A 143,881-nucleotide genomic window follows, 5' to 3' on the forward strand; every position below is an offset into this window, starting at 1 on the left:
TTTTATCATTCTGGAGGTTAGAAGTCTAAAACTGATCTATAAGGCTGTGTTTCTCTGGGAGAACATTCTAGGGGCAGTTTGTTTCCTTTTCTTTTCCAGTTTCAAGAAGCTACGTACATTCCTTAGCTCATAGTCCCTTTCCTTCATCTTCAAGTCCAGCAGTTTAGCATCCTTTCTCCTGTCTGATCTCCTACTTCCCTACTATAAGGACGCTTGTGATTATACTGGGCCACCCAGATAATCCAGGATAATCTCCCCATTTCAAGAACCTTAACTTAATCCATTTGCAAAATTCCTTTTGCCAAGGAAAGTAACACACTTATAGGTGCCAGGGATTAGGACATCTTTGGGGGCCATTATTCAGCCTACCACAGTTAGCTACATGTAAATAAACGTGAAAGGTAATTAACATAAAAACTGAGAAGCATAACCTAGCTATGTAAAGAGAAGGTATCTTAGTCCATTTGGGCTGCTATAACAGAAATACCATAGACTGTGTGGATTAAACAACAAACATTGATTTCTCACAGTTCTGAAGGCAGGAAAGCCAAGATTAAGGTATTAGCAGATTTGGTGTCTTGTGACAGCCTACTTCCCGGTTCATAGACAGCAATCTTCTCAATGTGTTCTCATATTGCAGAAGGAGGGAGGGAGCTCTTTGGGGTCACTTTTATAAGGTTACTAATATCATTCCTGAGGGCTCCATCCTCATGACCTAATCACACCTCAAAGGCCCCATCCTCAAATACCACCACACTGGAGATTAGGTTTCAACATATGAATTTGGCAGAAGGCACAAATATTCGGTCTAGAGCAGAAGGCAATATTTCAGTGGGTTGGATGAAGACCCCTGGGAGAAAATAAGCTGAACAATCTCTGGGTCATGGCCTGGCTTTAGCTTCCCTAACAGCTACAAGAGCCTCTTCTGGGGAAGTTAGGCAACAAGGCTATAAGTGAATTCTGGGAGACGAAAGACTCATCAGCATTGTTGGGCTTTCTGGCAAAGCTGGAATACAGGCTAGGGGCTGCACCTTTGGCAGGAATATGTTCAGGAGATGAACTCCTATGAATTTTCTACTTCTAAGCTCTCCAGAAGTAGGATATAGCAGAACACTTCCAGTAGGTCAAGGAGGGGAGAACAGGAACTTCAACAGGACAGAGAGCAAGCCAAGTGTAGGTCAGAAATGTGGGCCAGCTCACCTGGGCATCCTGCTCCTCAGGGTATAAGGATGGCGCCATTGTAGTGGGCACCCTTCTGATGAGAGCTCTCAAAATGTTAGTCTCCTGAGTCATACTATTCCAACCTGAAATGGCTGCCCTCTATTGAGTGTACAGATATAATCCTGGGATCCTCTTTCACCAACCTCTTTGGAAGAGTCCCTTTACCTTTTCCCTGTATTGGGTCAGAAGAGCACATCCTCCAGTAGCTCCTTAAGATGCTCAGGAAGTAAATGTTTTCAAGATCTCACTTGACTAAAAATGTCTTTATTGTATCCCCACACTTAGCTGTTAACTTGACTATACACAGTGTCCGAGGTTGGAAATTTTTCGTAATTCTGAAGGCACTGCTCCATCGGCTTTTTTTTTTTTTTAATTTATTTTGGGCTGTGTTGGGTCTTCATTGCTGCATGCGGGCTTTCTCTAGTTGCAGTGAGCAGGGGCTACTCTTTGTTGCTGTGCACGGGCTTCTCATTGCGGTGGCTTCTCTTGTTGTGGAGCATGGGCTCTAGGGTGTGTGGGCTCAGTAGTTGTGGCTTGTGGGCTCCAGAGCGCAGGCTCAGTAGTTGTGGTGCACGGGCTTAGTTGCTCCGCGGCATGTGGGATCTTCTCAGACCAGGGCTCGAACCTGTGTCCCCTGCATTGACAGGCTGATTCTTAACCACTGCGCCACCAGGAAGTCCCTCCATTGTCTTATTTCTAGCTTCCAGAGTTGATGTTGAGAAGCCTGAAGATATTTTGATTGGTTTTTTCTATGTAGCAGGTCTCCCTTTCCCCAGATCTTGCAGAATGGGCTTTGTTGTTATATCATTAATCATAAACTTAACTCCGCAATCCAGCTAGACTTGTGATAAGGAAAACATGGAACCCAAAGAATTGCACTAAGAGCACAAAGGTTATAGGAGGTTGTGAGTAGACAGGGGTTGGAAGGATGCTCTCCTGAGCTACGAAGAAATCGGCTGGTAGTTAAGATCAAACACGAGTCAAAAATTTTGCAGGATCTTAGTTCCCCGACCAGGGACTGAACCTGTGCCCTTGTAGTGAAAGCATGGAGTCCTAACCATTGGACTACCAGGAATTCCCTCAAACTTTTTAGTTGTCCACAGGCAGCAACAGTGATCTTCCTGCCGGTATTGCTATTATTCATGGACCCAAAACACTCCATGGCTTCCACAACATTCATATCCTCTTTTCACCTCGCCAAAGACCACATGTTTTCCATCCAACCATTCAGTCTTGGCAGTGCAGATGAAAACTGGAAACGATGGGCTTCTTATTCAAAAAGGATGCAGTTCAGCTGAAAACTGGAAACGATGGGCTTCTTATTCAAAAAGGATGCAGTTCAGCTGAGGTTGAATCTGGGGAGGAGGGAGAGAAGGAACAGAGGAGGATTGGAACTTGATTTGACAGAACAGTCATGTCTACCCGGGGAGGGATCTTTCTTGCATACATCAAGTTCAACCTGATGTAAATTACACTCTATTAAAATTGCATACACACATATAAAGCGTTACACAGGATGTGAAGCAGTTCACAGAACCCTTGAAGCCATTCATAGATCTTTAGCTACTTAAAAATACTTAGTATATAACCTTTCAGGTATTTGCCCATATGAGAGAAAGTCACTTTTGTATATAAATTCCTAAATAAATTTAGAAAAGTTAGAAAAATGGGGAGGGTAGGAGAAGGATGTTGTTTACAGAAAGCTAGAACATAGAAAAATCCTGAATCACACTAGTGTTTTTCCCCTTGAGTGTGGCTAACTTTGCAAAGTGTTATCACCTCATCTTAAAATTCAAAAAAATCTGTTAAGAGGAAATTAAAATGTAATTCCTTTTCCCCCCAACGCGTCATAAAGAAATATGTAGCAAGCATTATCCTCAACAGTTTTAACACGCTACTTTCCCCAGGGTTTCGGTTTAGACCATTGTGATGCACTTTGTTTGGCCGCGCTGTACAACTTACGGGGATCTTAGTTGCCCGACCAGGGGTCGAACCTGGGCCCCCTGCAGTGGAAGTGTGGAGCCCCTCGCTGTCATGTGTTTTGGATACCGATTCTAAATCTTTAAAGATTTTTAAACTTCATCACTATACCTTTTTTGACGTTTCATAAGTACTTCATACGTTTCTCTAATTTATTGTCCTCCGTAATTAAGCAGTCAACAGCTCAAGACCAATGAGCTTCCGACTGAGGCTAAAGATTTGCCAGTTCCAGCATATCTCATACATCCATTTCCCAGTCATTTTTATTTTAAAAGGAGCAACATATGAAAATATTCAATAAATTATATAAATACTGCTATTCAAAAGATGAGTAAAACTGAACTGATAGATGGTATGAGCTTATAATAATATGAAATATTTGATAGCTCACATATGAAACTCCATACTTACTGTATAGAGAAGGTATGAGTGCAATACACAGAAATTTTAAGATGATTTTTTAAAAAACCGTAAATGAGGTTACATTATACAAATTATTCTGTAACCTGTTTTTCCTATACATGTACCTTCAAAACCACTAACCCATAATATTGTCAATTATACCTCAAAAAAAAAAAGGCACTGACCATTACCAACATAATAGGTTTAAAAAGTTCTAGGTTTAATTTGTATTCTTAATGTTAAACATCTTTTAATTTTTTTCTGGTGAGAGTTCACCTCTCAGTGACTTGTAAAAGGTCTCTCTGTACAGTAAGACTATGACTTATTTGATATATTGCAAATATTTTTTTCTGAATTGGGCAGGAATCTTTTTACTTTTTCATTCTTTACAAGTAGAAGGGTAAGAGCACAACCATGATGCTAGACTACTGGGTTCAAAATTTGGATGATGCTTTCTAGCTAATAAAACTTCGGCAAATTAATCAGCACCTGTTACAGTTTGTGTATGGGAACAACAGTATGTAATTCCATAGGTTTTTGTGAGGATCCAATTATTTTTCTATTCATGTAAGTTTAGTTCATCTACCTAAAGTGCTTGGAACAGTGCTCAGCACATACTAAGCTTTATGTATTACTTATGACAACGATCATCATCATAGATGACATATATGGAGCCATTGTATTTCTTTAGTCTTGTTTGGTAATTAAGAAGTCGTTTAGAACTACCTCTTTCATTTTATTTTGGCCGTACTGAGCAGCATGCAAACTTCCCCGACCAGTGATCGAACCCGTGTTCCCTGCATCGGAAGCATGGAGTCTTAACTACTGGACCAGCAAGTAAGTCCAACTACCTCTTTATTTGAAATACTTATAAATCAAAAGTTTCCAACTTCTTGTACATGTTGAAAACTTTCAATAAAGATCTCTTGGGTACAAAATATGGTCCTGGTGACTCAAAATTAATTCTACGAACATTATTATAAAGTCATACTTATTTTGAAAGTCTAAAGTTCTTTTTTTAAATGGCAAAAACACAAGACAAAACAAGTCACCATGTTGAAATTTTTTATTTTGCTGAAATGTACAAACAGAATATAACAGTCCACATTCTATGCTTTCTAAACATTTAACCACTGATGATTACCGTAAGATGCTGTTGTTTTTCACAGTTCAGATGTCTGATCTTCTGTGAAAGCCCAACATGCCTTCCTTTCTACCCACCAGATTAGTCTTTTTCAGAAATCTTGCCGTATGTTTTCTTTGTTTGCCTCTCCATGTTGCTGCTTCATTTGAAAGAGTTCATTTTCTAATTGTACAATAGTTCTTTCAATCTCATAATTCTTACTGACCAGGGATACCCAACTAGAAAAGAAAAAAGGGGGGAAAATTACTTAATGTGAACTTTCCCTTATAAGATTTTTATAGTATATATATTTTCAGCCAGGGTCATAACACTAACCTTCACTATTAGCTTTACATTTTCAAAAACTGAGGTGTAATTAGGCGGGAAAGTGAGTAAAGGGTGTATAGGACCTCTGTATTACTTCTTAAAATTGCATGTGAATCTACAGTTACCTCAAAATAAAAAGTTTAATTTAGAAAAGAACAAATTAGAAAGAGTTGAAGAGATATGAAAGAGTGATTGAAGTTGGTAGTTAATTGGATTAACAAAAAAAGGAGAGAAAATAGGGCAGAGGCAATAAAGAAAAATGATGAAGAAATTCCTACAACTGCTAAGATAAAATTCCATAGATTCAAGGAATCTTCCCCTTCCCCCAGAAAAAAATCTCTAGGACAAATGAAAAGAAACACACATGTACATGTAGAAGATTTATATTAGTTTGAAGAACAGTGTGGAAAGATGCATAATAGACTGATAACATGGGGTACTTAGAGGATGAGGGGAAGGTGGAACAAGGACAATGATGTGGGTGATGGAGGCAGGGAGGTTAGGGAAAGGACAAATCAAAAATGAAAAGAAATGATAAAAAAAATCATGACTATATTCAGAGATTTGTACAAACTTATTTGAATACATGAAGAACAACATTAAAAAAAATATATATGGGGCTTCCCTGGTGGTGCAGTGGTTGAGAGTCCGCCTGCCAATGCAGGGGACACGGGTTCGTGCCCCGGTCCGGGAAGATCCCACATGCCGCGGAGCGGCTGGGCCTGTGAGCCATGGCCGGTGAGCCTGCGCATCTGGAGTCTGTGCTCCACAACGGGAGAGGCCACAACAGTGAGAAGCCAGCGTACAAAAAAAAAAAAAAATATATATATATATATATATATAAAAACAAAGGGAAAAAACCCCTGAGACACATAAAATTATCAAGAAAGTATGGAATCTCCCTCCTGCAAGAGTTAAAAAATAGACGTTTTTCCTTTTAAAAGGAGAATATAGGTAAAATCCTATTCAGAGCAGAAGTACTGGGCAGAAAACAGGGTGCTCTAAGATCAGAATAAATTAGCAGTGGTCCAGTTTTTGTTTATAACTCTCATTTCCTTCCGAGCCCATCCTTCAGAAAGAGGAAGAGGCGGTGAAGAGTGGGATTCAGAAAACAGCATTTCTGTGACACCTGTGGCACCCCATTTGAATACTGTTTGAATTATGTTGTTGAATCTTGATCTTAAAATGTGCTAAGCAATTTAAAAGGCGATGGGACTGTAGATACTCACGTTGACTCCATTTCTCTTAATTTAGATCCAGCTGTGAGCTGCATGTTCTTTCGCTGCCAGTTTAAGTCTTGAATATGTTTCCTGTAAAAAAAATTATTTATACAACCCACCTACATTCTAAAATAAGGCTAAAATCAGCAGAAAAATCTGTAACTAATACATTTTTAATCCTTTGAGAAGAACAGATATATGTATGTGTATATATATACACATATATAGTCATAGACTAATTCCAGGAAATAACTTACTTTTTTTTTTTTTAACTTTCTTCTCATTATTTTTCAATTACAAATTTCATAAAACATGCTCATGGTGAAGAATTAAATACACACACACAAGCATGCACACAAACAGATTAAAAATCCAAAGTCCCTCCTCCCATGTGCTTCTCCTTCTCCCTGATAACTTCTGTTCAGGTTTTGATGAGTGTCTTTCCAGATTCTTTCCTGTATATGTATGTGCATGTATAGATTAGGGTGTTTTGTTTGCTTGTGTTTTTAACATAAATCAGATTATACATGTTATTCTACAACTCTTCCCCTTCTAAAAGTACCTTTTCAATGTCTGCAGACTTGCAAACTGCAAATGACCTGGTAGAGATGTTTTCAGACCTCAGGTCTATTTCTCCTCCCCTCAGGTAGGGCAAACCCAACACTAGACACTGGACACAGTGGATCATCAATTATTTACTCTCATATGACTATAGTCCAATGGTTCCTTTTTCTTCTCATTCTATTTATTAAGATTCACCTCAACTTTATTATAAAATAAGAAGAAAAACAATTTACCTTAACTTCTGGAGCTCTTTCTGTGCATGTTCAATCATATGAACTAGATTTCTAAAAAAGAAAAAGAAAATCAGATTAATGTACATTAAAATCACATAGTACCAACTAAAAGTGTACTATCTAGTTGATACAAGGTCAAGTTTTTCTGCTAAAAATAGTTAATATTAATTTAGCTCTCTGTGCCAAACACCATGTCAGACACTCTATAAAACTAATTTAATTCTCATAAGAATTCTTTGAGGTAGGTATGATTATCTCTATTTCACATGTTAGGACACTAAGAAAGATAAAGTAAGTTGGTCAAGGTAACATGGTTAAGTGTCAGAGGTGAATTCTACTTCAGGTCTTTTAAACTCTTGAGCCCAAACCATTTACTGATATTCTGATTTTGTGTACTTATATCACTTCTTAAACTGTTATTGTCTTTTCATAGACAAGATGGGAAGTATCTGATGAGTGCACTCATTTACACTCCCTTTTATCTCTTTATTTCTTTACCTACATTTATCTTGTCACTCTCCCGTCTACTGCTAGCTAGAGAAGAAAAAAACTGTTGTGGAAGGCTATAGATTCAGATTCCAGTCCAAGTCAGCTCTAATGAGCAGAGGGGAGAAGCTGAGCCATACAGAGTTCCATGTGATTATTATCATTAGAGAAGTGATTCAAGGGTAAAGTTCAAAATCTATCTTTTCCTAAATAACAGCTTTACTGAGATATAATTACATACCATATCAATTTCCTCTTAAGGCAGTAGAGTCCATTTCAACCACATTGGCCCTACTATGCTCTTGCTCTAGATCCAGTATTGTTTCCCGGCTTTTGTGACTCAAATTTCCTGCTGCCCTTCTGAGTTATTCTCCTATCTCCACTGACTGATTTCCTATAACTAACTCCAATTCTCTAGAGATTTGGTCTTCAAAAAGTGGTGCCTCTCCAGCTTTCCTTTAGCTCATCCCAATTTCCCTGACTTTGACACTCATTCCATGCTGAGGACAATAAAGCTTAGTACTCTATTCCTGACCTCCAACCATTAATAGGGAGCTTTCTTTTGAACCACCTCTTCCTGAAAGCCCAGTTTGTGGTCTTCTCCCTTCTTCCAGCCTCCCTCTTAAGTACACAGGTCTCTCCTCAAGTACTCTGAATGCTGAAACTGATCACACTGCATCATGGGAGTCAGAAGACTTGGCTTCTAGTCCCAGCTCTGCCCTAAATAGCTATGTTTCCTTTGACGAGTCACCTGACATCACTTGGGCTAAGTCTGTTTATTTGTAAAATTAGGGGCTGACCTTGAAGGTTTCCCTTCAGTTTCAAGTACAGAATTCTCTCCTTATTAATGAAATACTATTTTATTTAAAGAAGTTCGGCACCAAGACCTTAGAGCTAAAAGCTTTCTGCCTAGCATGTTTGACACCCTCAAATCCTATCACGGAGAAAGAAAATATAGTATAGCTCCTCTGGAGAAGCATCCATTGGGTTTGGAGGAGACGAAATATGTGCAAGAGAATGACCAACACTATAAAGTGTTATGTAATTAAGTGTACAACAAGTGATGTGCATAATAATTTGTATAGTTACTCAGAAGAGAGAGAGAGTACCAGAGGCAGAATTTTAATCAGGGAAGAAAAGGAAACAGATTAAAGTTGGGCCTTCAATAAGTTGAATTTGGGTAGAATAGTTAAAGGTATTCCAGGTGGAGATAAGGCCTGAGTAAAGGTTCGGAGGCAGAGTTTATGATAATCACCAAGGAGAGGACTAGTTTGGCTGGAGTGAAAGTCTACAGCTGAGGTATAGCCTTTTGCTTTGAATATCATGTTAAATAGCCTGGACCTTACCTTGTAGGTAAGGGAAAAGTATTAAAGGTTTCTAGGCAAGATGAAAGCAATGCTCTCTTCAATTTAATGCCTCCTCCCCACCCCCCATCCCCTCACCTATGTTCTCCTCCATTCCTGGAATGTTCTCGCTCTCCTTTAAACATCCAAATCTCACCCTTTTCTGGAACCCCTGTACACTGTTGGTGGGAATGTAAATTGGTGCAGCTACTGTGGAAAATAATATGGAGGGTCCTAAAAAAAAACCACTAAAAATAGAACTACCACATGATACAGCAATTCCACTCCCGGGTATATATCCGGAAAAAATGAAAACTCTAATTTGAAAAGATACACGCACCCCAATGTTCACAGCAGCACTATTTACAATAGCCAAGACATGGAAGCAACCCAAATGTCCATCAACAGATGACTGTATTAAGATATGGTGCATATATACACATATACAATGGAATATTAGTCATAAAAAAGAAATACTGCCATATGCAGCAATGTGGATGGCCCTAGAGAACATTGTGCTTAGTGACATAAATAAACTGGACAGAGACAAATACTGTAGGATGTCACTTATATGCGGAATCTAAAAAATAATACAAATGAAAATTCATGCAAAACAGAAACAGACTCACAGATATAAAACAAACTTGTGGTTAGCGAAGGTGAGAGAGAAGGGGAGTAGGGACAAATTACGGGTATGGGATTAACAGATACAAACTACTATATATAAAATAGATAAGCAACAAGGATATACTGTATAGCACAGGGAATTATACCCGTTATCTTGTAATAACCTACAGTATAATCTGCAAAAATACTAAATCACTATGCTGTATACCTCAAACTAACACAAAAATCAACTATACTTTAATAACCCCCACCCCCATTCCCTAATCTCACTCTTTTATAATGGTCCTAATCCTTAATGTCCCTTTCTCTGGATCTCTGTAGTTTATGGACCACAACACACAATGCAGCACTTGCCCCCATACTGCCAAAAATGAACTACTAGTTATCTGGCCTAGAATATCTTGCCTCCTCAACTAGATAAAGCTTCCCGAGGACAAAGATCACATTTTTCCACTTTGTGAAATACACATTTTGGGGATTGATTTGTTCTCAAATTTCTTAATCATCCCAACCCCATTTTCCCTTTATTCTCCTTGCAACATATTCACAACAGAAACTGAATTGTTTGTTCTGCAGTTTCTTAAATTCTGGATTTTGCCCAAAGATCCTTATGTGGCCAATAGACATTTAAACATGATTCTGAAAACTTGAGAAAAGGTACTTATTATTCTGTGATTTTTGCTTTACTGTTTCAGGAATCATACTCTAACAAATAGTTTTATGCACAGTTGTGTAGTTCAATGGCCTTTTCACCTTAAAAGAGACTCGGGATTTTAGGGCTCAAAGGAGCCATGGAGATCATCTAACTACTGAGTTTTACAAGTTGGAAACTGAACCCTAAATAGATAACAAAACCTAAAGCTAAAGCTAGTTATATGGAACAGAAACAGGAGCTCGTGGCACTTTTATTTCTGGTGTTAATTCTCTACTTACAGTCAATTCTCATCATTTGCAGATTCTGTATATGTGAATTTGCCTACTCACTCAAATTTATGTGTAACCCCAAAATCAATACCTGCAGTGTTTTGTGATCATTCATGGACATGCACAGAGCAGCAAAAAATTTTAGTTGCTGGGCACGCACATTTCCAGCTGCATTGGAACAAGGAGATACTCCACCTTCTTGTTTCAGGTCTCATGCAGGGATGACCAAAGGATAGAGTTTGATTTCCAACTCTGGCAAGTTACTTAACACTTCTGAACTTTATCTTTTCTTTTATAAAATAAAGAAATATAGAATCTGCCAGGATGAGCTGTTTTAAAGAATTTAAGATTATAATCTATCTGAGATGTGTATATATACATATGTACATATTTCTCCTAGGAGAAATGGTTCAGTATTTGTTAATTCAGTATCCAAGGCCACTTTATAAAGCACAACATGCAATAATGAGAGCTAACTGTATAAGCAACCCCCCACATTAAGGATTACATTCTACCAAGCTGTGATTTGTAAATCAGACCTCAGAACTCATTATTGCAATATTACACAACAAATGTGTTAGGTTTACATCCCCTTAAACTTTGAGATGGGTCTCAAAGCCTTTCATATGGGTTGTAGTTCTAGGACATGACCCCAAGTGAAAGTCCAGCTATACTATTTTTATCCCACTTCTCCTACTCTACTTCCCACATTAAAAAAACAAGACTGGTGAGTGGTCTTAGCACTGCAGGGTCGGGGGCAGAGGGGGTGCAGGGCCTGTGCCCCGGTCCCCTGCCTTCATTTGCTCCGGGGTCACCACTAGCAGTGCCATAAAGGAGCCAGGCGCCATCCAGAGAGTCAAATCTCCACCCAGCATTGGGCACGTTTCTCCTCCAGCTGTAAACATGGTATTTCTTAAGTAAACATTTAATACACTCCCTCAGAAAGGCAGCCATGGGGGCACGAACCACACGTGGGTGAGAGGAGAGAATTCCATTCTCTTGTCCCTGCCTCTGGGATGAGAGGGTGCTAAGGCCTGCAACCTTAGTCCCGGTGCCCAGGACGGGGTCAGATGGAGCTGGTCTCCAAGGAAAAGACTGCATCCTCCCGGCTGGAGGTAAGAGGCGGGACCTGCTGGGGAGGAGGTAGCCGAGAGTGCACCTGTCTGCAGCACAGCCCTGTCCTCAGCAGAAGCTGCTAGTGAGCGCCCTGTGGTGGCTGGGGGTCACGTACCTGGCTGCAGCTCTTAGGAAAGGATGGGGCAAAGACTGGGGCATTCATCCTCCCACGAGGCTATCTGTGGGCGGGGGGTGAGAGTTTAAGTGGCAGATGAACACCAAGAGGGAGAAAGAAGCCTTGTACTGCCAACTGAGCCAGGCAGTCGGGCGGGGAGGGCAATAGAATAAGGCACTATGATCTGTCTTGCTGATTCCTCTCACTGAGGGGGAACGGAGCTCAGATCTGTAGGGCTGAGGCCCAGATCCTCCCTCCAAAGGCTATCCTTTTCACAGATCCCAGGAGACAAGAATAACTGACTGCTATTTTAAGGGTTGGAAACTCCTAGAACTTGGACAGGACTAACAAATTGGTGGCGCTGAGATGATGCTCCCCAGGGTGGCTGCCAGGCCCGAGACGCAGGTAAAAGGCAGGAAGAGACGACAAGGCTGACTCCAGTGGGAAGAGGTGAAGAGTGGCTAAGGGAGAGGACAGCTACCTGGGCCTAACTGAGGCTAGTCTGCCGACTGGGCAGAGCCAGCCTTGACTTCGGGCTGACTTCCACCCGGCTGCTGGGTGTCCGAGGTGGATGAAGTGGAGAACAGGGAAGGGAGAAGAGAGACAGGCACTTGGGGCTAACAAGCGGGGCCTCAGGAGCTAGGGAAGGAGGTCCTGCCACCGAGCAAGGACGGGCTAGGAGTCCTGCAAGACAAGGGTACGTGGAGGCTGCCCACCTCACCTGAAAGGTATAGCCACCTGTGACCTACAGTTCCAAGACCTTAGTCAGAGCTAAGAGACCTGGGGAGGGCGGAAGGGAAGGATAAGCAAAAGGTAAATAAACTGTTAGGCTTGAACCCTCACTAGGACTTCAGAGTGTGGGCTGTGGCCAGGGAAATGTGAGGGTGCCAAGTCCGGGGACTGTTTTTCCCACGTGCTCATGGGCAGACAGACAGCTGCCCTGAGGGAAGGCGGGGAGGTGGGGCAGAGAAGGGGTGCGCACTGCAGTTAGGGGATGTGCTCTCCCAGCTGCACCTTAGAGTAGACTCTAGGTTGTCTGAGAAGTCAGAGCGAAGAGACAAGAGACAGATGATGACAAAGAATTTCAGCTGAGGGAGGGGAGGGAGGGGACTGGTCACCTCCTGCTGCCCTGCTAAGCACAGCTAGCCATCTGCCCAGGAGGAGGAAGAAGACTTGAGAAAAGGTGGAAAGAATGTGAGCAAACATATTGCTGAGTTTGCAAGTCTGGGCTGATGCTGTGCTGGTCTCTCCTAAACTCCCAGGGCTGAAGGGCTGCAGCTCTGGGGGGGAAGCCCTCCTTGGTCACATACCAACTTAAATGCCCTCCAACATCTCCCCTATCCATCCTATGCTGGTTTAGAGAAAACAAACAAAAACAACTAAACACAAAAGAAGAATTCCTTTTCCCTTCCTTGCTTTGCTGTAATGGGGTTAGAAGCCAGGTGAGGGGCAACAGGGACAGCTCTCCTTCTCCTGGCAAGGGGAGAGGACACCCCACTTCAGAAGCCCAGGAGTAGGGAGGCTGCCAAGAGTCGTTGGAGAGCGGAAGAAAGGCTACAGACAGACAATGGAGGTAGGATCACAGGGTCACAGCCAACAAGCCCACAGGCACCTAATGGCCATGGTCCACCCCGTCAGCCAGGTCCATCCTTTCCCATCAGACACATTTACACTGAGGGTAGCCCCTAACAGCAAGCCCCTGCAGTGAGGGAGATGATGGTCGACACTGTCACCATATGTGACACCATGGGGCCGGCACATAGGGCACACCCCTCACTGTGAGGAGATGACAGTGGCAGCCGGTTCAGGACACCCTGTTCTTATGGCAATGGTCACAACTGGGTCTTGGTGACTCAGGCAGTGTCTGACGACCTGGACATCTGGCAGGTACATCTGGGAAGACGATGATGCAGGAGGCAGGAGGTGATGGGTGCTGAGCTCACAGGAGTGACAGATGCCCGCCGAAGACCCAGCTGTGTCCCAGGCAGAGGTTTGGCACACACTTTTTTCTGGGAATCATCCTCTGGGAGGAAGATCACTAACAGAAAGGTAGGCTTGTAGAGCTGGGGTGGGCTGGCCGTTCAAACGCCAGGCAGTATGAGATGATCACCCTCTGTCCCTCCTCACCTCAGAACTCCTGGTTTTAAAGGGCAGTAGAAGGAATGGATTCCCTCTTAAGTCCTGGTGTGGCCCTGGGCTTCCAACTGCTTAAAGAGGACAAACCCAAAATACAGATCTTCTTTCTCGAGTTCTCCTGGCCAAGCCCTGGTCCTCCCCTTTCAGGTGGTTCTTGGCCTCTATCATCTCCAAGGCCCAAGGGCCAGCCAGGAGCAGGCCACCAGGGAGTCCAGCAGTTCCTGCACCTGGTGGGGAGGCAGCACAGAGGCCTCCTTCTGGCTTCATGCCCCCCATTCCAGAAGAAATCCCCAAATTCTCCATGGAGGGGCAGGCCTTTTCTGGGGAAGTGAGGTGTTATAAGCAGAACTAAGAGATGGGTAAAAGAAAGAAGACAGGAAAAATAAAGGACAAAAACAAAATAGCTCCCTAACCCCTTATAAAAATGAAATTTATACATATGCTTTGTCCATATTGAGTTTCTTTAAAGAAACTGGTGCCTGTCCACAGCATAGCTTCCTGTTCTTCTGAAGTCTTAATTGTTTAAATTTTAAAAAAAAAGGGGGGGAAAGGAAGACAAGAAATTAAAAAATTAAGCAACACTAAAAGGAGGGGGAAAACCCAAACAAAAGCTTCACATTGCTGGAGACCCAGCTCTTGGGAGATCGCCAACCGGCCGAGCCACCGCCTGTACCCTCTGCTGTCCTCTGTGCGAAACATGATGAGACTGTGGGTCCCGAGGATCAACCTAGTTTAAAAACACCCAAGATGCTTTGCCCTGAATTTTAAGCAGCACATGTGACCCACTACTGGGCATATACCCTGAGAAAACCATAATTCAAAAAGAGTCATGTACCACAATGCTCACTGCAGCTCTATTTACAATAGCCAGGACATGGAAGCAACCTAAGTGTCCATCATCAGATGAATGGATAAAGAAGATGTGGCACATATATACAATGGAATATTACTCAGCCATAAAAAGAAACGAAATTGAGTTATTTGTAGTGAGGTGGATGGACGCAGAGTCTGTCATACAGAGTGAAGTAAGTCAGAAAGAGAAAAACAAATACCGTATGCTAACACATATATATGGAATCTAAGAAAAAAAAAAAAAGGTCATGAAGGACCTAGGGGTAAGACAGGAATAAAGACACAGACCTACTAGAGAATGGACTTGAGGACACGGGGAGGGGGAAGGGTAAGCTGGGACGAAGTGAGAGAGAGGCATGGACATATATACACTACCAAACGTAAAATAGATAGCTAGTGGGAAGCAGCTGCATAGCACAGCGAGATCAGCTCGGTGCTTTGTGACCACCTAGAGGGGTGGGATAGGGCGGGTGGGTGGGAGACGCAAGAGGGAAGAGATATGGGAACAAATGTATATGTATAACTGATTTTATAAAGCAGAAACTAACACACCATTGTAAAGCAATTATACTCCAATAAAGATGTTAAAAAAAAAAAAAAGACTAAAGGTGGCATGGGTTTAAAAGAAACGAAAAAGGCTTCTTACTCATTATACACTTTCCAGGCATTGCATCCATGCTGTGACATTAGTTCCAGATTCTCAATTCGAACCGCTTGATGCTCTAACTGGGCCATAGAATTGTTTACGCATTCTTGCCACGCAGTAATGTCATTTTTCTGACCCGAGGAAGGGGCTGGAAGTTCATATCTGAAATTAAACAACAATGAAATAAAACCACATATTCCTCCAAACCTTTCTTTCTCCTCCCAACAGAATGCCTCATGGGTCTACACACACTGTAAAAACTACAGAAGACTGAAGATAAGATGCCGACCTTGCAATAATAAGAAATCTATTTATCCTAAGTAACAATCAATTTACCAATAAGATTTAGCATCATTATACACAGTAACAAAAAATTGTTCACTTTAATGAACAATTCAATAAGCTACACTGTGCATTCATATAACGTACTGTTATATTAGCTATTAAATGTTATTAAAGAATAGTTAAAACATTAAGATGTTTGTAATACATTAAGGGAAAAAAGGATAGAAAAAAATATGCACCTACATCCATCCACCATTCCACCCATGTACCTACACCCCTCTAGAGAAAAAATGGCCAAGGGGTATAATAATTTTTACATTTTGAATTCAGCCTTTTCTCTGTCTTCATAGTACCCAGTCCTTCAACACTGCCAACATAGCCAGCAACATACACTCTTCATAAATCTCAGCTCATTACTGAGTTACTACAAACTAACTTCTAATTTCCATTTTGTTATTTTTACTAGGTATTGTAAAAACTCCAAATCATTCCTATGAAAAATTGAGGGATATGCAACTGGGATTAAGAAGTGATAAACCATTTTGTTTTAAAAAAAAAAAAAAAAAACAAGCTTTACACATGCATCATGAATGCAGCATTTTGGGAACTTCTAATCATAACCCACAGTAAGAAATATTTTACACTGTGATCCAGTACACAAATACACACAGCTGAACACAAGTTTCACAAAACAAAACTTACTTTTACATGCAATGCATTCTGATATTTTCTATCCTACTTCCTTAAAAAAGTGCTGTGGTGTCTTACTAAACTTACTTCACAATCTACTGCTTAAAGGATCATGACCTACTTATGGGTTCAAAATATACTGTTATGAAGGAGTTACTATCATGAAAATCTTTAGAGCAGAAGCACCTGGAAACAGAACTGAGGAGTCCTAGGAGTTTTCCTGCCTTTATCATTCAAGCCAGATAGGAAATGGAGCACAAGAAAAGAAAAAAATCTGGTCCTTCGGTTCTATAGACTAAAATCCCTCTTTAAATCTGTACATATGCCGACAGGATAACCCTATTGTTCATGTGGCCCTCTCTGCTCTGCCAGATTAGTTACTGGTTCTCATAATTTCATAGTTTCCTTAGAGCTGAAGGGGACCTCAGATGTTAAGCAACCCAATTCTCCAATTTAGTGAAAGTAACAAAAGGGTGTTTTGGTTTTTTTCCTGAAACAGTTTTGTAGTAAAGTGGTATGGGAAGGGAGACAGTAGAACCAAAGTCAAACTATGCAGGTACTCTGAGTTTACTAACGTTGCCTGTGTAAGAGCGAAGCACTACATGTCTAATCAGGAACCTTTCCTCGGGAATTCTTAAACATGAACTTAGTTACAATTTACCATTCCCCTGTTATTGGATTTTAAAATAGTTTGCATTTTTAAATAATGGTGCAAAGAATATTTTTGAACATTAACACAAGATTATATGAACCACTATTATAACTATTACATGAAAAAACATAAATGCATAAAAACAGACAAGAATTTTTTCTCTTCCACATTTATTTTAACATGGCTACAGCAGTTTTACTAATAAATTAAAATTAAACAATGATTTGAGGTCAGCTGAACCCAGAAATAGGACTTACCGTTTCATACTGAGCAATTCAATTGGTTGTCGAGCAGCCAATCTTTCAAATTCATTTCTCATTATGTCGGTCTGATGTGTAAATTGAAGAAAGAATTATTTCCAAAATCATATCAACAAACTGTATTACTATCCATTATTAACGGATCATTTCCCTTCCCCCCAGGTCTTCTCTGCAGTCAGTGCTCTCTACAATCTGGAGAAGTGCACAGGCACACACACACTTCATATGTAAAGGGGCCCTCAGAGAAAAGGATTAATCCTAAATCAGAGGTTCTCAGTCCAGCACACATTTAGAATCAAATGGGAGTTTCGAAAACAATTCCAATACAATTCACATTATCACTCCTCTCCCCCACTACAGGACGCGATTATAACTTTTGCTTTCAACTCACCAGTTGATTGTAAAGTCAAGCCACTGTTGAGAACTATGGATCTAAGTATTCACTGGGGGCATGGGAAGAGAGAAGAGGACGTGGGACATAAAATAATTTGCTTTAGCGCTATGAGCCTAAACCTATACCTTCTTTTTGATCCTGGCTGCTCTTTTCACTTTACTCTTTGCAAAGGAGTAACAGGGGAAGGGACAAAAGGACCTGGTTCTGCTGTTTGCTCTAACAATTTTACTATTTTTAAAAAAATGTGGTATAGCTCTACCTCTTTAAGTCCAGTGTTTTGGTCAACATCCTATTCCACTTAGACTAAAGAGCAGGCAAAAAAGACCTACCAGAGGTCACATTCCTTGCTTAAAAATTGTGCATTAAGCATGTCTTCATTGGAGAAAGACTTTTTTTTGGACTATTACTGAGTTTCACACAACTCTAAGAAAATGTGGTTACTTAGTTTCCTGCAGAAACTAAGGCATTCTAGCTAGAAGGCTATGCACAGTGACAGAGTAAAAACTAACAATTAGGTAAGACAGAAACTACAAAAATATAGTACAAGCCAATCTTCAGCCACGTAACACCACATGGCTAGTAAGTGACAGATCTGGAATTTTAACTCAACTCTCTTCAAAGAATGAGCCAATTCTCACAGGGCTAAGTCATAAGAAGAACTCCAGGCATGAGCTGTACACATTAAGCATTCATTAAACTGCCTCAGGCACTCTTCATACATTCAGTGATAAATATCTGGGTTCCGTGTGCCAAACACTGTTTTAGGTGATGAAAATACAGTGCTGAAGAAGACAAAAGAGATCCCTGCTCATAGAGCATTCTCATTCTCAGCTTAGACAGGCCTTCCTCAGCCATCCTATCTAAAGCAGTAACCCAGTCACTCTATATCACATCCTTACTTTAATTCTCTGTATAGCTTTATCAATAATCTGATATTTTCTGATTTATCTGTCTCCACACTCTAGAATTTAAACTCCTGTTCCCCAATAACTCGAATAGAATCGATTTTCAGAAATAGTTGTTAAATGAATTAATGAAAGAGCAGTTCAAAGGCAGTTTGAGGAGTGCTTAAGGTCTTGGGCCAATTAGTTAGCCTAACCTGCAGTTTTCCCATCTAAAAAATTGGGATAATAAACATACAGTTATATAGTTCACAGAGCTGTTTTTAGGACTGAGACAGTGAACCCAGTACACTATTAGCTTCCACTATTAGAAAGTGTTAACTAATCAGTATACTAATTATAAAGACAGGAAACAGGTTGTATCTAAAAGAGGTAAAAAGAAAACTAGCTCAAGTATTTAAAAGTTTGTGACTGAATGCAGTTATCTAAAACTTTCAGAAATCAAGCTAATAAGTACCCATTACTGTCCTTAGTTCTTAATGTGATAACATCTATATTTGGGCAACATCATTTACAAAAAGCATGGGAAAACAGCATGCCATAGGAGCATCTCTCTCCTACTTAAAACTTAACCAATATTTTTTTTCATGTTACTTCAATAGGAAATCCTGCGTTTTAATAACAGAATTCTTTCATAAATAAGTGGTTAACTGTAATGGGGGAAAAAAACACCTAACAGAATCCATTAACTTAGAAATGATATTTTACATTTCATTCAGCTAATTAGACCCTAAATAGTATTTTGGGTGCACTTCAGGGCTAAATAGCTAAATGGTTTGATATGGTTCACTTAGATATGATTTATCTCTACAGTCATTCACGTCCACCCAGTAAATATTTTAAGACTTTTGATACAAAGGCCGCCCTCCAGTTGTTCTCAGAGGCTTAGGTAATTAGGCTTTTGTAAATATATTTTTAAAACCCTAGATCACTTGTTTTACAGTAGTCCTTAATTAGAGAGAAGAGGATCCCTTTGAGAATTTACGCAATAAACCTATCTCGGAAAAACGTAACACTAAATTTTGCATTGTTAGGTCAGTTCGCGGAGCCCCACAAAGTCCTTCCGTGGTTCTCAGAATAAGAACCCCGGGGAAGGCTTATCTGTGTAGCTATTTTCAACTGACTGACAATACCTATACAACAGGGTAAATAGTAGCTAAGCAAGTAACAGTTAAAGCTGGAATTTAAAATTCACTTCTACGTGGCGAAGCCTCTCAATCCAAAATAAGGATTCACAGGATCCTGGTTCATACGCTAGGCTCAAAACATCACATCTTACTTCAAAAGCGGAATAATCCGGGGCTGTCAGGTAGCTCAGGTAGTTCTTGGTAGGTCGGTATCTGCGTGTTTCCTCCTCCACCAATGCCGCAGCCTAAGAACGAGAACAGAGGCCAGGGTAGAGGCAGCAAATTGTTAAGCGATTCTTCCAGCACTAAGGGCCAGCGAGCGCTGAGTCAGTTACACAGACACCACGAACTTACCGCTTCCCGCACACCAGGCGCTTCATAACCTTGGTCAAAATACGGCAGCGCATCCACCACAACCTCTCCGGCCACCAAACCCGTACCCGCCATTCTTAGGTTCGCCGATGTTTTCCGACTCTGCGCTGGCTCAGGTTCACTTAAATACTCCTGCGGCCTACGCTAACGTAATGACGTCGCCTGCGCATCAGCTTTGGCGCCTGCTAAGTTAATTCTGATGGCGCGCTCGCTAGAAATTGCCCGGCCATTTTGTTCTGGTCGGAATTGACGTCACGTCGTGGTTTCCCCTAGTCAGCGGTACATCTCAACTTCCTGTCCCCACGTGCTCTACCGTTTTGCCTCCGACTGGCAGCAAAGTGGAGAGGAGTTGGGACTTTTGGGTTCCTCCAGGACGCTGATATTTGGTTGGGGAATCCTTTAAAACTTTTGGAGGGAACTGGCTGCAGGATTTGGCGGGGAGCAAGATACTGGTTTCCCACCTCGGCTTTACTCTCCTAACCTTCCACCTTCTTCCGTTAAACTTCTCTCTTTTTGCACTTCCTTGCTGTATCCCCATCATTCTTCGTTCTCGGCGCCCCGAGGGTCTTTGCACTAAGTGCAGTTCTTTCACAGATTCTGGAAGTGGGCGCTAGTCTCCAATTAAAATTGCGAAGCTTTAGACTCTGCGTAACAAAACGAACCTGATCTCGCCCCCAGCGCGAGATAACTACCCGCTAATCCCATCTTTTAAAAAGACTGTGATTTCGCATTCAGGGCGTGTGTAAAATCCAATCATTTTGCCTTTAGAACTGCTGGTAATAGAATAGTTTCTCATTGCCTCCGACCACTCCTGCTACTGCTGGTGCCCAGTCTCTGGTCCCTGGCTTCCAGTTCCTTTTAACTAAGCAGGGAAAGACCAAATAAGGTAGTCGGACTCTATATACCGTGCCCAGTGTGCAAATCTAGACCCCGACTTTGCCAAGAGCCTGGAAATGTTGGCCACTGTAATTAAGCTTGGTTAGTCTTGGATCGATTACCTTTTACCTACCATTAGATAAATGTGTTAGCTATAGATTTAAGTGAAGTAAAATATCTTTACAGCTTAAACAATTTTATTTCAAATTCTCCAGAAGATCCATGGAATTTTTTGTGTTTGTTTATTCATTAAAAGATCTGTAAACATTTTATACAAATTTTCAGCGATTATTTTACAAGTGTATCCAGAATTTGTATTACTTTACAAACAAAAAATAAAACAGACTGAAGAAAAGGAAGCAGCTTCAGATCGCAGGGATAAGACTCCCATCCCTGAAGAAAAGGTCTCCTCACAGAGGGATGTCTGGGATCCACCACAGTAACACCTTATACCCCCGTTTTATAAACACTCAATTCCCAGTTACTAATTGTTCCCTCAGGGTGGGAGTGTTAGAGGAGACCAAATGGGAAAATGTCTGGTAAAAGCCCCACTGAGGTAAGCTGCTTAATAAGCTTTTTTTTTTTTTTTTTTTTAACATAGGCTTAGTTCTATTTTCTTGGCCCACATCTATAGGAATTGAATTATACAGCACCCATCTTAAATGGTGTCTGCTTCAGATCCATTCACGCACACCTGAATGGGTTGTAATGACAATACTGCACAAGTTAATAAGTTGTATCATAACACAACTTATAATCCTTTAAGTTTGAATATTTTTTATCTCAGTTAAAGCCATCAGCAGGAGTTGAAGAAAACAAACTGATACTTGCTGTAACATTTATCAATTAGCGTTACACCAATGCTGACAAATTCCTCTTTCATACCACTACTACTACTTTAGATATTATGGGTTGGAGTGATTATGTGGTGTGTGCCCAGGAAATGTCCATATTCTGAGTCCAATTTAACTAGAGCAAAAAGTCCAACATTTCTAGAGGAACCAAAAAAAGTCTCATCTGGACACCTATAGTTCGAAGTCCCTTATTCTCAGAGCTGCAAGTTGACTCTGGTACACTTCAGCTTAAAAAACAAAAACAACAAAAAAAAGCTTTTTCAATAACTATAGTCCCACAGAGTTCAAATTTCCATCTGTAGGAATAACGAACTTTCTATGTGTTCATAAACTAATAGTCCTAGCTTCAGTTTAAAGTTATTTAAACTCTGAATTCCATTTTCCTCATTAGTAAAATGCAGATGCAAATATCTCATAAAGTTGATTTAAAGACTAAACAAGATGACATACATACATGTACCATTCATGGCACATGGTGGACACTAAAAAAGAAGGTAGTTCTCATGCCCTTAAAGGACATTTTCCTGTTAGGTATATATTTTTTTCTTTTCTTGTTTTTGGCCATGCCATGCGGCATGTGGAATACGCATGGGGGATCTTAGTTCTCGGACCAGGGATCAAACCCGTGCCCCCTGCAGTGGAAGCATGGAGTCTTAACCACTGGACTGCCAGGGAAGTCCCCCACTAGCTATAATTCCCCAAAGTTTAATGTTGACATGCGTGGGACAAGCTACCCAAGTGCCACACAATGTGGAGGAGGCGCTATAAAATGTCTATTTTTATAAGATACTCAATAACAGTGATAATACATAGGGCTTCCACATAAGTGAGATTCCCCTAGACAGATCATTAGACCAAAAAAAAAAAAAACAAAACAAAAGACGAGTATAGTCCTTAGCTCAGCTCAAACAGCCCACAGGTTTAAAGCTGCCATGGTATTTCAGTGATGAGAATTATGTGTGAAGGGCTAGTCCTCTACTTCTATCATGCCTCCGTAGTACCTTAAATGCAGCACTTTTCTCATTGTGCTCATCTTTGAGCTGTTTTTAAAATGCAACACCACCTCTTTCTTGTAAAAGACAAGCGCCTTCATAGACTAAGCTCAAAACACAAAGAATGAGCTGAAGAATCAAAAAGAAAGGCCACTTAAAAAAAATCTGGAGGCAGAGTAAAGGGAGCATTGGATCCAGACTACTCCCAACAATTCTCCAGTGATTACTACAGCAGCAACAGGAGAATCCCGCTCCGAGAACCTGGCCCACTGTGTAACCTTTCAACTTTCAAGACTTTGTAGAATACTTCAGGACATCTTGACTCTTGGAAAAATAGTTTGTCACTTTCTGTTCTATTTAGGATGGAGGCTGTCAATCAAAGATTTCATTTCTTCTGAAGAAATTTCATTTTACTTCCTAAAGGAAAAAAAGTAGAGTGAACTCTCATTAGTTCATTTTTATTTATTATACATTATTTGAGACAAGGGATTAAACCTAGTCATTCAGAACAGCCCAGAAGTAAGCTGCCATCTCAAGCTATCAGTTGATGTGTTTAACCACCAAAAAAACCCCAAACCAAACCAAACCAAACACACACACACAAAATCCCCACATTTCTAATTGTAGAGGTAGAAGAGAACTGAGACATCATCTAATCCCATGGTTTTCAAACCCGACTGTAGGTTAAAATCAGCTGTCCTGCTCCCCAGAGATTTTGTGGAGCCTGGTGTGGGGTGGATTTTCTTTTTGTTTTTTCTTTTTCTTGCCGCACCACACAGCTTGCAGGACCTTAGTTCCCTGACCAGGGATCGAACCCATGCCCCTGCATTGGAAGCGTGACGTCCTAACCACTGGACCGCCAGGAAATTCCCTGGATTTTCATTTAAATTCCCTAGAGATTATAATATTGTAATCAGATCAGCTGAGAACCACTGATCTAATCTAACACCATGGTATAAAGATGAAATAATAGCCCTAGACATAATTTGTCCATGGCCTCTCAGCTAATTAGGGGCTAATTTTAATTAGGGGGGCATATATTTCAAAGATCAATATAAATACCATAGAGTACAGGTTCTTCATTGTTTGGGGCTACCACACCACTGTTCTCCTACATCATACTGGATAATTAAAAGTTAACTATAATTGAAAAATCATAAACAACTGTGTTTCCTTGTGAAGAGTAAAATTAGAGACTTTCAGGAAATCCTCTTTTGCCTCAGATGCCCTCTGAACCAGGTATTTTTAACCTGGAGCATATGGATGGGCTTCAAGGGGGTCCATTAACACCCTCAAATTATACGCATAATTTGTTTGTATGCTCCAAGTATATTTTTCTGGGAAAAGGTGCAGATTTTAATAAGATTCTTCCAGGGATGTGGCCTAGAAAAGATTAACAATCATGATATGCAAAATTCTTATATCATGAGGGAGCTTCATCTGAGGAAAACAGCCCCATGGACGACTCTGATGGAGAATCCTAACCTCTGAGAAAGAGTTTTGTCTTTCTCCAAAACACTTTGGAAATAGGGCCATGGTTTCTGGTCACCCTCCTTGAGGTTATATTGTTGAAGTGATGATAAAGCTTTTGTGATGAGGCATGCTTACCGCAAAAGTTTTTTTTTTTTTTTTAACTATATTTATCTAACAGGAAAACACAGCAACTTACCAAGAGTCCGCAAAATTCTATTCACTCCACTGGGCTCAGACTCAGGAATTGTTTCCAAATACTGGAGGGCCCGGACCTCAAACAAACCTACAAGAAAAACTCATGTTGATGAAACTGCCATACATTTAAGACTGAAAATCAATTGAATAAAACTCTGTACTCACTACCAATGTACTTCCGTAGCTAAAACAATATCACAAAATAAATGTTTCCCATAATAAACAACTCACAGTGAGCCCTTGTAGCTTTATGCTATTTTTTTTTGTATTATTTTCAAATCTTTCAAGTACTCACTAAATACAGAGGGAGAACTTTATGATGAAACTGACCTTTCACCCCACTTTTCCGAAGCTCTCGGTCCTGGATGAATCCTGCAAACATCTGAGTTTCCATGAAGAGATCCAGGAAGTGGCGTACACTTCGGGAGGTGTGGGATTTACGGAATGGCTCCCTTTGGAATACACGCTCCCCATGCTCAGTGACAGTCATGCTCAAAGAATAATGTCCCACCAGTTCAACAAAAAACCTGACAAATGCTTCCGACACCAGAGAGTTGAGTGTCACATCTTCTGCAAAATGAACGAAGAAAGAAAGAAGGGGGGAAAAATCCCCTAAGTTTTGTGTTTATAGGGACACTGGCTCCAGTTATAAAAGTGACGCCTAGGGGATCACAGATTAAAGGACAGAGAATAAATGTAGGAATCCTCATTCTTAGCTTTCTTGTACTCTTCATGACCTGAAAAAAAGCAAATGGCTTATATCCTTACCTTCATGTTCTTCCCACGCATACTGTGGTCTGCACATCTGTGATTTCACTGTAATGGCTCTTTCAAAGGCCACCAGTGAGAACCAGCCAAATTTAATCTCCTTTTCTATTTTTATCCTCCTTTAAACTCTATGCTGCATTTGCGCTGACCTCCTCCTCATTCCTCTTGTCTCCCACAACTTTATGCTCTCCTGATTTCCTGATTCCTCTCCTGCCTTTAGGACCAAACATTTGTTTTGCTCTTGCCTCTTCTTCTTCTTCCTAGGCATGGTCTTTGGACCCCTTCTCTTCAACATTCCTTTCCTTAAAGAGCTAACTGGTATATGCAGAGAGAGCTGGCTTTCTTTGTCAATAATTCTCAACCTCAGATCTCCAGTCCTGATATTTCACCAAAATTCACTTTCTACATTTTCAGGCTACCTATAGGTGATCATCATTTGGCTGTCCCATTAGCACTTACATTCCATTTGTCTAAAAGTCACCATCTAGGGAACTCCCTGAAGGCCCAGTGGTTAGTACTCTGTGCTCTCACTGCTGAGGGCATGGGTTTAATCCCTGGTCAGGGAACTAAGATGTTGCAAGCTGCCCGGCACAGCCAAAAAAACAAAAAAGTCACCATCTCAGGTTCTTTTGGGAAATTGGTAGATTACAAATCAAATAAACAATACATGCCAAAAACCAAATTCATTATATTTCTCCACCAAATCAGTTTCTCTCTCAACTTTCTCATTTCATATTGCATCATGATTATTCCATAATAAATAATAATGTATTGAGTGCTTTTACAAATTTTAAAATAATCCAGTGAGGTAAGTCTATTATTTCCCTTTTACAGCTGAGGAAACTGAGGCTCAAATCAAAGACATTCTCCAGGGTCCCCTCATCCAGTACCATGGAGAAGCTGCAGGACTCCCAAGTCAAGTGATTCTTAACCACTATAATATAGCACAATGTGTTGCCTTCCAGGTTCCAGGCTCAAACCTCAGGTTCAACTTAGACTCCTCCTTTTCCTCCCATAACAAAATAGTATTCTTTTCCTCACAATGTCTCTTGCTCTTTCCCATGGGCTGACTGGGGATCTGGGACCCAGGTTTAATCAGACTTCTAACATGAAGCAGCTGTATAATAGTGGGCAACTTGCTTTACCTCTCATCGCCTCTCTCTCCATATCTGTATAATGAGGTGGCTGATTAGGCAATTTCTGAGCTCTCTTCCGACATTACATTTTTATTCTTTTTTTTAAAATTTCATTTTTATTATTTGGCTGCATCAGGTCTTAGCTGTAGCGCGTGGGCTTTTCTCTAGTTCTGGCACGTGGGCTTAGTTGCCCCATAGTATGTGGGATTTTAGTTCCCCAATCAGGGATCGAACCCATGTCCTCTGCATTGGAAAGCGGAATCTTAACCACTGGACCACCAGGGAAGTCCCTACACTTTTATTCTAATCTAGATTTTTGTTATATTTGTTATATTTTGTTCAACAGACTTCCTTCTCATCTCTTTCTTTCTGCAGCTGAGAATCCATCACTGCTTTATCATTAACACTTTTGCCCCACTCTCCCATCACCTCCAGTTACTGTCCCATCTATCCTCCAGTTTGCAGCAAAAAATTTCTTGCAAGAGTTGTTTATACCTGTTGTACCTACTTTCTTACACCTAATTCCCTTTCTTTAAAAAATTATGTTTTTCTATAACTTATCTTCCATTCTTTGTTTCTGTTTTAATGAATAACTTTATAGTTTCTTGTAACATGTATGAATAGTTCATAAGATCAGGAGTGAGACGACCACACAAGTGCCCACCACAAAGCTTAGAATAGAACATCACGTGTATCTCTGAAGTTCCCTGTGTGATGCTCTCTCAGTGGTGTTCTTCCCCTACTTTGCAATAGAGGGTGACCATTTTTTGTAATTTTGTGTGTATCATTTGCTTTACATTACAGTCTTACCATACACATCCAACACCAACAACATATTGTTAGGTCTTGTATGTCTTTGAACATTATATAAAACATTATATTCTTCTGCAACTTACTGTTTTAATTCAACGTGTTTTTTAAAAAATATTTATTTATTTATTTATTTATTTGGCTGTGTTGGGTCTTAGTTGCAGCATGCCAGATTTTCAAAATGTGTGTTTTTAAGCTTCTTTTTTTAAATGCTATATTCTCCTGTCAGTGGACATTTAGGTTGTTTCAGTTTTTGCTATCACATACAATAACACTATAAAAATTATTGTACTTGTTTCCTAGTTATAATGTACAAGAGTTTCTCTGTGTATATATCTAAAATGGAATTGTTGGGTTGCAGGATATGTACACCTTTAATGTTACTAGATGATGCCAAATTGTTTTTCTAAAGGGGTTGAAGTAACTTACACATTCTCATCAACACCTGATACTGTCAGACTTTAAAATTTTTGCCAATATGGTGGGTATAAAATGGTATCTCACTGTGGTTTTAATTTACATTTCCCTGATTTTGACGGGGTTGTGTATCTTTTCATATATTTATTGGCCTTTCATGTTTCCTCCTCTATGAAATGACTGTTCATATCTTTCCCCCATTTTCCTCTTGGGTTGTTCATCTTTTTACTTTTAAACTGTAGGAATTTTAAAAACTAAATTCTAGATACTATTCCTTTGTTAGTTATATTTGTTGAAAATGCCTTCATCTAGTTTATAGCTTGTTTTTTATTTCTTTTAGGGTTAGGGAGATTGGGGTTGACATATATACACTATTGATACCATGTATAAAACAGATAACTGATGAGAACCTACTGTATAGCACAGCAAACTACTCAGTGCTCTGTGGTAACATAAATGAGAAAGAAATCCAAAAAAGAGGGGCTATATGTATACATATACCTGATTCACTTTGCTGTACTGTACAAACTAACATAATATTGTAAAGCAACTATATTCCAATAAAAATTAAAACAAAAATAAAAACAAAAAAACATAACTGCTTACTCTTTCCTTCATGGAATACTTTCTTCACTCAGTTTCTACAATATCACATACTCCTGGTTTTTCATCTACTTCACTAGCTGCTCCTTTTAGTCTCCTTTGCTGGATCCTTCTCCTCTTCCCAACTACCAAAAGTTGGAAATCTAAGCACATCATTCCCAACCAGGGCTCAATCCTTAAATCTTTTTAATTTTCTCTCTATGCTTACTCTATTGGGCTATTTCATCTGTTCCCACAGCTTTAAAATAGCAACTTTTAAATGTATGTCTCTAGCCCAAATCTTTCCTCTGAATCTCAAATTCACGTATATAAATGCCTACTAGATATCTCCAGCTGAAAGTCTGCCAGGTATTGGATGTCCAATAGGTATCTCAAACTTAATATTAAAAACTGAACTTTTAGTTAGTCCTCTAAACCTGCCCCTTCTCTAATGTTCCCCATTGGTAAACAGCCTTAGTGTTCTCCTCTGTAGAATGGGGATTAAATCATAACACCTGCTTCATAAAGATATTACAAGGATGAAATAAGATGTATGCTAAGTGCTTAAAACAATGCTTGGCACAGAGTAAGCCACCCATAAAATATTATTCATCCTTTTATTCAACAAATACTTATTGAATACCTATTTACTAAATGCTGTTTAAAGTACTGGAAATAGAAAACAAATAGACGGTCACTGCTCTCATGGAACTTACATTTTAGCACATCAGATGGTGATGAAAGCCATGGAGAAAAATAAGGTCAGGGAGGAGGATAGGACATGCTAAGGGAACAGGAACAATTTTAAACAGGACAGTCAGAAAAGGCCTCACTAAGAAAGTGACATTTGAGCATGGTCCTGCAAGAACAAAGAGCAGGAGCCATGTGGATATCTAGGGGAATAGCATTCCATACATGGAACTGAGCAAGTGCAAAAGTCCTGAAATAGAAGGGGACTTGGCACAGCTGAGGGTGAGCAAGAAAGCTGACTATAAGCTTATGAAGGCACAGGCAATCTCATACTGCTATTGCATATGCTTTGGCAGGGTGCTGGGCATTTGGTATTTACTGCCTTGACCTTAAATCCTCAGACCACTTGTCTCATACCTTGTAAAAAATTCTGCTCCTGAGCCAAAATTTCGTTTCGTTCTTCCAAAATTTGTATCAGGGCAGCCTGGAGTTTAGGTGGTAGAATTTCATCCTCATCAGATACCTTAAGAGATGAAATTGAGATTTTCATGAGCTTTGAGAAAGTCTCAAACATGCCTTATTTAAGTCCCTCAAAGTCCACAGGTGGCTTTGTATATATTTTGGCTGAAGAGTCAGTCTCAAGCTTCCTTCCCTACATTGAGCAGAATCCACAAAACTTATGGTGCATACATCTTCATTACATTTAAGAAAAATAAATAATATGCCTTATAAAATTTTCTGGTACTTTCCCACAAAATGCTTCTCATCTCCAAGTCTTATGCTATATTACAAAGATCATCCCCAAATAAATGGTGCTTCACATGTGACGAGCTGACTGATTCTGAAAAAAGACAAGTCTTGGGAAACATTCTTTTCACCCTGCCCTCAGTGCTCACAAAACTATATACAGGTTACATACAGAGGGCTGCTCTAAGGCTTTACTAACTCTCCTCTCCACTTCACTATCCAGAATAAGTGACACTTCCTTTCTGCCCCTACTGTATCTTGTATAAGTTTCTATTACACCATTTCTAAAACTTTATGGCTATGTCTGCTCCCTCTCCCCTCCCCTTTAAACTATAAGGCCTGAGAGATCAAACTGAGTATCTTACTCATCTTTAGTTTCTGACTGGCTAACAGAATATCTAGAAATAATTGGTGCTGAATGCTTGTTAAATTTAATTAAATTAGACCCATACATCAACCCATAAGACTTGAAGGGAGGGTCACCTCTTTTGAGAATGGCATTTAATCTGTTTCCTCCTTCCCTAAATTGGGACAGTGAGCTATGAACCCAAATCAAATTTTTCAGGTCAATCTTGTATGATTGACCGCAGTGTCAAGTCAAGTATGTGTAGGAACTGTAAGTCTTGCCTGAGTCACCTTCTCTAAGTACTTTCACATATTTTCTGGCCAATTATACCCAAACATTACATAATCACCTCCTTTGTCACTCACCTCCTGTAAGAACTTGTCTGCACAGAGATCAACTATCAGCACCTACAGAATAAAGGAGCCAGACAAGTTAAACCAGAGACAGTCACAGAGAAATACATTAGACACTGCTAGATCAGGAAGAGTGTTTTGATTCTTTCATGCAAAGGGGAATAGTTTAAAATAAACTTAAAGGTTTATTTGTTTTGTTTCCTTTCTTTTTTTAAAAATTGAAGTATAATTGACTTAAATATTATATTAGTTTCAGGTGTATAAAGTGATTCAATATTATTATACACTAACTTAAAATGTCAGCCCATTTAAAAGTTAACTCATCAACACAAGTAAAAAGAATTTCAAGTTAAAAAAAAAATGATGGCAGCACACCTAGAGATTAAAAGAGACTAAAAAAACCACACCAACCAAATGCACTGCATGGACTTTATTTGGAACTTAATTCAAACTATTAAAAATTTATGAAATAATTAGAGAGCTGAATACTGAATTTTTCTGATATTGAGGAACTGTTATTAAATTTTTTAGGTGTGATAATGGTATTGTGATTATGTTAAAAATGACCTTATAGAAATTCATATTGCAATATTTAGAATTATGAAATTATGTCAGGATATACTTCAAAATATTATGGGAGAGAGGTAGAAGTATGATTGGCCAAAACTTTGTAAGTATTTAAGAAGGGTGATTGGATTTATTTTACTCTCTTGTTTACTTTTACATATGTTTAAAATTTTCCATTATAACAAGTTAAAAAAATAGGTTAATACAAAAATCAGAAGTGTTTCTATACACTAACAATGAAGTGTCTGAAAAATAAATTAAGAAAACAACCCCATTTTCAATTGCACCACAAGGAATAAAATACCTAGGAATAAATTTAAACAAGGAGGTAAAAGATATTTGTGCTGAAAACTATAAGACACTGATGAGAGAAACTGAACAATACACAAATAAATGGAAAGATATTCCATGCTCATGGACTGGAAGAATTAATATTGTTAAAATGTCTAAATTACCCAAAGCAATCTACAGAGTCAGTGCAATCCCTACCAAAATTCCAATGGCAATTTTCACAGAAAGAGAACAAACAATTGTAAAATTTTCATGGAACTACAAAAGACTCCAAATAGCCAAAATGATCTTGAGAAAGAAGAATAAAGGTAGAGACCATCATACTTCCTGGTTTCAAACTATATTACAAAGCTATAGTAATCAAAACAGTATGGTACTGGCATAAAACAGACACATGGCTCAATGGAACAGAATAGAGGGTCCATAAATAAACCCCACACATAGTCAATTAACTTTTTAAAAATTAATTAATTTATTAATTTGGCTGCACTGGGTCTTAGTTGCATCACATGGGATCTTTAGTTGTGGCATGAGGGATCTAGTTCCCTGACAGGGGTCGAACCCGGGCCCTCTGCATTGGGAGCACACAGTCTTCACCACTGGACCACCAGGGAAGTCCCAGTCAATTAACTGATGACAAAGGAGCCAAGAATATAAAATGGGGAAAGGACAATCTCTTCAATAAATGGTGTTGGGAAAATCAGATAGCTGCATGCCAAAAAATAAAATTGGATCCCAATCTTACACCATACACAAAAATCAACTCAAAATGGATTAATGACTTAAACATAAGACCTGAAATCATAAAACTCCTAGAAGAAAACACAGGGGGTAGCACCTTTACATTGGTCTTGGCAATGATTGTTTGGATTTGACACCAAAAGCAAAGGCAACAAAAGCAAAAATAAGCAAGTGGGATTACATCAAACTAAAAAGCTTCTGCACAGCAAAGGAAACCATCAATAAAATAAAAAGGAAATGTAAAGAATGGGAGAAAACATTTGCAGATCATATATTGGATAAGGGGTTACCACCCAAAAAATATAAAGAACTCATACAACTCAATAGCAAAAAAACCCCAAACCATCCAATTTAAAAATAGGCAGAGGAACTGAATAGACATTATTCCAAAGAAGACATACAAATGACTAACAAGCACATGAAAAGGTATTCCACATCAGGGAAATGCAAATCAAAACCACAATGAGATATCATCACCTGTTAGAATGGCTAGCAACAAAAGACAAAAGATAACAAATACTGGCAAGAATGTGGAGAAAAGGGAACTATTGTGCACTCTTTTTTTTTTTTGCCGTATGCGGGCCTCTCACTGTTGTGGCCTCTCCCACTGAAGAGCACAGGCTCCGGGCGCGCAGGCTCAGTGACCATGGCTCACGGGCCCAGCCGCTCCGCGGCATGTGGGATCCTCCCGGACCGGGGCACAAACCTGTGTCCCCTGCATTGGCAGGCGGACTCTCAACCACTGCACCACCAGGGAAGCCCTGTGCACTCTTTATGGGAATGTAAATTTTCCATATCCACTATGGAAACAGTAAGGAGGTTCGTCAAAAAATTAAAAATAGAATCAGCACATGATTCAGCAATCCCACTTCTGGGCATGAAACCAAAGGAAATAAGATCACTATTTTGAAGAAATAGCTGCACCCCCATGTTTACTGCAGCATTACTTACAACAGATATGACAATGGAAACAACCTAAATGTCCATCAACAGATGACTAGGTAAAGATGTGGTATGTGTGTATGCATACACACACACACACACACACACACAAACAAACACAATGGAATATTATTCAGCCATATAAAGAAGAAAATCCTGCCATTGGTGACAACATGGATGCTAAGTGAAATAAGTCAGGCAGAGAAAGACAGATACCACTTACATGTGGAATCTAAAACAAATGAATTCACAGATACAGAGAACAGATTGGTGGTTGCCAGACATGGGGGTGGGGGATGGATGAAATGGGTGAAGGGGGTCAAAAGGCAAAAATTTCCAGTTATAAGATAAATAAGTTCTGGATATGTAATGTACAGCATGGTGACTACAGTTAATAATACTACACTGTATATTTGAAAGTTGCTAAGAGTCTATCTTAAAAGTTCTCATAACAAGAAAAAAAAATTTCTAACTATGTGAGGTGATGGATATTAACTAAACTTACTGTGTAATTATTTTGAAATATATGCATATATCATATAATATCATTATGCTGTACATCTCAAACTAATACAATGTTATACGTCAATCATATCTCAATAAAACTGGGGGAGAAAAAAAGGTTAACCCATCAGTGTAATAGGGAAGAAGAGCTATTTCAATAAGTGGTACTGGGATAGTTGGCTATCCATATGAAAAAAATGAAACGACCCCTACCTCCATTTTTTCTTTTTGGCCACACTGTGTGGCTTGCAGGATCTTAGTTCCCTGACCAGGGATTGAACCCACGCCCACAGCAGTGAAAGCAGGGAGTCCTAACCACTGGACTGCCAGGGAATTCCCCCTACCTCCTATTATATATAAAAAAAATCAAGCCCCTGACTTCAGAAACAAAAATTAAAGGCATAATAATAAAGCTTCCAAGAGATAATATAGGAGGCTATGTCCATGAAGTTAATATAAAGAAAAACTTAAGCAGTTCACACACACACACACACACACACACACACACACACACACACACATAAAAACACTAATCATAAAAAAACTGATAATTCTGACCACATTAAAATTAAGAACACCACTATATTTAAAAAACACCATTTTGGTGAATGAAAAGGTAAGCTACAAAGGGGCTCGTATCCAGAGCTATAAAAGAAGCTATAAAAACGCTTCTTACAAAATCAGTGAGGGTAAACAATTCAGTATAAGGATATAGCCTATGAATTTTACAAAAGATGACAAAAAATGACATTCAAATGGCCAATAAACATATAGAAAGATGCTCACCCTCAACCATAATCAAGGAATGCCAATTAAACCACAATGAGTACAACTACATACCCATCAGATAGGCTAAATTACACAAACTGATGACAACAAGGGCTGTCAAGGACGTGGAGCAACAGGAACTCTCATACAGTGCTGGAGGAAGTTTAACTTGGCACAGCTACTTTGGAAAAGCTTGACTTTACCTACTAAAGTTGAAGGTTTACTCTATGACCCAGCAATTCCATTTCCAAGTATATGTCCATAAAACTGCATGCACATATGTACCAAGGGTCATGAACAAGAATATTCATAGCAGCATTATTAATAACTCCAAACTGGAAACAACTCAGATGTCAATCAACTGTAGAATGGATAAGAAAATTGTGGCACATTCACACAATGGAATACTATACACAATTAGAATAATCAAACTACTGTTGTTAAACCCATCAACATGGATGAATCTTAAAGACAGAATGTTGGGGACTTCCCCAGTGCTGCAGTGGTTAAGAATCCATCTGTCAATGCAGGGGACACGGGTTTGAGTCCTGGTCAGGGAAGATCCTACATGCCACGGAGCAACTAAGCCCACATCCTGCAACAACTGAGCCTGCACTCTAAAGTCCACGAGCCACAACTACTGAGCCCACGTGCCACAACTACTGAAGCCCACTTGCCTAGAGCCCGTGCTCCACAACAAGAGAAGCCACTGCAATGAGAAGCCTGCACACCACAACAAAAAGTAGCCCGGCTTGCCGCAACTAGGGAAAGCCCACACGCAGCAACGAAGACCCAATACAGCCAAAAAAAAAAAAAAAAGACATAAAGTTGCTCCAAAGAAGCCAGACTGAAAAAAGAAAAGAAAGAAAGAAAGAAAATACTGTATCAGTTCACTTATTTCAAGCTTAAAACCAGGCAAAACTGAATTACACTGTTTAGGTATACATGCCTAGGATGTTAAACTATAAACAAAACAAGAAAATGAGCACCATGAAAGTCAAGATAATGGTTACCTTTTGCAAGGGGTGGGGAAGGGAACAGTGATTAGAAGAAAGCATGATGGGGGACTTCCCTGGCAGTCCAGTGGTTAAGACTCCGCGCTTCAAATGCTGGAGGTGCGGGTTTGATCCCTGGTGGGGGAACTAAGATCCCACAAGACACACGGCATGGCCAAAAAATAATAATAATTAAAAATTAAATAATTTAATAATTAAAAATAATTAAATTAAAAAGGCATGATGGGGACTTCTGTTTCCATTGCCATAATATTTCTATTCTATTCCAATGTTGGTTACATAAGCATTCACTATGTGATAATTAACTGAGCCATACATTTTGTTTGGGCATTTATCTATACGTGTTTTATATCTGAAACAATTTATTAAATTAACCCAGAGTAGTTTCTGTGTATGATTTTTAAAAAAAGACCTATTCTTCTATACAATGGAGAAAAGACAGCCTCTTCAATAAGTGGTGCTGGGAAAACTGGACAGATACATGTAAAAGAATGAAATAAGAACACTCCCTAACACCATACACAAAAATAAACTCAAAATGGATTAAAGACCTAAATGTAAGGCCAGACACTATCAAACGCTTAGAGGAAAACACAGGCAGAACACTCTATGACATAAATCACAGCAAGATCCTTTCTGACCCACCTCCTAGAGAAGTGGAAATAAAACCAAGAATAAACAAATGGGACCTAATGAAACTTAAAAGCTTTTGCACAGCAAAGGAAACCATAAACAAGATGAAAAGGCAACCCTCAGAATGGGAGAAAATACTTGCAAATGAAGCAACTGACAAAGGATTAATCTCCAAAATTTACAAGCAGCTCATGCAGCTCAATATCAAAAAAACAAACAACCCCATCCAAAAATGGGCAGAAGACCTAAATAGACATTTCTCCAAAGAAGATATACAGATTGCCAACAAACCCATGAAAGAATGCTCAACATCACTAATCATTAGAGAAATGCAAATCAAAACTACAATGAGGTATCACCTCACACCGGTCAGAATGGCCACCATCAAAAAATCTACAAACAGTAAATGCTGGAGAGGGTGTGGAGAAAAGGGAACCCTCTTGCACTGCTGGTGGGAATGTAAATTGATACAGCCACTATGGAGAACAGTATGGAGGTTCCTTGAAAAAGTAAAAATAAAACTACCATATGACCCAGCAATCCCACTACTGGGCATATACCCTGAGAAAACAGTAATTCAAAAAGAGTCATGTACCACAATGTTCACTGCAGCTCTATTTACAATAGCCAGGACATGGAAGCAACCTAAGTGTCCATCAACAGATGAATGGATAAAGAAGATGTGGCACATATATACAATGGAGTATTACTCAGCCATAAAAAGAAACGAAATTGAGTTATTTTTAGTGAGGTGGATGGACCTAGACTCTGTCATACAGAGTGAAGTAAATCATAAAGAGAAAAACAAATACTGTATGCTAACACATATATATGGAATCTAAAAAAAAAAAAAAAAAAGGTTATGAAGAACCTAGGGGCAGAGAGGAATAAAGACGAAGATGTAGAGAATGGACTTGAGGACATGGCGCGGGGGAAGGGGAAGCTGGGACGAAGTGAGAGAGTGGCATGATGGACATACATACACTACCAAATGTAAAATAGACAGAGGGAAGCAGCTGCATAGCACAGGGAGATCAGCTAGGTGCTTTGTGACCACCTAGAGGGGTGGGATAGAGAGGGCGGGAGGCAGATGCAAGAGGGAGGAGATATGGGGATATATTTATATGTATAGCTGATTCAGTTTGTTATAAAGCAGAAACTAACACACCATTGTAAAGCAATTATACTCCAATAAAGATGTTTCAAAAAAAAAAAAGACCTATTCAGAATAACACAAGAATTAGCCCATGGTTCAATATTGCAAATAAGATACAACTTCAGATTCATGTGTACTATAGGATTTTTCTCACTTTCATAAACAGATACAAAAATATGATAGCATAATGTATTAACAATCATAATTACATATTATTATTAATTAATGACATATCCACCACTGTTAAAGATCACTTGTTTTCATTTGCCAGTGCCCCAGTCTTTTCCACAGGTACTATTTCTCCCATCTCACCTCTTCAATGGGTAGGTCCTGGAGCTGTGGTAAGGAGCAAGACAGGATTCCAATAAGGAAAGGAGTAGGTGAGCACACAATGTCGATCATAGATGCTGGCAGGACTGGGATGTAGGTATGCTGCCAGGTGAATGGATACAGTGTGGCAACCACAGCATGGCCACATTTTGACAGGGTGCTAGCCAGAGGAGAAAGCAAACGGTGTCATATAAAGAACAACAATGGAGGGCATTTCAGACATTACGTTACAGAATTACAAAAGTGATGCCAGTTAGTGATCATAGATTAACAATTCTGTGATTACTCATTAAATTTTAACATTTTATTTAAATTTTAACTTAATTTACCGAATATCTTTAATCTCAATCTAGCTGTTTCCCACAATTTATATTGCTAAAAGCTAGTGTGTACTTAGAAAAGCAATCCCAATTTTTAACAACAGTTTAAACAAAACACATTTTGAAGGTAAATTAATTGCAACCCCCAAAAGTCACTGTTACAGCCGAATGCAAATAGCTTTTGGATTATCCATGTCACTATAGCATTAGGTAACTGAGATCCTACCTAAATGCCCAAATTTTAAAATAGTAAGAACAAGTAAAACAACTGAAGGCTGAAGTGACATATTTTACTTATTTCTCACCTTAGGCTGTTGGCAACAAAGATTATCCTCCGCTCCAAAAGGAGAGAGGCACAGACCCGAATGAGATGGCACACACTCAGGCACTTAAAGAGACATTCAAAATCAACATGTTCCAATCGTGAGTCCAGTGGTCGGCATAGTTCAATTGACTGAAATGCAAAATTTGAATCAGGGGAGCTGAGGTGGGAAAACAATCCCTAATGACAATTCTAATGGATCCTGTCATTCTTTTACAGGTTAAATTCAAGAGAGAGGGTCTGCTACAAGGAGTTTGTGAAGCTGCCTACGCTAATGCCAAGACTTAATACCTTATTTTTGGGCTGTAAATTTCTGGTGAAATCTTTCATCCCACTGGACAATAGTATGTATAATCTTCATTTATCACACTGAAATAGACATTAGGCAGGGGCTCAATCTACAAATGATAGAAAACCTCTGGTTCTTGGGTCTAGGATCAACTATCTCACAGATCAACTGGATGTTTCTCCAGTGCTTTTGTGACCAAAACATATTCTGTACAGTTCATGAAAAAGAGAAAACTATCCTGTAAGGTTTCTATCAGGTAAGGCCTACTAGTGTAAGGCCTGCTTTTTGGAAGCTATCAAACCTTTCCAAAATGAACTAACTTACCCCATCTCCAGCCCCAGGGAGGTAGCTCTTTACTGTGATGGTGCATCCAGGAGCTGGGAAAGGAGCTTCCATGACACTTCGCATAAATGGGTAAACCAAAGCTGGAGACATTTCTCTTCTCTTCTCTACTTCATCCAGAATCTACATACACACAAAAGAATTTTTTTTAAATTAGGGACTCAGTTCAAAAACATAAAAGAATCCTATTGAAGGAACTGTCAAACTGGGTGCACAAACTTGAAAATAATACCAACAGATTTTAAGACAGATAAGCTTCTGCAACCAATAAAAGTTCATTAAAGGCATCATTTCTCTTAGAGGTACCTTTAAATCTCCAAGAAAAGTTACTAAAGTAAATCAACTTAATTTTAGAAGAGAAGCCCCTTTTTATATCACTAAGGCCGGGGCAAAGAAGGTGACACAATAATACCCTGCAGTTTGGTGTCTGGGAAAGAGATGAGACAAGATAAACTTCAGGCAATGTTTTGCTTTAAGCTGGGAGGTTTAGCAAACCAAAATGAGGATGACGGGGCAACATCATCTGGATTAGAGGTCTAAATTTAAGCCTTCAAACCCGTAGTTCTAATCTACTAATGGGGAACCCTTTCTAAAGTAGTATGTTAAAGTCTATGCCACTTAACATTGCCTAGTGAAGTCATCAGAAACAAAAACTCACTCAGAGCTCAGAAAGGACACCAATTTTCATAGGGCCCATTCTCCACTCACCTTTGAAAAAAGGTTGAAGCAGCCTAGGCGACTGACCATGCAGTATACCTCAGGGAGTCGCTTTCCTTTGCCTTCTGGCTAAAAAAAAAAAAAACAACAACAAAGCAAAAATTAAGCAGCACGAGTCTTTACTAATTTGGACTATTAATACCTCTTAATACTCCTTAGTATAGAGTAGGAACCAAAGCTCTCATTCTCAATGAACACTGAAAGATGAGAAAATGCTAAAAAAAAAATGATAGTATGATTTATTCCAGTTTAGTGATGGCACATAAGCAAGAAGTAACTCAGAGCTCCCTCAATTGGCTCACTGTACTCCATTCCTCAAATATAACCAGACTGACTTCAGCTACAATGTCAGTGCTTTCTTCATCTATTACAAACATACAAATAAATAAAATAAATCCATACCATTTCTATTATGGAACACTCTGTGGCTAACCTCCACCTTGCTCTTACTGTTTAAAGCTAACATAGCTTTGGGACTTCCCTGGTGGTCCAGTGGTAAAGAATCCTCCTTCCAGTGCAGGGGACTCGGGTTCAATCCCTGCTCAGGGAACTAAGATCCCACATGCCGCAGGGCAACTAAGCCCATGAGCCACAACTACTGAGCTCATGCGTCTCAACTAAAGAGTCTGTGTGCCACAAACTACAGAGCCCACACGCTCCGGAGCCCGTGAGCCACAACTAGAGAGAGAAAACCCGCACGCTACAACTAGAGAGAAACCCGTGTGCCACAACTAGAGAAAAGCCCGCATGCCACAACTAAGATCCTGTGTGTCGCAACTAAGATCCTGCGTGCTGCAACTAAGACCCACCGCAGCCAAAAAAATAAAGAAAATAAATAAAATATAAAGCTTAACTAGCTTCTTTATAATACACAGATCACTGAGTAGCCCCCAAACTCATCTAGAGATCGTGTTTCTGAAGTTCCTAGTCTGACTCTTTTGTTCCTCTACCAAAGCTGCCTGTAGCACAAGTCTGGGACTTACCAAGAGCTTCTTACAGTAACCAAACCACCGGCTCCCATCTTCACCAGTTAAGACAAAGGAGAACGTTTCACTGAAAAAAACAGTCAATAGTTTGAGATCCAAACAACTGCTTATGACATTCCTCGGAACAAGCAATTAAAAATTAGAGTCCAACAGCAGTCATTTTGTGATGTAAGAGGAGGCAGCAATATTATATTTATTGCAAGTCACATTCCTCCTGGGGGAGAATGTCCAGCCCTTGAGAATATCTTGCTTTGTACTGGAGTGAGAGAATAGAATGTGATGAGCTGTTGATGCCACTGGCTCCTTCTACTTTCTTATTTATCTAGTCCAGCTATTAATCAAGCCTATTTTCCTTTTGCTGAATGTCCAGTTTAGTCAAATATATAGGTAAACTATAAAGAATTTTGATAAGCTATTCTTCCCTTCCAAATTCTTCTATTTAGTTCTGAGAGGTCATATGGAACTGTGATAGGGAAAAGTTTATATCCTTAATACATAAAAATTATTAGGAAAATTACCATCTCATTAGAAACACTGGCAAAAAATATGCACAGATAATTTACAAAATGAAGACCTAGAGATGCCCAAGAAATAAATTCATTAACAATCAAAAGAAATTCAAATCTGAACAACATATACATATGTCTGTATTTGGCCACGAATAAAGATTGGAAGGGAACATCTCAAAACATTTCCAGTGATTATCTCTGAGTAACCAGAATGCCAGTGATTTTTAATTTCTGCTTTTTATTTACTCCTCTGTATTTTTCAGACATTCTAGAATAAACACACATAACTCTTGGGGAAAGCCATCCATGGAGCAGCCAGGCCAATAAGAAAGAAGCTGCCTATGCAATCAGTACAACTGACAGCACAAAAGCTTCAGAGTTGATGACTCAGAGATGAGAGCGGCGATCAGGCTAAACTGGTTAGGAGAGACAGGAGCATAGTCTGGAGGCAACGTGGGGTGGAAGGGCAGAGCTACTTAGGCAATAGCTGAGGCTGTCTTCCAGCAGGTCATTGGCATGTGATATGGTTCACATAATCACGCTTTTCAGCCTAAATACATGATCAATAATTACAGTTTTGAACAAAGCACTTATCTATTTATAAGCAGGATATGAAACGATGATGGTTTATTAATTGAAAATAGTAATTTCCTCTAGATACTGGGAAGAAATTTCTTATAATTCCCTTCTCAATATACTTACACCTTCCAAACTACAGCCCCCTCTTCGTACAAGTTCGACAGGGAACATACAATCTGGGCTATGGCTTCTTCTAACAACTTGAAGGAGGTAACAAGATGCAGATATTGCCATGTTTTATCTCTGTTTCTCAGTCCCTAAGTTCAAGTCTTTTTTCCTTTTCTGTCCACTTGGTGGCATTTCTGATTATATGTAAAGTGGAACTTTTTTTCCTGCAGAATTGGCAAATTGAAGAGACTCTCAAACTTGTTTTCCCTTTGACACTGTGTTTTTCTTTTTTGAGCCCCACATAGGAAATGTCCTAATCGTTTCTTCCTTTCCTCCCACTGCATCCTTGATCTGCCACAGAGTCCACATAGCTTCACTGCTGACTCTGTTTCTCAAAGATTCTGGTTCTACTTTTGCTCATCCAACAAATAGAAATCAGATAAAGTAGTCTATTTACCTCTTGAGTTCTGAGGTTGGCACCCAGTCCTTTGAATCAGGAAAACAAAATTTTGGGATAACTTTGAGCCTGTCTTCAGTGTCTCTGGATTGCTTACAGCCATGATCACCCTGAAAAAAAATAACACTGTAAGTGACTAATATTCTATGTAAGCGGAGTATAGAAATAAACTCAGCCTGGTCTTAGGAAAAGAGGTCTCTGATAAGTCTAGGTAGGTGTCTCAGAGTGGTTTTGTGCTATTTAATAAAACAGGAAGGCCAAGACTGGTAATCACTGAAAACATACTGAGAACTGAATTTCTAAGGAAAAAGAATTCTGTTTTACATAGAAAGGGTACTTATGGACATCCTATAATCTGATGTAAGAGAAATGATTGAAAACAGTTTCTTAGCTAGAGGAAGAATCTTAATTCAGAATTAACATACTAGTGAGAATATTTTTATGAATCATGGGACATAAAATAAATGAAAATCTATTCTACAATATACTGATAGCAAAAACCTAGTTAGCTCAAGACACTCTCTGATCAATAGTCCAAGATGTTTTGAAAAGGCAGGTGAATGTTACTTAGAAAAGATACTATTTTTAGAATCCACCCCACATATAATCATTTCCCTTAGCATATAATCTTTGCTACCTAATTACAGGTTTGCAACTTCCTGTAAGATTTTAGCATGGAAGACCTTTTGTGCAAGTCTGGTATTATACTTTAAAGGACAGTCTAAATTTAGTTAAACCAAAAGACATTTTAAAATTAGTATAAAAACTAGCAGATAAGTCTAATCACCATATTGCCTTCATGTAACTAATACCAACGATCTATCCTTTAATTTCTAAAACAAAACATGCAGCCATTCTGGGTCACTTAGAGATTAAGCCCTTAAGAAACGGAAAAGCATTCTAACAAAATTTTAGTTGTGTCATATTCTATTATTTTTACACTGTTAAATGATTCACAATCATCTTCATTCAAGGTTTTCCACATCAGAATCAAGAGGGGCTCAGGCAGCTCTTTCCCTCCCAGACTTATAGATGCCTAATGCACAATAACGCCAAGTAACTTGCTTAGAGACATCCTTGAATTACTGTCAGAGTCAACTGGGTCCTCATCTGGTTCCAAACCCATAATTCAGGCTGTGCTGAAAACAGGTTCAACCTCGAGATTTCTCTTTGCAAATGTAAGACTGATGAACAACAGAGAAAAAAATTAAGCTTCTCTTTATGGGAAATTTGATTCCTCGACTATCTATTTTAGACTCTTACGGTACTGTGTTACTAAAGAGTGCAGTGACACTGTGCTCTCAGGCCACAATAAGGACTTTTATAAGAAATTAAACATTGATTTATTTACAGCAGGAATGTTGGTGAGGACTTTCTTAAAAAATGAGAACCCATGCAGGAAATGTCTCAGATTTCAGTTCAGCTGTGCTTCATTAGCTTTTCTTATTTTTATTTATTTATTTTTTGGCTGCGTTGGGTCTTCGTTGCTGCTCATGGGCTTTCCCTAGTTGCGGCAAGCGGGGGCTACTCTTTGTTGTGGCGTGTGGGCTCTAGGCGTGCGGGTTTCAGTAGTTGTGGCTCGAGGGCTCTAGAGCACAGGCTCAGTAGTTGTGGCGCATGGGCTTAGTTGCTCCGCGGCATGTGGGATCTTCCAGGACCAGGGCTCGAACCTGTGTCCCTTGCATTGGTAGGTGGATTCTTAACCGCTGCACCACCAGGGAAGCCCTTCACTAGCTTTTCTAGTGAAACATGCAACTCAGGGTTTAAACCCAAAGTCCTAAAGTTCCTGAGCAGATAATGAGAGAAGTGGTCCAAGTAGTAAGCTGGAGTGTGAGTAAATGTCCCTGTTTAAAGGGATCGCTCCTTCCCAAGGCCAGCTACATAATTTGCAGAGCACAGTGCAAGATGAAAAACTGTGAGTCCCTTGTTCAAAAAGCAGGACCAAAATAAATGTAAAATGAAATATAAAACTTGTTACTTTCTTCTGTGGTTTCTTTCTCAGACTGCAATGGGGTTTTTGATTTTCTGCTTAGTGGCATGCTCCCTCAGGCACGAGGATCCTGGGGACAAGTGCAGACTCTCACAGGTGCCCAGGGACCCTGGCCTGCAATCTGGTGCCCAAGTGGCCCACCAGCTGCTGGGTTTCCCCTCGGGCCAGCTGCAGGACTGAAACTCTGCGTCCTGACTAGGGGTGGGAAAGTTGAGCCAAGGACTTCCCTTCCCATGGGCCCACTACTCCAACCCGCAGCAGCTAGGCGACCCTCAAGGGGTTGTAGCCTCCACATGGGGACGTGCTTAGTACTTGGATTGGGGGTGGCGAAAAGGCTTGCCCCCCCCAGGCCACCCACTGAACACAGGAGCAATGCCCAGGGTAGGGAAGGATCTACCATGTGTTGCTTAAGACACTTCGGCGTTAATGCTTGCCTGATGCTGACCCCCTCCATGACCGTGCAGAGGGTGGCAGCAGTCACTGAGTGAGGATTGAAAGGGGGAAGCCAGACGGGGCCTGGGGAACCAAGGGGTAGGAGTGAGGACAACTGGAGAACCCATCCTGGAGAGGTGACAGCATACCTGAGCCAAGGCTTTAAGACCTTGGCACGTGCCCCACTGGCTCATCAGATCTCACTTCTCACTTACAAAACACAGATTCAAATATAAAATTATTGGGGCTTCCCAGGTGGCGCAGTGGTTGAGAGTCCGCCTGCCGATGCAGGGGACATGGGTTCATGCCCCGGTCCGGGAAGATCCCACATGCCGCGGAGCGGCTGGGCCCGTGAGCCATGGCCGCTGAGCCTGCGCGTCCGGAGCATGTGCTCCTCAACGGGAGAGGCCACAACAGTGAGAGGCCTGCGTACCGTAAAAAATAAAATAAAATAAAAATAAAATTATTAAGAACTTCAACGGTGACTGCGGAGCAGGGTGCAGGGCCCTTGTAAGTGAGGGGCCTTGTGTGACTGCACTGGTCACATGCCCATGAAGTCAGTCCTGCTCCTTACTCAGCTTCAGCCAATCCATGCCATTTAGGAATGTAGGCTGAATGTTGGCAGTCTTTCTAGTTTCTCAGGAGAAAGCAGAAATACAGATTTTTATGTGAAATATGACCTTTAAACAAAAAATTGACAACAAAACTTTTTATTATTTTATTACTGTGCAAACCCAAAAAACATATCTGTGGGCTAAATATGCTCAGAGGCCATCAGTTTGTTAAGCCCTGATGTAATGATCATGCTCTTTGTATTTACTGCCACAAAGCTCAGAGCCACATTTGGGGTCTATGTTGTAAGCTCTGTGAGGGCAGGGACCAAGAAGATCTATTTCAGTTGTATTCCCAGCACCTAATCTTGGCAAATAGTAGGCATTTATGAAATATTGATTAAATAAATGAATGAATTATTTTGTGAAAAAGGTAGAGTAAATGAAATAATACCGTTAATAACAGTTACCATTTATCAAGTGTTACTATGTGCAAGGAACTGGATTAAGCACGTTACATACATTATCTCATTAAATCCTCACTAATAGGGAATAACATTACATAGTGCTTACTGTATGCTAGACACTGTTCTAAGTGCCTTATATTAATTATAATTAGCTCATTTAATCCTCACCACAACTCCACGGGGGTAGACACTATGAAGATTATCCCCCTTTGACCAATGAAGAAAATGAGGCACAGAGCAGTTTAACTGGTCCAAGTCACAGAGCTAATAAGTGGCAAATGCAGATAGTTGGCTCCCAGTCCATGCTCTGAACTGCTACCCTACTCTGCCACATTTATCACTCCCCTCATTAAGGATGAGAAAACTGAGGCTCTGTAACTTGCTAAAGGTCACTTAGTAAATACCAGAGCAAAAGATAAAAGCCCAACTTGAATAATGAGCTTTAATCCCCCCTTGGTTGCAGCTCATGCCTGACACAAGGTATCATTAGAGTGCACCGGATCCTACAAGAAGTACAGTATTAGTAAAAGCTAACTGAGACAACAGTAAACAAGAAGAAAGGGAATAAATACACAGAGACACAGAAACGTTCCTGGATGCCTCATAGCCTCCATGCACTTACCTTGCTAGGGAATTGTTGTATGACCTGGGGAATGTAGCTTATTTCTGATGGCTTCTTCTGTAGAGACACCACCACAAAAAGTTCAAACAGCTGCTGCTCCTGTAATTCAATTAGATCCCGCTCTAAGGTCTGGTAGTGAGGATTCCTCTTGGAAGGTTGCTGCAGTTGCGCTATGCGCTTGTAGCGACCTGCGATGAGATTACGGAGTCTTGTTTTCCTTTATAGCCCTATCTTCCCTCTAGCATCCAGAGGTCACGACCCACGCAGGACTAATCTTCACTCAGTCGTTGCTAATGAATGTTGACTAACCAATGTCTGCCACCCAGACATACGTGTTAGGGCTATGACACACTTGGAGGACAAGTGCAGATTCTCACAAGCACCTGGGGGCCCTGCAGTGGGACCGATGTTCTGTGTCCCAACTGATACCTATGTATGTCCCAACACATACTCTGTGCCATCCCATCTTTCATGGCATGACACCAGGATACACAGAAAATGTCAGGTAAAAGCACTGGCCTGACAAAAGATGCCATTTGGGGGACCATGAAATCTTAGGTGGCGGAAAAGATCTGATAAAAGAACTGAGTCCTATAGAAGGTAAGTTCCTAAAGAGACAAGTTTGATCAAATTAAAACAAAAACTATCCTCACATTAAAGAAATGTTCTTTTCCCTTTTCTCCTTGGCATATATTACTAATAATGGACATATACTTATCAATAAATGGTGCTAAATGCAAGAGAGAAAAATGACATGTAAGAAGGTATCCATTAGCAGACTATTTCTCAAAAGAAAGAATTCATAGAAGCATACTATGTAAACAGTATGAGCAATGCCACCGAAAAGTGGGTACCATTTATCCTTTATTCTCATTTATCTCTAAATTCTGAATAATTTGGGGTAGTCTCCACTAGGGGACATGCAGTACTTGCAGAAGAAATAGTCTAAGCATCCCAGAGATTTGCTTATGTGTCATTCTGAGCCAATGATGGAAAGACTCATCCACTAACTGTTTCGCTTTTCTTTTGAGATATGATGCATTCTGCCCCCAAAGAAGTTACAAGGTAGATCAAAATATTAAGAACACTTAAAAAATAATTTTGGAGTGCCTCTCCAAAATTATCCGGTACATTTAGTGCTCTAGGCAAACCTTCCTTACTCCAAACTCCAGAGGGCTCAGTTCAAGTCAAGAAAAATTTAGGGCCTGTTTCTCAGTAGCAACAGAACAAAATTAATCATCTTTACACATCCAAGCTGAACCTGATGATGACTTAAGTTTCACCTTCAGTCAGCCTACAGAATCAAACACCTGAAGCAATTTAGGCTACTGGTAGGAGCACATGATTATTAATCATAAGATCAGAGTATCAGACCTGGAACTGCCCTGTACTCAGCTTTGATAATTCAGGTCTCCTATTTTTTCCATGCTTCAGTTAAACAGAAATTAAATAATTTGCTGTGAAAATCCATTAGATGAAGGATACAGAGCGCTATGACTGCTTGAACAAATACAGCCGAAAAAGCACAGCATCTTCTATATTCTAACAGAAAGTAAACGGCGCAATAATTTAGAATATAAATACCTATGAATAAGAAACAGATCAGTGTTTCCTGTCCCAATGTCAGAGATATCTAAGATACTCGAATGACTATGAAAAAATCAGATATTTAATGCAAAGTATTTGCCTCAGAGAATGACTCACATACTCTGTTTTGGCTGCTGCACATATGTCTGAACGTGCAGCTCTGCCGCTCCCCTCTTAAGATGGAAGAACATTCCATCTTAAGAACTACACTGGTCTGCCTCACTCTACCATGGGAGATTTTTAATGCTGTCAAACATCTGACAGTGTACTGTTTAGTTCCCCAAATCTCAACAGGTTCTTATAATGAAGAAATCACCGACAAAGTGAAACTTCGTGTAGAAAAAACATGCTTAATCACAAAGGCAGGTGCCACTCCACCTACAACCAGGATCATCACGCGAAAGGGAGCAGCCCCACTGACTCACTCACTCTTTGGCAGATACTCGGCATCACTTTCATACCCACAGGTTTCACCTGAAAAGAAAGAGTTTCCATTTGTACTGTCCAACAAGAACAGGCAGAACATGAGGACAAAAACAATGTAAAAGCTCCACAGACCTGGGGACTTACTTGGTGTAAGGAATAATTAAGGATGCTGAGCCCTTCTCCAAACCACTTAGCTGTATCAGGGCAGGACAGGTGCAAAAAAGAATAAAAGGCTCAGAGAAGAAACTATTCCATTCCATCTTCTTCCCATACCCACCTCCCTCCTCAGTTCCCCTCTCATCCCTAATTCTAGAAATTAACAGCAGTTCAGACTAGTTTTAGAAAGCCTTGATCAGAGTAGATTTTATTTCTACCTTCATATCATTGTCTTTATATTCCCAAATAAGGTATCAAAGGTAAAACACCAACCTGGCTAAACAAAAATCTCAATATGGAACAAACTATGAATTTAGATTAACAGGAAAATGTGAGGCTAAGAAAGATTACCAAATAAGTTTATGAAGTAATATTTATGATGCCTTTATGATGCCTCTAAGCCACCTCTAATGCCAAACTAAACTGAACTTTACTCTGAATTCTTATAGTACTCAAACGGCTTTGAACTGCTCTTATTTTCCACAATTGGATTTTAAGTATCTTGAGGCTAAGATACTTTTAGCCTGTTTCTAGAAGGGAATGTTCTGTACAATACTAGGCACATTGTCAATTTACAAAAAAAAAAAAAGAAAGAGAACAACCAAAAAACAAAACAAAACATCGTGAACAGGTGAACGAAAAATTTCTAAATTAAGTCTGAAAAGTTAAAGCAAAATTTTAAAATATAAAGAAAGGGAAAAAGTTTTAATATATCAGGAAAAACAAGGACTAGGAGTCATAAATGAAAAATGTATGGAAGTTTGATTGTATAAAAATGTAAAATTTCTAATCTAATAAAAAATCATTAGTAAATTCAAAAGGTAAATAAACTGGGAGAATATTTGAAATCCACACTGCAGACGCAAGGCTAAGTTTCTTAATATTTAAATAGCTGTTACAAATGAATAAGTAAAAACACAGCACAACAAAAAAAATGAATAAAAGGGTAGGAAAAGACAATTTATAGAAAAAGATTGATAACTATTGATAAACATAACTGTCCAAAGTCATAATTAATAAAATAAATTTAATAACTTAAAACAATAAGTAAGATACACTTTTCAACCATGATACTGGCAAAAAATAAAAAGCTCTAATAAAACACAGTATTAATGAAGATTACGAGGAAAAAACCATTTTCAAAAGCTCTTCATAGAAATATAAAGCTGTTTTTTTTTTTTTACGGTACGCGGACCTCTCACTGTTGTGGCCTCTCCTGTTGCAGAGCACAGGCTCTGGACGCACAGGCCCAGCGGCAATGGCTCACGGGCCCAGCCGCTCCGCAGCATGTGGGATCTTCCCGGACCAGGCCACGAACCCGTGTCCCCTGCATCGGCAGGCGGACTCTCAACCACTGCGCCACCAGGGAAGCCCAAAGCTGTTTTTTTTTTAAGTTGTTAAAATCTATTTGTGAGACAATTTGTCAGCAGTTATAAAAATTTTAATTTATGTGTTCTTTAAAGTATGTGTTCTTTGATTAAGTGCACTGCTAGGAACTTATTCTACAGATGTATTCTTACCAACATACAAAAAAATATATAAACAAAAAATATATATTACAGCACTGTTTGAAGAAAAAAATCTATATCTATATATCTACCTATTTATAAAACTTAATTATCCACAGGTTAAATAAAATGTTAGAAACAGCCAAAATGTCTACCAGCTAAATAAAATTCTTTTACATCTATACCAAGAAATACAGTACAGCTATGTGGATCTCTATGTGTTGATACCAAAAGACCTCCAAAGTATATTAATTATATATTTTTTAAAACAGCAAGATATACAAAGTCTGAATAGTATAAAAGTATTTGGGGAGAAAAAATATTTGCATGTGCATAAGATTTTCTGGGATTAGTAGGAGGAGGTTTGGGAAACTTTGGCTTTCCGTTTTATGTTATTTTATATTATTGTAATTTCTTGCTGTGCTCATTTTAATTTTGTAATAAGGAAGAAGAGAACATAAAAAAAATACTGTCTCTTCATTAGACATGTGGGAAAGGTACACAAGACGTGTTACAGAAAAAGCAGGTATTTAAATATTGTGTACTGTACAGGTTTTATAACTTCAAACTAACCACAATGACAAAAAGTATACTGGGGCTATAAAATATTGTTCAGTATGAAAGAACAAACACTGTGAGCTCCTGAGCCCTATTTGTGTCCTTAGCACCAAGCACCTCTTGGGAGCCCATGAAGTGTTTGGAAAGACAAAAAAAAAAGAAAGAGGGAAGGGAGGAAAGGTAATTTACCTGGAAAAGACCTTACAAAAGATCATTTAAATGGCTTTAACATATTCACATCTATGGGTTTTGACGATCTGCATTCCAAGACACTGAATGAAGGTTAAGGGGTTTATAAGCCAATAGGAAAATCTGTTGAGAATCTGTAGGGATCAAAAAAGTACTAGGTTGTCCCTTTTTAAAATGTGACTTCAACACACAAAATTATAATTTTGAAGAAGGACAATAAATCATTTTGTGATACCTGATAACTGAGAGTTAAAGAACTGTTTAGGTTGCAACAGATTCGGTAAAACCTAGCATGTACTGGCAGAGTAGGTAAATATAATCATCTGGTTCTATGAGGCATTGCTGATATACAGACAAAAGCTTAAGGAGGTAAACAAAAATCTGAGAACTGTTGACTACTGAGCCAGGAGATCCTCAGGCATGAGAGAAATTCCTCGGGTCCACTGAAGGAGTTGGCCACAGAGACTGAGTAAATGCATATTTCCTTTGAGCCATGCAAAAGAAAAATTTGTAGGGACTACTCCTTTTTGTGTGTGTATGTGTTAGAAGTTGGCAGTTTATGCTCTTGAATTTTTTCTTTTCAATAATGATACAGTGGAAAAAAGGATATGGCTCTTCAAAAACTTTTCTTCGAGCCAAATTTACTAAAATGTTCCTAATCCATAAAGCATTCAAATAAAATAAGAGATCGGTGATCATCTACCTAGGGTGGCATATCTGGTGAATACAGTTATCAATAGAGTGCTGTTAATATGGGACAATGATAATGTTTTCTAAGAATTTGTCCTGGTTCCAGTGTCTTGATATTTCACAAAATTTGCAATTTATAATTTATTTCCTTATCTATAAAACAATAATATTTGCTACATGCCGTTATTTAAAAAAACAATCATAATAGAGAAGAATAAGACTTTGTGGTATCATGTTCCTTGATTCAAATTGATGCTTCCTCCTCTGGCTCAGCTTCTTCCTCTGTAAAATTAGGACAGTCCCTACCTCCCAGTGTGGTCATACGTTATACACCAGATAAAGTACATAAAGAAACTATTACTTCATTCAGTAAATGGTAGCTATTATTATTAACAATAACCAGAAGTATTTCTTCTACAGAAGAGAAGGCTGAAATGTTGTAATAATTGCTTTTGAAAATATGAAAACTCACATTTAAAATGGTGATGAGTTGATTTTAATCATCACAAAGTAAGAAGAAAGAGTCTTGAATTATTGAATGGGGAAGTTTATTTTCACATAGTAATTGTTAGAATGAAGAAGAGATTTTCAATGGAAATGAAGAAATTTCTGTCTCTGGAAGTCTGCAAAAATATGAAATATTCTTTTCTGGTATGACTTGGCTGTTGTTTCTCACTTATGAATCTCACAGACAAAAATTGCTAAACTCTACACATCCTTTGCCAGACAACCAAGTTAAAGTTGTAAAGAAGATTCTACAATAATAATTCACTATAGATGTTGAAAGTTTCTTAAGACAATCTAAGTTTTATCTAGGCATCTGAAGAATAAAACTACTGAACTTATTAGATGACTATAGGTTGAATACCACACACATTCAGTATATATATACTTAATATTTTCATTTCTCCACTGAGAGAGTCTATACTGACAAAATACTATAAATCAAAGTAGTACTACATAATAAGGATGCAACCTGTCCATGAAAATTAGTCTCATTGGTTTATAACTATTTTTTAATTTATTTACTTATTCATCCAATAGTTATTACTTGGTACAGAACTAAACAAAGGGATTTGAGGAAGAACAAGAAATAATCCCTTAGCCTAAAGAAGTTTTATGTTTAAGTGGGATAGACAGGAAAGTAAACCAAAAATTATAATTCACATCAAACATTAAATTATTTAATGATTTGCCCCTCATATGCTAACAGCTATGGACAGTTGGAACAATTCTTACCTTTAGAGGGAGGTACATCTTTTCCAGTGTAAGGGTGTAACTTTACCCTCTTCTTCCCTCTCTTAGATTCAAATATATCATCTATTTTCAATACAAGCTGAAAAAAGACCAGAAAAGTACAAGCTAAAACAGACACCAACAAGTTTTGCAGCTTGATATTAACTTATTAGTGATTCTCGTTCAGAGAAAGATCCATTTTATAAATAAAAACCTTTACATTTTTCAATTTTGAATCTAAATTATCTTTAGTAAGTTGATATGCTATTCTAATACATACTCCATTTAACATGGGTAAGAGAAGTGGGAAAGGATATTTCCTTTCCAGAGGAAGTTTAGCACAGGTTCTTAGAGAGAGATTGCTTGTCATTCCATGTCACAACATGCAGGAAATCTGGCTACCGCACTCCATATATTGACCAAGCCTTACCAATGGACTCAAGTTTTTGCGAGCCCAGAGTAGGAAGTGGGATATTTACTCACTTGTAAGGCAGGGTGAGGCACAGTTATGTCTGCTCCCAGGAATTTTTGCAAAGAGAGGATAATCACACTTAGAAAGCTTTAGTCAAAAGGAATACTCCTTTGCTACTGGGAGCACTAATATTATAATTTATTTTGGAAACATATCATAAAAATAGGAGATTCTCAAATATGCCCAAGTACAAAACAATGTTCCATTTAATATGCATTATTCATTAAAATTCTTTCTTTGCTTCTGGGAAGTGTGTATAAAAGAGACAGACAGACAGACTGGGCTTAAAAAAGAGAAAAGAATTAAAGCTGATCAACAGCCACTTTTAAAAGGAGAAACTGATTAGTTTTTCTATGTATATTTTTCTTAAAATTCCAAACTTTTTCTTAACTATCAATATTGATTTAACATATTTAATGCCCAGAATTACAGTTGTTAGGAACATTATATAATATGATAACCAACAAAGTTGCTTGAGAAAAATGTTCTTGTTTTTTCCTTTGTCCTTGTTTCTCTAGCAATCCTGGCAATCCATAAGCAGTGAATCAGTCCACTGCAAGAAAAATAACATGTGAGAAACATGTGCTTCCAATATGCAGATTATTCCCACATTTTTGGATGAGTTTATTCAAGATTTTCATAGCTATAATTCAAGTGAAAAGTTACCAATATTCTTAAATATTAGCATTATTAAAAAAAATAAGAGAATCCAACGTAAAAAGGTATTGCTAGGGGCTATAGGAAAGATGTATGAGAGTAAACATGTATTTTGGATACATAAGGACCAAAAATAGTAGAATTATTAATGTGTATTTGAAAAGTATACTTAAAAGTATACTCAAATGTTATAAAGGAAAGGGAACTATCTATTCTAGAAATATGAGATAAAGTAATAAAATTTAAATTTTGATTATGAGCTAGGAGCCTATAATTACCTTCTAGTTATAGGAAATACTGTAGAATAGTTTTCCTAAGAAATGATGAAAACCATATTGCTGTACACACTTGACACAAAAAATATAAAACATTAGGAAATCTACTCTAGCAAACAATCCCACACAGATTGCCACAGTAGAGAAAGAAAGGAAGGGTAGGGAAGAGGCATATGGACTAGATCAGTTGCTTTCAAACTATGAAACCAGTTTCCCTTCCAGAGATAGGTCTAGTCATCAAAGAGGAAATAAGTGAAAACTGCTTTCCTCAAGGAATGTTGTTCCCGAAGATAGTCCAAAACCAAAATTTGTATTGCAAATGAAACATCCTAAAAGGATTTAATCCAAGGAGGGTCACAGGTAGAAATGCTAACAGTCTGTTCCTGCCTGACAATCAAGAATTCATCACCATTTTTTTCTTCCCCACTTCTCAAGAAAACCTTTGGGAAAATATCCAAACAGGAAAAGTTGGATCATCTCACCTATAATCAGAAAGAGAACAGGCTTTGAGTACTCAAGGGATCCACAGTACATAAAATACTGAGGCATGAAATCAAAAGCACTGCAAATATCCTTGGGTCTCATTAAATTCCACAATCCATAATTTCTAAATATTTGTTAATGCTATTCCAAGAACCACATCTTAAATACAATTCCTTATGTGCTTGTGTTCTAGCCCCTGTGAACGCATGATCTGCTGTTTCTGGAACATGTGGGAGGCTGCTTTGTTGTGCCAGCAATTCTTTTTTTTGTTTGGAAGTATAGTTGATTTACAATGCGGTGTTAGTTCCTGGTGTACAGGAAAGTGATTGTTATGCATTATATATACATACATCCTGGAAATTCTTTAAACCTCTGATTTTTAAGTAGTCCTCACCATACACAGGAGAATAAACACCTAAAGATTTTTTTTTCCAGAGAGATCAGTTTAGTGCTTTAAAAAAAACTCTGTGTCTTTAACACTTCACATATTAAAGAGGGAGGGGCAGGAAATGGATCAGAAGAATTAAAGTAACTGTGGAACAGAATATTTCCCAAGGAACCAATCAGCAGTTACTACACCAAGAAACAGCTATGACTTTTGTTCAATGTTAAAATCAGGTATAGAAATCATGTGCTAAATGAATGTAGCTAATTCAGATGGGATTAAAGACAGGAATACTATTTAAATGATTTTATTTCTGCATAGTAACCCTGAAAACATTCTGAATTACAGAACAAAATAACATAAACAGTTTTTAAATATTTTCCTGTAATTTCTTAAATGTCTCTCTTAAAAAATATATATTACAAATAATCCAAATTTCTTTATTTTGGTTCAGTGGCTCTCATTGAGATGATTTACAGACTTATTGCCTTTTCTCCCTTGAGAAAGAAGTCATTTATTTAATATAATTGGCAAAAATTTCTTTTCCCAAGTAATAGTAAAATTTCTTTTTTCCTTCCTTTGAGTGGACATTTTTGGCATATACTTTGTCATTACCGAAAATTTGTAAACTCAGGCACAAAACTGAATTAACTTTGGCTGTTATACAAATAAGTGAGAACAACACTGAAGCCAGCTTACTAGAAGGTCCTTTTACATGAGGTTCTAGGGCTTCCTTCACACCAGCAGCTGATTTTAATGAGAACTAAGGTAACTAGAGTGAAGCCCTCCATCTAAAATCAATTTTCCAAATACACACATACACACAAAAACCTTGGGAAAAGCCATTCATGCATTTTTCTTGCATGAGCAAAAACTTAGCTTAAGGCTACTTTCCAAATCTTCTAATTCCAGTAGGTCAGTTCTAACCTATTATTCATTTCAGTCTAAAGTTTATTTATTCGCATTTGTGGAAATGCTGAAGTAAGAGTTGAAGAATCAAAGTACTGGAGTTCTTACCCTTGGAAGATTTTTCCTTTTCCTGATTGCAACTTCTCCAGCTCGGAAAAGCTTCCATTCAGTTAAAGTGACAGGCAACGTGGTATCCTTTGTGAGCTTTGACCATAAATAAACTTGTGAGTTCTTCGGTTCCATAGTCTTCCGGTGAAGTAACTGAGGTTTGGGAGGAAGCTAAAACAGAAGAGGTACTGCTAAGGTAAGATCATATAGGTAATGCCTGTGTTCTCAAAGTCAAAGCTATCCCCCCAAAATATTTATCTTTCCTTTAAAATCATCTAAAATGAGGACACTGTAATTTCTTTTTCACTGTTTGTAAAGAAGTTTCTTGGGTTTCTAATCCAAGTTCTTCTACAACAGTGTAATCAAATTTCCAGAAAACAATAGCTCAGAGTCCTCATTAACTCAAGGCAGCCTTTGCTTTCAGGGCTGGTGAGTGCTTGCAGGGACCAGACAGGTAATTTAGGCCACAGGTTGATGTGAGACTATTACAGTGCTGTGGTAACTATAGTGAACTAAAAGGTTTATGGTCTGTCTAAAGGTGTTTGTATTCAAGTCTTCTCAAGCGCTAAAAAAACAAACAAAAACCCCTCCCCAAAACCAAAAAAAAAAGTTTTGTGCTGCTCCCCCCAAAATAAAACAAAGAACAATAAACCAACATCTCAGTGCCTCTTAGTTTTGGCCCTAGTTAAACCATTTTAACCTTTTTGTAGAATCATAAATAAGATTCTAGTATTTTCTTATTTCTCTGGTTATACCTTGTGTGCTTTGAAAGCACTTTTAGGGGGTGGTAGCTTCCATGTTGAAAGAGACCTCCACATGGGCAAAGGCTGCACTGGAATATCTTCATATGGATTTTCTTTGGTGGGATCTTGAAAAATAATGAAAAAAAAAGTTTAGAGGAACATAATTAAATGGGAACACACTGACTACACTTAAAAGGAAAAGAAAGCAAAAACTGACTAAATATGTTCAGCTTTCTACTCTACATTGCTGTAGGGATGTAGGTCTCAAAATCAATGGTACTTTAAGCTCACAAACCACTCAGGCGTCCAACCAACCTCAAAGAATTCTCAAAATACCATACTACACACATCTACTTCTGAACTGAACAGTCCAATAAACTAGTTGTAAAATCCATTAGAGAATTAAGGAATTTATACAACAAAGGTTTCAATATTAGAAAGGAAAATCTAGAGCAAGACATGCTTGATTGTAAAAGAAAATAACATACTCTAGTTAAGGGCTCCACCAACTACATACTCACTAAATTTAATTGCAAAGTTTGTGGACACCTACATATGATATCCTCATAGATATTGTCCTCAGACTGTGTGTAATAAAGTGCTGAGCCAGAATTTCTTCTAAGTTCTTCATGAATCTTCCGTGAGTTCTGATTTCGAAAGTGCTGAATGTCCTCAAATTCAAAGGATTTCCTTAAGAAAGGAGATACATTTTAAAGTTGTATCTTGTAAAACTCTAGTATTCTTTATATTGGTATGATAGACACAAATTGATAAGAAAAGGACTTAGTGTACAAAATTACAAAGGTGTTTTATCAGATACCTAAGAATAATAAATTAGGCTGATGCCCTATACGCACCATGAGAAAACTGGAGGCTTTTAGCCAATTACATTCATGTTCTTCTTTAGGTACTTTATTAAATTCACTCTGTAATAAAAAGTGAGGCTAATGCCAGCATGTCCTAAATGAAGTAGAAGAATGTACTTGCTTCCCTATACATTGTTTTTTTCTTTTTTGGCCGCACCGCATGACAGGTGGTATCTTAGTTCCCCAACCAGGGATCGAACCCACATCCCTTGCATTGGAAGCGCGGAGTCTTAATCACTGGACCGCCAGGGAAGTCCCCTATACATTTTTAAAGATATAAAATGGAAGTTTTTCTACAGTACTTATGTCAGTAAATTGTCCTGGATATTACCTATACTCCTACTGTTTCGCTTGTATGTATTTTCCCCTTGGGTTAATCAACATCTGTATAATCAAATTATAGGTGTAACCCACACATGGAAATGGAAATTGGTTTGAAAAGGAAACAGAAGCTCAATAGTTCTATAAGGAAAATACTTAAAAATCATTACCTTTCAAATAAAAACATACCTTTTAGATCTCCCTCTGATTTTTCTGCCATAGTTCTTTGGTTCAGGTTCCTGAGAAGAGGCTAAAGAGGGCTCTGTACAAGAATTATTTTCACAGTATTTTCTGTCACAGTTTCTTTCTTTATATGGCATATCACCAGATTCAGATAAATATCTGAATGTCCTACGAGGTTTTGGCAAAGGATTTATAGAAGGTCCACATTCTTGTCCCTCAGGTTCAGAGTAAATGTTTTCTAAGCTCTTCGTTACTCCATATGACCTATCCAGACCTCTGAAATTCAGTTCTTTTACTGAAGAGTCACAATGTTCTAAAGCTAAATTTAAGACTTTATCTGGGGGAACTGCTTCTATTTTCTTCCACAATATCTGTGAGGTATAGAAATTTCCTGGAGGTAATGAAGTCTCTGGATCCAAAACTTCTTTCCAGCTTTCAGTTTGTTTGGCCCGAGAACATACCCAGTTGGATCCTGATTCATTTTTAAAGAAGTGTGTATCATCATATTCACGTTTCTCACTTTCATCCTCACTTCGATTGTGGCTTTTGGCATCTTCATTAATACCCTGATCAACATTTTGAGAGTTGGTGACATCCAGTTTTTTGCTCTTTCCCTCAGCAACAGGATTTCTCTTAAGAAGAATCTCTTGATTACAGTTATTATATCTCACTCCAAAGTCCTTTGGATCGCACTTATCTGGATTAGATTTACCATTAGTTCTTCCTTCCCACTGAGAAATTTTTTGTTTGATGTTTTTGCAGTGGCTTCTTGACAGTGTTTGAACAGCAGAACGAGAAAAACCAACATCCATGTTCCCAGTTGGGTGCATGACAAGTGATGAATTTTACTGAGGTTCCATTACAAGTAACTGTGAAATACTATATTCTTTATCCTGTCAGTTAGAATTCAAACAATTCCAGCGTTTTCCTTTCATCTTTAACTTGAAAATGTTTTAAAAAGAAAAATTCTGATCATCAATCCTTGTTGAAAATGGCTACAACTTTATCTTGAATAATCCTATTAAAATGAAATGAATATGTTAACACAGTTTTATAATTTCCTAATTTAAACTCCACTAAAACACTGCCCACCTATCCCTAAATAAGTTGCTTACATTTCGTATGTAAAGATGTACCTATCATCCATTAAGCAATTCAACCTCATAAAGGCATTCCTAAGATGGTGGTATAATATTACAGAGAAAATATTACTTATGGTATTTCTCAAATTGTCTGCTTTAACATTCTGCATATTTAATTTCCTAAAGTTAAGTAGAATGAGGTTTTATAAGCGATTACACATAGTAGTATACAATATTATTTTGTGATAAATCAATTCTTTACGAAACCTTCTGTTAATGAAACAAGGACCAACAGAGTATTATAAAAAGCATACAGAAATACATCTCAAATAACCAAAAAGTTTATGTATACATCCAGAGGAAGAGCCAGTTAGTCTGGAAACACACCAACAGCTGATTTCCTTCTCCAGTGCTACGCTGAGGTAATATTAGCTCATCACATACCCTTATTTCAACTTTACTATTAGCAACACAGAATTCCATACACACCACTGTCACTAAAGACAATCCAAGGTGCCATTAACTATCAGTTACTTTGAAATAATAACCTATTTTGTCACTGACTGAATTTTCCACATCTCTGCCACCACACACTTGACCCAAATCAGCAAAAATACTTACAGCCACATCCCTTCCTTTCACATAGAGGCTTCACTCATTTAGGCCCATTAACTGTTTCCTCAAATGCAAAATTTGGCAGAGAACTTTTCCTGTCAACTGAGTAAAGACCTGATCTCAAGTTCTACTGTATACTGTTTAAAAATAGCAACTGATTCGATACTTCCTGAGACAGGGGTCATCCTTCCTTGAGCTTTGTCTGTGTGTCCTTGATTAACAGGCAGGAAAATGTCTTGGCCCAGCTCTGTCAGTGTAGCTGACCAAAACTGATACATACACCACACACACACACAATTTATTCTAGGCAGAGCAACTGCTAGTCAGGACTACCATCAACTTTCAATTATTTCTTCAAGTCTGTAGGAAAACCAGGTTTGCTAGCAAATAAACTTTGATGAGGGTCTTATGCAAAGAAAATCATTCTAAAAAACCTTAAGAAATTGAACTCATGTGAGTGGAAAAAAACAAAACAAAGCACCCAAAATATAAAAGCTGTTGGGCAGAACTCTTCACAGAAGACTAATGCATAGAATTTGAACATCCAATCAGCTTCTACTGCTCATTATTAAAACTCTGAAAATCCTTTACTAGTTTCTGATGTTTACAGAGAATTCCAAAGGATTTTAAGGTGTCCTTTAGACTCAGGTTTTCTTCACTACAGACAAGATACGAGTATTTTTCTCTCTCCTGGGAACCTAGTCAAGGTTTTTGGCAGTCCCAAACGCTTCCATTACTCTTCCCTTGTTAATGTGTTTTAAGTATGAAGGCGTCAAACTGAGAAGAAAAAGATGAAAATTGCTTGGCCTAAAAAAAAAAAAAATGTTTAACTTGAAAAGAACTGGCAACAAATGGCTTAATCTATGGAATTCACATACAAATATAAGTGATGTGTATTCATGGTGTTTCAGTGGCAAGAGAGTAGCATAGCAACATGACACTCCTTAAATCTAGGTAGGTATTATGAAGAGAAATGCTACTTTCTCCTAACTATGTATTAATACATTGCAGCTTTTAAAAAATGACAAATTATTTCAAAACCAAAAAGTTTTAATGCATTCTAATTAGATCGATGCCTGTATTGATATTATAATCTGTCTTTATACATGATTGCACGGCTCCAATTTTTGCCAAATTAAACTCTTTATAATGTGGCTTGCCTATTCTTATACATAAGTTGTGATCTTGTCCTATCCAAAAAATAAGAATCACCAAACCAAGAGTTGCCTGTATTTTCCTTACAGGCATCTCACATCTAACTGTCCTTTTAGTCTAATTAAATTGAGTCACTTTGCTACCCAGCACCTCCTCCCCTATGGCTCTCCTAGCCTGCAAGATTCTTTATATCCCATCCTTCACCTCTAGTTTCTTGCCTAGACCTCCACTATCAGTAGACATTCTAATCCCTACGTGCTGGCCCAGTGTTCAAGTCCTAGATCCCTCCAAGCTTCATCTTTTGAAAGCTCCCTAAAGCCAACTTATTCACATGTTTGCCCCTAGAAACTGCTTTCTGAGCCTTGCTTCAACAGTTCTCACAGAAACACAGATTGAGAAAATATAACAGCTTCAATAATTTTTAAAATTTTGTTTCTTCTCTTAATACTACAAAATGAGTCAAAAGCTTCTCCAACTATTAAAGACTTTTAAGTCAGGCAGGACTCACACGAAGAGAAGCTACAGCTCACGATAACCACAATGGGCAACCTCAAGAGAAGAAACCAACACCTCAGTTCCTCGGGTGGGCAAAAGAAGTGTAAATGTGAAAAACTAAGCATGATTTTAAAAGTATAATAAAACAGAATGCTTGGAGTAAAGGCTACTAATCAATTCTTTTTTCCTACTCTTTGTTCCCAAAGAGGTGATTCTTAATCATGTCCTTTTGTTTTTACAGTAAGTCCTCATATTCAAATGAGTTACGTTCTGAGAGCACATTCGTTAAGTCCGATTTGTTCGTAAGTCCAGCAAAGTTAGCCTAGGTACCGGATTAACACAATCGGCTATATAGTACTGTAATAGGTTTATAATACTTTTCATACAAATAATGCATAAAAAACAAACAAAAACACAAAATAAACATTTTTAATCTCACAATACAGTACCTTGAAAAGTACAGTAGCACAGTACAACAGCTGGCATACAGGGGCTGGCATTGAGTGAACAGGCAAGAAGAGTTACTGACTGGAGGAAGGATAGGAGGTGGGAGATGCTAGCAGTGAAGGATCGTCAGCAACAGGAGACAGAGGGCAAACTGCAAGTTCACTCACATCTGATGATGGTGGCACAGGTTCTGGTTCCTCGCTGGATTCAATTCTATCTACCCTCTTGAAAAAACAATCCAGTGATGTCTGGGTAGTAGCCCTTTTTTTCTTGTCATAGATGACACGGTAGCACCGGATTGCATTCTGAACGGCTGCTTCAACCTTTGTGTACTGTTCTATGTTCGGGTCCTGTGCCTCAAAAACTAACAGTGCCCCCTCAAATAAAGAAAATCCCCTTGCCATTTCCTGCATCATGAATCTCTTTGGCTCTTCAGTTACTTCTTCCTCCTCTTGTCTCTCTTCGTCCTTTCTCTGGGCCTCCATTTCCTGGTCTTTTTAGCAGTACCAGCTAGATCACCACTGCTTTTACACTTGCTTCCGGACATCCTGGGCTTGAAATAAAGATACTGTACTACTGTACTCTATACAGTACTGTAAAGTACACAAAAGCACAACCTCTTGTAGAGGATGCATGCATGTGACAGTGTACACCAGACACGTGAACTAACTTACGTGACTGGACATGTGAACACACGTTCGCATCTTTGAAAGTTCGCAAATTGAAGGTTCATATGAGGGGACTTACTTGTTTTCTATTGCTTTTCTGAGTATTTACTTTCATCCAAGATATACATCAACTACAGTTTATCAGCTTAAGATGTAATTTATAGTATAACCTAACATATATAGGATTCTGTGTTCTTAGCCTTTTAAAAGAAACCAATCTAAATCCATTCAGGTAAGTGAAATTCTCTTTAAGAAAGAGAATATTAACATTCTATTTTACTGACTCAAGTCTATATAAGGAAAGTTTCTCACTCCAAATCCTTTAAAATATTTTATCTGATTAAGTATAATCTGGCCAAATAGGAAGAATTTAGAACATTCTAAAAGTTGACTTAAAAAACTGATGAAAGGATATACTTTTAAATGGTTAATTTTTGTTATGTGAATTTTACCTCAATTAGAAAGAAAACAGATGAAAGGGACCGAGAAGACTCTTGCTTCTGGTATGATAGAAAAATTGGACTAGACTTGCCTTCCCAACATAAAAAACTATAAAACTGGACTTATATGTAAAATAAATGCTTTTAGATATTGAATAATAGTAAAGGACTGTGATCCCTGAAAGAAGGAAAACAAATGAAGTGGGCACGAAGATGGCCCAGCTTTCACCCAGGAGGCTCTTTTCAGAAAACAGCATAGAACATGGTAACCATGCTGAGTTAAGGATAAAGAGACCAGAGTGTGGAGGGGCAGAGGCAAATACAATCTTCAGGGTACAGAATCAGAAAGGAGGGAGCAACACAGAAGAGAAGCTCCAGAAATCTACATAGGATCTACTTGAGTCTTGGGCTGAATACTAAGCTGGTAAGGTATAAGGTAACACTGCACAAGGCTAGACAACATATTACTGGGAAAGAAGAGCTAATGGAACCCTGTAAAGCTGACTAACACCCAGAGTTAACAAAGGTATGGGAACTGTTCAACTTCCAATGATCTTCACAAGGGAGGCCTTGTCAAACACCTGGGTAATTCAGTAGAAACAGTAGGAGGTCACGGCTTGCCAGTGGGACTAAACTAGCCCTAGAGTGAAGGCTACTTTAGAACCACCACAAAAATAAGCTTTTCAGAAGGATCAAGTTGATTCATAAGTAATTTAAATAACCACAGAAACAAAACTCAATATTTTTTACATGAACAAATCAAAATCCAGACACGCCACAATGTAACATTTACAATGTCTAGCATCCAATCAAAATTACTAAACATGCAAAGAAGCTTGAAAATGAGACCCATAATCAGGAGAAAAATCAGTTAACAGAAACTGAAGCAAAAATGACAGACATGATACCAGTTGGCAGACAAAGACTTCAATTCAGATATTTTAAATATATTCATAAACTTAAAGCAAAATATGAACATAATGAGTATAGAAATAGAAGACATAAAAAAGAAAACAAAGGTAACCTCTGGAGCTTAAAAATACCCCAAATGAAAAGAAAACTTCACTGGATTGTTTGAACAGCAGATTTTAGATACTGCAGAGGAAATGATCAGTGAAGTTGAATAAGTAGTAATAAAAACTGTCAAAAACTAACACAAAAACTGAAGCACAGAGAGAAGAAAAGAGTAAATAAAAGTCTCACTGGGACAATATCAAGTGGTTTACCTTACATATAAATGGGAATCCCAGAAGTGAGGGGGTGGGAGGCAGGGAACAAATATTTCAAGAAATAATAGCTGAAAATTTTCTAAATTGGATGAAAACTCTTAACACATAGATACATGGGGCTCAACAAATTCCAAACAGGATAAATATAAGGAAAGCCTTACCAACGCAAACCATAATCAAGTTGCTGAAAACTGGTGATAATTAAGAGCCAAAGGAAAGAATATACATTACATACAGGAACAACAAGGTAAGTCAGAAAACAATGGAAAATATTTAGAGAATTCCTTGGTGGTACAGTGGTTAGGACTCGGCACTTTCACTGCTGTGGGCCCGGGTTCAATCCCTGGTTGGGGAACTAAGATCCCACAAGCTGTCCAGTAGAGCAAAAAAAAATTAAAGTGCTAAGGGGAAAAAAAAAATCTGTGAAATCTAGAATTCTAGACATATCCTTCAAGATGAAGGTGAAATAAAAACATTTTCAGTTAACAAAACTGTTGTGAATTTGTTAACAGCAGACCTGCACTTAGGGCCAGGGACATAATTTGTGGGTCCCAGGGCAAACTGAAAACATGAGGCCCCTTGTTCAAAGTGCTTTAAAGGTACATATGAAGCTTTTCCTTTTTCTGCAGTCTTCTTTTCAGCTTATCATGGCGTTTTAAATTTACTATTTAATGTTTTATGGGAAAAAAATTTTAATTTAAATTATTAGCATGAGTTTTACCATTCATCTATATATCGTGCAATATCATTTTAAATGCAAATATCAGAGCGATACATGGAACATTTACCGATAGACCATACATTGGGCCATAAAATAAGACATGATAAATTTAAAAGGATTGAAACCATTCTGAGGATGTTTTCTAACCCACTATGGAAATGAATTAGAAATCAATTCTAAGCCAAAAGGAAAACCCCAAAATATTTGGAAATAAATGTTTATACTACAAAAGGAAGAAAAAGCTTAAAAACAATGAATGATGATACTATTTCTTGGTGTTTTAAATTGGAACACCTTTTACCCTGTTAAGTTTCAAGTTATATTTTATCTATTTTTTAAATTTAATTTTATTTATTCTTTTATATAGCAGGTCCTTATTAGTCATCAATTTTGTGCACATCAGCGACTGTCAATCCCAATCGCCCAATTCATCACACCACCACCACCGCCACCCCGCCGCTTTCCCCCCTTGGTCTGTCCATACGTTTGTTCTCTACATCTGTGTCTCAATTTCTGCCCTGCAAGCTGGTTCATTGGTACCATTTTTCTAAGTTCCATATGTATGCAATAATATACAATATTTGTTTTTCTCTTTCTGACTTACTGCACTCTGTATGACAGTCTCTAGATCCATCCACGTGTCTACAAATGACCCAATTTTGTTCCTTTTTATGCCTGAGCAATATTCCACTGTACATATCTACCACAACTTCTTTATCCATTCATCTGTCGATGGGCGTTTAGGTTGCTTCCATGACCTGGCTATTGTAAATACTGCTGCAATGAACACTGAGGTGCATGTGTCTTTCTGAATTATGGTTTTCTCTGGGTATATGCACAGTAGCAGGATTGCTGGATCATACGGTAATTCTATTTTTCTTTTTTAAGGAACATCCATACTGTTCTCCATAGTGGGTGTATCAATTTACATTACCACTAACAGTGCAAGAGGGTTCCCTTTTCTCCACATCCTCTCCAGCATTTGTTGTTTGTAGACTTTCTGCTGATGCCCATTTTAACTGGTGTGAGGTGATACCTCATTGAGTTTTGATTTGCATTTCTCTAATAATTAGTGATGCTGAGCAGCTTTTCATGTGCTCCTTGGCCATATGTATGTCTTCTTTGGAGAAATGTCTCTTCTGCCCATTTTTGAACTGGGTTATTTGTTTTTTTAATATTGAGCTGCATGAGCTGTTTATATATTCCGGAGATTAATCCTTTGTCTGGTGATTTGTTTGCAAATGCTTGTAAATACTTTCTCCCACTATAAGGGCTGCCTTTCCATCTTGTTTATGGTTTCCTTTGCTGTGCAAAAACTTTGAAGTTTCATTAGGTCCCATTTGTTTATTTCTGTTTTAATTTCCATGACTCTAGGAGGTGGATCAAAAAAGATCTTGCTGTGATTTATGTCAAAGAGTGTTCTTCCTATGTTTTCCTCTAAGAGTTTTATAGTGTCCGGTCTTACATTTAGCTCTCTAATCCATTTTGAGTTTATTTTTGTGTATGGTGTAGGGAATGTTCTAATTTCATTCTTTTACATGTAGCTGTCCAGTTTTCCCAACAGCACTTATTGAACTAGTCATAGATTACTTGACCATAGGTGCATGGGTTTATCTCTGGGCTTTCTATCTTGTTCCATTGATCTATATTTCTGTTATTGTGCCAGTACCATATTGACTTGATTACTGTAGCTTTGTAGTATAGTCTGAAGTCATGGAGTATGATTCCTCCAGCTCCGTTTTTTTCCCTCAAGACTGCTTTGGCTATTCGGGGTCTTTTGTGTCTCCATACAAATTAAAAAATTTTTTTGTTCTAGTTCTGTAAAATATGCCATTGGTAATTTGATAGGGATTGCACTGAATCTGTAGATTGCTTTGGGTAGTACAGTCATTTTCACAATATTGATTCTTCCAAACCAAGAACATGGTATATCTCTCCATCTGTTGGTATCATTTTTAATTTCTTTCATCAGTGTCTTATAATCTTCTGCATACAGGACTTTTGTCTTCCTAGGTAGGTTTATTCCTAAGTATTTTATTCTTTTTGTTGCAATGGTAAATGGGAGTGTTTCCTTAATTGCTCTTTCAGATATTTCATCATTAGTGTATAGCAGTGCAAGAGATTTTTGTGCATTAATGTTGTATCCTGTAACTTTACCAAATTCATTGATTACCTCTAGTAGTTTTCTGGTGGCATCTTTAGAATTCTCAGTGTATAGTATGTCATCTGAAAACAGTGACAGATTTACTTCTTCTTTTCCAATTTGTATTCCTTTTATTTCTTTTTCTTCTCTGATTGCCGTGGCTAGGACTTCCAAAACTATGTTGAATAATAGTGGTGAGAGTGGACATCCTTGTCTTGTTCCTGATCTTAGAGGAAATGCTTTCAGTTTTTCACCATTGAGAATGATGTTTGCTGTGGGTTTGTCGTATATGGCCTTAATTATGTTGAGGTAGGTTCCCTCTATGCCCACTTTCTGGAGAGTCTTATCATAAATGGGTGTTGAATTTTGTCAAAAGCTTTTTCTGCATCTACTGAGATGATCTTATGGTTTTTCTTCTTCAATTTGTTAATATGGTGTATCACACTGACTTACGTATATTGAAGAATCCTTGCATCCCTGGGATAAATCCCACTTGATCATGGTGTATGATCCTTTCAATGTGTTGTTGGATTCTGTTTGCTAGTATTTTGTTGAGGATTTTTGCATCTATATTCATCAGTGATATTGGTCTGTGATTTTCTTTTTTTTTGTAGTATCTTTGTCTGGTTTTGGTATCAGGGTGATGGTGGCCTCATAGAATGAGTCTGGGAGTGTTCCTTCCTCTGCAATTTTTTGCAAGAGTTTCAGAAGGATGGGTGTTAGGTCTTCTCTAAATATCTGATAGAATTCACCTGTGAAGCCATCTGGCCCTGGACTTTTATTTACTGGAAGATTTTTAATCACAGTTTCAATTTCATTACTTGTGATTGGTCTGTTCATATTTTCTATTTCTTCCTGGTTCAGTCTTGGCAGGTTATACCTTTCTAAGAATTTGTCCATTTCTTCCAGGTTGTCCATTTTATTGGCATAGAGTTGCTTGTAGTAGTCTCTTAGGATGCTTTGTATTTCTGCGGTATCTGTTGTAACTTCTCTTTCTTCATTTCTACTTTTATTGATTTGAGTCCACTCCCTATTTTTCTTCATGAGTCTGGCTAATGGTTTATCAATTTTGTTTATCTTCTCAAAGAACCAGCTTTTAGTTTTATTGATCTTTGCTATTGTTTTCTGTGTTTCTATATCATTTATTTCTTCTCTGATCTTTATGATTTCTTTCCTTCTGCTAACTTCGGGTTTTGTTTGTTCTTCTTTCTCTAGCCTTTAGGTGTAAGGTTAGATTGTTTATTTGAGGTATTTCTTGTTTCTTGAGGTAGGCCTGTATAGCTATAAACTTCCCTCTTAGAGCTGCTTTTGCTGCATCCCATAAATTTTTTTTTTTTTTTTTTTTGGCGGTACGTGGGCCTCTCTCACTGTTGTGGCCTCTCCCATTGCGGAGCACAGGCTCCGGACGCGCAGGCTCAGCCGCCATGGCTCACGGGCCCAGCCGCTCCGCGGCATGTGGAATCTTCCCGGACCGGGGCACGAACCCGTGTCCCCTGCATCGGCAGGCGGACTCTCAACCACTGTGCCACCAGGGAAGCCCCCATCCCATAGATTTTTGGGTCATCGTGTTTTCATTGTCATTTATCTTTAGGTATTTTTTGATGTCCTCTTTGATTTCTTCAGTGATCTCTTGGTTATTTAGTAACGTATTGTTTAGCCTCCATGTGTTTGTGTTTTTTACGTTTTTTCCCCTGTAATTTATTTCTAATCTCATAGCATTGTGGTCAGAAAAGATGCTTGATATGATTTCAATTTTTTAAAATTTACTGTGGCTTGATTTGTGACCCAAGATGTGATCTATCCTGGAGAATGTTCCTTGCGCACTTGAGAAGAAAGTGTAATCTGCTGTTTTTGGATGGAATGTCCTATAAATATCAATTAAATCTATCTGGTCTACTGTGTCATTTAAAGCTTCTGTTTCCTTATTAATTTCCTGTTTAGATGATCTGTCCATTGGTGTAAGTGACATGTTAAAGTCCCCAACTATTATTGTGTTACTGTCAATTTCCTCTTTTAAAGCTGTTAGCAGTTGCCTTATGTATTGAGGTGCTCCTATGTTGGGTGCATATATATTTATAATTGTTATATCTTCTTCTTGGATTGATCCCTTGATCATTATGTAGTGTCCTTCCTTGTCTCTTGTAACATTCTTTATTTTAAAGTCTATTTTATCTGATATGAGTATTGCTACTCCAGCTTTCTTTTGATTTCCATTTGCATGGAATATCTTTTTCCATCCCCTCACTTTCAGTCTGTATGTGTCCATAGGTCTGAAGTGGGTCTCTTGTAGCCAGCATACAGATGGGTCTTGTTTCTGTATGCATTCAGCAAGCCTGTGTCTTTTGGTTGGAGCATTTAATCCATTCACGCTTAAGGTAATTATCAATATGTATGTTCCTATGACCATTTTCTTAATTGTTTTGGGTTTACTTTTGTAGGTCCTTTTCTTCTCTTGTGTTTCGTACTTAGAGAAGTTCCTTTAGCATTTGTTGTAGAGCTGGTTTGGTGGTGCTGAATTCTCTTAGCTTTTGCTTGTCTGTAAAGCTTTTGATTTCTCCATCGAATCTGAATGAGATCCTTGCTGGGTAGAGTAATCTTGGTTGTAGGTTCTTCCCTTTCATCACTTTAAATATATCATGCCATTCCCTTCTGGCTTGTAGAGCTTCTGCTGAGAAATCAGCTGTTAACCTTATGGGAGTTCCCTTTTATGTTATTTGTCATTTTTCCCTTGCTGTTTTCAATAACTTTTCTTTGTCTTTAATTATTGCCAGTCTGATTACAATGTGTCTTGGTGTGTTTCTCTTTGGGTTTATCCTGTATGGGACTCTCCGCACTTCCTGGACTTGGGTGGCTATTTCCTTTCCCATGTTAGGAAAGTTTTCGACTATAATCTTTTCAAATATTTTCTTGGGTCCTTTCTCTCTCTCGTCTCCTTCTGGGACCCCTATAATGCGAATGTTGTTGCGTTTAATGTTGTCCCAGAGGTCTCCTAGACTGTCTTCATTTCTTTTCATTCTTTTTTCTTTATTCTGTTCCACGGCAGTGAATTCCATCATTCTGTCTTCCAGGTCACTTATCTGTTCTTCTACCTCAGTTATTCTGCTATTGATTCCTTCTAGTGTAATTTTCATTCCAGTTATTGTACTGTTCACCTCTGTTTGTTCTTTAATTCTTCTAGGTCTTTGTTAAACATTTCTTGCATTTTCTTGATCTTTGCCTCCATTCTTTTTCCAAGGTCCTGGATCATCTTCACTATCATTATTCTGAATTCTTTTTCTGGAAGGTTGCCTACATCCACTTCATTTAGTTGTTTTTCTGGGGTTTTATCTTGTTCCTTCATCTGGTACATAGCCCTCTGCCTTTTCATCTTTTCTATCTTTCTGAGAATGTGGTTTTTGTTCCACAGGCTGCAGGACTGTAGTTCTTGCTTCTGCTGTCTGCCCTCTGGTGGATGAGGCTATCTAAGAGGCTTGTGCAAGTTTCCTGATGGGAGGGACTGGTGGTGGGTAGAGCTGACTGTTGCTCTGGTGGGCAGAGCTCAGTAAAACTTTAATCCACTTGACTGCTGATGGGTGGGGCTGGGTTCCCTCCCTGTTGGTTGTCTGGCCTGAGGCAACCCAACACTGGAGCCTACCTGGGCTCTTTGGTGGGGCTAATGGTGGACTCTGGGAGGGCTCACACCAAGGAGTACTTCCCAGAACTTCTGCTGCCAGTGTCCTTGTCCCCATGGTGAGCCACAGCCACCGCCTGCCTCTGCAGGAGACCCTCCAACACTAGCAGGTAGGTCTGGTTCAGTCTTCCCTGGGGTCACTGCTCCTTCGCCTGGGTCCCAATGCGTACACTACTTTGTGTGTGCCTTCCAAGAGTGGAGTCTCTGTTTCTCCCAGTCCTGTCAAAGTCCTGCAATCGAGTCCCACTAGCCTTCAAAGTCTGATTCTCTAGGAACCCCTCCTCCCATTGCCAGATCCCCAGGTTGGGAACCTGACCTGGGGCTTAGAACCTTCACTCCAGTGGGTGAACTTCTGTGGTATAAGTGTTCTCCAGTCTGTGAGTCACCCACCCAGCAGTTATGGGATTTGATTTTACTATAATTGCACCCCTTCTACCGTCTCACTGTGGCTTCTCCTTTGTCTTTGGATGTGGGGTGTCTTTTTTGGTGAGTTCCAGTGTCTTCCGGTCAATGGTTGTCCAGCAGCTAGTTGTGATTCTGGTGTTCTAGCAAGAGGGAGTGAGAGCACATCCTTCTACACTGCCATCTTGGTTCTTCTCTCAAGTTATATTTTAATTTTCTCTCCAGGTTAAACACTCTAGCTTAACATTTGTTTAAGTTACTTTACAGCCAATCCTGAACAAAATGTACCATTCTTTTCAAAGTTACATTTTTCTAAACCATGTAGTGAAATTTGAGTGTCATTATTCCACCTAAAAATTGAAAAATAAATGATTTAAGGTTCTCCCTTAAGAAGAAGAAATGAATAAATTAAGCGCAAAGCAAGTAGGAGAAAGGAAATAATAAAGAGTGAATATTGATGAAACAGCAACAGATGAACAATGGAAAAATACCAATAAAACAAAAAAAGTTATTTAAAAAGATCAGTAAATTGATAAACCTCTAGGTAGACTGAACAAATAAAAAAGAGAGAAAAGCACAAGTTGGCAATATCGGGAATGATAAAGGGGGCATCACTGCAGATCCCACATTAAAGGATATAAAGGACTATTATGAATAAATTTATGCTAGTAAATTTGACAACTAAAGGGACAAATTTCTTGAAAGAAGCAAAGTACCAAAACTGATGTAAGCCTTGGCTGCAGCTTTTACTTTCTGTGTAATCTTAGTAAGGTTCCTTAACCTCTCTCTCCCTCCATGAATGTGCCAATTCATAAGCTGATATATTTCAACTATTGATACTTAGATCAGTGCCTGGCACATAGAAAACACTCAGTGCATGCTAGGTGATATTAATATCATCATCATACAGACAGGGACCCCTTCCAAAGAACATATGGCATCTATATTAGATCAGTTTGAGAACTGTCAACCTCATCAAATACTACCCTAGTATGTGAGTGAGTGGGAAGATTAAAACAGAAATTAATATTTAATGTAGCAAACACTGCATCAAAAAGAAACTGTCTTTTGGTCTTTATTAGAAAACTGGACTTCTAGCAATGGAAAAAATAACCCCTTCAAATGATGGTGTTTCAGATCTTAGTCTAAGTCTTCCTTCTTAAGCATGATTTCTGTTTTCCCTGGGCTAAACTAGCCAGCTTGTTTTCACCATGATTTGAATTCAGACTATTACTGGAAATGTGTAGTGCTGATAATATAGCTTAAAGTACTTTAAATTTTTGTCTGGAATGGCTTCATGTACAAATTTGAGTAGGGTGGGATGATAAAACAAAAAAAGCCCATAAGATTTACCATTAAATTTTTAAAGTAACCAAAAACAAAAACAAAAAAAGAAGATATAGGAATTCTGAATATCTCTATATTTACTTAAAAATTAATTTTAAATTTTAGTTAAAAACCTTCCCATAAAGAAAATTCCAGGTCTAGAGACTGGTGAATTTCATTAAACATGTAAAGAGACAATGTCAACCTTACACAAACTCTCTCAGAAAACAGAGGAAGAAGAAACACTTTCCAATTCATTTTATGAGGCCAGCATTACCCTGTTAGAAAACCAGACAAAGACTCTACAAGAGAAGAAAAACACAGAACAATATAACTCATGAAAATAAATGTAAAAATACTTTAAAAGTATTAGCCAAAAAATTGCATAAATAAATACAAAAAGGATACTATGCAGTGATTAAGTATACTTTATAACAGAATGCAAGGGTTGCTTTAACATGAAAAACCATCACATTTATGACATAAAGAAAAAAAAAAACCCTCACACTGGTCAAAATGGCCATCATCAAAAAGCCTACAAATAATAAATGAAGAGTGTGGAGAAAAGGGAACCCTTGTACACTGTCGGTGGAAATGTAAATTGGTGCAGCCTCTATAGAAAACACTATGGAGGTTCTTTAAAACCTTATCCCATTCCTGGGCATATATCTGGAAAAGATGAAAACTAATTCAAAAGGATACATGCACCCCTATGTTCATAGTGGCACTATTTATAATAGCCAAGACATGGAAGCAACCTACATGTCCATTAACAGATGAATGGATAAAAAAGATGTAGTGTGGGTACGCGCACACACACACACACACACACACACACACACACACACACTGGCATACTACTCAGTCATCAAAAAGAATGAAATACTGCCATTTGCAGCAACATGGATGGACCTAGAGATTATCATACTAAGTGAAGTAAGTCAGATAGAGAAAGACAAATATCATATGATATTGCTTATATGTGAATCTTAAAAAATAGTATAAATGAACTTATTTACAAAACAGAAACACTCACAGACATAGAAAACTCATGGTTACCAAAGGGGAAGTGGGAGGAGGGATAAATTGGGAGGGAGTATGGGATTAATAGATGCACATTACCATATGTAAAAATAGATAACAAGGATTTACTGTATAGCACAGGGAACTGTATTCAGTATCTTGTAATAACCTCTAATGGAAAAGAACTGAAAAAAGGGTATAGATATATGCATATATATATGCATAACCAAATCACTTTGCTGTATACCTGAAACTAACAGTGTTGTAAATCAAATATACATCAATTAAAAATAAATAGGGCTTTCCTGGTGGCGCAGTGGTTGGGAGTCCACCTGCCAATGCAGGGGACACAGGTTCGTGCCCCGGTCCGGGAAGATCCCACATGCTGCTGAGCGGCTGGGCCCATGAGCCATGGCCACTGAACCTGCGCGTCCGGAGCCTGTGCTCCGCAACAGGAGAGGCAACAACAGTGACAGGCCCATGTACTGCAAAATTAATTAATTAAATAATAAATAAATAAATAAATAAATGAAAAAACCTCTATATGATTATCATAATAGATGCAGAAAAAGTATCCCAAGATGACAGAGTAGAAGGACCCTGTGCTCACCTCCTCTCACAGGCACACCAAAATTATAATTATTTACAGAACAAATATTGCTGAAAAAGACTGAAATCTACCAGAAAATATATTCTATAACTAAAGATATAAGGAACAACAAGAAGACACGTAGGAGGGGAAGAGATGCAGTATAGTCAAGACCCATAATCCTGGGTGGGTGACCCATAAACGGGAGAATAATTACAACTGAAGGGGTTCTCTCCAAGGAGCAAAGGGTCTGAACCCCACATTAGGCTCCCCAGTCTGGGGGTCCTGCACCAGGAAGATGAGCCCCCAAAACATTTGGCTTTGAAGGCCAGCGGGACTTACTCTGGAGAGAGCCAGAGGGCTGTGGGAAATAGAAACTCTATTCTTAAAGGGTGCACACAAAATTTCACACACTCCAGGACCCAGGGCAGAAGCATTAATTTGAAAGGAGCCTGGGTCAGAACAACCTGCTGATCTTGGAGAGTCTCCTGGAGAGGCAAGAGGCAACTGCAGCTCACCCTCGGGACACAGACACTGGTGGCAGCCATTTGGGGGGCTTGTTCTACCACGTGGACACTGGTGCTGGCAAGTGCCATTTTGGAATCCTCCCTCTAGCTTATTAGCCTCAAGACCCCTGTTTACGAACATTTAGGCACCAGTACTGGGACAGCTCAGGCCAAGCAACTAACTAGGCAGTGACACAGTTCCACCCTCCAGCAGACAAGCTGCCTTAAGACCCCCTGAACTCACAGCCGCCCTTGGACACAGCCCTGTCCACCAGAGGATCCAAGACCTGGCCCCACACACCAGATCCAGGACCCTCAGGGTTCTGCAGCCAGACAACCCAGAACCCAGCTCTGCCCACCAATGAACAGGCACCAGCCCCAGAATCTCTTGAGCCCCAGCCCCACCCACCAACAAGCATGCACTAGCCTCCGGACCAGCCTCACCCACCAGTGGGCAGACACCAGCCCCCAGGACTACAGCCCCACAGCCTGCCATGGCAGGACCCAGCCCACTCAGCATCAGGCCAGTAACAGCCTTGGGACAATCTGGGAATCAGCCTTGCCCACCAGCAGGCCAACACAAGCTTTGGGACACCCTGGACCCCACAGTCAGCTGTGTCAGGAACAGGCCACACCCACCAGTAGTCCAACACCAGCTCTGGGACACGTGTGCTCCACAGCCAGAACCCAGGACCCAGCTCTGCCTACTAGTGGGCTGGCACTAACCCAAAGATCTGGCTTAACTCAGTGGTGGGTGGATATCAACCCTGGGATCTCCTAGACCCCAACTCCACCCACCAGTGAGCCAGCACTAGCCCCAGGGCCATGTGGGGTTCTTCAGCCAGCCAACTCATGACCCAGCCCTGCCAAAAAGCAGCTGGCAGCCTCCTCACAAGGCATGGCCTGGCAACTAACCAGGCTGGGGCCCAGCCATTTCTACCAGACTGTCCACAGTAGTCAGCCCACCATAAGAGAAGGATCTACACAGCTCAATTAAGGGGTACCCCCAGCTCTGGTGACCAGAGGGGAGTGTGTTTCTGGGATGCATAGGATGTCTCCTACAAACGGATACTTTTCCAAGGTTGGAAGCATAACCAACCTACCATGTACACAGAAACAAAAACAGCAAGTTAGGCAAAATGAGGTGACAGTGGGATATATTCCAAACAAAGGACCAAGAAAAAAACCCAGAATAACTATGTGAAGTGGAGAAAGACAATCTACTTAAGAAAGAGTTCCAGGTAATGATATAAAGATGATCAAAGAACTCAGAAGTTTTAAACAAAGAGTTAGAAAATATAAAGAACAACCAGAGTTAAAGAATATAATAACTGAAATGAAAAATATACTAGAAGAAATTAACAGCAGACCAAATGATACAGAGGAATGGATGAGTGAGCTGGAAGACAGAATAGTGGAAATCAATGAAGCTGAACAGAAAAAAGGAAAAAGAATTAAAAGAAGTGATAAGAGTTTAAGAAACCTCTGACACAACATGAAGCATACTAACATTTGCATTATAGGGCTCAGAAGGAGAAGAGAGAGAAAAAGGGGCAGAGAACATTTCTGAAGACATAATAGCTGAAAACTTCCCTAACCTGGGAAAGGACACAGAAATCCAAGTCCAGGAAGCACAGAGAGCCCCAAGCAGGATCAACCCAAAGAGGATCACACCAATGCACATTGTTATTAAAATGACAAAAATTAAAGATAAAGAGAGACTATTAAAAGCAGCAAGTGAAAAGCAACAAGTTACATACAAGGGAACTCCCATAAGACTATCAGCAGAAACTCTGAGGCCAGAAGGGAGTGCCTGATATATTTAAAATGATGAAAGAGAAAAACCTACAACTTAAAATACTCTGCCTAGCAAGGCTCTCATTCAGATTTGATAGAGATATCCAATTTTTACAGAGAAGCAAAAGCTAAAAGAGTTCAGCATCACCAAACAGGCTTTACAAGAAATGTTAAAGGGACTTCTCTATGTGAAACAGAAAAGCCCACAACTAGAAACATGAAAATTACAAAAGGAAAAAGCTCATAGGTAAAGGCAAACATACAGTAAAGGTCATATACAAAACTGGTAGGAAGGTGAAAAGACAAAAGTAATAAATTCATCTATAGCTACAATAAGCAGTTAAGGGATATACAAAGTAAATAGATGTCAAAAACAGTAATCATGAGGGGAGAGGAGTACAAATGTTAAAATGTGTTTGAACTGAAGAAATCAGCAACTTAAAATAATCATATATATGTATGTTTTATATATATATATATGCATAAACTTCATGATAACCACAAAAGAAAAACCTATAATAAATAACACACATACAAAAGAGAAAGGAATCCAAACATAACACTAAAGATAGTTATCAAATCACAAGAGAGGAGAACAAAAAAAAGAACAAAGGAACAAAAAAGAAATACTAAAACAACCCCAAAATGATTGAGACAGTAAGTACACGTATATCAGTAATTACTTTAAATATAAATGAACTAAATGCTCCAGTCAAGACACAGAGTGGCTAAATGCATACAAAAACAATATGTGTATATATGCTGCCAACAAGAGACTCACTTCAGATCTAAAAATACACAGACTGAAAGTGAGGGGAAGAAAAAGTTATTCCATGTAAATGGAAATCAAAAGAAAGCCAGGATAGCAATACTTACATCAAACAAAACAGACTTTAAAACGAAGACTGTTAAAAGAGACAAAGAATATTACATAATGATGAAGAGATCAATCCAAGAAGATATAACAACTGTAAATATATAGGCACCCAACATAGGAGCACCTATATACATAAAGCAAATATTAACATACATAAAGGGAGAAATTGACAGTAGCACAAAAATAGTAGGGGACTTTAATACCCCACTTACATCCATAGATAGATCATCCAGAGAGAAAATCAATAAGGAAACACCGGCCTTAAATGACATATTAGACCAAGTGGACTTAATAGATACATATAGAATATTCTGTCCAAAACCAGCAGAATACACATTCTTTTTAAGTGCACATAGGACATTCTCCAGGGTAGATAATATGCTAGGCCACAAAACAAGCCATGGTGAATTTAAGAAGACTGAAATTATATCAAGCATCTTTTCTTACCACAATGCTATGAGACTAGAAATGAACTAAAAGAAAAGAACTGCAAAAACACCAACATGTGAAGGCCAAACAATATGCTAAACAACTAATGGATCACTGAAGGAATCAAGGAAGAAATCAAAAAGCACCTAGAGATGAATGAAAACAACAACACAAACACTATGAGACCCAACAAAGGCAGTCCTAAGAGGGAAGTTTTTAACAGTAAAAGCTTACCTCAAGAAACAAGAAAAATGTCAAAGAAACAACCTAACTTTACACCTAAAGAAACCAGAAAAAGAAAAAACCCCAAAGTTAGCAGAAGGAAAGAAATAATAAAGACCAGAGCAGAAATAAATGAAATAGAGACTAAAAACAAAACAAAACAAAACAATAGAAAAGATCAGTGAAATTAAGAGCTGGTTCTTTGGAAAGATAAATAAAATTGATAAACCTTTAACCAGATTCATCAAGAAAAGAAGAGAGAAGGCCCAAATCAATAAAGTCAGAAATGGAAAAGAAGTTACAACTGCCGGCAAAGAAATACAAAGGATCATAAAAGACTACTACAAACAACTACACCAATAAAATGGACAACCCAGAAGAAATAAATTCCTAGAAATATACAGTCTCCCAAAACAGAACTAGGAAAAAATAGAAAATATGAACAGACCAAATACCAGTAATGAAACTGAATCAGTGATTTAAAAAAAAAAAAACTACCAACAAACAAAAGTACAGAACCAGATGACTTCACAGGTATATTCTACCAATATTTAGAGAAGAGTTAACACCTATCCTTCTCACACTATTTCCAAAAATTGCAGAAGAAGGAAAACTTCTGAACTAATTCTATGAGGCCAGCATCACCCTGATACCAAAACCAGACAAAGATATCACAAAAAATGAAAATTATAGGACATATATGCAACATAGATGCAACATAGATGAACATAGATGCAAAAATCCTCAACGAAATATTAGCAAATGGAATCCAACAATCCATTAAAAGGATCATGCACCAAGATCAAGTGGAATTCATCCCAGGGATGCAAGGATGGTTCAATATCTGAAAATCAATCTATGTGATACATCACATTAACAAATTGAAGAATAAAAACCGTATGATCATCTCAGTAGATACAGAAAAGCTTTTGACAAAATTTAATGCCCATTTATCAAAAAGACTCTCCAGTAAGTGGATATGGAGGGAACATGCCTCAACATAATTAAGGCCACATATGATAAGCCCACAGCTAACATCATCCTCAATGGTGAAAAGCTGAAAGCATTTCCTCTATGATGAGGAAAAAGACAAGGATGCCTTGAAGACCGAACACAGCCAAAAATAAATAAATTTAAATAAATTTTTTTAAAAAGTTACAGGGTACAGTATTAATGTACAGAAACCTGTTGTATTTCTATACACTAACAACAAACTATCAAAGAAATTAAGGAAACAATCCCATTTACATCTCATCAAAAAGAATAAAATACCTAGGAATCAACCTACCTAAGGAGGTAAAGACCTCTACTTGGAAAACGGTAAGACACTGATGAAAGAAACTGAAGATGAAACGGATGGAAAGATATATTGTGTTCATGGGTTGAAAGCATTATTATTATTACTTTTTAAATTTATTTATTTTCTTTTATTTATTTTTGGCTGCATTGGGTCTTTGTTGCTGCATGAGGGCTTTCTCTAGTTGTGGTGAGCGGGGGCTACTCTTCGTTTCAGTGCACAGGCTTCTCACTGCGGTGGCTTCTCTAGTTGTGGAGCATGGGCTCTAGGCACACGGGCTTAGTAGTTGTGGCTTGTGGGCTCTAGAGCTCAGGCTCAGTAGTTGTGGTACACAGGCTTAGTGGCTCTGCAGCATGCAGGATCTTCCTGGACCAGGGCTCCAACCGGTGTCCCCTGCATTGGCAAGTGGATTCTTAACCACTGCGCCACCAGGGAAGCCCTGAAAGCATTATTATTGTTAAAATGACCATACTATCCAAGGCAATCTACAGATTCAATGCAATCCCTATCAAATTACCAATGACCTTTTCACAGAACCAGAACAAAAAATTTTTAAATTCGTATGGAAACACAAAAGCCTGCAAACAGTCAAAACAATCGAGAAATAAGAACAGAGCTGGAGGTACCATGTTCCTTGACTTCATACTATACTTCAAAGCTATGGTAATCAAAACAGTACGGTACTGGCATAAAAACAAACACATACTTCAGTCGAACAGAATGGAGAGCTAAAAATAAACCCACACATCTGTGGTTAATTAATCTTCAACAAAGGTGATAAGAATACACAAGGGAGAAAAGTCAGTCTCTTCAATAAGTGGTGCAGGGAAAACTGGATAGCTACAAGTAAAAGAATGAAATTAGAAATTCTCTAATACTATATACAAAAATAAATTCAAAAAACCTAAATATAAGAACAGAAATCATAAAATTCCCAGAACAAAACATAGGCAGAATGCTCTGTGACATAAATCATGGCAATATTTTTTTGGATTTGTCTCCTAAGGAAAAGGAAAAGGAAAAAAAGCAAAAATAATCAAATGGGACCTAATTAAGCTTAAAACCTTAACAATTAACAAAACAAAAAATGAAGAGACAGCATAGTGAATGGGAGAAAACATCTGCAAATGAAATAACCCATAAAAGGATAATATCCAAAATATATAAACAGCTGATACAACTCAACATCAAAAGAACAAACAATGCAATTAAAAAATGGGCAGAAGACCTGAATAGACATTTTTCCAAACAAGACATACAGATGGCCACCAGGCACATGAAAAGGTGTTCAATATTGTTAATCATCAGAGAGATGCAAATCAAAACCACAAAGAGATATCACACCTCACACCTGCTAGAATGGCTATCCTCAAAAATACCACAAATAACAAATATCGGCGAGGATGTGGAGAAAAGGGAACCCTTGTACACTGTTGGTGGGAATGTAAATTGGTCCAGCCACTGTGAAAAACAGTACAGAGATCCTCAAAAAACTAAAAACAGAACTACCGTATGATCCAGCAATTCCACTCCTGGGTATATATCTAGAAAAAATGAAAACACTAATTTGCAAAGATATATGCACCCCAATGTTCATAGCAGTGTTATTTACAATTGCCAAGATATGGAAGCAACCTAATTGTCCATCGACAGATGAATGGATAAAGAGGAGATATATATATATATATATATATATATATATATATATATATATATATATATATAGAGAGAGAGAGAGAGAGAGAGAGAGAGAGAGAGAGAGAGAATGGAATACTACTCAGTCATAAAAAAGAATAAAATTTTGCCATTTGCAACAAAATGGATGAACCTGGAGGGTATTATGCTCAGTGAAGTAAGTCAGAGAAAGACAAATGCTGTATGTTATCACTTATATGTGGAATCTAAAAAACAAAAGAAACCAGTGAATATCAAAAAAAAAAAAGAAAAGAAACAGACTCTCAGATACAGAGTGGGGAGAGGAAGGGCAGGAGGAACAAGACAGAAGTAGGGGATTAAGTGGTACAAGCTACTATGTATAAAATAAATAAGGTGCAAGAATATATCATACACAATACAGGGAATATAGGCAATATTTTATAAGTATAAATGGAGTATAATGTATAAAAATTTTGAATCACTATGCTTCATACCTGAAATTAATATAATTTTGTAAATCAACTATACCTCAATAAAAACAAATAGATGAAGAAAAAGCATTTGAAAAAACTCATACCTGAGCTTCCCTGGTGGCGCAGTGGTTGAGAATCTGCCTGCTAATGCAGGGGACACGGGTTCGAGCCCAGGTCTGGGAGGATCCCACATGCCGTGGAGCAACTAGGCCCGTGAGCCACAACTACTGAGCCTGCGCATCTGGAGCCTGTGCTCCGCAACAAGAGAGGCCGCGATAGTGAGAGGCCCGCGCACCACGATGAAGAGTGGCCCCCGCTTGCCACAACTAGAGAAAGCCCTCGCACAGAAATGAAGACCCAACACAGCAAAAATAAATAAACTCCTACCCCCAACATCTTCTTAAAAAAAAAAAAGAAAAAACTCATACCCATTCACAATAGTAAAAAAAAAAAAAAAGAACCCTTCAGAAAATGAGTAATTAAATTTCCACAATCTCATAAAGAGCATCTATGAAAAAAACTACTGGTAATAGCATACTAAGTGGTAAAAGACTGAACACCTTTCCCTTAAGATTGGGAAAAAGGTAAGGATGTCATCTTTTCCCACTTTTATTCATCACTGTATGAGAAGTCATAATCAATGCCATAAGGCAAGAAAAATTAAATAAAAGGCATTCAGATTGGAAAAGAAGTGAAAGGTTTTTTGGGCAAACAACATGATTGTATATTTAGTCAATCCCAAGAAATCGACAATTACAAGCTAACAGAACTCATGAACGAATTTAGCAAGGTCTCAGGGTACATGGTCAATATTTAAGAATTAATTGTACTTATAGATACTGAGAATACTGGAAAATGAAATTTAAAATAACATTTACAGTAGCATGAAAAACAGGAAATACTTAGGAGTACAAGACCTATACACTGAAAACTACAAGACAGAAAAAATTAAAGAATTAAACAAAGACATATCACGTTAATGAACTAAAAGATTTGATTTTGTTATGATATCTAATTCTCTCAAAATTGATCTGTAGATTCAACACAATCCTAATCATATTCATAACAGGCTTTGTTGTAGAAATTGACAAGTTGATTCTCAAATTTATATGGAAATTCAAACGACCTAGAATAGTCTAAATAATTTTGAAAAATAATAAAGTGGATTTCAGGCATTATAAAGTTATGGTAATCAAGACAATGTGTACTAGTGAAAGCAGAGACAAATGGACCAATAGAACAGCACAGAGTCCAGAAATAGACCCACTTGTATATAGACAACTGATTTCCACAAAACTGGGGAAAGAATAATCTTTTCAGTTAGTGGCACTGGGATAAATGGATATCCATATGGAAAAAATGAACCTCAACGCTTACCCACACCAGGTACAAAAATTAACTTGAAATGTACAGGTGTCCCTTCCTTATCCATGAGGGATACATTCCAAGACTCCCAATGGGTGCTGAAACTGCTGACAATACCAAACACTTTGTATACTGTTTCTTCCTATAATGGGGAGGTAGTGTAAACAGTGTGGATTCTTTGGACAAAGGGATTGTTCATGTCCCTTGAAGGACAGAGCAAGACGGCAGGAGATTTCATCATGCTACTCAGAACAGCATGCAATTTAAAAATTATAAATTGTTTATTTCTGGAATTTTCCATTAATATTTTTGGACTATGATTGACTGTGTGTAACTGAAACCACAGAAATTAAGACCATGGATAAGGGTGATCACTGCATCATAAACCTAAACTTAAAGAGCTAAAACTATAAACCTTTTAGAAGAAAAAAATCTTTGTAACTTTAGGGAGGGAAAAGACTTTTAAGGACACAAAAAGTACTAACCATAAAGGCAAAATATTGCTAAAATGGACTTCATCAAAATTAAGATCTGCTGCTCTTCTAAAGATGTTTTAAAAATTAAATGGCAAGCCACAGACAGGGAGAAATTATACACAATACATCTATCTGACAAGGACTTAAATCCATAATATATTGTATATAAAGAGCTATAACAACTGAATGAAAAGTCACACAATGAAAATGTGCATCAGATATGAATAGACACTTTACGAAAGATTTTAGGAGTAGCCAATAAGTACAACAAAGCACCTGAAAAATGCACACTATCATTAGTTATGAAAAACATGCAAATTAAAACACAAGATACCACTGCACACCCACTAGAATGGCTAAAATGTAAAAGAATACTAAAAAAAAAAGAATACTAAGTATTGGAGCTCATGGAACTCTCAAACACTGCTGGTATAATATGGTACAACCACTTTGGAAAACAGTTTGGCAGTTTCTTATAAAATTAAACATATGATTGCCATATGAGATAGCAATTTTGAGACAGGTTGGGGCCTGGGACCTGGGATCCTTTGCTGCAGTCCTTACACCTGGACAAATGTCTCCTTGAGCAACAGAATACAAAGAAACTATAAGGAACTAAAAATAACTGTGTATGTGCAGTTGGGGCAAATTATGAACAACAAGATACAAAAAGACCAAAAACGTAACTGCCACTTCTGAGGTGTTGGGAGCAAAAGCAGGGTACTGGGCATGACCCCTGCACACTGCACCACCAAGCGGGTGGGCAGACCACCTAAGACACCCCTCCAGCCTAATGCATGGGTCCGCCCCTATCCTCACCCCATTTAAGGGACCAGCTCACCCTTGGCCTCAGGGTGCAAGCAAGGGAACCTATAACTTGTTTTCGTTCCCTCAAGCTGCAGCATGAATCCCATTAAAGCCTTGCGTGAATTTCTCATCTGGCCTCTCATCAACTTCTATTGATTAAAGAGTCCAAGAACCCTGGTAGGTAACAATCTCACTTAGGCATTTCATATGAAAGGAAAATAATGTTCACACAAATACTTTTACATGAATATTCACAGCAGCTTTATTCATGCTAGCCCCAAACTAGAAACAACCAAAAGGTCATCAAGAAGTGAATGCAGGGCTTCCCTGGTGGCGCAGTGGTTGAGAGTCCGCCTGCCGATGCAGGGGACACGGGTTCATGCCCCGGTCCGGGAAGATCCCACATGCTGCAGAGCGGCTGGGCCCGTGAGCCATGGCCGCTGGGCCTGCACGTCCGGAGCCTGTGCTCCGCAACGGGAGAGGCCACAACAGTGAGAGGCCCGCGTACCAAAAAAAAAAAAAAAAAAAAAAAAAGTGAATGCATAAACAAATTGTGATATAGTCATACAATAGGACATTACTCATCAATTAAAAAGAACTAATGATATGTACAATAACTTAATGTCTTTCAGAAACGAGAGTACATACAGTATGATTCCATTTATATGAAATTCAAGAACAGGCAAAACTAATCTATTATGAAAGAAAGCAGATCAGTGGTCGCCTAGGGCCAGGAAGGTAAGAACTAACCACAGAGAAGTATAAGGGAACTTTATGAAATGAAGAAAATTTTATATATCTTGATTGGGATGGTAGTTACATAGGTGTATACATTTGTTGAAACTAATGGACCATACACTTAAAATGGCTGCATTTTACCGTTTGAAATTAGGACTCAGTGAAGTTAGTTTTTAAATGTGAAAAAAAAGATGAAAGGTAAAATATCTAGTACACTCTGAAAATCCTATGCATTTTTGCTCTTAATTTGAATGAGAAAATCACCCTTTTAAAACAGATTTAAAACATGTCATTTACTTCAATATTAATTTGCATAGTATTTCTAGTTACAAAGCAGTTTCAGTTAATCTATCTCCTTTCCTCCTCATAACCACCTTGATTATTATATTATTGTATACACTTTTATAGGTGAGGATACTTATGCTCAGAGAAGATAAATGAATTACCAAAGCCCAAGGTTTTCTTCTATATCATAGCTACTATCAAAAACTTGACAGTTCAGTTCATTTCAACCTGTTCTTCCTCTGCCAGAGCCAGAGATACTGAGCTCTCTAATTGTTTGCCAGGCCAGAAAAAGAAAAAGCCATCAGGATTTAATTTCCTGAATCTGAATGCTTTAAGGGAAAACACTGCCAATGTCAAATTTAAAAACAAAAGGTCTCCTTTGTTGAAGTTAGTGCCCTTCAAAGCAGGTGTCACTGGTCTTCTGTATCCTTAATAATGAAGTGACAATCATTTAATTAAATAGTGTTAATAAACTTGTTATTAAACAAAATCCAAACACAGTGAATTTCACTCTGGGGACAATATGACTTTCACTAAAATAGTCTTCTATTCAATTTTCACATAAGGCTTACTGCTTAAATGCAAAGGAAGCTTTGGACTTAACAAGGGTCCATAGTTGTCATGAATTTCAGACCCATATATTTGTAATGAATTTCAGACCTTTTGGAAACAGTGAATGTATGCTGAGTAAGATACGTTAATTATTCTAAACAAAAACCACTCTTTGTATTCAAGCCTAAATTCTGTAGGACGAGTATTACCTTTCTCTGAACAGCAGATTTTGATCAGGAAATGTAAAACAAGTTGTCATACAACCGTATCCTGGAACATCTAAATAATCTGGTATTTCTTCCTCATAAATGCATTTAGCCCCCAAGAATACTATACTCTTCACTGTAGATTTACCTTAAGCTCCTACCTATTCCTTTGTCCTAGGAAAAGAGGAGGCTTGGGCATAGATGCCTATTTTTTTTTTTTTTTTTTTTTTTTTTTTTTTTTTTTTTTTTTTGCGGTATGCGGGCCTCTCACTGTTGTGGCCTCTCCCATTGCGGAGCACAGGCTCCGGACGCGCAGGTCAGCGGCCATGGCTCACGGGCCCAGCCGCTCCGCGTTATGTGGGATCTTCCCGGACCGGGGCACGAGCTCGTGTCCCCTGCATCGGCAGGCGGACTCTCAACCACTGCGCCACCAGGGAAGCCCTAGATGCCTATTTTTTAAAATGCCAGTTCCAGGTGTAGTGTCAGAATGACTGTTGCTATCTGAAGAAAATGGGTGCCAAAAGGATTCCAACTACTCAGATACTAGAAGGAACACAGCCAAGTGGAAAAAGAATCACTATTGGTGTCATAAGGGTGATTTATTTCAGGAAAGAGATAAGACTAAAGATAAAATCTCTGGAAAAGATGACTCCCCCTCAAAAAAAAAAAAAAACACGCTGTACTGATTTTTCAAAAAGGCATCGTAGTAGAAAGAGGGGAAGAGAATTAAGATTCATTTTATGCCTTCAGTGTACAAGGTCCTTTAACAAACATTATAATCCTCCTCTCAACTGTATACAGTAGATATAATCTCTCTGTGCATATTCTTTACCTGAAAAATGGAGATGAGAGATTTTCTCAATAGTCCAAGGTTCCAACAGCTGGAGGAGTTGAGATTCAGACCTGAATATGATTACTCCAATGTCATTTGCTTTTCCCACTAAATAGGTTATACTGTAACCCAAACAAAGAGTTTATTGAAATCAGAAGAAATGGAGTTCAGTCCTAACCCTGCAATTTATTAGCTGTGTGATCTCAGGAAATCACTTTACCTTTCGGGATTTCAGTTTCCTCATCTATAAATTCTGACTATTCACTGATCTCTGTGTACATTCTTTAATATTTCTTGTAGTGCAGATCTGTGGCAAACAAATTTCCTCCTCTTTCACTAATTTAAAATAATTTTATTTCGCCTTCATTTTTTAAAATTTTATTTATTGATTTATTGGCTGCGTCAGGTCTTAGTTGCCGCATGCAGGATCTTTCACTGCAGCACATAGGCTTCTCTCTAGTTGTGGCACGTGGGCTCCAGAGCACATAAGCTTTGTAGTTGGTGGCACATGAGCTCCCTAGTTTAGGCGTGCAGGCTTAGTTGCCCCGCGGCATGTGGGATCTTAGTTCCCCGACCAGGGATCCAACCCACGTCCCCTGCATTGGAAGGCAGATTCTTTACCACTGGACCACAGGGGAAGTCCCTCACCTTCATTTTTGAAGGATAATTCTGCTGGATATAGAATTCTAGGTTGATAGTATTCTTCTTTAATTAGTTTGAGGTTATGATTCTTCTGACTTGCAGTTTGCACTGTTTCTATAGAAGTTTGCAGCCATTCTTATGTTAGTTCCCCTGTACATAATGTAGCTTTTCTTCTCTAGTTGCTTTTACGATTTGCTCTTTATCTTCACTTTTCAGCAATTTGAGTACAATAAGCCTAAGTGTGGTTTTAGTTATATTTATCTTGCTTGAAGTCTGTAGAGCTTTAGATCTTTAATTGGTGTTTTCTATCAAAATTACCCCCATCTATTTTATTTATTTATTTATTTATTTATTTATTTATTTTTGGCTGTGTTGGGTCTTCGTTTCTGTGCGAGGGCTTTCTCTAGTTGCGGCGAGCAGGGGCCACTCTTCATCATGGTGCGTGGGCCTCTCACTGTCGCGGCCTTCTCTTGTTGCAGAGCACAGGCTCCAGTCGCGCAGGCTCAGTAGCTGTGGCGCACGGGCTTAGTTGCTCCGCGGCATGTGGGATCTTCCCAGACCAGGGCTCGAACCCGTGTCCCCTGCATTGGCAGGCAGATTCTCAACCACTGCGCCACCAGGGAGGCCCAGTTTCAGGTATTTTTGGTTCACCTTTGGACTCAACTCTGGCAGAGCATCACTGCACAAATACATGAGACTGCACTATTTCTTTGCTCTTCCCACACCCTCCTGCAATGCTGCTTTCTTAGTAGAAATTTGAAGATGGGGGACACAGCAGATAATTCTTGGGCCAGCTCGTTTGTTTTCACATTTGGGATTCTTCCAAATTCCAATCCACATTTCAACTCCAAGAGTCCATACTGTTAACTAAGGCTTGGCAGATATCCCCCTGCCTCTATAAAGCCTCACCATCTATGTCAGGGCTACTTGTATCCAGACCATGTGCTTGTCCCCAGGTATGCAAGTTGCTATGGCTTTCCACTCACTTATAAACACATTCATTTTGGAATTCAGTTCATGAAAGTTTCCTTCTGTCCACTGCTATGCACAAGCCCCAGAGAAATATATGATCTTTATTTTGTCCAGGATTTTCTTGCTACTACGGGAGCAAATGTTTTTCAAGTCTTTCTAACCCTAACTAGAAGAGAAAGTCATAAAATGTTTTTAACGAAATAGAATAGTGTGAAATAGAAAAAGTCAGAATACACTGTGTGTAAATAAGGGAAAGTATTGCTTCAGAGATGTTTATTTCAGATGTGTAATAGATAGACTGCAAATGTATTTATTATGGTGGGGTGTGGTCAAAAATTTTTGTAAAGTCTCTGCTCTAGAGACATTAAAGTCCACTTCAGTATAAAGCATAAGTTTAGAGAAAGGATATTAGGATACCAATTTGTAAAGAGAACAGTCTACTGCTAGATCACCTTCATGCTCTGAAACTTTTCAGAAACCCAAAGGCTTTTACGTATCAACACAGAACAAAGTAAGTCACTGTAAAAATATACAAAACCATAAATTATCACAATAGGCAACTGCTGTCAGAGAAGAATAAAACACATCCAGATATTTTAATAACAGACAGCCTTTGATTTTTTATTAAAGCCAGTTTCTGGACCTATGTACTATAATCCAATTTGTTGTTAGTGATTACTATTATGAGGTTAAGTGTGCAAAGAAATGTGCTGGAGAGAAAATATGCTCCTTTTACATTTTGCTTCCTTATTAAAAATCTTTTCAAAATCTCTTTTTAAGAGTGAGGGAGTTATACTCCAATAAAGATGTTTAAAAAAAAAAAAAAACGTGAGGCAAAGAGCCAAGAATATTCTCTCAATGTAGGAAAGTTATTCCTAGGTGAACAGAATAAACAACTTTTAACTCAGCAATCAATGAAATAAACCATAGAAATAGGTATGTAATAAAAGGTAGGTGGAGGCTACAATATTTAATTTATAAGGGAGGCATCACGGCGCATGGTACAAAGAAGGCAGGCTTTGGAGGCAGACAACTGGATTTAAATTTAAATTCTCTACAATTTACTGTGTGGTGTAGCCTCGTACTCTTGATCAATCCAGCCTTAATCTATAACAAGGGAATAAGATTCACCAGCAGAGTTACTGGAAGGATCAAATGAAATAATATATAAAGTGTCTTGTACAAAGTGCCCAATAATGCCTATGACATTACTGCCACAACTTAATTTAAATATTGTATATGTATGGGTGTCAGTACACATTCTCACCAACCTAACCTCCTGAATGTCTCTCATTTCTATTACCATTACAAAAACCTTAATTTATGCCGTATCATACTTCTCCTAGATCTACTGTAATGTAGCCTCCTCTATGGCATACCTTCCTCCAGTATCAACCTGCCTCCAATATTGTTGTCAGAGTGCTATTTTTAAAACTTACATATGATCAAGCAACAAACCAGTTAAAATCTTTTACTGGTACTCCGTAATCTACCAAGGTGATTAGCAAAACATACCCTCAAAGAACCATGCACTCTCAAGAACAGAGCAAGGTTCTGCTATCAAAATTGAATAATATCTCTCCCGACCAACACTACTTTGCAGAAATAAATTAGTGGGCATAATTTCCTCAATATTAAGTTTTTTTCCTCCACAAATATATCTTAAACATTTGACCCTTGCTACTATTTGTGGTGATATTAAATACTAACAAAATGGCAAAACAAATAAATATATGGCCAACAAATATGAATGAAAAAATTGGAACAAGGAAATCATGAAGAGTTTTAAAGCTTTAAAAAAATGTCATAGGTACACACACATCTGTGTTTTTATAATGCATAAAAATGATCATGATTTTGCCCTAAAATACTTTCTGGTTTAAATGATAAAATTAATCCTGTAAATATTTCACGGTGTACTACCAGTGACAAGATAAAGTCCAAACTCCTTAACATGACATATGAGGTCTTTCACCCTTTGATTCCAGCTTTGACTCCTGCCACTTGCCTTTGCTCACATGCTACATGCTAACAACATTGAATACTTTGCATCTACTAGTGGTTTAAAGCTAGAAAATTATGAGTTACACAGAGTTCAGATACCACCAGACTTGTTTCTTGGCTGTGTATCCTTAGTCAAATTACCTAATCCTTCTAAGCCTACTTCCTTATCTATAGAATGATCATGATGATTATAGGTAATACATATTGAGCACTTACTATGAGCCAGGCATAGTTTTACTCACTTTACCAATATTAACTCATCTAATTCTTGTGACAATCCATGAGGTAAATAGTATTGTTAGCCTCATTTTGCAGATGAGGAAACAAGGCACAAAGAGGTTAAGCAACTCATATATGTCTTAGCACTCTCTGCCCCAAAAGACACAGGTATTTATTTATTCTGTAAGGTTGTTATGGGGATTAAATGAGATGATATAAATAAAATGTTTAAGACAGTTCCTGGCTTTCAGTAACTGCTCAATAAATGATAGCTCCTATTAATTGCTTCATGAACATACAATGTACTTTCAAGACCAGTTCAAAGTTTTTCTGTGAGATCTTCCTTAGCCCTTTACCCAGAGTTAATGACTCTTTCTGTGTGCTCCCATTACATTTAATACTGTTCTGTAATTGTTCCCCAATTTTGAATTCTCCTTACAACAAATACTTCTTTATACCATTCCATGACCTTAAGAATCTTAATATTCTGGAGTCATTCTTGCTGGGTATATTTAGAAAAAAAAGGAAACTCAGGGATGAAAATGAAAAGAGAGATAGCATTAATAGCCAAGAGGAGTAAATGCTTCTGCAATGCTGTCTTAAAAGACCTAAAGTGAACCTAAATCTCAGAATGTCACTCCTGTACTTGTTATAGCAGAAGATGCTAAGACATGCATCAGAGAAAAACTGAACATAATAATATCTACTCAGGAAGATGGGTAGGAATTTGAACTGCTCATGGTATTTGCTTTTTGAAATTTCTATTAAGTATATTTAATTAAAATATTAATATAGCATTTAATTTGTAAAGCCTTGAGATAAATTTTTAATAAAAGCCACTGGAAGAAATCTTGCCTAAAATACATCATTAAATTTAGCTAAAACTATTTTAAAGCAAATGATAAAGGAACAAAGAAACAGAGGGGAAAAAAGTAAATGTCAGACTGGCTTCTGCCTTTCAAAACTTTTACCATTTTGCTGACTGTTCCTTGAATAACAAATCTTCAAAGCAAGCACATACAGGATATCAGCCTTTTATCTCACCCCTATCAGAGGAAACAGCCTTATAGGTAACTAAAAATGATTCCCAAAATAGCAAAGAAACTTAAACCCTAATATTACTATGAATAGACAACATAAACATCTCAAGCAGTTATTGTGCCTAATTGCAAAGTAAGAAAGACAATTCTTCAAAAAAAAAATTGAATTTTAACAATTCTACCAACTCTGTTGAGACATCCATCACAGAAATTTTTGAGGTTTTTCTAAAATGAAAGAATTAAAAATGATAGTTGATTTAATGCAGATTATATTCAGAAATTTGAGGGACAAGCCAAAGACTCAGAATAATACTAACTTTGTGATTTTATTATATAGTTGGTTACCCACATTGTTCAAAAAAACTTCCAAATGGCTACAAGTCGTCTTCCTTGCTGCCCACTGATTCTACTGGGTACTACTGGAGGTTTTATTTGCCACAGCTGTGTGACCTTAGGAGTTATCCTTATAAGTAACCCAATGGTGTTATGGACTGAATGTCTATGTTCCCCCGAAATTCATATGTTGAAGGCCCTAACTGCCAATGTGACGGTATCTGAAGGTGAGACTTTGGGAGGTAATTAGGTTATGAGGGTGAAGCCCTCACGAATAAGATTAGTGCCTTATAAAAAGAGATACGATAAAGATGATCTCTCTCCATTCTGGGAGGTTACAATGAGAAGACGGCCATCTAAAAACCAGGAAGAGGACCCTCACCAGGAACTGGATTGGACAGCACCTTGATCTTGGATTTCCCAAACTCCAGAATTGTGAGAATTAAATTTTTGTTGTTCAAGCCACCCATTTTATGGTATTTTTGTTACAGTAGCCCAAACTTACTAGGACAAATGGTAATTCTTATTGGCTCCACTTTCAAACATATCTCTAACTCCAACCATTTACCATCTTCACTGCTACCACATTAATCCATGACACCATCATTTCTCCCTCTCTCATTTTTCGATTTGTACTCAGTTTTCACCTTCCCTGTTCATCTTATCTCAAATAAGGCTTCTTTCCTCACATATTTCTCTATGCCTTCACCACGCTATATTTTCTCCATAGGGTTTATCGTTTACCTGAAATTCTATTATTTATTTGTTTACTTATTGTTTGTCTCCCCTATTGGAACGTAAGCTTTTTCACTACTGTATCCCCACCACCTAGAAGACTATGCACCAGATAGTAACCCTTCAGTAAATACTCGTTAAATGAATGACTAAATCCTGACTATAAGAATACATAATAAGGAAAGGTTTATGAAAATTAGCAATGCCTATTACTTTAAGGGCCTCTAATGATGTGAAGTTGCTCCATTTGTAGAATAGGAAAACATCTTAGAATACTTTAAAGATAAATGAGTAATACCAAAACAACTTACTTAAATAATTATAAGCACCACAATAATGACTTTTTTGTACATTTCTTATTTGCCAGGCACTACATGCATAATCTCATTTAACCTTTACAACAATCCTCAGAGGAAGACATCTTTATTTCCTAGAAGAGGAAACTGAGGCTTAGCAAGATTAGATAACTTTTTAAGGTCATATATGTTATCATAAGTGGGGAAAGTATAATTTGAACTCTAAAACCCCTGTTATTATTAATATCATGTAACATATTACCTTCATGATAGAAAGACATTTTAAAAGGGGGCAATATCTAAGTCAGGGGTCTTCAAATTTTGGTTCTAAACTCCTATGAACATAAAAGAATGATTTATGTATATTTATAAGTTATAAACATACAACTATAGTAACATCATGCATATTATAAAGTATGCAAAAATAAAAAAGTTAAGAGATATTTTAAAAATCATTTTATTACTTTCCTTAAAAATTAAATATGTAAGAGGAAGGTAAAATGACCATTTCACTCTCACTAAAATATGATTAATTACAAATATTTTAAGTAAAAGCAATGTGATTAAACATGATGTTTTTTCCTTGAAACAGTAATTCAAAGATCTAGTTCTAAATTCAGTTTATTTCAATACTTGGTTCTAAGGGTGCTATCAGCTGAATTATGTCCAAATTCATATGCTGACATCCTAACCCCTAGTACCCCTAGTACCTCAGAATACGACTATTTGGAGAAGGAGGCTAATTATGTTAAAATGAAGTCACTAGGGTGGGCCTTAATCCAATATGACTGTTGCCTTTATAAGTAAAGGAAATGTGGACACAGACAGATAAGAGGGAAGACTGTGTGAAGACACAGGGAAAAGACAGCCACCTATAAAGCCAAGGAGAGAGGCCTCAGAAGAAACCAACCGTGCTAAACCTTAATCTCAGACCTCTAGCCTCCAAAAGTGTGAGAAAGTAAATTTCTGTTGTTTAAGCCGCTCAGTCTGTGATACTTTGTTATGGCAGCCTGAGCTGACTAATATCAAGGGCCATAGTAACTGAAAAAGATAACTTACACAATAGATAGAGCCAATGAAAGAAGAGCTTCATTGACTGAATCAAAATACTCACTGGTAAATTCCATTCACCAATTAAGCAAGAGTTTTTGTTGAAATTTGATTAGTATACCTCCATCTTCTCCAATGTCTGTCAACTATACTCACAAACGAATTGGACAGTATTACACTATTTACATTTTTAACAAACTGATTAAAAATCCCCTGAAACTACTTTGAAAGATCTTAAAACAGACTAGAAAATTGTTTCCAAGAGTGCTAAGTGTGCAGATAGGAGAGTTTTATAGATGACACGCATACTTTGTTTTGGGCAATAACAAATAGCAATGGAAACATTCCCAGTTATCAAATTCCCTCTCCAAATCATGAGTTTCTTTAGAAAAACAACTGATTTCTCTCTCATTATTAACTTTTACCTTTAAGGAAGAATTATATTTAATTATATTTAATTTTTTTTGCCAATAACCACTTATCCCAGAAAACCAACAATCTTGGAACGTTTCTTACAGTAAAGGAAAATTGTGTGACATTTTAAGATTGGCAACTTTTAAAACTACTTCTCCGTAACAAAGTAGAGAACTACTGTGAGATACAAAATATTTTCATGCCTATGCTCATCTTATTTTCAAGGACTGTAATGAGTCTATCATTTAAAACATAATTTCTAAATCCACCTACTTGGACATATATAAACTGGACACATATGACTATTATGTGTTGCAATAACTAAAAGAGAACAATAGCTAAAAGACCAGTGAGGATGTCACTGCCAACTCTTTTTTGCTGGGGAATGAACACCTTCCCCTTGGGATTAATGCCTTAGATGAAATCTGGTAAGAGTGGAGGCACCAGTGTCAATCTGTATATTAAATATTTGACAAAGCCTAACTTATTACCTTTTTTCTTTTTTTTTAACTTATTACTTTTTGAGGTGAAAACAAATATAAATAACTCTAATGCTCTTTTCACATCCTAATAAATCATCTTGTGCACCCCCAGCAGACCATAAGTATAGAGTAAGATATTCCAACTGCATTAACTTTAATGTTCACCATTTTACAAAGGAACCTGAGGATATTCAGGGGTCTGCTAAAATAACCAGGTGGCCCAAAATCCTATGAATAGAAAATGTAAACAACTCTTCCCTTTGAGACTTAAGATAACTAGTCAGAAGAAGCAATAACTATTTCCCCCTCAGCTTTATTGAGATATAATTGACATATAACACTGTGTAAGTTTAAGGTATACAAAATGATGATTTGATACATACATATATTAATATATATATATATACACACACACACACACCCTGTGAAATGATCAGCACAATAAGGTTGGTTAATATATTTGTCACCTCACACAACCATTTTTTTTTTTTTTAGTGAGAACATTTAAGATCTACTCTCCTACAACAATATTGTTAACTATTAACTATAGTCACCAAGAACTACTGATATTTTTTGAAAAGTGTAAAAGTACATGCCCACAGAGGTCATTTACATCTGGATGGTCCTTAGGTTTTCCTGAATGACAGGGAAAAGTAAAGGAAGCCTACAGAAGCAGAGATATGCACTACAGGCAGAAGAAAAGAATAATGTGATTTGGGAAAACTTCCTCAGTCTAAAAATATCAAGGAGGCTAGAAATCACAACAGTATACTTCTGTTGCAGCTGGACCTTAATCTAGTGTTGCAGTTAGTAATCTAGTTTAGAGACAACCTAGGTATGGTTACTGCAAATTATGCCATATCCAGAAATGTACTGGTCCTAAAAGGTTGCAAGGGCCACTGAGGAAATAGGCCTTAAATAAGGCTGGAAAAGAACCTCCCAAACCAGCTTCCAGGATTCATAGAAAAACGAATTTTCTTGTAGTAGAACCACTGTTATAACATATATGCTAATTAGTACATGGATTAAATCACATCCTTGAACTGAAAAATAACAATTAAACTGAATAAAAAACTAGCATAATGCAGTTAGCCTGTAAGGTTTTACCAATACCAGTGTTTTAAAGATATTCAACTAAATTTACCCAAGAAAAATAAATTTATAAAGATACTTTGAAAAACTGGAAAATATATAAGCTCAAAGCTTAAAAAATTTTCTAAATAATTTTATTTAAAAATAAAATTATTTATAATATTTTAAAATATTTATTTTCTAAATAATCTAATGATATGGTTCATTATCCACACCCCTGTTCCTCTCCCATAAATAAGGCTATAATTTAACAGGCAAGTATTTTTTTTTTTTTTTTTTTTTGCGGTACGCGGGCCTCTCACTGTTGTGGCCTCTCCCGTTGCGGAGCACAGGCTCCGGACGCGCAGGCTCGGCGGCCATGGCTCACGGGCCCAGCCGCTCCGCGGCACGTGGGATCCTCCCGGACCGGGGCACGAACCCGCGTCCCCTGCATCGGCAGGTGGACTCTCAACCACTGCGCCACCAGGGAAGCCCAACAGGCAAGTATTTAATGTTATCTAATTGCATGGCTGATGTTCAAGGCAGTCATCTCAGTCTAATTCAGTTCTTACATGTTTCTGATCTGAGAGTAGAACCTAATTACCACTATTTGAATATTTTCTGCAAGTAAAATGTAAACGAAAAATCCAGGAGGTGAAGACATATGTTTGTATAGAAATGTGATATTTAAATGTCAATAATTATTAATTTATTAAGTGCTTACATGTGCCAACCACTGTGTTTAGTACCTACCTAGATTATTACATTTAATTTTCACAGCTCTGATAGTCAGTATTACCTCCATTTTGTGGATGAGGATGCTGAGACTGAACTGGTTACGTAGGTTACCCACGGTAACACAAACTTAGTTCCGCTTTACTCCAAAGCTTGTGCATTTAACCACTATATATTACTTGTTTTCGTGGGTAGACATAACAATAACATCAGCTAATATAACAGGATGTCAAATGCAACTTTTCCTGTCCTCTCTGAGTTTCTGCAGGGGGCTCAAAGGCCAAAATCAAAACAAAAGGAGTCAAACACTTCCCTACTCTAAAGAGAAGGACAAGGCTTATAAAGTGGGGTGGCCAAAACCTGGTTCACTACCCTTGTCAAGATGATGTGAGAAGAATTTCAATTCTTTAATTGTAAGGATTACAAGGGACAACAGAGAGGATTTCCTTAAAGAAACTAGGTGGTCTATGTTTCTCTGCCTCCTAAGGGAAAAGGGGGAGATACTTCCTGCCCACCTCAAGCCAAGGGATTATAACCACAAAGATAACCACTCAGAGTGCTTTAACATGTATCCTGAATTAGGAGGGAGAAGGGACTAGTACTAGCTCCTGATTGGGGGGAAAAAAGAGCTGGCTCAGAGCTAAATTTTAAAGACTGCTTAGGTACCACAGTCAAATAAATGTTTCAGTAGAAGAGGAAGTTTTACAAAATGAAACAGTGTGGAAAATTACATATAAAAATAACTTTAATAACATGAAACTTTGGAATCTCACTACATTAATGCAATGTTAATAACTATCTGCACAAGTAAATGAGGTTTATCTTCTCCTATTGAGGTATAATTGACATGTAACATTGCATTAGTTTCAGATGCACAGCACAATGATTTGCTATTTTCTATCAGTGTGAAAAGATCACCACAATAAGTCTAGTTAACATTCATCAACATACATAGTTACAAAATTAAAAAATTTTTTTCTTGTGATGAGGACTTTCAGATCTACTCTTAGCAACTTTCAAATATGCAATACAGTATTATTAACTATAGTTGCCATGCTGTACATTACCTCCCCATCACTTATTTGTTTTATACCTAGAAGTCTGTATGTACCTTTTGACCCCTTCACCCATTTTGCCCACCATCCCCACCATCCCCCTCTCGTAACCACCAATCTGTTCTCTGTATCTATGAACTTGGGTCTTGCTTATTTGTTTGTTTGTTAGTTTCCACATATAAGTGAGATCATGTACTATTTGTCTTTCTCTGTCTGACTTATTTCACTTAGCACAATGCCTCAAGGTCTATCCATGTTGCAAATGGCAGAATTTCATTCTTTTTTATGACTAATATTCCATTGTATATATATACCACATCTTCATCCATTCATCTATCAATGAATACTTTGGTTGTTTCCATATATTGGCTATTGCAAACAATGCTGCAATGAACATGGGGGTGCAGATATCTTTTCGAATTAGTGTTTTCATTTTCTTCAGGTAATACCCAGAAGTGGAATTGCTACATTCTATGGTGGTTTTATTTTTAATTTTTTGAGGAACCTCCATACTATTTTCCATAGTGGCTGCACCAATTTACATTATTACCAACATTGCACAAGGGTTCCCTTTTTTCCACATCTTCGCCAGCACCTGTTACTTCTTATCTTTTTGATAACAGCCATGCTAACAGATACGAGGTGATATCTTATTGTGGTTTTGATCTGCATTTCCCTGATGATTAGTGATATTAAGCATCTTTTTGTGGGCTTGTTGGCCATCTGTATATCTTCTAAATGAAGTTTTATCTTAATCTTTTTGATCTATTTATCCTTTAAAAAAAACCGCTCTAATATAAGAAATAACTGTCCCAAATTAGAACTTTTCAGCTTTGTAAATACTTCAAATAACCTTAAAATAACCTAGTTTTTAAATCACAAACTCAAGCTTGGCTAAGTTCTTAGCAAGACATTGGAAAATAAAAGCAGCAAAATTCTTACTTCCTTGAGTATACAAAGGTTGAAACAAATTTCCAAAAACTAAGAAGAAACTAAAAAGAAGCAATTTTTCAAAAAGGGATTTTAGAAGTCATACAGTAATACTACTACTTTTTAGAAATTTTGAAAATATAGAAAACGGGGAAAATATCTATAAGCCTACCACATCCAGCATAATCACTGGTATATTTTGGTATATTTCCTTCCTGTTTATTTCATAAGATATATATATATTTTTAACTTATTTATTTTATGTATTTATTTTTGGCTGCATTGGGTCTTCTTTGCTGTGCGCGGGCTTTCCCTAGTTGCGGCGAGCGGGGGCTACTCTTTGTTGCGGTGCACGGGCTTCTCACTGCAGTGGCTTTGGCGAAGCACGGGCTCTAGGCATGCAGGTTTCAGTAGTTGCGGCACGTGGGCTCAGTAGTTGTGGCTCGCGGGCTCTAGAGCGCAGGCTCAGTAGTTGTGGCACACGGGCTTAGATGCTCCGCAGCATGTGGGATCTTCCCGGACCAGGGCTTGAACCCATGTCCCCTGCATTGGCAGGCGGATTCTTAACCCCTGCGTCACCAGGGAAGTCTCCCATAAGATATTTTTATATAGGTGCAATTATAGTGTATATGTAATTGTACCCTGCTTTTCTTTTTAATGCTGTATAAGATGTACTTTTCAAGGTTTAAAACTGAGACATAACAGGTTCTCCTAAAAACATACATTCATATCCATTGTACAGTGTGACTTCCCATTTTATACTAAAGCTTTTAAAAAAGCCAGAAGACAGATTTCTCAAGTTTTCAAATCACATCCCCAAATTATACATCCACTGGGTATCTTATCTCACTTCACAATATAAAAGCAACAAAAAGTAAAACTGCATTCACACAGATATTAAACATATCTCCTATCCCTCAAATTACCACTTAAAACACATAAAAGTATTAGTTCTGCAATATACTATCCCTCAGGCCCAACAATATCATACAGACACAAAGTTATTACTAAGATAAAAAATTACTACCAGCTCTTCCCCTCTCTTCCTGAACAATTCAGCTGAAAGCCATTGGGTGGAACAGAGTGAGGTAGACATCCATTCCTGATGCTAAGGAGCCACAACAGCAGGGCAGGTTATCAAAGCACCAGAGCAGGAGTAAGGAAAGCATCCGTGTAGGAGGGCTGCAAGTGTGGACCGTCAGGACCCACACAGGGTAAAGAGGGCAACTCCACAGAGGGGCAGCCTCTGTGAGATGTTAGTGTTGGAGAAGGATGAGGGCGTAGCCAGCCTGATGGGTGGCCTGGTGTGCGTTGTCAGAGGCAGAGCAGGGTGAGAAGAGGATCCCTGTGGGAAGGGGCAGACAGGCATAGAGTATTGACAAGTGGACCTTGGGCTGAATTTCAGCCCCTCACCTGGATGTCTATGTGTAATACATAAACTGCTCAATTACATAGGACATCCTGATTGAATACTATGCATGTATTAAAAGAATAAGGTAGAGACTTGTGTGCAGATATGGAAAGATGTCCAAAATAAAAGTGGGGAAAATAGTTCTCAATTATGGTTCCTTTTCTATAGACTTTTAAAAAAGGATACACATATATTTACACCCACACACCCACACACATACCTTGCAATAATGTGAGTTTGGATATTACACAACTGACTCCTACCCTCTGTAGTCCCCTTTTCTGAAATGGGGGTGGGTGGGATAGATTTTTTGTCTTCCTCAAAGCAGAGAAAGAAGGTGGTTAGGAAGTGATCATCTTATCATTTGGACATTTTCAGTTCAGTATATGGTCAGTTGTGTCAATAAAAGTTTCATTATCTTCACGTTGGTACTTTTTATACAATCAGACCATATTTTTTGTTATTACAAGACTGAATCTTATAAGCCCTGCTTACTGAATTATGGTGGATATGGAAGAAATTGTCTACAGTGTGACCAGTGAGAAGGACTTGGGAGTAGGGGAGCAAGTTTTTTACCCTTCATTTTATAACTTCTTACAATGCTTGACCTTATGTATCTGCTGTTGTTGTTTTTAATGTTAAAACACGATCTATCTGAACGGTCAAATAACGGGTCTTTTAAATTGCAATCTTCATGGGAGAAAGTATTTGCAAACGAAGCAACTGACAAAGGATTAATCTCCAAAATATACAGGCAGCTCATGCAGCTCAATATCAAAAAAACAAACAACCCAATCCAAAAATGGGCAGAAGACCTAAATAGACATTTCTCCAAAGAAGATATACAGATTGCCAACAAACACATGAAAGGATGCTCAACATCATTAATCATTAGAGAAATGCAAATCAAAACTACAATGAGGTATCACCTCACACCGGTCAGAATGGCCATCATCAAAAAATCTAGAAACAATAAATGCTGGAGAGGATGTGGAGAAAAGGGAACCCTCTTGCACTGCTGGTGGGAATGTAAACTGATACAGCCACTACTGAGAACATTATGGAAGTTCCTTAAAAAACTAAAAATAGAACTACCATACAACCCAGCAACCCCACTACTGGGCATATACCCTGAGAAAACCATAATTCAAAAAGAGTCATGTACCACAATGCTCACTGCAGCTCTATTTACAATAGCCAGGACATGGAAGCAACCTAAATGCCCATCAACAGATGAATGGATAAAGAAGATGTGGCACATATATACAATGGAATATTACTCAGCCATCAAAAGAAACGAAATTGAGTTATTTGTAGTGAGGTGGATGGACCTAGAGACTGTCATACAGAGTGAAGTAAGTCAGAAAGAGAAAAACAAATACTGTATGCTAACACATATATATGGAAACTAAAAAAAAAAAAAAAGGTTCTGAAGAACGTAGGGGCAAGACAGGAATAAAGATGCAGACGCAGAGAATGGACTTGAGGACAAGGGGAAGGGGAAGCTGGGACAAAGTAAGAGAGTGGCATGGACATATATACTCTATCAAATGTGAAATAGTTAGTGGGAAGCAGCCACATAGCACAGGGAGATCAGCTAGGTGTTTTGTGTCCACCTAGAGGGGTGGGATAGGGAGGGTGGTAGGGAGACACAAGAGGGAGGAGATATGGGGATATATGTTTATGTATAGCTGATTCACTTTGTTATACAGCAGAAACTAACACACCACTGTAAAGCAATTATAAAGATGTTAAAGATGCTAACATCTCTGATAAAGATGTTAAAAAGATAAATTGCATTCTTCATATCTTTCTATATTAAATAAGGCCCTAATAAATGCTTTTTAAAAAACATATATGATGATGCAGAAACATCACTTCCAATAATTTATCCTAAGGAAATAAATGAACAAATTCACAAAGATACACACACACACACACACACACACACACACACACACATACACACAAGAGTAGATTTAGAATACTGTAAAATTTAAAATAACTTAAATTTCCAATAGGGGACTTAAATGTATTATGGTAAATCCATACAATGGAACATTATGAAGTCATACATGTTCATAGTAAATGAAGAATGTTATAAAGCACTGTATAGTATAAGTTAATTTTAAAATCTATATGAGGGAATTCCTTGGCGATCCAGTGGTTAGACACCACGCTTTCACTGCCTCAGGCGTGGGTTCAATCCCTGGCTGGGGAACTAAGATTCCGTAAGCCGCACAGCAAAGCCAAAAAAAAAAAAAAACACTATATGAATAAAAAAGTGAATATGTATATAACACCAAAATGTTAACAGTGATTATCTTATCTCTGGGTATCAGAACTATGGCTGTTTTCTTTTGGCTTACCTAATTTTAAAAAATAAACATAAATTACTTTTATAGCACTTGTTTCATAAAATATAACTTACTTTTTAAAGGATTCATCCAATACTTTCTAAGCACCCACTTCATATAACGTATTGTGGGAATTAAAACAGAAAGAACAGTAGTTAAGTTTTTTAAAATAAAATTTATTTCTTACCATACCGTATCACAAATCCTTTACAGTATTACTAAATAAACATATTTCATTTTTAAATTGACTTTTATAGATCACCATGCTCTGTCAGGGATAAGCTTTATAAACTCCGAAAACATTACTAATCTAAAACAGGTCAGTTCTAGGACATTCTGGGTCAGTCTTCTTCTATCATAGATGGTCATTTAAGTCATGAAAGTAGTTAAAAGAAAGGAGAAAATACCAGGAGTATGTGGAATCATGGGAGCCAATGGAAGAGAACCTTTCAAACAGAAAAGAATGGTCAACAGTGCACTGTCAAAAGTCAAATAAAGTAAAGACTTGAGTGCCTATTGGTCATTAGGACCTGGGCAAGAGCAGATTCAGTGGAAGGAAGGAAGAGCATAGTGAATTGAGAAGTGGATGAGAAAGAACAAATGGAAACAGCAACTGCAGACAACACTTTCAAGGAGTTTATCCAGGTAGGCAAGTGGACATCAGAGTAGGAGCTGGACAGGAACATGTGGCCCAGGAAAGCTTTTTTTTTTTTTTAAGATAGAAAAGAACTAAGCTTGTTTTAAACACTGGTGGAAAAGAGTCAGTAGAGGAGACAGAAGAAACAATGGTAGACAGCAAATGCTACGTGGGAGAGAAGGCATTGCCTTCAAATGGAACTGGAGGGATTAGCATTTGACAGAAAGAGGGACAGCTCTTCCACTGGAACAGAAGGTAATGAGGAAAGAAAGACACAGACACAGGTACCTTTGTAGGCTTGGGGTCTGTATGTTGATTAACTTGCCCTCTAATGGCTTCTATTTTCTCTTTGAAATAATATATGCAATTATTTGCTGAGAGTAAAGTGAGAGATAGAAAAGCCAAAGGTTTAAGGGGAGTAAAGGTTTAAAAGAGACATCATGGAGAAAAAAGCAAGAATACATAGTTACATACATATACATACATAAGCAGAAAGTTTTTAAAAGGCAAAGAATTAGGGATTAAACTTTTGAGAACATTAATCATGATTAGGAACTACAGATGGAAAGAAAAGGGAGAATCAGAGTGGAAAAAAGACTATTGAGAGGTAACAGAACCAGGATAACGTGGATCACAAATAATCATGGAAGGAAAATGTCCTAAGAAGAAAAGAAAGAGGTAAGGAGAATAAGGACTGAGAAAGGGTCCTTGTATTTGGTAACAGGGCATTAAATAAATAGTGTCAAAAGACAGTGAGGACAGGGACTTCCCTGGTGGTCCAATGGTTAGGCAGGACTCCTCGCTTCCATTGCAGGGGGTATGGGTTCAATCCCTGGTCGGGGAACTAAGATCCCACGTGCCGCCAAGGTGCGGCCAAAAAAATAATAATAATAATTAAAAAAAAAAAAAAAGGACAGTGATGGCAGATAACAGCTAAAGCTTAGGGAGAAAATTAGTGACAAAATGGATCAAGTATGAATACATTTATTTTAAAGTCAATAATAAGAAGAAGATCAAAAAGAAGAATCAATTTTAAATACAATGCTTTAAGGTTGGGAAAAAAACCTTTGTATATTTTAAAACTGCAGCAAAAAAATAATGAAGGATATAATAAATACGTGGAAGAGGGAGGGGGAGGTTAGGTCCCATGGAAGGAAGAGGTGTTAGGAGTCTGAGAAGTATGACAGTTCTTATGGAACTGGAAAAAAGATGAGAAGATTTGTGTATGCTTAAGACCCAGACCAAATCAGTTAAGCTTGCTCATACCATGTAACCTTAATCTTTGAAAATTACAATAGCCTTATTAAGATTTAGAGAAAAAGCCCATCTACTTGAGGACAGAATTTTTAAGAGCTGCTCAACAATGAGCTGGGTAATTAATAGATTAATGGAAGTACACTCAATTGAAGTTGGAAACATGATTCATAGAGGGTCTGGCCTACCTATGTGATTCTTCATCTGTCTCCTAAAGCTGGGCACAAGAGTGAACAAAGTAAACTGGAGCCAAAGATAGGAAAACTAGTAATTATCTCCAGCAGGGGGAATGCCTTGCTTCTCGTGCACAACAGAGATCAGTGGAGCAAAGGAACCTAGTGATATGAGGAGAGCAAAACTGAAGTCTAGGGCACTGGGTAAAGGAAAGGCATGTTTGTGGGGAGAAACTGGGTTCGAGGGAAGCAATAAACACAAGGAAAGTAGGCACACATAATGTTAATAGGGAAGGAGACAGAGTGAGCAATCATAACTGTTTGCAGGACGAATGGAGACTCAAAGAGGGATCATTTAAGAGCAGTAACAGCAGTAGTATAGGTTGGCATGGTTTTTTAGAATACACACACACACACACACACACACACACACACACACACAATCCCTAAGAGTCTTGAGCCTGCTTAGTGGGAGAAAAGATTCGCCTATTGAATCAAATCCTCTTTCTCTTGCACTGTAGGCCAATGCTTCCTAAACCCTTCTGACCAAAACCCACGGTAAGAAATACATTTGATTCACAGTACACACACACACACACACACACACACACACACACACACACAACTGAAACAGAAGTTTCACAAAACAGTAATTAACCTTACTACATATGATAAAGTAAAACATAAAGTTAACATCAAATATTTGGTCATTATTTAAATACATTTAAAATTCTAAAATTAATACATAATATAAATATTAAAATTAGAAAAGAGTCAGTGTAATGCAATGAGTGACCTTTCCTGTTCATAAATTAATTCCAGTCTGGAACACACAAGGACAATGTTACGTACTTATTAGGTTCACTACAGAGTCTTGCACTCTTTTGCTTTATATTGGGTCAGGGTTGAAAACCTTAGATGAGACAATAAGTTGCTGTGAATGGTAAAAATAGTACCATACGCATTCTACTTAGTAATGGAGATTCTTTGGTCTTAATACAAAATGATGGTTAGCAATATCATTCATAATCACTTCAGAGTAAATTAAGAACTAAGAATTCATTTTCTTCTTGGAATCCATATTGAACACAGTTATTGATGCAGGGCAAATGGATCTTTCAGCTAAATGTTTTTCTTTAATGTTTTAAACTTCCTCTCAGGAAAATAATAATTGAAAGTTTGGAGACAGAGAAATGAGATTTTACAATATCTCTACATTTTATTTTGTTCAAATTTTCTTTAATGATAATGCTCTCTTCCAGATGTAGCAACATGTTTGAAAGAGTAAAAGAGTCCAAGTATTACTTGCCATAATAATGTTTTGGAACCCTTAGACATACAGCTTCAAATTTAGCTCACTAGGTTGCCAAAAATATCAGTTAAATATGCAAATTTTGCTATTCAAAAATACTGGAAAACACCTGCCAAACGAGAATGTTTTTCAACTGGAAAAATTCTAGATTCGCACAATCTGCTTAGCTCCTTACCTCTTAACAATTATCAAACTCTGCTGTAACATAGTAAATGGGTATGACTAGCTCTGAACAAAACATTTTTAAAACTTGGCTACTCAGCAAGTCTCCTTTATAATAATTAATAACTTTCAATATTTTTCAATACACCCAAGAGATTCAGAGAGTTTTCAGCACTTACCAAAGCTTTTTGTATACGTAGAACAGTGATTCCAAAGAGCACTCTAAGCCCTTAGAACAAATGGGACAGAAAGAGAGCCCAGCAATGACCTGCTGGGCAGTGTGCTCATTCATGCCCAGCCTACTGCTTCTGCTGGAGGGAAAGCTTCAAGGAGACCAGTAGTCCAGCTGCCCTGGACATTCAGAAGAGAGCAGGAGGATGCCTGCATTGTAAGTTGTGCTGTTTTGACTACTGTCTATATGTCCATCTCTGTCTCTGTCTGTCTCTTTGTCTCTGTCTGTGTCCGTCTCTCTGTCTCTGTCACTCTCCCTCCCTCCCTACCTCTGCTTGAGTGTTGGAAGGGTGCTTTGAGGAAATACTCAATAAAACATAAGTGTGGACCTTTGGGGGGAAAAAAGCACTATTATCAGTAGCTTCAAACAATGTTTAAAATAACTCCTCTATGTTTTCTAATCATATTTGCTATTCCACTACTTACAATTACTTCAAAAATTTTTCCCAGTTTAACTTACAAGGATCAACAATTCCTTTTCTATAAATATGACCATACAGTTGGAGCTAAATTTAAACAACACAAGAAAATCTTCCTTATTAATTACCTTGCTACCATATGTGACAAACTTAAGTCAGTGATCCCAACAATTTGGACTGTGAAGTCTGCATCAAACGGTAGCCACCTTATAAGCATTGTTGAAATGTCCCATAATGATACAGAATAGAGGTATGTCAACACGAAGAGGCGCAATTTTCAATTTTCCACTTACTAATCACCAAACATCATAAACATAACATCCATGCATTCTAGACAAATACTTTTTTCAAGAAATATGTAGCCATTTTTCTCTTATGCCACAGATATGCAACAAAATAAAACAATAATGCATCTTTCTCAGGAATGGTCCTTAAATAAAAGAGAAATTGAGATAATTTTATATTCTTTTCTTTCTTTGAAAAAAAATATATATTTAAATTTTATTTATTTTTGGCTGCTTTGGGTCTTCGTTGCTGCGTGCGAGCTTTCTCTAGTTGCAGCGAGCGGGGGCTACTCTTCGTTGAGGTGCGTGCGCTTCCCATTGCAGTGGCTTCTCTTGTTGCAGAGCCTGGGCTCTAGGTGCACGGGCTTCAGTAGTTGCGGCTCGTGGGCTCTTGAGCACAGGCTCAGTAGTTGTGGCGCACGGGCTTAGCTGCTCCACGGCATGTAGGATCTTCCCAGACCGGAGATTGAACCCATGTCCCCTGCATTGGCAGGTGGATTCTTAATCACTGCACCACCAGGGAAGTCCTCTTTGAAAATATTTTAAAAGGCTTATCGAAAAGTCCAGTATGCTGTTTCCAAGAATCTTTTCAATTTTAAAGATTTTAACTTTCATTTGCAACATTAATACAAATATATGTCACTTTAGTCAGGTTTTACACATTTGATAAACCCATTTTTAAAATAATCTTCATTAAAGTCTTACACTTTTTCTCAAGTCACCATTTCCTCAACATTTTTGTACTTCTAGATGCAGCTATTGAACATGCCTCTGTATTTTTTTTACTACATGCTCTCTTCTCCTAATAATTAAACAGTATATTTAAAGGGTATATTGATCTAGTTTCTTTTTAAATAACAATTATCACTGAACTCTTAAAAACATCACACTTGAAGAATGCATTTAAGTTAAAAAATAAAACCTAGTTAGATAGCGTCTCACCATTTTTACCAACCATTCTGCTCAACCTTGAATTATGTTAATATAAATTAACTGTGCAATAACCATTGCATTACAGTCATCACCAAACTGACCATCACTCTAATTCACATAATGCTGCTCTTTTGTTCCATGTTACCCCTTACAGTTTAAGTAGGAAACAGGGAAAAGGTGATTTTGCAGTAAATACTGTTGTAAAGCAGTCTGTGTCATTTCCTCCCAGCAGGCCCTAACATCATCAGCCTTAACAGACTCTTATTTAATCAGAGTATCAAAGAATACAGAAAAATATTTAAATACAAAATTATGCTTCATATTGCTAAGTAACCAACTCAAAAACATCCCAGACAGCCAGTTTTTTGTTTTTTTAACTTGAATGGAAAAAAGAGAGAAAGAAAAAAGGCACATATCTTTTAAGTAGCACCAAGAACAAATCTCACACACACCTCCATCTGTCCTATATATTAACAACCACACAGAAAAAAATCCACGAATATGCCACTTCTATGAATTTAAACTTCGAAGAAAAACTAATAATTGTCCTCCATGCCCCCTGTTGTAAACATTTATCTCTGTTATGAAAACCATGAAAGTCAGAAATCTAACTTAAAGAAATAGAGCATTAAATATTACTTATAACTAATATAAATGGATTAATACTGCCTGAACTGAATGTTAAAATTATGTTTTCAGGCTGCTAACCAGGAATCTAAGATTTATAAGCAAAAAAGTATCATAAATTTCCTCCTCAAACATATAAGGTGCAAGAGAAACATCTGGGATGGCTAGATGTGAAAAAGTTAAGTCCTTTAAATTTCTTCCTCTTATCTCACCATTATTTAATCCTTCAATCTTATAGCCCCCTATAATGCCCCTGAAGTGAAGAAAAACTTCATGTTTCCTTTTCCTTAGGATAAAAATTATTCACACAATTCAAAGAGGAAAAAGATAAAAGATTCCATCCTGCCCAACCCTCTGGGAACCAGTGCAGGACACTCCTTCCAGTTTTGGTCTTTTATTCCACCTAGCTTTCAATGTTCCCACTTTCGCTGAGGCAGAAAGATTGCTGTTTAACTGGTTCAGTAAGGAATACTGAATGTTGAAAAATATTTTCAAATTTTTTTTTTTTTTTCGGTATGCGGGCCTCTCACTGTTGTGGCCTCTCCCGCTGCAGAGCACAGGCTCCGGACGTGCAGGCTCAGCAGCCATGGCTCACGGGCCCAGCTGCTCCGCGGCATGTGGGATCCTCCCGGACCAGGGCACGAACCCGTGTCCCCTGCATCGGCAGGCGGACTCTCAACCACTGCGCCACCAGGGAAGCCCATTTCAAACATAGTTTTGATTCTGACACTGTATAAGTTAATCTACTTCTCTGTATCTCGTGTTCCAAACTAATGAAGAGAATGTATTCTAATTACTCTATATGAGAAATAGAGTATGAATGAAAAATTTTCAGATGTTTTAATAAATGTACTAGAATTTGGAAGCAGGAGGTATAACTTTGAAGAACCATTTTATAAAAACTAAACAAATCCAAGTACTTCAAAGAACACCCCTTAGAACAGGGTCAGCAGACTATGGTCTACCTGTGGGTCAAATGTGACCCAACATCTGTTTTTGGCCTCTGAGAATTTTACATTTTTAAATGGTTGAAAAAATAATCAAATAGCTACATTTTTTGACATGTGAAAATGCTATGAAATCCAAAGTTCAATGTCCATAAATAAACTTTAATTGGACCTCAGTCCATACTCATTCATTTAAGTATTGTCTATGGCTCTTTTTTGGCAGAACTGGGTAGTTATGACAGACTGTATGGCTCACAAAGTCTAAAATATTTACTATCTAGCCCTTCAGAGAAAAAGTTTTCCACTCCCTGCCTCAGAAGATCATACACTTATTTTAATGATACTACAAATTAGGAAAATATTTTTGAAACTGCTTGTTTGAAAATGCCTTCAAAGCCGTAACACTTTCTTTTGAATCTCCTCAGTGGTGACAAGCCTTCACCCTTTGAAGATGAATTTTGGAAATGGCTAAGCCATTTGAAGCCAAGACTGAATAAGTTGGTTATCAAGATGAATCAACCATTTATTGATAATCTAAATATATGGGAGGCTTTTTCTTTTTTTTTTAAGCACTATCTCTGACTTCTAAGAGCTACCAACCAAGTGAGGGGAGAGTCATATGCTTTCTTACCTTTGATTCAAGGTAAACAGGCTCTACAGACAGTTCCCAACTTATGATGGCTCCAGTTAAAATTTTCTGACTTTACGATGGTACCAAAGTAATATGCATCCAGTAGAAACTGTATTTTGAATTTTCATCTTTTCCTGGGCTAGTGATATGCAGTATGATACTCACAATGTTGGGCAGCAGCAGAGAGCCGCAGCTCCCAGTAAGCCACAGGATCATGAGGGTGAAAATGCGATACACTTACAACCATTCTGTACACACAACCATTCTGTTTTCCATATACAGTACAGTATTCAATAAATTATATGAGATAATACACTGTATTATAAAATAGGCTTTGTGTGAGATGATTTTGCCTAACTGTGGGCTAATATAAGTGTTCTGAGCACATTTAAGATAGGCTAGGCTAAGCTACAATGTTTGGTAGGTCAGATGTACTAAATGCATTTTCAACTTATGATATTTTCACCTTATTATGGGTTTTTCAGAATGTAACCCCATGGTAAGTTGAGGAAGATCTGATAAAAGCCCATTGTAAAATAAAGTGTTGACTCATGTAGTTTATTGAATACTGTACTGAAAGTGAAAAACAGAATGGTCCTATGGGTACGGAATGGTTATAAGTGTATCAGCTGCTTATCCTTGTATCAATAATCATTGATACATGGCTGGGAGGTTGACTCCTTGCCTCTGCCCAGCATTAGGAGAGAGCATCACACCACATACTGCTAGCCCAGGAAAAGATCAAAATTCAAAATTCGAAGTACAGTTTCTACTGAGTACATACCAATTTTGCACCATCGTAAAGTCGAAAAATCAGAAGCGGAACCATCTTAAGTTGGGGCCCATCTATTATAAGCATGGAACTAGAAAGTACAGAGGAGGAAAAAGAATCCTATAATAAAGCCAGAAGATCTACTTTCTTGATTGGCTGTGAATTTGCTATAAAGTATTTTTTTTTTTTTTACGAAGAGGTACTCCAGTAATAGTTTGGGCAATACACTTTGGCAATAAATGAGTGACTCCCAGTGAAATTTTAAAAGAACAGGATTCACTTGGATGTAAAAGCTGTTTAATCTTCAATTAAAACCCATTTAATTTCTTTATAATCACAATTAATAAGAAAATTAGTATAAATGAACCCCTTCTATTCATACAAAGCAAATAATTTATCCTTGGCCCTCTTCTCTTCTAATTCCTTGTCTTCCCCCCAAACAATTTCATCTGCTCTTATGGCTTCAATTTCCGCTTACTGGCTAGCTCCGAAATCTGAATCCCCAATCTCAGCCTCTCTTCTGGGCTCTGGATCCTCTCTTGACACCTCTATCTGAATGCTCCATAGACACTTCCAACTCACCATGTTCAAAACTGAAACAATTATCTTCCCGTCACATTAAAAATTAAATCAAGTTCCTCTATCCACAGTTTCCCAAGCTGAGAAACTTTTTTACTTTTCTGTTCACCTTCAAAGCCAATCACTTTTTAAGCCTTGTAATACCATCTGTCCTCTCCTCTTCATCTCTATTACTATTTTCCTACTCCAGGCCCTTATCCACTCTTATCTGGGCTATTTCAATAGCAACAGCCTTCTAACTTATCTCTCTACCTTTTGCCTCTCCATCCAATCCAGCTGCTATACCATACCACCACCATGTTATCTTTCCTAATTACTTAAAGTCCTTCCCTGGCTCTCCACTGTCTTTAGAATCAAGTCCAAAGTCCTCAGCATGATAAACAGGCTCTTCACCAAATGGCACCACAGACTTCTTTTTTCTCTTTTTCTGAGTCATAACTTTTTACTTGCATAAATCTGTATGTTGTTTTATAGTATATCCTGTACTTCAAAGTATTAAAACTACCTTTAACACCATATTCTAAAGTGAAAGATTATGCCAAACTGGGCAAATCTTCATTATTTCAAATGATAGGCACTGAAATCCCACACTTACCTTATTTCTAGAAACTTCAGCGATCCTAACGTGATTGGCAACCAAGCTCTGCAATTTTATTTTTTTCAGCTTATTTCCAGGCACCACCTTCTTTAGCCCAACCCCTCATCTCTATACACTCTGACTTTTAGTGACAATGTGGACTACAACACATTCCTCAAACATACCATATACTTTCACATAATATTCCTGGTTTTCATCCATATCTTCTGTTCCCTTCCCCAACTCAGCAAACTCCTATTCATCCTTTAAAGCCAAATTCAAATATGGTTTCTCACTAATCCCCCTCCCTACCATATACAGAATTATCTTCCCTCATCAATGGTCCCATTAACTCTATATCTCTGCTATAACTCTTATCACACTGAAATTGTAGGGACTAATTTACATGTCTAGTTATAAGCATCTTGAAGGCAGGGAAACACTTTCTTTTCCTGAATCTAACTTTAACTTATGGTCTGAGAACAAACATTTTAAACTTCTTATTAAAATATAATCACCTCTTATAGTACTAAGATAATGCCATAATTGTAGTAACTGAGTGACTGAGGGCTTAGAAACAAAAAGAATCCCACATCATTCACCAGGAAAAAAAAATTCTCCTATATATAAAGTATAATTAAATTGTAGCTTGGATATGCCTTCATCTACTCCTTGCAATACCAGTTTCTTTCTCTCTCTCTTTCTTTCCTTCTTTTTGAAGAAGTTCTTTACAGAACTTTCTTTTAAATGCTTGTTGGATTTCATTTGTATCTCACTCACAGAATTTTACACTCAATATAATGAAGAGGTTAAGATCAGGATTTCTGGAGCCCAACTGTCTGGTTTGAGTCCTACCTAGCTCTGGCACCTAGGCTGTTTGATATGGGAAAGTTACTCAACCTTTTTGTTTCTCAATGAGGAGATCATAATAATAACACCCCTCAAGATGCTGTTGTAAGGATTAAATAAGATAATGCATGTAAAGAATTTAGAGCACTGCCTGGCCCAAAGAAGGTCTCAATAAATGCTGGTTGATGTTATTGCTAACATCAGTTTTAAAAACAGCTTGTTAGCCCACATGGTAAAGCGTAATCTCCTAGATGGAAGGAATTATATCCTGCCCATACATGAATATAATATAAGTGCTAAAACTGTGCCTTGGAATGTATTAGCTGCTCAATAAATAACGTGAATATAAGGCTTCAGTCCTCCAAGATCAACAAATTATAAATCACAGCAAAATTTATATATGGAGTACATGTTTGAAACTGGTGTTTCAAAGCATCCATCTTGCACTGAACTGTTGAAACATGTAAAACTGTTAAAGCAACACAAAAATTACATTCACTAGAAACTTTTTCTCTACTCCTCCATTTAATTTGATCTTGGTATCCAGTGGTCTAAAATTCTTGTCTATAATGTACGACTTACTACAGATCATTTAAAACGTAATTTTCAGCTTTAGAAAAGTGCTTATTGTCGCATCAGAAAAATTAGCATTCTTCCTTTATATTTGCATTATTTTAAAAATCTATTGCCACACTCAACACAAAAAAAACTAATGAAAAGCCAAGAGACACAATTACTACATTTCCTGGTTTCTGCCTGGGAAAGGACTTCAGAACACGCCTATAAGTATCCCTAGTCAAAGTCTGTTGGTTGCAAACTACTACTCTTTTTTCATTTCTACTCTCGCACCACAACACCTCACACACACACCCACAGAAAATAATGCACATTGTCTAATAAAGGCTGTACCCCCAAAATGCAGCTATATATTAATTTTGTTTTGGAGGACTTAAATCTTACAAAAGCAAATACAAGTCTGATTTGAAACAATACTCCCAGCTTACTTTAGCAGGTAACTTAAACTACAACTATTTATCTAAAGCAAAGACATAGCCTGATTGCTACCAAACTTCTTGGTAAACGATCAGTAACAGTGTATCGATAATATATGTTATTCTAGAAAAATTCATTAATCAGTTAAAAATGGACCACACTTCCAACAATGGTGATTTGTGGAAAATGAGCTTAAGCAATTTATTTACACAGTAAACGAAGATGTAGGACTTGATCTAAAACACTGTAGGTGAATCACTAGCTTTAGGGTAAAGGTTTACAACGTGCCTACTATGTGCCTGGCACTTAGTAGTTGTTTTACAGAATATGCAATACCTAACACTTATGGAATACTCTCATGCATCTCATTTGACCCTCAGAATACCCCCAGGCATGCATGAGCATCTCGATTTTACAGCTAAGGAAACGTAGGCCCAGAAAAGTCTACTTGACCGAGGCACCACATCTGGTATGTGGGTCCTGGCCAACGCTCCAGCCCCTGACTCATATTCTGATCACCTTCTGCCATACTAGTTAGAACTCTTAGATGTTCCAATGCCAGATTTTTAAATCAAAATCCTATTTGACAACTTTCACTACTGTGCTCGTCAGATTCTGTTAAGAATCAAAGCACAAAAAAGCAAAAATGTAAAGTCCGTCGTCTCAGCCTGTCTACGTTCAAGCGCCGTGCCTAATCCTGGAGAGAGCCCCATGTTTCTTCCTGGATGCGGGGCGCTCCCTGCCTCTACCCCAGGACTGTCGAGCGTCCCCGAGCGCCACCTGGACGACGGTCCCCGCGCCCCGAGGGGAGCGGCGAGGAGACCCTCAGCCAGGCTCCGCCACAACCTCCGAGGCCGACGAGCGGGCTCCCAACGCGCGGCGTCCGCTGGGCGCCGGGCTGCACGCTCTGGCGTCCCTCCAGGCCGTGGAGGTGCCGAGAGAGCGTGGGCGTCGCCGACACCTCCGCCAGCCCGCTGCCGCGCTGCGGCCGGACGGCGCCCAACGCTCCGTGGCCCCGCTCTGCGACACCCTCCGCCGCGAGGGTCCGAAGCCCCTGCCTCACACCCCGCCCGGGTCTCCCTACCCCTACTTGCTCTCGTCCTCGACGCCGCCTCCGCGGCTGGGCTCCGAAGCTCTCGTCCTCCGCGCAGAAGCGCCCAGTCGGCTCGCTCCCACTCTGGGTGGGCTCCGTCCCGCCCCCACAGGCCCGGCCGCAGGCCCCGCCCCGGCAAAGTCCTGTTCTTATTGGTTCCTGTTCCCACCCCTCACGGTCGGGCCCGCCCCCGGCACCAGCCGGGGACCGTCCAGAAGGGAACCGCCCCCTCTGGAGCTCGGCGTTGGGGCCAGAATCTTGCCCAGGACCTTGGGCGCCGAAAGGGTGCGGCCCCAGGAGGCAGGCTACCGGCGCCACTGTCGTCCAGCCGAGGGCCTCTAGCCAAAGCTCCTTCGCCGTCGCCGTGCCTGCCGTCCGACAGGCCCCACGGCGAAGGACCAGAACTTTACACGAAGGTTGACTCCTCACAACCACCCGCGAGAGAAAGCCTAATCAAGGAATCCAAATGGCACCTCACTCAAAGAAACCATAGAATTGTCTCCTGCCACCGGGCTCAGTAGGCCTGGTGTCTCCAGTGAAAGAGCAGCACCATTTCTCGGGCTGAGCTCGAGGAGGAAACAAACATTTCTCCAGCAACTGCAGTACAGCGCCTACTTGAAACATACACAGATGCAAATGACGCTCCGGACACCTGAGGCTTGAAATCCCAGAGCAGCGTTGCCTTTGATACTCCCAGTGCCTAAGGTCGGCTCCCACGCCCTGTTGTGACACACATGCTTAAGCGCTACGCCTGCAACACACTCATACTCAGGTATGTGCATGGCGCAGTGCCTACTGCGAGCAGCAGCCCAGTTTCACTAAGGCTGCGAGTCAAGGATGATTTGAGCCTGTTTCCCAGGCACTTGCTAACCACCCCACCCTGCCTCTGCCCGCCCGACTCCACCCTACCTCACCCCACCCCCACCAGAACCTCTTGGATTTGGTGATCAAACTCCCCATATCTGTTCGCATAGAGGTACCAAAATAGAAGACGGCCAGAAAGAGCAGTGTTTGGTTACACATCACAGATGACTGTCACAAGCCAACGTAGCCAAAGCAATAAAAGCTGCATATCCCAAACCACTGTGAAACCATGAGCCGTGGACAATGAAACAGGAAATCTCTTCTGTGATGGAGGGGGGAAAGAGGAATGACAAGACATATTTTTTTGACAAGACATATTTTTAATCATGTCTCAATGAGGAAATAAATTTGTAGTAAATTTTGAACACTGATCTTTATGGACTCCTCCTGCTCACCACCAAAAAATCCCTTATGTATTTAGAAAACTTCCCAAACAATTGTTTAAGATAAAATTTGGGGCTAGAATAGTGTGGCTTTGGAATTTCAAATTTATTTCAAAGTTCAAACTTTGAATTCCAGGAGATTATATGACAAAATGAGCAGACCGAATTCCAAGTACCAAATTGGAAACCAAATCTGCATGGATGTAATAAATGAATTAACATGTATGTATTCTACTGCCCTCTCATGGGTAAGATGGAGATATACATAATGGTAGTTCATGCCTTTTAAAATCTGAGAATAGAAAGTTTAATTTGGCAACTTATATTATTTTGATGACAAAGAGGCCAAGGTAAAATAAAATCAGGTTTTCCAAGGGACTTACAAATACTCAGCAAACAGAACTTCAACTTCAGAAACCAGGGAGAGTATTCTAACACCAGGGCTAGTACAAACATGCTGTTGGGATCACGCCTATGCTTATGGCTACCTGTACAGAATGTGGAAGCATGCAGGAATTTGCTTTTAATTTTTTTTTCCATTTGAAACGTCATTACTTTCTGAGATGTTTCACAAAATGCTCTTTTTCACTTTTGTATCCACTCATGCTATAACTTCTTGCTGTGAATAACTTGAGAGTAGAAGTGAAATCTTATTCTTTATATCTTTGCTGCCTAGAATAGTACCTGGTACTTTAGATGTTTGATCAGTAATTGTTTATTGAATAAGTGGAATGAAGTATCAGCCCAACCACTAGATGGCAACACAACTGTATATGTATAGAAGTATGGTCTGGCTAATTGGATTGAATTCCACCTGACCTTGAGTAACAGGAATGTTTCTAAAAAGTTACACGTGTATCTTATTTTGGTAAGTGAAATCGTTTAACACGTACCACTCCAGCTGACTCTAACTTTATTGTCAATTATATCCTTAAAACTAAGAATCCTTTCATAAGATAAATTCTCCATAAGTATAATAACTCATAATTACAGATTTTCTATCTTGGGGTACACCTGTTCTGTTTTTGTCTAAGAAAGCCACCCTTCAGATGTATCCTGTCAAAAGGACTTTTCAGAAGTCTAAGTGCCTATAGCAAGTTTCATTCTATAAACCAAAAGCCTACATTCTCCCTATATCAAATCATTTGCTTGTTTTTGTTTTTTTAAATATTTATTTATTTATTTGGCTGCGCCGGGTCTTAGTTGCGGCAAACAGGATATTTTAATTGTGGCATGCAGGATCTAGTTCCTTGACCAGAGATTGCACCTGGGCCCCCTGCATTGGGAGTGCAGAGTCTTAACCACTGGATCACAAGGGAAGTCCCATCATTTCCTTGTATTTTTGCCCTGCCTTAATAACCGTTTTGCCTGGAAGTCACGGACACTCAAGAGTCAGAAAAACCCAGGTCCCCATTGCTACCTCTCACTAGGTGCATCCTTATGCAGCTTATTTTTTTTTATCAAAGGTCATTTCTTTTTTTAATTAAGGTATAGTTGATGTACACTACTATATGTTACAGGTGTACAGCATAGTGATTCCTAATTTTTAAAGGTTATATTCCATTTACAGTTATTATTACAAATTGGCTATATTCTCTGTGTTGTACAATTGTTCAGGTTATTAACTTCACCAACCTCAGTTTACTCATCTTCCCCAAAATGGAGGTAATAATACCTATAAAATTGTGCAAAACATTAAATGAAATAATGTCAATGGAACAATATCTAATACAATCTTTGGCTTGTAGTAGGGATTCAATAACTGGTAACTATTGTTATTCACACTCTACAATGAAAATCTCACCCATATTATTATTTGGTTTATTTGTTTTATTCTCCTGATTTAATGCCTTCAGCAATTAAATTAAGTTCATAACACCAGGTTTCGTAGCGATAGGCCATGCGGATTTGGGCCACATTTGTCTTTCGGATATCATTTCCAGTAGGACCTTCTTCAAGGTAATTGTCGCCCAGAAACTTTGCTTTCTCCTATAAGAGAACAGGAAACAGAATGATTGTTGTCTCTTTTTACCCTGATATAGACAATAATTACATCCTCCACCAAGATTCCTTCCTTATGTTAGCTATGCAAGAGGAAAACAATAAACCATTAAAAGCACTCATCCAGTACCTCAATGTGCACGGTCTGCTGAGAAATCAATTATATTTTATTTCCCTTGCCCAAAAAGCATGGCCAGAGAGACAGAATAATTTTTTCTAGTCCCTGTCCATAGTAATTGCACATGATTTGTGAAATAATTTTTCAACATGTTTCCCCAACTAATTTTTCAATATTCAAGTTGCCAAATTCTAAACTCAGAAGGAGAGCCAGTCAAGGGCAGGTCTACCTCATGAGAAATTCCACATTGCAGAACACTGTTTCTTGCCACTTCACACATATCACAGGTACTCAACTTGAAGACTTGTGCAGCAATGGCATATTCTTCCATTAGGGGCTCCTTGGGTTATTTATTTAAATGAGGCCAAAAAAAAAAAAAAAGAAGAAAGGAAGAAAAAGGAATGCATTAAAAGAAATAACCCACATCCTGCACAAAAAGAATAATGAAATATCTTGATTTGACTTTAAAATTCTGGGTGGTAAACAATATTTCAGCAAAATTATACTTGTATTACTCAAAATTCCATATGTGTACCTTGGTGAAGTGGAATTGCATCGGGTCATCTGTAGACAGTGAGATCATTAGCCCTTTCTGGAAGAAATCTAAAAACGGATTTTTGGCATATTCCAGAAATAAGCTGTTGTTACTTAATGGCGACATAGCGATGGGAATCTGGGCTAAGAAAAACAAATACTGTAACACAGGACTCTGTAAAGGAAGAGTGAAAAAAATTTTTTTTTCATGTTGAAAAAGGGATACAAACTAGAAAAGTTAAAACTTTCTGGTTACCTCAAGTTTTACCTTTCAACAAAATTATCACCTATTCTTTAAATCCCCTTGTAAAGAAGAATAATAGCTTTTAAATGTAAATACTATTTAGAAGAAATTTATTTGGGATCAATTTTCAGAAGCATTGCGTCAAACCCAGTTGTTTGTGTTTTAATTGTCTAAGTTAGATGGCCCATCTTAGGCAAAAGATTTCACCTTGAAACATTTTTTTTCTCTACAAGAAAGTTCTGACTCACACCAGAGGCATTTTAAAACATGCTATAACATGAAATCTGGTGAAAACCAGTTTCAGGTAAGCCAAACTGCCTCTGATTTATCCCTTGTCAGAGTTCTAAAGTGCAAGTCAGGCGACCTCCATTAACTCCTCCCTCACCAACTATCTAGGTAATCTTGAGCAACTTCCTTTAACTTCTCCGGGCCTCTGTAAAATGAGATGCACTAAATAATCTCAAAAATCTTTTTTGCTCTACTTTAATTTGATTCCAGTGTTGATCATGACTTGTGACAGAATGATAAGGGAAAAAAATGCTGTTCCTCTAGCTCCAATATAAAAGTTAATATTGAGAAGAGAGCTTCCAACTCACCTTTTTTAAATTCAGGCCATGAGAGATATTATCCGCTGTCATGAATGCTGTCATGAGATGGGTGAGAGCTCCAGCTTCCCCACAGTGAGGGCGGAACAGAAACGTATTCATGCCTCGTTCCCTAGGGAAACGGAGCTACTATAGCAATCACAGGTGACTGACTGGGACCTGGCAACAATGCTGGGCATAGAGCGATTTATAAGAAAATCTGGTAGGAAACACCAGAACACTCTGAAAGGGAGTGGGGTATCCAAAGTATTCAGCAAAACTGACAATTCCAAATCATAATCTTAATTCTTCCCAAACACAGGCTTTTTGAAAAAAGAGACAACATAGGATATGAGGGTATGGAGGGAAGTTTTGATTACCTGAACAGAAACATCTTCAGTTTCCACCCAACGTTTACCAATATCACCATGTCGTTGTTTCTCCTACTCACACTTTAGCGGGGAAACATTTCCAGAAAACCCCATTATGATAGTCTATTTATTTATTCCTTACCCAGATATATCAAGAAAGGTAAAATGTATGGAATTTTATAGTAAATTGTACAGTGATTAGTGTAAATTCCTAAACTTCCAAAGAAAAGGAACTGTGAAAGTTACTGAAGGCTCCAAACTGTCCATTCCTGCCCCTAAATAAATAAAGAAACCGAAGAAAAAGACAAGGGAAAGAAATTTCTGCTCTGGGCCAGCGGGCAGCATCCCAGCAGCGTAGGCCCTCAACCACCTAGGGTGCCAATGTATGAGGAAAGAGGTGTGCTAAATAGAATCTCCTTCTAGCTCCAGTTCTCATCTACTTACTTTCTCAGGCTATTGAGCACCGTGATGTTTGCGTACATATAGTAGGCGTAGTAAGTGTAAGATGGATTCTTTTCCATGGTCCACTCCTGGGGCTTAGGGCTCTTGGAGGAGAACATGTGGCCGCTGTGTTTGGACTCATCATCCACACTGTCGAAGCCAGTAATCTGTCAGGAAGAGTGAGCCACGTACTGGGTTCAGTCTGAAGGCAGGGTCCCGGCCCTCAGACAAACTTTCAGCTTCCAAAGGCAAGGACCAAATGTCAGAGATAAGCATCAAGAATTAATCATGGTTAGGTAGGCGGGCTGGTTCATGTGCAGCCGTAGGAAGGCTTTCAGGGCCATGCTTACATGCTTGAGGAAGACACTGAGGTCTGGGTGAGCCTGGGGGTTGATGGTGGCCTCAAACACTGGCATGAAAATATTCTCCAGCATCTTTCCGAAGTGTGGAAGGAAATTCTTAGATCGGAACACATCACTAGAGGCAGGAATGAAGAGAATTTAGGAGGAAAATATTTTTTGGACTGATAGTTCAAAGCAAAGGACCAAAGGCAAGCAAAGGACTAAATGCCATGTTCAGAAGAAGACCTAGTGTCTCCATCCTAGGTCCACTCTGGTACATTCTTCTTGGTTACCCATAAAGAAGGATTCAGTTTGGGTTTGGCATAGGAGGTATAAATTTCTTGCTGGACCACATGCCCCTATATCTTCTACAAATCCTCTGTGGTGAGAAAACTAAACGTTCACAGCTAAGTCCAGATAGAAAATGAAGAGTATGGGAACTCTGTCATGAAAGGTTCAATGATTTTTACGTGTGTGGTATCGTGAGCGTGAAACAGTTATCAAGAACACCAATGATATGCTGTGGCCAGGGGGCAATCTAGCAAATTCTTATATAGCACTCAATATATGCCATCCACTCTTTTAAGTGGCCAGAAGTATTAGCTAATTTAATCCTCATAAAACACAATAAATTAGGTACCATTATGACCCCATTTTAAAGATGATGAAACTAAGGCACAGAGAGGTCACGCAACTTGCCAAGGTCACACAGCTAGTAGAGCCAGGATTCAAGCATAGCCAGTCCAGAGCCAGGGCCCATGCTTCTAACCACCACACTCTAATGCTTTAATATCTCTTCCTTAATGATATTAGACAGGATGTTTTACTCCAGTCAAAAAGCTACTTTTTTTTTTTGGCTAAAGAGACAGGATAAAACTCTTGCGTTGTCACAGGGCACACACAGCATGGAGGTAGGTGGCTAGACAATATATAAACACTTAAGTTAGATAAAAGATCAATGATATGAACATCCCTGAGGGCAATGAGTAATTAGCAGGTGATAATACCATTGATAAATACTCATTAATTATGGAGAACTTGAGCACTTGTAGATGAGACAATCGACAGACAGTGGTAGAGGTTCTGATACAAGAAAGGTACACCCCAGTACAGATGCTCATGGGAAAGAGTGAACTGGACACAGAGAGGAAGACCAAGAGAAAGAAAATGTATAGTAAAATATATATAGTTCTTATCTTAAGTCTTAATCATTCTCAAGAAGTTATTTTGTGATCTGCATAAAGTCCCCTGTTTTACAAAACAAAACCAAAAAACCTGGTTAGAAAACTGAACTGAAATGATCTTCCTAACTCCTGTCTGTCATCAAGAGTGCTAAACCCAGAAGGGACAAAAACAGGCACCCGGGCCCCAGTACTGAGTGCTGTTTAACAAAGCTTATTTCTGTCCAGATGTGATGTACATTCCTTGTTGGTGTGGAGGAGGTGAGGCAGGTGGGAGGAAGGCAGGCTTCAGGGTTTCCAGTGGGTGGGTACATACTAGATCCTGGGGACCTGGATCATCCATGTCATGTTGGGGCAGTAGATGTGGTTTCGGACGAACCAGGTGGAGAGTTTGCTCCACTCATCAGGACTGCGGCCGTAGATAGACAGGCGGGGCTCAGTGTGCTGGTACTTGGCGTCCACCAAGTCTGCACCTACCTCCTGCAAAGCCAAGAGAGGAGTCCAAAGCCAGGAATTCCCACGGGTCCCTCAGGGGTCTAAACCTGTGGGGTCTAGGGAGAGGAGATGGGTACTAAGAAGAACAGAGGAAATGTGAAAGGCAGTCAGAGGAAAACTATCAAGGTTAAGATGTAAGGAGCCTGAGAGGTGAGGGGGAGCTAGTCGGGCTAAAAGACTGAAAGGATGTAATGGAGTCTAGAGAGAAAAAGAGTCAGACTAAAGATAATGAAATCCCAAGGCACTGCTGCAAAAGAAATTCAGCTTTTCATATGCCCCCTATCTCCCCAAACACACATCTCCCAACTGCACCTGTCATTCCTGCCTCCTAATGTTCAGGTGTCATGAAGATCAGGATGGATTCTGATCCTAATTCTTCCTGAACTTACAACTCCAAAAGCCTGGAAGAGCCAGGTCCTTAATCCCAAATCCACACCCTTAGGGTCTCTGTCCTAGGAATCAAGGTCTTTGAAAATCATTACAGTGAATGTTTCAGAAGAAATTATCACATTAATTTGTGTATTGCCTGACCCCAGGGATAGCACCCTTCCTCCCTCCCTCCCTCCCTTCTTTCCTTCCTTCCTTCCCTCTTTTCTCTTTCCTTTTTTCCCTCTCTCCTTCTTCCCTCGCTCCCTTTCTTCTTCCCTCCTTCCTTCCTTCCCTCTTTTCTCCTTCCTTCCCTCCCTCTCTTCTTCCCCCTCCTCAAGAACCAGGCCAGGTACCATAGATCTGGTTGATTTCTCCTCACCTTGATGATAGTGGCAAAATATTCCCCATTAATGTAATTGTCTGTCTTCAGGTAGATGTCCCGTAGCTCACTTGCTCCTACAGGATTGTATTTGTCATTGAACTTATCAAAACGCTGGAAAGTCTGACGTCCCTGCATCAGGAAACAGGAGCACAAGTATATCTTTATCAGAGCTGCCTGAACACAGAGTTAGGGAATGGCCACAAGGAACAGTGGCCTGGTAACAGGAGAAGGGCTTGGCGCAGAGCAACTAAGCCAGTGCGCCACAACTACTGAGGCTGTGCTCTAGAGCCCACGAGCCACAACTACTGAGCCTGCGTGCTGCAACTACTAAAGCCTGTGCCTAGAGCCCATCTCCACAACAAGAGAAGCCACCACAATGAGAAGCATGCGCACCACAATGAAGAGTAGCCCCAGCTCATCACAACTAGAGAAAGCCCATGCACAGCAACGAAGACCCAACACAGCCAAGAATAAAATAAATAAAACAAATTTATTAAAAAAAAACAAAAAACAAAACAGGAGAAGGGCTTGGGCTCCAAGAATGGAATCCAATACAGCTGACAATGAGAGAACCTCAAAATTGTCCATGGGTTCTTTCAGTTAGCATGGTAAGCCCACGTAGTTTAGCGTTCTCTGAGAAGGGAGAGTTTGTAGGGGAAAGGCGTGTGGGGTTCTGAGTATTAGATGAAACTGACATTATCTTTTCAACCTACAGCATGAACATCCAGAGAATCAACAGTCAGGTCGTAGGGATGCATTCTTAATTTAGCAAAAAGTTCCTTTAGGGTCAGATTTTTCTCCTTGGTGCTATAGACCACTCTGTCAGCATCAACTTGGTAAGATTTCTTAATAAAGCGCAGTAGATGTTTCTGGTTCATGCAAGCGGCTGCATGGATATGGGTATCAACCTGTGTGTACATTCAGACAAAGAAAAACCAACAATCAGCTTGAGTTATGCTTCTCTGTGGTGCCTGCCAATCCCACTGTGATGGGAGAAAGGAGTATATGATAGGGGTGTGACCTGGCAGCTGGTGGAGGTGACCAAGCAAAGAATGAACCCATAGTACCTTTTTGTGCCCTTGTGAGGATGTGAAAGGTTAGGCTGGATACAGTAATATTGCCTGCTTCTCCTGGATATCTGTGCGTCAAATTTACTTCCTACATTTGATCCACACAAAAGTCTTGGGGACAATTCTCCACCCATGAGACACAGCTGGAAGTGAAGCAGCTGCTACAGCTTTCAGCCCCAAAGGGAGAAAGGTTGAAATGATGAAGCCATGGCACAGTGATGGCACTTATGAGTTAGGTATTTTTATGAGTACAATTTTATAAGCGGAAGTTTTGATAGATTAAGTAACTTGCCCAAGGTTATACAGGTGGCTGAGCCAGGGATTGGTCCCAAACCTCTGCTCATATATTTCCTACTCCCACTTCCTTGCAATCATTTAAGTGGTCAGAACACATCTTGGAAGTGTTTCTAGTTGATTAGTTTTCCATTTGCTATTCACAATCCTCTTATGAGCTAGATTGAGCAGATATATTTCTCAGTGTTACAAATGAGGAAACTGAAACTCAGAAATATTTAATCACTTCCCCCGCAATGTCTTACAGTCAGGAAGTAGAAGAAAGAGGACTAGAGTGAAGACCTTTCAAATCCTAGAATAGTGGTTTTTGAGGTTCTATTCGTTTTTATTATTTTTGTTGTTGATGATAACTATAATTTTTTATGGCAATAATGTGATAAACCTTTCTATGCAGAAAACAGTAGAAAAGGCATTTTAATCTTTTAGACTCATCTATCTCCTTTCATGAAGTTCTACTGAACCTGCAGAAATCTTACATGAATCAGAAAAACAGTATCTTTCTTGTTCTGTTCAAGAAATAAGTGGATTAATGTTTTTGTCCAGGAATGATCCCTGAGCACCGAATATGTTTACCTTCCTGCAGTTGTAAAAATCCCGGTGGGGGTTGCTCTTCAGCTCCTTCAACTCATCCATCTCATTGAGCATCTGATGGACCTGGAACTTGGAGGAGAGGAACTTCAGGCGCCGGTGGGTATAGGTCTTACTGTGAAAATTAAATCATGATTGTAAAAAGTTCCAGACATCTAAGGAAAACAGTCACAATTTCAAAACCATCAGGACCCTTATAACCTGTAGAAAACTATTATGTTTGTTTCCAAATGGAACTGGCTTACTCTGCATTAATCTAACTTGAAAAGTATTGGGCTCCAAGGACTTAATCTTTTCATCAAAATTGTACACAAATAATAATGAGGGAGGATTGGGGCTCAAAGCCTGTCTCAGCCACCTGTGTGACTTTGGGCAAATCACTTAACTCGTCAAAGTCTCAGCGTGTAAATCGGGAGTTATAAAAATACCCACCTCATAGAACGATTGTGAGGAGAAAAAGAAACAATGCACATGAAGGTTTTAACATAGTGTTTGAACCTTGTAAGCAATTAATTAATACGTAGTCTTACTGTCAGTAGTAGTAATAGTAGCAGTAGTTTAGGTCTTAACACTTACACGGGTCCTCGAGCAATTAATGCAAGTAAAAAATTCATATCATCTAAGAAGGTGTCCAGATTTGGGTAAGGAAGTGGCTTAGGCTCCTCTTTGCTGGCTGCTTCTTCATTAGGATAGATGTAAACCACACCGTCCTTCATTTTGAGGTGATAACCGAGGTTTTCCGGGAGGTTATCTGTTCGGAAGGGGTCTTCTCTCTTCTTCATGGGAGGGGTAAAGACTTTTTCAATAAAACACACAATAATATATCAGCACATAGAATGAATGACCACATAAAAATAACCAAAGTTAAATACTGTAAGATCTCATTTGTATGGAATTCTGTATGTCATAAGTTGTAATTATCCAGAGCTAAGCTAAAGTTTATTTTTACATTATTTCCCAAAGGTGACTAAATTAGTAGTATAAAATAACTATAACATTTTATCTAGTGTAAGAATGACTTTCAAGTTCTTCAGAATTGCTGTTTATATAATTGCAATACGACTTACAAACCATTTTCATTATTTATTAAAGTTGTTAAAGTCTTCCTGTTAAGAGCATTTTATTAACATTTGAGATAACTGCGTAGAAATAAAAGTAAAACTACCGTTAAAATGTAGAGTTTGGGCCTTTTCCTTAGTTAAACCAAGCTTCTCTCTCAGTCTTAATTTAGAGTGGTTATTTTTTAATAGACAATTTTTTGGAGCAGTTTTAGGTTTTAGGGGGGTGGTGTGATGAATTGGGAGATTGGGATTGACATATATACACAAATATGTATTAAATGGTTAACTAATAAGAATCTGCTGTATAGGGCTTCCCTGGTGGTGCAGTGGTTAAGAATCCGCCTGCCAATAGAGGGAACATGGGTTCGAGCCCTGGTGCGGGGAAGATCCCACATGCCGCAGAGTGGCTGGACCCGTGAGCCATGGCCGCTGGGCCTACGCGTTCGGAGCCTGTGCTCCGCAGTGGGAGAGGCCACAGCAGTGAGAGGCCTGCGTACCGCAAAAAAAAAAAAAGTTTATTTCCAACAAGGTTACAATAAACATCTTTATTAAGACATTTTTGTACAATTGCTCTATATCTTTAGGATTAGACTTCTAGAATTGAAATTCAGGGGAGGCAGCTATTTAACGTTTTTGAACTATCAAATTGTTATGTTGTTAAAAATGTCCAGTTCTAGAGCTTCTCTTTAATTCCTTTTAATATTAAAATCCTAGTAAACATGTTCCAGTTTGGTAACTCATAACATTGGTTTGTTCATCTTCTATAGTATTGACATTTAGGATGACTTGCCTTTGTTTCTCCTAAATTATACTTTATCTCTCTAGTATATTTAAGAGTAGGGACTCGAAAGTTTATATTTGACATAGCAACGTACTGTCTCACTTCTTTCGTGTTCCTTATCTCAGTTTTGGATAGAAAATGTGCCAAAATTTTCTTTTTTCTTTCTTTTTTTTTTTTGTCATCAAAATTTATACAGCAGTTCTTATATATATATATATATATATATATATATATATATATGTTTCTTAGTAAATTTATTTATTTATTTTTGGCTGCGTTGGGTCTTCGCTGCCGCACGTGGGCTTTCTCTAGCTGCGGCGAGCGGAGGCTCCTCTTCCTTGCGGTGCGCGGGCTTCTCACTGTGGTGGCTTTGCTTTGTTGCGGAGCACGGGCTGTAGGCACGCGGGCTTCAGTAGTTGTGGTACGTGGGCTCAGTAGTTGTGGCTCGCGGGCTCTAGGGCACAGGCTCAGCAGTTGCTGTGCCCGGGCTTAGTTGCTCCGCGGCATCTGGGATCCTCCCGGACCAGGGCTCGAACCCATGTTCCCTCTATTGGCAGGCGGATTCTTAACCACTGCACCACCAGGGAAGCCCTATACAGCAGATTCTTATTAGTTAACCATTTAATACATATTTGTGTATATATGTCAATCCCAATCTCCCAATTCATCACACCACCCCCCTAAAACCTAAAACTGCTCCAAAAAATTGTCTATTAAAAAATAACCACTCTAAATTAAGACTGATAGAGAAGCTTGGTTTAAATAAGGAAAAGGCCCAAACTCTACATTTTAACGGTAGTTTTACTTTTATTTCTACGCAGTTATCTCAAAAGTTAATAAAATGCTCTTAACAGGAAGATGTGCCCTGCATCGGCTGGCGGACTCTCAACCACTGCGCCACCAGGGAAGCCCTGGAGAGAAACTTTTAAAAGTCAGAAATCTAAACGCCTAAATATAGGAATTGATTAAATAAATTATGATACAGGTATACAATAGAAATTATTAAAATCTGATTGTTTTAAAATATGTACTATATAAGAAAGAAAGTAAAAATGAGATATGTAAATAAAGTGCTATGGAAAGTCAAAACCTGTAGTTTACTTTTATACAGAGGTCAGAGGAAGGAAGGAAATGATAATGGTTGGGCTGCACCTTGAAGGATGAGACCAGATCTGGACATTTGGACATATAGTAAAAAAGTGAAAGGAAGGGCAATGCAGCACAGGGAATGGCATGGCAACAGTACAGGGGCAGGAATGTGCTGAACTAAATGGACAAGAGGATACGCTTCCAACCAGGACAAAGAGTTCAAAGGTGGAGTAAAGGAGGTAGGTTTATAAGTAGATTGAGTGTGCAAGTCCAAAAATAAATAAATAGCAGATAAATAAAACATAGTTAGAAGGCTAGATGGTGGTAGGCCTTGAATGCCAGGCTCAAGACTGGACTTAATTTTGTAGGGGGCGTAGTTAAAGGTTTTTGTCAGGAGAAGGATGTGCTCAGATCTGTTTTATAATAACTGGTACCAAAGTGAGGATGAACTGAAAGGAAGTGAGATTAGAATTTAACAGAATAGTTAGGAAGCTATTGCAATGATCTGGACAAAGAGAAATATGCACCTAAATTAGAGCTTGAGGAATGGTGAAGAGAGGAGGTTCTGAGAGATATTGTACAGACTGAATCAAGTGATTGGGCACTTGGGCGGGAGAGAGAATGGAGCCAAAGATGACTATGATATCTTAAAACTGGGTTACTTATAATCATGGGGCACTTTTAACAGTTAGTAGTTAAACCTAAAGCTATATTCCAGACATTATATAAGAAAATTACTTACCTGGATAGAAGCTCTCATTTGCTACCCAAGCCTCACCCTCAATGTTCCTCATGTACTGGGAAGGGGTTTTTGGAAACCTCTGAAACGACTTCTGCATATATTTCTCCCGTATACACAATGCCCGATAAAGACCTTTGCAAACCATTTCGAAATCTTCAACCGTAACCTACCAAGAAAATTTCAGAGTAGCTCCTGTGAAAACTGGAGAAGTGGGTAAAGCTTGTCATTGGCACCTCCCAGCTCTCCTGGGTGTCACAGCCCCTGCTGAGCCGCTCCTACTTCTCACTCAACTTGGGCCCTGGGTCTCCCTCAAGGAGCAGGCCCTGAGGTTTTAATCGCTCTTCCATTCTTGGCAAAACGTGTCTGTCCTATGAGTCTTTCCTTACAGTCCCATATTTGTTTTTGGTTTTCGCTAGATAGCAGTGATTATCTAACAAATATGATTAAAAGGACCCATTCTAACATGGACAATACTTTCTCCAGGTAACAAAAGAACATTTTAAGTATGGGCTTCTGAAGACAACATCTCAACTGAAAGACAATGTTGGTGTAATTTGAGAACTCAGATCACCTGCTGGTCAGTGTGGGAAAAATTGGGGAAGGAGTAAAGTGTCACACTTCCCTCAAACCCTGTCACCCATGCACTACTTTCTGTAGCTAGAGACGGATCAGAATATCATCCTGTGAGAAGTCATTCTTTGGGATGGTTTTGAACAGAATTTTATCTGGGACTAAAAACAGAGATTATAGAGTAAAATTTTCTTAGAACTGCTGGAAATTTCCTAAAACTGGTCTATTTCCCTGACCCCCATCCCCAACTCCTGGCTAGGCTTGACATGCCCACAGTTATAACTCTAAATCATTGCATGCTCATCATCAGAACCCAAAGACTTTCTGGGACCAATGTAAGCTTGTTCCCAATGGTTTGAAGTCCAGATATTAATCCTAAACAGTTGAACTCTTTTTAATGACTTGCTGACCTTGACCAAGAGAGTCTGGCACAGGTGCTAGGTCTGGGGGTCTGCTTCCAATAGCATGCTTGTTCCTTTGCTACCTAATGGGCCAGCCATCTAAAGCTCCTTGAGGACAAGAGCTGGATCTTATCCACCTTCTCGTCCTCAGCACTTAAGCACACAGTGCCTGGCACAGAGTATGTGCTCAATAAGGACTGATTACAATGAATTTGTTATCTGGGATGAATGGCCTTGGGAACTTAGCCCTAATTCCCCCTTTACCTCTCTGTTCAGTTATAAAGGCAAAGACTGATTCAGGTACAGGCCACAACTAGGTGGAGTGTAACTCAGCAGCTCAGCCACCTTCAGCTACCCGGTGTAGCCACATACTTGGTTCTTCAAAGCAATTATACTCCAATAAAGACGTTAAAAAAAAGACAAAAGAAAAAAGAAAGAAAAAGACTCCAGACCAAGGTTTCAGGTGCCCTCCAGCTTTTATAGGAGGAGAAGCTAATCCCTGACTTCTGTGAGCCTTGTCCTTCCTCTCATCTTCTTTCTTTTTATTCCTCTTTTCATTTCCACCAAGCACATAAGGATCAAGTTTGTCACTTAATATTTGTGGTTTTCTTGAACTCTGGCCTTCTCCAAACTTTGTTTTCCACGTTGCTATTAAACATTTCGTTTCAGTTATTTAGCATCTAAAATCCCTGCCATTTGTAGAGCACACATGTTACCAGGCAGAAAACGAATAAACAAGAATAGTGTCCATTTCATTGCTCTGTCATTTTTAAATATCTTGGGACTGACCCTAAGTGGGTCAGTTACATGAGAAGAGGGTTTAGGACCGGTCATTAAAACTATATTTGGAGCACAGACCAATGGCTAAACAGCAGTTTCACCAATATGATGTTGATTTTGCAAGTCCGTGTGGCAGAGATTTATTTATTGACCAACTGTTCTGGAGAGGACAAGCAGGTCAAGTTGTTTGCAACTTGAGTTTACTATCCCTGTGGCATACCAGAATCTGTTCCAAGCAATAATCTACTGTGTAAGCATCAGCTATGAAATTGGAAAGGACAGTTGGTCGAAAAACAGCAGCTGCATTAGAATGTTCTGACCTCTCGCTCATCTTCTTCTTCTTCTTTTTTTAAAAAAATAAATTTATTTATTTATTTGCTTTTGGCTGCGTTGGGTCTTCGTTGCTGCGCACGGGCTTTCTCTAGATGTGGCAAGCAGGGGCGACTCTTCGTTGCGGTGCACGGGCTTCTCATTTCAGTAGCTTCTCTTTGTTGCGGAGCACAGGCTCTAGGCACGCGGGCCTCAGTTGTTGTGGCACGTGGGCTCAGTAGTTGTGGCTTGCAGGCTCTAGAGCGCAGGCTCAGTAGTTGTGGTGCACGGGCTTAGTTGCTCCAGGGCATGTGGGATCTTCCCGGACCAGGGATCGAACCCATGTCCCCTGCATCGGCAGGCAGACTCTTAATCACTGCGCTGCCAGCGAAGTCCTCTCTCATCTTCTTTTCTCTCCATTCTTCTTTCCTCTTTTCTCTCTCTTTCTCCTGATCTGTTTTCTTTGATTGGTTAATCCTACCTGCAGCCCTTCTCTCCATTCTAGGTCTGCTCTGGGTCCATCTTTCCCCAAGAGCCCCTCCCCACTCTGCCCCCCGGGCCTCCCTGAGGCTCCCTTTCCTGCTTTATGATGCCCTCAGTGAGACTAGTTCAGTTGCTACTCTCTTTGGTCCTTTTGCCAGAATCTGTCCACTGTATTCTGTAACACACACATCACATTCTACTGCGTATTCGCATGTGCAAGCAAATGAGATAAAGGAGGAGAAATTATGTGAGATGATAAAAGCGAAACGGAAATATGTCATAGCGTATCGTAAACAACAAGGTCCTACTGTATAGCACAGGGAACTATATTCAGTATCCTGTGATAAACCATAATGGAAAAGAATATAAAAAAGAATATATATATATGTAAAATGAATCACTTTGCTGTACAGTAGAAGTTAACACAACATTGTATATCAATCATACTTCAATAATTTTTTTTTAAAGTTGCAGCATATTGGTATTGAAGTGTGATAATGAAGTATAGCAAAGGACCGGTGAGCTAACACCTTCTTCAAAAGGAAGGGGAGGAAGGAAAGAAGCTGAAACAATCAAGCTGAGTATCTTTCTAGCAGCTACATGTGAGGGGCAAGAAGCAACTCACCCCAGAGGAATAATCGCCTGTGATCTGCACTCTCTGAAAATCAGGCACGGTCTCGTAGGTGGGAGACGAAGAAATGTATTCATCAGTGTGGGACAGTTTGGTGGAAGATGTTTCACTTTGTGGAACGGACAAACTAATGGTCTTCTGTCCAAAGGAACGCTTTTTTCTCGGTTTGAAATTGAAAAATAAAAAGAGTTAACTTTATCTTCATTGCGAGTTTCATTGTGATAAGTTGATGTTCCACTATACAATTTCATTGTGAGGAAAAAGAGTGAAAATTAAATGTGGGCTGGGTGTCAGAAACAGGATCCAACCTTATGGAAAGGGGTATCATGTTGCAGTGTTCCCTTCGTCCTCGTATACCTTGGAAGAGTGGGTCTTAGGGAATGTACTAGAAGACTCTCAGCATGACACTGTCCTGCACAGGAGGCCCACTCCCAGCAGAACAGGAAGTCTGGGTGCTGCAGTGAGCACAGGCTATGTCAGTTAGTACCTGTGTCATTTGGTGCATGTCCCTTAAATTCTGTGAGCTTCTGTCTCTCTCTCTAAAAAAGTGGTGTAATAATGTCTACCATTCAGGATTTCTGTGAGATTTAATGTTTATAAAACGCTTAGCACACTACCTGGAACTTGTAAGTTGCTTGATCAACATTACTTCCTCAAATCAACATGTATTTATTCCGTTTCTACTTTGACCCATGCCCTATGTTAGGTCCTATGGGGGATGCCAAAGAAGGTGGATTGTTGTCATTTCCTTAAAGAGATAAAACCAAGGGAAGGACTGCAGAATGACCTCCCCATGAAGCTGGTTGGGGGAGGGGAGTGTTTTGAGGAGGGGGGTCCAGGTAAGTGGTCAATAACAGGTTTGAGAACTAAACTGTGGCACCTGGTGACAGGTAGTGAGTACTAGAGTAGTTCAAAGAAGGGAAAATAAGCGGACTTTGTGGAGAGGGATCTGTTCAGGGAAGGCAGTAGATACACATCACAGGCATAGGATGGGCAGCGCCTGAGGGCAGAAACGGAGAGCTGTATCCCTGAGGCCTGGAGGAGGTCAGACTGGCTGAAGGGCAGGATTCCTCTCAGGCAGCACGACACTAAGGCTGACTAAGTACAGAGTCCAAAGATGAGGCCCTTGAGTTCCAGTTTCTATATGGTGTGGAAAAGCAGCCATCAGCCCACTTTGGTTTGGAACAATCACGTGGTAGATCATGTCCTCTTGCTTGGGTGAACAGGAATGCTTCAACTAAAGGCAGATTGGATGAAGGTAGGAAGGCCACTGTTTTCTTCTTTTTTGTCCTCGTCGCTTCGCCCTAGTGTACTCACTGTGTGTGTTTGGGGGGGTGTGGGTTTAACTCTGACAGAGTTTTTCCCCCAAGTTGAATCACCATTCAGAGTGAACCATCTGCCCTGACATTTCCCCTTCCTTGTGTCCCAACGTAATAAACATTCCACTTACACCACTTACCTCCTGCCTCCTGTGGGGGTGGACAGAGCCTCCAGCTGGAATAGGTGTTTGCACATCTCATGGTGCAAAATTGGACAGACCTCATCCACATCAAAAGGGGAGATCTCATGATGGCCTCCCTCATCTTTGACTTCAGAGGCAAACACTTTTTCAGCAAAGCTCCGTGTTGCATCATCAATACCTAAAAGGCGTTTTCACGTGTTAGTGTTCAAGCACTTTCTCAGAAGTCATCCGAGAGTTTCTGCTACACATAAGGCACAGTGCTAAGGACTGCCCTGGGTACATGGCTCCCCTGCTCTCCGCCCAGTGTGCCGGAAACATGATGGAGCTTCATGCCTATCCTCTCTTTAGTGGGTTTCTGTGTGGGTAGCTTGGAAATCCATTCTCAGAATCACGGGTCAGATTCTTACAGCACACTTTAGAGGGTCCTAAAGATGGGATTGGGCTCTTGCAGGACTAGCACTTAACCCAAGATCACCTGTTTCTGGCGGGGCTAAGTTTGATTTCATAGTAACCATGCAGCATAGTCCTTCCTATCAGGTTGGTGGAATTTTTCTGACGTTTTTAAAGATGTGGATAGGGTTGTTGGTCCTTGGTGTTCTTCTTCCTGAACAGAATAAGTGATCTAAATAGTTCTGAGAAATAAGTGTGTACTTTAGGGCCTTTCTTCCGCATAAGACAGATATTGTGTTTCTGTCACACATCACAACCTCATTTTTTTCAAATCCTGATGACTTGGTGATGTGCTGGTGTTGGGGGGGGGAGGGGAATCGCTAATATTTACTGCCTAGTGTTGGGAGTCCCATTTCTTGTGGATATGTGACCTTCCATAATGAGTGACCTTTGGACAGCCCATTTTACTTTTACTTGCCTTAATTTTTCCATTCTTAAAATGGGTGGAAGGATGACCTTTAGCCTGGCAATGAACAACCCCAAGATCCTTAGGATACAAGACAACCAGTTTTGTCATATAGGGTGGTGATGGCCATCAAGTATATGCTTTTCTGTTAAGTTCTATTGTGTTTTCCAGACATCCAGCTGTTTCCATCTGAGTAGTTATAACCTCCAATACTTCTAAAAGTCTCTTGGTATTTCCAGAAAAGAGCAGGTAGCAAATAATGAGAATGGCAAACAGCTGGATATTTGGAGCAACAGCAGAAGACAGAAACATTCTTCATGTGATGACAAAGCAAACTGCATGCAGAAACATAGATCCCCTCGCTCCTGCTGCCCCTTCAATGTCTATACAAGTCTCCACAATGACACATTTTCAATTACAATTTAGGTAAGTGTACTGTATTCAAGTACTGTTCTGTACTTACCAACTCCTTCACCTTCTCCTGTTTCAGTTTCCTTATGTATAAAATGGGAATACTAATACCTACAAACCTCACTCACAAGGCTGTTGTGACATCAAGTGAGATAATGTATGTGAAAATGCTTTTTTAGAGCAATTTTTTAAAGGAAAATAAAACACCAGATTAAACTGAATGACATAATTTGGTAGCATTGCTCAGACTGATATTTGGTATTTGGGGTTAGGTTAGGGTTATTAAGGAAACGATAAACGGTATGGCTTAGTATAGGCCGAAGCATACATTGGAAATGAGAGTAATTGACTCATAACTTCACCAACGCTAACAGTCAGGTCAGCCAGTTTTCAAACCTGGCTTGTCACAGCAGAGTAACAGAGAAGCCCAATGCGTTGGCTGAACTTCGTGCATCTATTTGTCTCGTTGAGCTCAAGCACTTCCTGAAACTGACAAGCATCTTTGGATGCTATCCCTAGTTTTTTGGCAAGCACCAGGATCCATGAAGGAACGAACAAAACACTAAGTAGATACATTTGATGACCTGAGAATGCCTCCCCACCCCACAGCCAACTGTTCCCCAGAAATAGTATCATTCCTCCCTGAGCATCGCAGGCAAGCACATGCACCTAAAGGATGAATGACAAGCAGAAATTAGAAGAGGCTTCATGTACCATGGGTAGCAAATGGAAATAGGCCAGTGGGCTCTGATGATGAGGAGGAGGAGAATGAAGATGACTATGCAACTGGCTTGTCATGATGGGTCTGTGGCAATGCTCTTGGAGGTCTCAGGAAGGAAAGTATGGAAATGGAGTCCCAGGAACCAAATCCTACTCGCTTGAGATCTGGCTCTTCCAAAACAAGCATCCATTATGTGGGACTGCACATATCTATCTGTTTCATGTTTTTAAACATTGTTTTTTCTAGGTTGTACCTCCCTAAGTCACTATAGACAGTTGAAAAGTAGAAACTCTACTCTCAAGAAGTAGCTTACATTATCACAAAAAATTGTATGGTTGATATTTCCTTCCACTGAATCAACCAGTTGTTTTGGCTTCGTGTAACTACAGCTGAAATTTGATTCCTAATTCAAGAGCTTTGCCTTTCAAAAATACTTCAGGGAGTGGTGGCGATTAGGGAGAGGAAAGAGTGAAACTGACATTTCAAAAGGTGAGTAGATAAGATTTGGTGACAACCTAATTCATGGAGTAAAGTACAGATGACTCCCTGAGGTTTAGTATAGACAATTGCTGAGTTCTTTTTTGAGCATGTTTGAGATAATGGAGCATCTGAGTGGCAACGTCTTGAGGTTAGGACATCCACATTTAGACAGAGAATAGATAAGAGAATAGAAACAAGAAGTAGAGTGGTGAAGCAGAAAGAACACTGGACTAGGAGTGAGAAAAAGTGTCTGTGACAGCTGGGTGGCCTTGGTAAAGCCATATAATCACTAGGAGCTTCAGTGTTCATCATCATAAAAGAGGAATATTAATAATAACAATGTCAACTTCAGAGAATTGTTGTAAAGATTGAACAGGAAATACTTTAAAAACTACACAGTACTATGCAGAAGTTGGGGATTATTATTATTAACATGGGAAGTGCAAAACTCTTGAGAAAAGAAATACCATGCTTGCTTCTTCACCCAACAGACCCAGAAAAACATGCTTATTTCTCAGCAGTGCTTTATTAATGTGTAGGAAAGACAGGTTGTAGATCTTTCATCTGCCACATGGCATCTCATAGAGGAACTCGGAGGCACCATGAGTACTATCAGTCCGTCAAAGGACAAGTCTGATTTGAGTTGGAGGGGAACATACATAAAAAGTTACAATTTTATCGAAAATGGGTTTCACTTTATCTGGTCACAAAAATTCACCATGGAATTTTTTGCATTGGAGGAGGGTTCACTACGGCAGGACTCAGTAGATCCCCTTAACTAATGTCTAAAGGAGAAGATTATTTTATGTCAGAATATCAAATGAATGTCCTCTGAGGTTTCTTTAAAAAAGGGATTTTTGGAGGCAGGAAAATTCATGAGTGCATTTGCTATGCTATGGGAGATCTATGGTCATTATAAATCTTTGTTGGCTTTTAATGGTATCATTAATAAACACTGCTGAAAAATACACATGCTTCTGAATTAAAGAATAGTATCTTTTAGAAATTGATACTTTGGCAAATGGCAGGAAAAATAGCCCAAAATACTCACATTTTTCTTCAGCTGTATGAAATAAAATAGAACAAGATAAAATATATGTGGCTACTCATCAATGCTTTGGAATAGAAATAGGTAGGTTGGTATAAGAAAGGGGTGTGGTGGGATGTGTTATTAAAGCTCATTCTTCCATTTTTCTACAATTTGCTGCCAATAGAAAACCCTGGGAATATAGTTATTATATAGCTCTTCGTTTTCTTTTCCTTTCTAATTTGTCTCTTTAAATTTATGTTTATAATTTTAAAAAGGTACTCTTTGTAAAATGTGATTTTTAAAAACCTGATCAAGAGGGATGGAAACTCTCATACAATGCTGATTGCAGGTAAGCGAAAACAGATTCTTTGGTAAACAATTAACACCTACCAAACAGCCATTTCTGAGAATCTATTCTGAAAGAATCCTTAAACGTGGAAAAAGCTTTAGGTACAAATATTATTGTCAGAGCACATTTATACTTAAAAAAATCATAAGGAACGTAAGGGATTGGTTAAGAAAATTGGAATATTATACAGCATTTAAAATGATGTTTAGGAAGAGTTTGGAGTGCCATGGTAACTGATTAAGTTATAATGTGAAGCCAGAAAAAGGGCAGGATACAAAGTCACATGTATAATATAATCTCAACTGTGGTTTTTTAAAAAAAATTCTTTAAATTTTCAAAGAAAATAGTTTGAAAGAAAAACACTAACATGTTAAAAGTTATCTTTGGATGCTGAGGATTGTGGGTTTTTTTTTTATAACTACTTTTCTAAATTTCTCAGTTTCTCTAAATGAGTGTTTATTACTCTTATTTTTCAGTGAAATGTCTCTTTTTATTTCACATGAAATGTATTACTTTTATAATGAAAAAGACAAATTATTATTTTGAAAATTACTCTGTGTACAAACCTGGATTGTGAACCATCAGAATACACAGATTAATATTAATGTTGCCATTATTCTCATGATTTTCAGCTAATGGTGTAGCTAAAGACATTTTATAGGACCCTTCTCCCAAGTGTGGCAGCACAGGTTTTGTTTAGACTAGCAGAGTAGATAATAAATATCTTACACCGTTTTCTACTGCGATCATCAAGGATGCTACTACATGATACAGTTTTAGAAAATTACCTCCCTCCTAAAACTAAGAACCAAAATCCCCTTGGAAACCTTGTCTTTTCCTGAAATGTATTAGTTAAAAATACTATGAACCTTAAACAAAGGATTCCCGAGCTGACATGATAGTTAAAGGATTGATTGCATATTAAAAGAAGTGAACTCTACAAACACTTTTGCACACCTACCTGGAAGTTTCAACAGAGGCATTGTGCTGGGATCCTTGATTCTAGGATAGCACAGTAGAAAGGAAGAGACAGGAGACTGTGGGGATGACTGACTGACAGTATAAAACACGCTGATATTCATTTTATTATTTTGCTTTGCCCCTGTAATTTGACCCTTCTCTGCTAAAAGGAGACAGATGAGCTTTAGACCTATTTATAGCTTTAGGCACTGACTGTGAAAAACAGGTGAAGCCTTCAGTGTTTTTTTTTTTTTTTTTTTTTTTTTTTGCGGTACGCGGGCCTCTCACCGTTATGGCCTCTCCCGCTGCAGAGCACAGGCTCCGGACGCGCAGGCTCAGCAGCCATGGGTCACGGGCCCAGCCGCTCCACGGCATGTGGGACCCCTCCGGACCGGGGCACGAACGCGTGTCCCCTGCATCGGCAGGCGGACTCTCAACCACTGCGCCACCAGGGAAGCCAGCCTTCAGTGTTTACCCTGGGATTTTAGACAAGATATCTGTGGTGGGCCAGAAATTGCATTTCAATACTTTCTAAATCTTCCTATGGATTGGATTCTCTTCAAGTGTAGTTTTCTAGTATGACTGGACCACCGATGACCATTTTCCACCCTAGTGAAACACAATGAAATCGTCCATGCTTCTGGAAAGTCAAGGTCCTCAGGATTTCAGTCCTGAGAACAGCTTTCTGTGGTCGGAGAATATGCTGGTACATTCATCAAACTCTCAACACACACACACACACACACACACACACACGCACGCACACACACACACACACACACACCTTAAGAAATATTCCTGACTTGGCAGAAATTCACCTGACAGAATTTATTTAATGAATTAAGTCATAAATTTACTTCAAATCTTGTGGAAGCACAACTGCCATCTAGAGTGCTCAGGGACCCTCACTCTATATATTGTTACAAAAAGAATGTATTTCTCATGCATAACATTTTATAGTACACAGAGCACTTTCCAAATATTATCTATTTGACCCTGCTTACAATTCTATAAGGCAAGGAGCACCTTACCCTTGCTTCCCAAATTAGAAAACTGGGGCTCTGGGGAGAGACGTGCCTTGCCCAAAGTCATTCTGATTGTTAATGCAAAGCCAAGTCTCTCTGGACCAAAATCTCATGCTCCTTCCACAATAACACAGAGTCCTGGTTACAGCAAAATACAGGAAGACCTCAATTTTATTGTGCTTAACTTTAACACACTTTGCAGATATTGTGTTTTTTACAAATTGAAGGTTCGTGGCAACCCTGCAAGGAGCAAGTCTACTGTCACCATTTTTCCAACAGCATTTGCTTACGCTGTGTCTCTGTCACATTTTGGTAATTCTCACAATATTCCAAACTTTTTCATTATTATTATATTTGTTATGGTGATTTGTGATCTGTGATCTTTGATGTTACCATTATAATTGTTTTGGGGCACCACGAACGCATGCCCATATAAAACAGTGAACTTAATCGATAAATGTTGTATGTGTTCTAACTGCTCCACTGACTGGTTCCTGTCTCCCCGCTTCTCCTTGGGCCACCCTATTCTCTGAGACACAGTTATATTGAAATTAGGCCATTGAATAACCCTACAATGGCCTCAAAGTGTCCGAGTGAAAGGAAGAGTCTCATGTCTTTCACTTTAAATCAAAAACTAGCAATGATTAAGCATCGTGAAGAAGGCATGTTGAAAGCCAAGATAGGCCAAAAGCCAGGCCTCTTGCACCAAACAGCCAAACTGTGAATACAAAGGAAACGTTCTTGAAGGAAATTAAAGGTGCTTCTCCAGTGAACACACGAATGATTGATAAGAAAGAAAATCAGTTTCATTGATGATATGGAGAAAGTTTCAGTGGTTTGGAGAGAAGATCAAACCAGCCACAACATTCCTTCAAGCCAAAGCCTAATCCAGAGCAAGGCCCTAACTCTCTTCAATTCTACAGAGGCTGAGATTGATGAGGAAGCTGCAGAAGAAAAGTTTGAAGCTAGCAGAGGCTGGTTCATGAGGGTTAAGGAAAGAAGCCATTTCCATAACGTAAAAGCGCAAGGTGAAGCAGCAAGTGCTGATGAAGAAGCTGCAAGTTATCCAGATGATGTATGTAAGTAATGAATGAAGGTGGCTCCACTAAACAATGGATTTTCAATGTAGATGAAGCATCCTTACATTGGAAGGAGGTGCCATCTAGGACTTTCATAGCTAGAGAGGAGAAGTCAATGCCTGGCTTCAAAGATTCAAAGGACAGGCTGACTCTCTTCTTAGGGGTTAATTCAGCTGGTGACTTGAAGTTGAAACCATTGCTCATTTAGCATTCTAAAAATCCTAAGGCCCTTAAGAATTAAGCTAAATCTACTCTGCCTATGCTCTATAAATGGAAAAACAAAGCTTGGATGACAGCACATCTGTTTCAACATGATTTACTGAATATTTTAAGCCCTCTATTGAGACCTACCACTCAGAAAAGAAAAATTCTTTTCAAAATATTATTGCTCAATTGACAAAGCACCTGGTCACCCAAGAGGTCTGATAAGAGATGTACAAGAAGATTTATGTCGTTTTCATGCCTGCTAATACAATATCCATTCTGCAGCCCAAGGATCAAGGAGTAATTTTGACTTTCAAGTCTTATTCTTTAAGAAATAAATTTCTTAAGGCTACAGTTGCCATAGATAGTGATTCCTCTGATGGATCTGGGCGAAGTAAATTGAAAACCTTCTGGAAAGTATTCACCATTCTAGATGCCATTAAGAACACTCATGATTCATCGGAAGAGGTCAAAATATCAACATTAACAGGGGTTAGAAGAAGTTGATTCCAACTCTCATGTATGACTTTGAGGGGTTCAAGACTTCAGTGGAGGAAGTAACTGCAGATGTGGTGGAAATAGCAAGAGAACTAGAATTAGAAGTGCAACCTAAAGATGTGACTGAATAATCTCATGATACAACTTGAATGGATGAGTTTCTTCATATGGATGAGCAAAGAAGGTGGTTTCTATTTTCTTTCTTTCTTTTTTTGGCCACTCCACACAGCTTGCGGAATCTTAGTTTCCCGACCAGGGATCAAACCTGGGCCCTGGCAGTGAAAGTGCCGAGTCCTAACCACTGGACCACCGGGGAATTCCCAGAAGGTGATTTCTTGAGCTGGAATCTACTGCTGGTGAAAATTTTGTGAAGGTGGTTGAAATGACAGCAAAGGATTTAGAATATTACATAAAACTAGTTGATAAATCAGTGGCAGGGTTTGAGAGGATTGACTCCCATTTTGAAAGAAGTCCTACTGTGGGTAAAATGCTATCAACAGCGGTGCATGCTACAGAGAAATCGTTCAGGAAAAGAAGAGTCAATTGAGGCAGAAACTTCACTGTTGTCTTATTTTAAGAAATTGCCACAGCCATCCCAGCTTTCAGCAGCCACCACCCTGATCCGTCAGCAGCCATCAACATCGAGGCAAGACCCTCCACCAGCAAGAAGATTAAGACTCTCTGAAGGCTCAGATGATGGTTAGCATTTTTTAACAATAAAGTATTTTAAAATTAAGATATGTACATTGTTATTTAGATATAATGCTACTGCACACTTAATAGACCACAGGATAATGTAAACTTAACTTTTTTTTTTTTTTTGCGATACGCGGGCCTCTCACTATTGTGGCCTCTCCCATCGCGGAGCACAGGCTCCGGACGCGCAGGCTCAGCGGCCATGGCCCACGGGCCCAGCCGCTCCGCGGCACGTGGGATCCTCCCGGACCGGGGCACGAACCCGCGTCCCCTGCATCGGCAGGCGGACTCTCAACCACTGCGCCACCAGGGAAGCCCTAAACTTAACTTTTATATGCACTGGGAAACAAAAAAGGTTGTGTGACTTGCTTTATGTGATACTCACTATCTTGTGGTGGTCTGGAACCAAACCTGCAATAGCTCCAAGGTACACCTGTCTGTGATAATTACTGTTAGGTAAATAAAGTACTTAGCCAGACTCAGCAGAATTTATGAACTGTAACAGCATATATTAAAGATAGGAGCATCAGTGTGGAACCTCAGATTTGGAACAGAATTGTGGGCATGGACTGAACGATCTTTTAACTACTATTTTCTACTGAAAGTTGGGACAAGCCTCTTTGTCTGCAAAAAGAGAACATTTTACGGCTTAGCTTTATGGCCATCCTCTCCTTTCAATCAACAATCTTAGAAACACATTACAAAGTTGTTACTCAACCAAAATATTTTTTGTTCCTTTTGAACTCTTTTTTGTGACATTTCCATCTGGATTTCCCAATGGTATCTACAAATTGATATATACAAACCAAACATTTTCCCCCCACAAATCAGCTTCTCCTTCAAATGACTCTTAACCTTTATATGTTACCCTCCACTTTTCCCATTCTATTTGTGACAGATACCCTAGTTGTCTATTCAAAACTCATTTTCTCTTTTTTCTTATTAACAAAAGTTAACTAATGTTGACAAATGTTAACCGATGTGCTCAGCCAAAAAACTATATTTGCTAGACCTCTTTGCAGTGAGAGTGGCCATGTGACAGTCTGCCCAATGGGATAGAAGCAGAATTGCTGGGCGGGATGTCTGGAAAAGCTCTTTTAAAAGAGGCCAACTCAGCTGGCATATGTTTTGCCTTTTGCCCTTCTTCTTATTCCTGCCTGGAATAAGAAAATATCTGGGTAGGTTGAGTGCAAATCAACAATTGTTGTAACACAAGTGACAAGCAGGACAAAAGCCACATGTGAAGAATGCCTGAGCAGAAAGAAAGGGTCTGGGTTCCTGATGGTATCCTGAAGCCACCACAGTAGCGCTGGACTGCCCACCTCCAGACTTCTTAATAGATGAGAAAATAAATTTGTTTTATCCACTGATTAGTCTGGGTTTTTTAGCTACTAGCAACCAATGTAATTCTAACTGGTAAGTCATGAGTTATTTCAAATTCAGATGATTGCAATAGATTCTAATTATTTTCCCTGTCACCAATCCATATTGCAAAATACTGCCAGGCTAAATCTTCTTGAAACACAACTTTGATCTTTATATTCTCAGTTCGAAAACATTCACTAACTCTTCATTCATTGTTTCAACAAATATTTCTTGGGCACTTAAGAAGACCAAGTTTACGTGGTTAAGGTGAACTAGACCTCGGTTCTAATTGTTTCTTCCTCTTACTAGTTGTGTGGCCTCAACTTTTGAAAACCTAACCAGACACTGTCCTGAGCAATGCCATTTAGTGAACAAGAGAGACAAGGCCTCTGCTTATATTCTAATGGGCAATACACAATAATTTTAGGTAGTAATGGGTGTTATGAAGAAAACAAGACAAGGTTATTTCTAGTGACGAGAGATGGTTTTCAGCCAATCCTATAATGGAGGACAGGAGTAGATCACTTCTCAGAACTGTTTAGATTAGTAGTATAGATTTTTAGATACCTCACACAAGTCTCTACTGGATCATGAAAGACTTTATCCATACAAATGGCCGAACTTCTTGAATAAATTTCCCTATCACTATAGAGCACTACAGAGAAAACAAAGTTCCTCGAACCTATGGGATCATCCTCGCTACTTCATGGTCTTATCCCACTGATGCCCCCTCAAACATTTTTTATACACCCATCCATTTTACAGTCCAAATCCTTTTCCATAAATGCACTCTTTTCAAGAATTCATGACCCATCTGTGGAACTGCAATTAGTTCAGTATGGTTGGGACTGAAGAGCCTCAGATTGTAATCTGAAAAAGTCTTGGCCAGGCCAATGGGGAGCTCCCCAAAAAGACTGCCATTATAGGAATTCAGGACTGAGCAGAATTGATCCAACTCTATACCCTCATCATGATCAATCATTGACTGTGGGATGGTGAGGGGGGTACTGAGCATGGCTTCAAGGTTGCAGATGAAAAGGTGTGGAAACTGGAAGCTGTTCAAGGGCCTCTTTTCCCACCTCTGTATTTATTGATATATTTTTGCCACACCACGTGGCATCTTAGTTCCCTGACCAGGGATTGAACCCACACCCCCTGCAATGGAAGCATGGAGTCTTAACCACTGGACTGCCAGGGAAGCCCCTGTTTGAGAAGCTTTAGAGGAGCCATGAGAGTAGAGGAGGCTTGATGGTTGTGAGTTGAAAAGTG

At 38.8% G+C, this 143,881-nt stretch overlaps 3 protein-coding genes across 5 annotated transcripts; all 3 read right to left on the reverse strand.

The window, feature by feature from the left end:
* Positions 1 to 4,652: 4,652 nt before the first annotated feature.
* BCAS2 (BCAS2 pre-mRNA processing factor) lies at positions 4,653 to 20,160 on the reverse strand. The gene is made up of 7 exons (XM_065879152.1): positions 19,980 to 20,160; positions 19,778 to 19,870; positions 17,200 to 17,270; positions 15,316 to 15,477; positions 7,071 to 7,121; positions 6,283 to 6,363; positions 4,653 to 4,965 (listed from the first exon to the last, which is right to left on the reverse strand). Exons 1-7 carry the CDS (start codon positions 20,070 to 20,072, stop codon positions 4,839 to 4,841), a joined length of 678 nt encoding a protein of 225 aa, XP_065735224.1. The 5' UTR covers positions 20,073 to 20,160; the 3' UTR covers positions 4,653 to 4,838.
* Positions 20,161 to 22,245: 2,085 nt separating this feature from the next.
* On the reverse strand, positions 22,246 to 58,439 carry DENND2C (DENN domain containing 2C). 2 transcript variants are annotated; one of them, XM_065875022.1, is made up of 18 exons: positions 57,634 to 58,439; positions 56,811 to 56,947; positions 56,270 to 56,382; positions 55,515 to 55,685; positions 52,229 to 52,325; positions 47,892 to 47,936; positions 45,876 to 46,063; positions 41,814 to 41,923; positions 40,158 to 40,227; positions 39,166 to 39,243; positions 38,440 to 38,580; positions 37,810 to 37,958; positions 37,167 to 37,344; positions 30,249 to 30,290; positions 29,208 to 29,313; positions 24,718 to 24,954; positions 24,389 to 24,475; positions 23,105 to 23,136 (listed from the first exon to the last, which is right to left on the reverse strand). In XM_065875022.1, the coding sequence occupies exons 1-18, from the start codon at positions 58,437 to 58,439 to the stop codon at positions 23,105 to 23,107; spliced, it is 2,787 nt and encodes a 928-aa protein (XP_065731094.1). The 2 variants fall into 2 exon arrangements, with proteins under 2 accessions (XP_065731101.1, XP_065731094.1); XM_065875029.1 differs by lacking the exon at positions 55,515 to 55,685 and having other exon boundaries at positions 22,246 to 23,136.
* A 58,988-nt stretch (positions 58,440 to 117,427) lies between these two features.
* Positions 117,428 to 137,810, reverse strand: AMPD1 (adenosine monophosphate deaminase 1). 2 transcript variants are annotated; one of them, XM_065872061.1, is made up of 16 exons: positions 137,747 to 137,810; positions 136,458 to 136,469; positions 132,936 to 133,116; positions 131,471 to 131,636; positions 128,303 to 128,468; positions 125,206 to 125,425; positions 124,615 to 124,744; positions 123,391 to 123,585; positions 122,675 to 122,806; positions 121,748 to 121,911; positions 120,260 to 120,386; positions 119,913 to 120,076; positions 119,110 to 119,230; positions 118,271 to 118,444; positions 117,965 to 118,075; positions 117,428 to 117,605 (listed from the first exon to the last, which is right to left on the reverse strand). In XM_065872061.1, exons 1-16 carry the CDS (start codon positions 137,766 to 137,768, stop codon positions 117,447 to 117,449), a joined length of 2,244 nt encoding a protein of 747 aa, XP_065728133.1. In that variant the 5' UTR covers positions 137,769 to 137,810; the 3' UTR covers positions 117,428 to 117,446. The 2 variants fall into 2 exon arrangements, with proteins under 2 accessions (XP_065728133.1, XP_065728142.1); XM_065872070.1 differs by lacking the exon at positions 136,458 to 136,469 and having other exon boundaries at positions 137,747 to 137,768.
* Positions 137,811 to 143,881: the final 6,071 nt, after the last annotated feature.

Source organism: Phocoena phocoena, chromosome 1 (assembly GCF_963924675.1).
Source record: "Phocoena phocoena chromosome 1, mPhoPho1.1, whole genome shotgun sequence".
Classification (NCBI taxonomy): domain Eukaryota; kingdom Metazoa; phylum Chordata; class Mammalia; order Artiodactyla; family Phocoenidae; genus Phocoena; species Phocoena phocoena.

Coding starts and splice junctions, on each gene's coding strand:
- BCAS2 (XM_065879152.1), bottom strand. CDS start 20,072: ATGGCGGGTACGGGTTTGGTGGCCGGAGAGGTTGTGGTGGATGCGCTG. Junction 7,122..15,315: donor GCCTGGAAAGTGTATAATGA/GTAAGAAGCCTT, acceptor TTTCTTTTTTAG/AAATCTAGTTCATATGATTG. Junction 4,966..6,282: donor TTAAGAGAAATGGAGTCAAC/GTGAGTATCTAC, acceptor TTTCTTTTCTAG/TTGGGTATCCCTGGTCAGTA.
- DENND2C (XM_065875022.1), bottom strand. CDS start 58,439: ATGGATGTTGGTTTTTCTCGTTCTGCTGTTCAAACACTGTCAAGAAGC. Junction 56,948..57,633: donor ATCAGAGGGAGATCTAAAAG/GTATGTTTTTAT, acceptor TCCTTTCTTAAG/GAAATCCTTTGAATTTGAGG. Junction 29,314..30,248: donor CAGACAAGTTCTTACAGGAG/GTGAGTGACAAA, acceptor TCATCTCTTAAG/GTATCTGATGAGGATGAAAT.
- AMPD1 (XM_065872061.1), bottom strand. CDS start 137,768: ATGCCTCTGTTGAAACTTCCAG. Junction 118,445..119,109: donor ATGGCCTGAATTTAAAAAAG/GTGAGTTGGAAG, acceptor CTTCCTTTACAG/AGTCCTGTGTTACAGTATTT. Junction 118,076..118,270: donor TGCAATTCCACTTCACCAAG/GTACACATATGG, acceptor AAATAACCCAAG/GAGCCCCTAATGGAAGAATA.